The sequence below is a fragment of the Meles meles genome, chromosome 17 (genome assembly GCF_922984935.1).
Source record: "Meles meles chromosome 17, mMelMel3.1 paternal haplotype, whole genome shotgun sequence".
Classification (NCBI taxonomy): Eukaryota; Metazoa; Chordata; class Mammalia; order Carnivora; family Mustelidae; genus Meles; species Meles meles.
Window position 1 is genome coordinate 9,262,426 of NC_060082.1, and position 117,227 is coordinate 9,379,652.

General features: G+C 44.7%; 3 protein-coding genes across 5 annotated transcripts; 1 reads left to right on the top strand and 2 right to left on the bottom strand.

The window, feature by feature from the left end:
• The first annotated feature begins 1,495 nt into the window (after window positions 1-1,495).
• Window positions 1,496-23,235, top strand: MGST3 (microsomal glutathione S-transferase 3). Of its 2 annotated transcripts, none has more exons than XM_045982749.1 (6): window positions 1,496-1,636; window positions 17,323-17,446; window positions 19,634-19,707; window positions 20,245-20,302; window positions 22,214-22,286; window positions 22,978-23,235. In XM_045982749.1, exons 2-6 carry the CDS (start codon window positions 17,330-17,332, stop codon window positions 23,112-23,114), a joined length of 459 nt encoding a protein of 152 aa, XP_045838705.1. In that variant the 5' UTR covers window positions 1,496-1,636; window positions 17,323-17,329; the 3' UTR covers window positions 23,115-23,235. The 2 variants fall into 2 exon arrangements, with proteins under 2 accessions (XP_045838705.1, XP_045838704.1); XM_045982748.1 differs by having other exon boundaries at window positions 1,552-1,636; window positions 17,227-17,446.
• Window positions 23,236-26,336: 3,101 nt separating this feature from the next.
• On the bottom strand, window positions 26,337-49,945 carry ALDH9A1 (aldehyde dehydrogenase 9 family member A1). Of its 2 annotated transcripts, none has more exons than XM_045982853.1 (11): window positions 49,750-49,945; window positions 47,659-47,804; window positions 44,529-44,658; window positions 43,610-43,744; window positions 42,071-42,267; window positions 41,229-41,369; window positions 39,219-39,407; window positions 38,682-38,769; window positions 33,595-33,736; window positions 29,830-29,942; window positions 26,337-27,021 (listed from the first exon to the last, which is right to left on the bottom strand). In XM_045982853.1, exons 1-11 carry the CDS (start codon window positions 49,928-49,930, stop codon window positions 26,927-26,929), a joined length of 1,557 nt encoding a protein of 518 aa, XP_045838809.1. In that variant the 5' UTR covers window positions 49,931-49,945; the 3' UTR covers window positions 26,337-26,926. The 2 variants fall into 2 exon arrangements, with proteins under 2 accessions (XP_045838809.1, XP_045838810.1); XM_045982854.1 differs by lacking the exon at window positions 49,750-49,945 and adding an exon at window positions 49,468-49,486.
• A 13,508-nt stretch (window positions 49,946-63,453) lies between these two features.
• TMCO1 (transmembrane and coiled-coil domains 1) lies at window positions 63,454-104,509 on the bottom strand. Its single transcript, XM_045982814.1, has 7 exons — window positions 104,274-104,509; window positions 103,806-103,883; window positions 97,943-98,002; window positions 92,138-92,184; window positions 90,358-90,425; window positions 81,198-81,342; window positions 63,454-64,034 (listed from the first exon to the last, which is right to left on the bottom strand). The coding sequence occupies exons 1-7, from the start codon at window positions 104,341-104,343 to the stop codon at window positions 63,936-63,938; spliced, it is 567 nt and encodes a 188-aa protein (XP_045838770.1). The 5' UTR covers window positions 104,344-104,509; the 3' UTR covers window positions 63,454-63,935.
• Between the last annotated feature and the right edge of the window lie 12,718 nt (window positions 104,510-117,227).

The window sequence follows — 117,227 nt, forward strand, 5'->3', positions numbered from 1 at the left end:
GATCAAGGTGCCAGCAGATTCTGATGAGAACCTGCTTCCTGGTTCAGGACTGCAGTCTTTTTTGCTGTGTCCTCCTATAGAGGCTAACACGGGAGCTCTCCAAGGTCTTTTGTTATAAAGGCACTAATCCCATTCATGAGGACCCCACCCTCATGGCCTAATCACCTCCCAAAGGCCCCACTTAATATCCTCACATTAGGGACTAGATTTCAGCAGAGTTTACGGCGACACAGCCTACAGCAGCACGGGGGTATTTTCCCCTCACTAATGCAGAACTGCTTTCCTGCTTTCTTCCTTCAATGTGCAATCAAAACAAGCCCTCACGTTCAACATGCCAGAAACTTTTAAAACGTAAGCCCTTCTTGTACCTAAGGAGAAGCTGAAAGCATGGGACATGAGAACTGCTGAAACAGCAATAAAGATTTTATGAGCCGTCGAAGTACTGCTAAATGTGCAGATAAATCAACACAATGAAAAGGGGGGGGGGGGAGAGAGAGAGAAGAAAAGGAAAAAATATCCAGCCGAAACCCTTCGGACATCGAGATGCCAACCTTTCCACACCCTGACTCGGAACCATTCGGCTCCCAAGCCCCCTCTCTCACAGCGGGGGGAGGTACCCCCACCGAAGAGACCCTGGGGGAGACCCAGAGGTGGCGACCGTCGGTAGTACGTGAGGGCACCCAGAGGAAAGGGGAGAGGGACGCACTTAAAACACGAGAAAACTGGGGACCTTGGTGCCCTGTGGGGCTGGCTCTTGCGGCTGAGTTTACGGAAGGCAGAAACAAGTTCTACCCCTCAGGCCGACCCGCCTGCACGCCTGTCAGGACCTCACCGCCTCAAGCCCGCTCCGGCGCTGGACTCGAAGGCGTACCTGGGCTTGTGTACACTCTCAGAGGTCTGTGGGTCCCCAGGCGGTGCGGACTTGCTCCCACGGACAGAGCCGTGAGGCGGGCGCCAGTGAGCCGGCCGGCGGGAGCCGCGGGCGAGGGTGGGTGCGGGCGTCTCGCGGGCTGGGCTCCCTTCAGGCTCTCGACAAGGTTGACTACAACAGTACTTATTAGCTGGGGAAATGTACAAGCCCCAACATCCCTAAATCCTCTCACTTGGCGAGTGCAGCAAGCTGCGACCCTATGGGCCTTCCCGCCCCAGGAGAGCAGAGAAAACTAACCCAGCACACCGTGTCCCCAGGAGCGGGGGCCCTACCACTTCCGCGTACCAGGCTTGCAAGCCGCGCATGCGCCTACAAGCAAGCTACGGTGGCCCTGCTGAGGACAAATTATTGACGTGCAAACCCGATCCTAAAAGTATGAAGAGACTGGGGTAATTTAGGAGGCCACGGAGGCATTTACGGAAGAGAACCGATACATGGATTTGAGATGAGGAAGCGTGAAGTGTGGACAGCCGTAAGGAGGAAGAAAATTCAGTTTCCGCGGCCACCCAACAGTGACTGCAAATTAACACTCAGAAGGCGCGCCCGGGCTGCCCAGGCCCAGACGTGGGGGCGTGGTCTCGCGCTGCCTCGGGCGGGGGCGGGACCTGATTCGGGCCCCGCCCCGCCCCGCGGGTGGCCAAGGGCGCGGCACCCTCACTTCGCTGCAGAGCTGTGGTCTGCACCAGCCGAGCGGAGGTGATCCAGGTAAGTCCACGCACTTACTGGCAACGCGGAGCGTGGGCCTCGGGGCGCTTCTGGTCCAGCGCTAGGCACCACCCCTACCTCTGCCATCCCGGGCCGAATAGGGATGCGCTCCCTTTCCCCTTTCTGGTCTGTACACTTCCGTCTATCTTTCCATCCGCTTTGCCCCCCACCTGCCCTGCATCCTCCCCCTGATGGAGTGGGTTTGGGGCGTTGGAATGGGGTTCACCTCGCTATCTGTAACTCAGGGAGATTCTCAAGGTCAACCCTTCAGTGCCTTCCTTTTCTCTCTTCCTCTCCCCGGGTTGTGCAGACCCGGCATCTTGTCTCTGCCTCCCGGAGCCCACCCGACCTTGCTAAGTGCAGCTGATGGGCTGGCTGCACCTGCTGGGGCAGCGGGCAGCGGGCAGTGCAGGCCCGATCGGTAACAAGTGCCCTGGGAGCCCTGCGCCTGCTGCGGATGTGGATGTGTTGCTAGGAATCCTCCGGGATAACCTCCCAGGGAATTGTGTTTGTTTTCCTGCTGCCTCATAGAAACGTTTGTCCGTTTGTACTGAAACCCTTATGTGGGTCATTTCCTACCTCTGCCCGAGAGCAGGAGACTCCTCAAGGGAGGAGAACTCTGAACACACGGTTCTGCTTTGGATTTCAGAGAATTTTCCTCCTTATCTGTGTCACTGCAGGGAGCCCCAGGGCCACTGCGGTGGGGCAGCTGCAGGGCGGTGGAAGGGGCTGGAGACTCATTGGTGAGTCATTCTCCTAAGTTGTGGCTTCTGCTGTTTCCTTTCCAACCAGGAGTTTACGAGCTACTTTGTAGCTTAAGGGACAAGTGAGTGTGGAACAGGAGGTAAAGGAAAAGATGAGACAAGAGGGTGAGTTGGAAAGGAGTGACAGAGTTGTGGCTTTAATCTCCCAACTGGAGAAAGGGAGCGCTAGAGGAAGGACATTGCTTTGCAGACCAATGGCTTTTTGCCCGTGCTGCGGACCCAGGCGTGGTCCTGTGGAATAGCTGCAGATTTGAGATGTCCTCTGTGCGTGGGAGCTGCAGCAAGGGCTTCTCTTGGGAAATCTGTAGATCACCAAGAGCCTGCAGTTTGTGGGAAGCACCCAAGGTTATCGGTCAGAGTTACAAGGCTATGGTTTAATTCAGTGAACTCAGTATTAAGAGCATAGTATGCTGGTCAGGGGATCAAGAATGTTTATTCTCACAGGAGTTAAATTTAACCAAGTTGAGTAAAAACAAGCCTCTAAAATCCAAAGAAATACTTTTACCCCAGGGAAGGCTTTGTTAAGCTTCCGTCCTGACACAGTGTTACAGAAATAGAAAACTTTGTCAAGCATTTTTTTTTCCTTGAACTGATGTTACTATATATAAAACAGATACACTAGAAAGATCACTGTAGCCAGCTATAGAACGTGTACACCAGGGGTTTCCTTAAATTAAGGAACAGAACTGGAGAAGGGCAGTCTTCCCCCTAATTTAGACTTCTTCTGTTGGCCTAGAGCCCTGAAGAGACAAGTCATGAAAGGGAATTTCCTAACTGGAGGACAGCAAAGGGAGTGAAAGTACAAGAAAGAAGGGCTTTACCCTATTATCCAAAGACAGACTGAAAAGCCCCTGGAGCAGTTTGCAATGAAGTAGATGACAGATCAAGCTGGCAAGATGTAATTTAATGCCTGCTGCACAGTTAGCTGTATTTAAACCTATTATTCCCTATTTAATATTTAAGTATTCTGAATCTGGATTCAGAATACGGTTGCCAACCACAACTGACTGTGAGCCTTTTAGTATTTTTATGCAATGTTTTTTTAAAAGAATCTACATAATGCTACAGTTTCTGTGGTTGAATTCATTAATACCACTTAAGAGTTTGCAGTGCTCCTGAAAAAGGATTCAGCAGTTATGAGCTAGGATATTACTCTGTACCCAAGAATTCCTGTTTCCCTCACCCTCTCTTCCAGTGTCTACCTACCTACTTAACCCTTGTGAGCAGAAAAACATCAAGGAGGAGCTGGGAAAAATTGCACTACCTTCCAGATAACATTTGCAAATACTTTTAAGGATTTCATCGTTTGGGCTTGTAAGTCCCCCTATTGACCCTCTGAGTTCTTGCCACAGTTGACCTGTTCATTAACTGGAACTCAGTTCTCTAATACTTTGGCGCTTTAGTTCCCTCTCCCCACCCCCCCTTAATTTGTGGTATTTTAATTCCCCATCCAAAGCAATGTGAATGATTTTGGCTCAGCTTCATCCTAAATACAGACAGGCACAGAAAGACTAACCCTGTTTCAGGAAGCTCCGTGGCTCATTCATCCAGAATGTCTGATACCCTTGTGAGGACTCAGCAGCTGCTAATTAACTACAGTCTGCCCACATTTCTTGGGATGGAAAATCCAAGTGGTGTCACTGTGACTCATTTGAGATTTTTGTTTTCCTCTTGTGGAAGTCAGGGCTTAGTTTCCCCATGACCTTCAGTTCTGTGTAATGCCAGTTAAGGCACAGGTTGTGTGGAAGTCATGATAGGAAAAGAAATACCAATTTCTGTGTTGCTTTGCTCTTGCAAACCCGAACACTCGAAAGACTGAAGGAAGTTTTTCCTTCCTGGAATCTTTCCTCTTGTCATACTGCTGAAAGTTACTTTTTGGATCTCTTCCAAGTTTTTTTCTTTCTTCCAACTAGAAAGTTCTCGGGCTTTAATCAGTCACAGACTTGGAGTTAATTATTAGCTCTCTAGTCCTATTAATACAGTTCATGCTGGGGTGAGAGTTTGGGGAGATAGAAAAGTTCCAAAAGAAGTCAGGTGTGGTCAGACTTACTCTCCAATCTCATTAAGAGGCGGTAGGGGCGAGGGGCGAGAAAGTATAGACCCTGGAGCCCAGCTCTGGCTGTGTGTGAGTCCAGACTTCCTCTGTGATGGCTGTGTGACCTTGGGCAGATTACTTAACCTCTGGGATGCTCCGTTTCCTCATCTGCAAAATAGAAGTAATACGATATCATAGATATGCTATGAGCCACTAATACTGATGAGCTCTTAGAACAGTGTTCGGCATATGGCATACAATAAATAATACAGGCTAATAGTAGGTATTACTACTAATAATTGATTTCTCCTACAACGCTCGTCTGTATCACTGCACACACCCTTCTAGTCTCCATCCTTCGGACACACTCGTGTCCTTTCTCTTCCTTACACAAGCGAAGCCCTGTCCTGGCTCCTGTGTCCTCGCTGTTGACTCACCCTGTGTCTCTCTCGCCCATCACGTGATGTCCTTCAGAGCCCTTCTCTCAATCTGCTGCGGCCCGTTTCGTGGTCCTCCTGTGTTTAAGCTCCCCATCACTGTGTCTTCTGCGGGATCGGGACCTTGGCTCTCAGTCTGGATGACCATTGGAGCCCTGCGTATCTCACTGCCTCGTGTGGTGCCCGGCATGGAGTCAGGGATAAATCAGGGAAGGAACCATTCCCCAAAGCGATACTGAAGACAGTGGTAGGTGTGGACTTGAGGCAGGCACTCCATTTAGGTAAAATGGTTTGCCCAGCGTTGATTGTATCAGATCAGCTCCATTTAATGAATTGTTAATTGTTAAAGTGATTTTTATCTTCTTTTGCATCCCTTTCTTGCTCCCCATTCTTTCTCCTGCCCTCTGAGGTGGGTGCCTTCAGACCACAGGAAAGGTCCTGTGGGCTTTCGCCGGGATCACATCCCCTGGGACCTCTGCTCCAGAAGGCCCAGCATGGCCCTGGACTCCAGGGGAGGTGCTAACACACCTCTCACCCCACAGAGCCTTTCGTGTCAAGAACCTGTTCGGGAAAGTTTGTCATCGCACCAGCAGGAGAACGAAGGGGTTGTTCTGTCTTGTTACAGTCTACTCTTCCTAGAGTCTTAAGGAGCTGAATTACCAGTTGTTTCCAGGGGAGACTCAGTTCCATTCAGGCAGACTATTCCCATGAACTTGGGCATCATGCTGGTCCTGCCCTCCCTGCCCTCCCCCACGCCAGCCAATGCACACCGGTATTGTTTGTTTGCAGCACGGACAGTTCGCCAAAGTGTTGGAATTAAAACAACATGGGAAACTTGGTTTCTTTTTTTTTCTTTGAGAGCACAAGCGGGAGGGACAGGGAGAGGGAGAAAGAATCTTTAAAGCTGAATGCGTTTGGATTATAACACATTTATCTCTTAAAAGGGACAGATACCCTACCCTTCTGACCATTAGCTGCTGCTTTCCAAGTGTTCTGCCGGGAACACTGATGAGGAATCACAGAATGTGCTGGGGAAGTTTACCCTCTGGCCTGCCTCTGCTGTTCCGCCTCACTGAGTTCATGATCAAGTGCAGGATAAATAATGCTGTGCCTATTCAGCTAACTTGCACTTTTAGCTCTTGGAGAAATACCTACCAAATGTACAGTGTAATGGTGGGGAGTAGTCGTTTTTCCTCACCTGGGTGATTATTCCTTCTCTTCAGTGTCCACATACTTTTTTAAAAAAATCTAGCTGTCCTGTGAAACCTTACACTCTGACAGATCTCCTTATCTGTTTCATGTAGAAGTGGCCAGAATGGGAGCGCCTGGGCAGCTCACTCATTAAGTGTCTGCCTTTGGCTCAGGTCATGATCCCGGGGTCCTGGGACTGAGTCCCGCATGGGGCTCCCTGCTCAGTGGAGAGTCTGCTTCTCCCTCTCTCCTACTTGTGGGTGCTCGCACTCTCTCTGTCTCAAATAAATAAAATCTTGAAAACAAAACAAAAAGTGGCTGGAACTGGCATTTTGAAAATGTAGGATGGACACAAAGAAAGTCTGTGATTCTTTTTTCTCTCCCATCGTGGAAACAGGGAATTATTTTTGTGTGGCTTCCCTCCAGGCTCTAACATTTCTCCTTTGAGCTCTACATGGGTTCGTGAGGGTCACCATACCTGAGATGATTGTGAGGATGTTCATTTGTGGAAACAGCTAGAGGCAGAAGTGAGGCTGGGCAGTTGCCCTGGGGGGCCGTGAGCAGGTAGACACCCGACACAACCTCAGTTTTCTGAACCACCTTCCATGTTGGAGGCTCACGGAAGTCCATTTGGGACGATCAGACCAGCCCTTTAAGTGACGGTCCTTACGTTAGTCTCGTGAGAGTGGTGGGTTTTGCCACATAAAATAAGCAGCCATGTATAAGGAAGGTCAGATGACTAGCACAGAGAACCAGATAAGAATTTTAAGGAAACATGGGAGAATGGCTCCAAGTCAGTCTGTGAGTGTTTTTCATTGTCACGTGTGTGTGTGTGAAGGAGGACACTGCTGAGAAATGGCAGGACCGTTTGAGGAGAACAGTCCTGCGGGTGGAAGTGGGGGTGACCACTGTCCGGCTTGGCTTTTATCTGCTGCTTTGAGGGCAAAGAGAGAGCTGAAAGCTGAAATCCTTTCTCCTTTAAAAAATCCAGTTGAGGGGCACCCGGGTGGCTCTGTGGGTTAAAGCCTCTGCTTTTGGCTCAGGTCATGATCCCAGGGTCCTGGCATCAAGCCCCATGTCGGGCTCTCTGCTCCGTGGAGAGCCTGCTTCTCTCTCTCTCTCTGCCTGCCTCTCTGCCTACTTGTGATTTCTCTCTGTCGAATAAATAAAATATAATCTTTAAAAAAAATTCCAAACTATGGAAAGAACCTAGATGTCCATCAACAGATGAATGGATAAAGAAGATGTGGTATATATACACAATGGAATACTATGCAGCCATCAAAAGAAATGAAATCTTGCCATTTGCGATGACGTGGATGGAACTAGAGGGTATTAGGCTGAGCGAAATAAATCAATCGGAGAAAGACAGTTATCATATGATCTCCCTGATACGAGAAAGTGGAGATGCAATGGGGGGGGGGGGTAGGAGAAGAATAAATGAAACAAGATGGGATCAGGAGGGAGACAAACCATAAGAGACTCTTAATCTCACAAAACAAACAGAGTTGCTGGGGGAGAGGGGTAGGGAGAGGTGGGTGGGGTTATGGACATTGGGGAGGGTATGTGCTGTGAAGTGTGTAAGCCTGAGGATTCACAGACCTGTACCCCGGGGCTAATTATACATTGTATGTTAATAAAAATTTTAAAAAATTAAGGGAGTTGAGGGAAATTGGAAGGGGAGGTGAACCACGAGAGACTATGGACACTGAAAAACAATCTGAGGGTTTTGAAGGGGCGGGGTGGGGGGGGTGGGAGGTTAGGGAACCAGGTGGTGGGTAATGGGGAGGGCACGTATTGCATGGAGCACTGGGTGTGGTTCATAAACAATGAATTCTGTTACGCTGAAAAGAAATAAATAATAATAAATCTAAGGATTTCATTTAGTAAAAGATAAATTGATGTAATTTCATGGCTCAGAAGTGATCATTGGAGGCAAGTGCTCAGATATGAAGCTTGCCTTTTACTCCCATTTGTGCAATGTTGATTGTACCCTGGGGAGCTCCTTTTGGCAGCCGAGAGAGACTTGAGTAAATACTGAAGGAGAGCTTCACCCCTGGGGTGTTCTGATGAATGTGGCTCAGGAAGGGTTCTGGGTAGTCCTTGGAACTGAAGGAACCCCTGCCCCAGTGAGATAGGGGAAGTGGTGGCAGAGGCAGGAACTGGAGGGAATCAAAGCAGCGCCCTAAGCACTATGGTGGGATGTTTTCAGAGAGAACCTGTCAGTGAAATTCCTTGGCGGGGTGGGGGGGGGGGGCGGCGGACGGGACTACCTTAGGCAGTTGTCCTAATGGAAATCTGTGTTGCCAACTCAGACACTGGAATGGAGCGTGTCTTCTCATTGAAGCCCGAGCTCGATCTCTTCTCAAGGGGCACTTGGTACTGGTGCCTTGGGGCTTTCTTAAAATCCGCCGAGCTGAAGGTAGTCGCCCCAGTCTCCCCGGAAGCCCATGTCTGTTGCCCGCTGCCCTCTACCCCTCCTGCTTCAAAATACTGCTGCTTTTCTTTCCTTACCCTGGTGAGGTCTTCCAAAAATCATTTTCAGCTATTTAATCCTCTGATAAATAAAAAAAAGTTACAAATAGGGGGCGCCTGGGTGGCTCAGTGGGTTAAGCCTCTGCCTTTGATCTCTGGGTCCTGGGGTCCTGGGATCGAGCCCTGCATGGGGCTCTCTGCTCAGCGGGGAGCCTGCTTCCCCCTCCTCTCTCTGCCTGCCTCTCTGCCTACTTGTCATCTCTGTCTGTCAAATAAATAAATAAAAATCTTTTTAAAAAAAGTTACAAATAGAAGTGTTGCTGTTTTAAAAAATATGATACAGAAATAATTCATTTTAAAGTATTTTCCAAAAGGGCATCTATTAAAAAAAGAACTCACAGCTAACATTATATTAAATGATACAAGACTGCTTCCCCCCAAAGATGGGGATCAAGATAAAGATGTCCTCTCTTCCCACTTCTGTTCAATACCGTATTAGTTCTGGTCTGGGTGATCTAGCAAGCAAAAAGAAGTAAAGGCATTCCCAGTGGAAAGAAAAAAGTAAAACTGTCTTCCACAGATGACACGATCCTGTATGGAAAGCATTCCACGGATCCGGCTCTCCCTTCTCCTGGGTTCTGGTGCTCCTGCTCTGTTCCTCCACTTTGCCCCTGCCTAGAAACCTCAGGTCCTGCCCTGGAGCTGGAGTTTTGCAAAGGCGTTTCTCCTCATCGCTCCCTACTGTGGGGGAAGGAGTAACCTAACGCCTGGGTAAGGGGATAACCCTTCAGGGGGGTGTGGTGGCAAAGAGGTAGACGCGGGGGTCAGTTGGCTTGTGTTCAGACCTCAGCTCTGTACTCACTAGATGTGGGGCCATCAACTTAGACAAGTTGATGAACTCCTTTTGCCTCAGTTTTCTCCTCTGTGAAATGGGGGTGAGAATAGTAACTACCACATAGGATCGCTGTGGGGATTGTTAATTGATGTAAACTCTCCCATGGGCCTGACGGGGAGAAGTAGTAGGTCTTCTAGGACGTGTTCAGGATGTAGTGGTGATATTATTTCCCTACGTGGCTATTTCTGCCACGTAGGCTGGAAAACTCCATGAGGAGGTAGTTTGGGTGTAGAGCCTGCTTAAGAGTCATTCTTTCTCCTTAAAGAAAGGAAGGAAGGAAGGAAGAATGGGAGGAAAGAAGGAACAGAGAAAGAGGGAAAGAAATGCAGATTCCCAGACCCCATTAAGGATCAGAAACTCTGGGGGATGGGGTGCCTTTTAACACTTAGTTGACCTTGATGCTGCTGAAGATTGAGAACCACTGACGTAGAACATAGGACAGCCCCATACTGTGTTTCTGTCCTCCTGGAAGTTACCATAGAAAATGTAAGCAGGAGACATTCTCTGCCCCCAGCATGGTCGGAAATGTGTACTATTTCCATCGATCAGTGTTCATTCAAGTGTGTGTTGGAATAGTTAAGCGATCAGCGTGGAACACATGTGCACATTCGGAGGCACGCCTGCAGCCCACGCGGGTCAGTGCGGAGTACAGGCGTGGTGGAGGAAGGGGTACGACCTGGTACTGGACCAAGCAGTGGCAGGATGGGACGGCGGAACGGATGCAGGAGGCGCGCGGAGCTGCCCGCGATGTCCTGCGGCACTTGTTTCTTAACCCTCAGCGCAGGGCCTCCCGCCTTCTCCCCTTCCCCTAAAACCCAGCTGTCCAAGGGTCCCCCTCACCAAAGCCAAGAACACATTCTTGGTCTGTTCATGCATCTTGGCACAGGTGTCGGCTGGTTCCTCTTTGGAGCTCTTCCTTCCTTCCGTTTGGGGTCGGTACTGATCGGCTTCCTTCCTGCCTTGGAAGCTCTTTCCATGTGGCAGAGCTGAGTCCACCCCCAGGGCCATCTTGGCTAATGGGGGTGCTGCCTGCTTGGTCGTACACCTTCCCCTTTGGGAAGTGAACAGTTCTGCTACTGACACACAATGGTCTCGCACCTTTGCCTCCTCCCTTCCCCTCTTCTTAGTGTCTGGGGGGAGAAGCAGCAAGTATGGACTGTTACGTGGTGGGTAAAGCCCCTCTCATGATCTGGATCTGTCCTCCCTGGCCCTGTCTCCTAGTGCTCCCACCATCTGTGGGGGCGGGGGGAGGGCTGGCCACACCCGCCGCCTTTCAGTGCCACGAGTGTGCCAGGCTTCTCCTCCCCTGGCACTTGGTGTGGACTCCGACCTGAGTATTCTCTGCCCGGGATGTTGAGTGGCTGTTGTGTGTGGGTGTAAATGTCGCTGCAGCAAGGTCTTCCCGGTCTTAATTGAGATAAAATTGACATATGGTACCATGTGGGTTTAAATACATAATACATTTCTTTGACATTTATATGGCTGTACGATTGCTGTTGAGTGTGAGCTAACACCTTGGCGTGTTTGTTATCAGACCTCTGTCCTCATTCGAATGTCGATGCCTTAAGGACGGGGACCCCATCCTGTCCACTGCTGTGTCCCCCACCCCTCAGCAGAGGCCTGGCATACAGTGAGCATTTTCATGTTGTGGTTGAATGAGCAAATTAGTGTTCTTAGGTACGTTGTGCTGTCCACACTGGAAAACTAATTCTCCTAGACACTGTATGCTGCCCGCACTAGGAATCTAAGTCGACCAGCGTTTTGCTTCATTTGAATCTGTTGCAAACAGAGTCAGACCTACTTTCTGAGTCAGAGCACCTTACTGATTTGTAGCAAAACCAGTGTCTCCTTATTTAGGAAGTCTATGTGGGCAGAGACACACTTACCAGTGTTTACAATATGCCTTCATATTTGGGCCAGCATTTATTAAGTTGTTCATACCAGAAGCTTATCTAGTTTATTTCCTTTATTTTTTTAAAGATTTATTTATTTTGGAGAGAAAAAGAACATGTGGGAGGAAGAGCAGAGGGAGAGAGAGAGTGTGTGTGTCCTAAGCAGTTTCTGTGCTGAGCACAGAGCCCGACGTGGGGCTCGATCTCACGACCCTGAGATCATGACCTGAGCCCAAACCAGATATTTAACTGGCCACCCAGGCACCCCTAGTTTATTTCCTTAATTCCTCAAATCATCCTGTGAAATAAGTAGTTAGTATTCTCCTGTTCTATAGAGAAACTAGATGACATTCCCGAACTCACAGAGGCAGCGTCTAAACCCAAACCCATCTGACTCCAGATTTCCTGCTGTTCTCTACACCTGTGGATCTCTGCATAGGAGAAGACAAATCATAAAACAGTATTCAAGTCTGCCAGGAGTAAAAACACTCCCAAAAGGACCTGTACTCTTCAATAAGCGATAGGAAATTAGATACAAAATCTAGTCCTTTAAAACCTTCAACTTAATATCCTTTCAACTGAACTATTTTGACTCATCTCAAGACGGCCGGCTGGGAAACAGTTTGCTGAAAGCATGGGAGGGGAAGCAGAAACGCTTCTGTGCTGTTTCTGCCTTTCCCCAGTACATTCACTTTCATTTTGTAGGGTACATTGGTCCCCAGCTTCTGATCATGGCGCTGAAGGGGAAGATCCGGAATTGGGTTTGTGTTCAAGTTGCTTGTTTGCCTGTTTCCCCTGGTAGAACATGAGCCTCACGAGGGCAGGGACCAAAGTCTGGGCTCTTCCTCTCCAGCATGCCCCCCCCCCCCCCCGCCGTGAGTGGTGAGTGGTACACAGCAGGTGCTCAGTGACCTTGAATAGCAAAAAGCAAGTGAACGCACGCTCACCTCCTCCCAGGGCATCTCTGGCCGCAGTGCGGTTTCCGAGGTCCGCACTGGAAACCTGCTTCCTCCTGAAAACTCCTGCTTTTCGGATTCTTGAGCACGGCAGGCTAGGAGTTCAGAAAAAGAAGTGAGTATATATAGTTATAAGTTAGCTGTGTTAAAACAGCAATTCTAACTGTTAAGTTCTTAAATGTAGATTATCATTCATTCAAACATCCCCTTTTATAATTGAATCAGGGCAGAGACCGTTCACGTTAACACGTAACACAACCCGATGGGGACATCTGCTGAGTGCTCAGCACCTGCCAGGCGTCATGCTGGGCACGGGTAGCGTCCCCTTCCCTGAGTCTCCCTGAGTCTTCCTCGCAACAACCGCAGGGGCGGGTGGGTAGCACTGTTTAACAGATACGGAGGCGGAGGCCACTGGAATATGTGAAGAATTTCCCCAAGGACACGCAGCTAGGAGGTGTGGCAGCCGGGTGTTGAGCTCAGTGTCATTCCAGAACATCCTTAGTGAGTGACGAGATTCAAGATTCGGTCTGGAAGTCCCATACGGTCCCATCGCAGTGTATTGTCTAATCCTCCTGATTTCTCAGTTCCTGACTATTGCCAGGCCATTTCCATATGACTTTTTGGTATGGATCTGCCCATCGTGGAAATTATAGGAAAGTACAAAGGAAGTCTACAGTTCGCCTGTCTAGGAATAATTAAGCTTATGATTTTGATATTTTCTTCTAAAATTTCTCCTGTTAGGGAGAAAACTAAGATTATTCTGTAGATACGCTTTTTTAAATTTTTTAACCTAACGTGCTCTATGTTAAGCCCATTTAGTTCAGTGGTTAAACAGTATTCGGTTTTGTGGGTGCACTGTTTGTTTAATTAGTCCTCTTTGTCTGGCCATTGTGCCATTGCTTAGGTGAGTGTCTTTGAACCAAATCTGTCTGAGTTTCTGATTATGACTAACTTCCCGGTGGAGCTAATGAATCAGAAGGTACGCAGGACGTAAAGGATATTCCCATTGTCGGGCTCTTCTCCAGAGGGTTTGCTTTTGCACTTCCCCGCCACTGTGTAATTGTGCAGACTTGTCCCATTTATACAAATTATAGCTTCTCGTATACACAGCTGGAGTGCGACCAGCCTTGAAAACAGGTTGACGATGAACAAACACCATTGTACAGCGAGGCGGGTTGCAGAGGACTCTAGACCTGCTGCGGAAGCTGAGCTCTCAAGGGGCTGTTAGGCCACATGCTGTGCGTCTGGCACCATGTCCAAGACCAGGTCTAGGGCAGAGCTCCCACCCCAAGAGCACCTTATCTTCTTGGGTCGCTGGAAGGGTTGCTGGTGAGCAGAGCAGGTATGTAATCAACAAAGTGTGGTGTGCAGCGTGGGGAGTGCTCCTGCCAGAGGTGCGGAAGCCTGTGCCCCAGGGAAGCTATCTGCCAGCTCCAGGGCTGGGACAGCCTCGGGCGTGGCTGTGGCTGCCAGGGCTGGGCCTCCGCCAACGGCACTGCCTCCTCTTAACCAGTGCGCACACCTGCACCCGAACCCACAAAGGCCAATCTTTAAGGGGTAGGGGCGTCCATGCCGTTGCCCTGCATTCCTCAGAACAGAAGGACTCAGGAGATGATGGGAATTTGGGGTGGGGGGTGGGGGGAACTCTGACTGAATGAAGCTGATTCTCCCCTGAAAGGACAAACCTGAACCATTTTCCAGTCCTTGTTGGATTTATGTTTTCAACAGCGATAGTGACAGAGCTTTTTTCTGTGTCCTGACCTCGTCTTTCTCTGCTTCAGAGGTTTTAGTAGATACTTTTAAGGAGAACAAAAGGGAACTTAAATCCCTTGGGCACCTGCTCTATGCTGGGCTTAGTGCCAGGTGACAAACATCTGTCGGTTGGAGGGGTCATTCCCAAAAGCCACCTGGAGCGGTGGCGTGCTTCATTTATTCCACAGGTGTCTGTAGGCACACTCCGTGCTCGGCATCAGGATGTCAAACGCAGTCACCGCTTGTGGGAGCTGGGTAGCTCTGGTGTTTGAAGCAGGACTCCTCACTTGGTGGGAGTACAAGGGGGTCAAGGAGGGCGGTCCTGCCCATCCTACAGGCGGCTTCCTGGACTTTGTTCTAGTGCCTTTGCAGGTGTGTCCGGGCTCCTGCAGGGAGAGGCTGAGGGAGGTAGGCACTTCGCCCACATGTGAGCGCACTTGCTGACCGACGGCTAGCTATGCAGTCTTTTGCAAACCACCCACTCTAGCACTGGACTCTGGGTCCTCCTTACTATAATTCTCTGCCCTTCAAAGGTACTTACTGTTTTGGTTCTGCTTGCCCCTACCCAGATTCCTTTTCCCTAATACCCATCACTGTAGCAAGTAGGAGGAGGGTAACTTTTCACTAGAGCGTGAATGTCTAACAGGTTTAACCTCCCAGATTACATATACACTTTGGGAGAGGAGCTCAGTAGTAAGGACTAATTTCAGATTGTAAATTTTTGAGCAGTCACCTGAGTGTTCATTGTCTGCAACAGAAAGATCTACTCAAGAGGTACTTGTCTGTCTGGCCACTTAGCTTTTCCTACCCCAAGGCGGTGCAAACCAGGAAAACCAAGGGCAGTGACTAAGCCATGAAATTTTGCCATGCCTGGGTATTTGGGGAAGAATTCTAAAACCTGCTCTGGTCTTAGTTCTGCTTTCCTCTGCTTGAACCTCCATTTCTTTTTCTGTGAAGTGAAGCTAATGGGATTTTTGTGGGGGTTAAAAGTGGCTGAAAAGTGCTACACAAACATGGGTAACCCCATGCTGCCAGGGAGCCTGGCATCCTGTCTGGAGACTGGGGTCTGGAAATGGGCTCTCACTCCAGGACTCTTGGCTTGCAAATACTGACCTAAGCCTACTATGCTTAATTGAATGTCTGACAGAGGAGTGACAGTTTCATTTTAAATGACCTGTCTAGCCAAATGCTGTTGAGCCCCAAGGACATCAGATAGGTTGGGAGGCTCACCCATTGGTATTTTCAAAGAGGTGTTCAGGATTCACCTTATATTTTTGTCTCAGTAACTGCTACCTCCCGGAGCTGATTTTCTGCATTTCAGGAAGCAACTAATTCTAGAAGGGAACGAGGGCAGGGAGGTTTGGAGGGCAGCCAGAGACCGCTTGCTTTCTGCAACCATACCTGATGGTGGGGAGAGAGTGTCCAGGAGGCACTCTGTGCTGAGTCATGGTGACAGCCCTTTGCAGTGTGTCTCCTCCTCCCCAGGCAAGGTGGGCTGGGCACCCCTGGGATGCAGCGCAGGGTGAAGAATGTAGAAGGAGAAAGTGGGGAGAATTATTACGGATTGTGAAGGGGTGGTGGGGCAGACTTTAGGACTTCAGCCCTAAATGTCACTTTTGAGACCTAAGGGAAGAATACTTTTAAAGAACAGAGCGGCTTTCTGGCCCCCGATTCGACACTGAGAAAGGTGCTGTGACCCCAACATCAGGGCTGTGACCCCAGCATTAATGTTTCCAAGTGGGATTAAAAGGGGACATTGGAACCAGATTGGGATCTAAATGTGAACCCCAGCTCTGGTGCCTTCTGTTTTGGACCTGGCAACATGCCTTCACCCTCGGGGTACTCTTTGGAAATAGGGTTATTCCACCTTGCTTGGTTGTTGGTGAGGGTGACCAGAAACACCCTGGGGCAGGGGAGCCCTCCTGGGCTTCGAGGACAGATTGCAGTGAGCCAGTGGAGGGTGGATGTTTTAAACCAGATGCAGAACATAGGCAGGAGCTGCTGGCCTGTGGCAGCCTGGCCCACGGTGCCTGGGCACGTGAGGATCTCGGGAAGTACCCTGGCTGTGCTCCGTGTCCCGCCTGCCTCCGTGGTCTGCTGACCAAAGTCAGAGCAGTTGGACGGCCGGCATCGATCCTACCATGAGGCAATGAGGGCCTCCTCCCACCTGCCAAGTTCTCTTCTCCTTGCTGGCCAGTCTGTTTCTTCTCTTTCCTCTCCTTCTGGGGCAGAAGAGTAGCTAAAATAGCTCAAATGGGGGCGCCTGGGTGGCTCAGTGGGTTAAAGCCTCTGCCTTCGGCTCAGGTCGTGGTCCCAGGGTTCTGGGATCGAGCCCCACATCGGGCTATCTGCTCCGCAGTGAGCCTGCTTCCTCCTCTCTGCCTCTCTGCCTAGTTGTGATTTCTCTCTGTCAAATAAATAAAATATTAAAAAAAAAATAGCTCAAATGGTAGAACCCTGAAAAAATGCTGAGATTCGCTTATTCTCCATTTTATAATGACATTTTTTGAATATACAGAAAAGCTGGAAGGATCATACACTGACCATCCCTATAGCCACTGTCTGGTTTCCATAATTAACATTTGGCCCTGTTGGTTTGTATTGTCCTTTCCTGATCCATTTCAGGTAAGTTGCAGGCATCAGCTCATGTCCCGGGGCTGGTTTTGAAGTGAGAATTCAGTGAGCGGACCTAGCTCTCCCTAGCTGCCCAGAGCCAGCTAGGGAGAGCCAGGTCTCTTAGCAGTGTGATGGGCTCCGCCTGCCACTGGGTCTCCTGCCTTCTCCAGACCAGTGTGTACGCCAGGGTCAAAGGGAGTCCCAGTGTGCCTGCCCTCAGTGACCCCCCCCGCATGCCAACAGACACACAAAAACTTGGAATCACCGTATATTGTTTCATATCCTGCTTCACCTCCCCTACCTCTCTCCTCTCTCTCAAATTTAATACATCCTTTAGATTTTGCCCTGTTAACCTTTTTTGCAAAACTATGGTTTTTCAGCATTTGTGTCGTCCTCCAGCAAAGCCTACCGCGGTGGTACGGCTTCATCGGAAGAGAACACGTGATAGCATCAGGCGCTTTTCTGCGTGTACATTGCATACTTGCATAAGGGTCTGGGTCTGGGTCTGTTGTGTGACACACAGTGACGTCTGCACCTGCAGGAACATCACATTTACTCACAGCTTTCTGACCTGTAGGTAGACCTTCGCAGGGAGTGAAGTGCCGAGCTGCGGGCCTCCTGCCGTGGGTGCCTGCGGTGCTGGGTGGCATCCTAACTCGTCGTCTTTCCACAGAGCCGGCATGGCTGTCCTCTCTAAGGAATATGGTTTTGTGATTCTCACCGGTGCCGCCAGCTTCATCATGGTAGCTCATCTAGCCATCAACGTTTCCAAGGCCCGAAAGAAGTACAAAGTGGAGGTGAGTGGGAACCTAGATCTGTTGCGACAAGAACTTGTTTTCAGTCGTGGAAGGAGAGGTGAGAAGCCAGAGGCCAGGAGTGGAAGTCTGAGAACCACATCCACTCGAAATCCTGCCCTTTTCAGGCAGGAAGAAGGTAGGAAGTGGGGGGCCCTGCTGGGGAGCAGTCTCCATCTTGTTTTCACTTGGTCTCTTTGTAGAAAGACCAGCTGTGTTGGGGCAAGAACGGTATGGCCTTTGGCTGGAGCTGAGTGCCGGGAAGAGTGTTATTTTCTAACGAGGGGAAACAGGCAGGACCATGTCAAACCAGAAAGCCGCTGTGCAGCAAAGGAAGCTGCCTGCAAAATGAACAGTGCCACCGACTGCATGGGAGGAATTTGTGCAAATCATACATCTGAGAAGGGGTGAATTTCCAGAATGTGTAATTCGTACAACTCAATAGCAAATAAATAAATAAATAAATAAATCAAACGACCCAATTTAGAAACTGGGCAGAGGAGCCAAACAGCCATTTTCCCAAAGACCACATACAAATGGCCAACAGGCACATGAAAGGGCGCTCACTGTCACTGATCAACAGGGAAATGCAGATCAAAACCTCAGTGAGATGCCGCCTCACGCCCGGTGGGGAATGGCTCTGAGCAAAACGACAAGAAATAGCCAAAGCTGTCGGAGGTGGGGAGAAAAAGGAACATACTGTTGGTGGGAATGTAAATTGGTGCAGCCACTATGGAAAATAGTGGAGAGTCTTCCGAAAATTGAAAATAGAATGACGGTATAATGCAGCAGCTCCACTTCCGGGTATTTATCCTAAATAATTAAATAAAAACACTGACTCAAAAAGATATGTGCACCCCATGTTCATGACAGCACTATTTACAGTAGCCAAGACACGGAAGTAGCCGAAGTGTCCATCAGTGGATGAGTGGATAAAGATGGGCGGGTCTGTGTGTGTGTGAGCGCACGTACTTATATGCGTAGACATACATACGTGTGTGTATCTATCACTCAGCCATAGAAAAGAAGGAAATCTTAACCATTTGTGACAACATGGATGGACCTTGAGGGCATCATCCTAAGTGATACAAATCAGAGAAAGACATAAGACATATCTCATGACCTCACTTACATGTAGAGTCTGAAAAAACAAGAGCTACAAGGTCCAGCATGGCAGGCATGATTAATAATTCTCCATTATATATTTGAAAGTTGCTAAGAGCAAATCTTAAATGCTCTCATCAAAAGAAAACGCTGCAGTCATGGTACCTAGACTTACTGTGATCACTCCACCACACACGCGTACCTAGACTTACTGTGATCACTCCACCACACACGCGTACCTAGACTTACTGTGATCACTCCGCCACACACGCATACATCGAATCATTACCTTACACACCTGAAACGAATGTGTGTCGGTTATACTTGGATTTTTAAAAATAAGTGATACAAAGTAACTAAATAAAGAGCGTTAAATGGTAAGTCTTCCCTCATGTGCCTCTTTAAAAAAATGGTGTTGGAAGGTGGTTGTCTGTTTCCCAAGTAAAGAAACGTGTGGGGCTGAGGTTAGCCTGGGCTTACACGGTAGACCTAAGAAAGAGGTCTATGAAATGCTTCCTTTTGTTCCTGCTGATCTAAAAGGGCCAATTACTGGGGTTGTCCCTGGTAAGCAAATTCAGATGTCTGCTTCTGTTTAGCAACTTACTATTAGACTCTGACTGGAGCTCCTTTTTCAGTTCTCCTATTGATTTTCCTTTTTTTTTTTTTTAATGGATACATCCATTAAAGTTCTCATACTCAATTTCTGTTCTCCCATTAAAGAAAATCTTAGAAGGTTGCGGCATCTGATAGCTCGTGGGAAGGAGCTGTTCCCCTGGGGTGTCTTTGTGCTGTGTGGGGAATCCAGCAGTCACGGCACAATGTCAAGGGCAGGGATTCTGGCTCAGACTGCCTCCCTCCCTTGCGTGACTGTGGCACAGACGTTCGTTCTTAGGGCTGGATATTAACAGAAATACATTGAATCTGCTTCTGAGAGTTGAGAGCCCACTGAGAGTGTCAGGCAGAAAGTGATCACCCGTCAAGGGTAAAGTAGAAGTGGCTTGAGGATAGATTATCTTCGAGGTTGGCCGTAACTCAACACTGAATGCTGCTCTTAACCATTTGATCCACGGTATCCTGTTCTCACAGTATCCTACCATGTACAGCACGGACCCTGAGAACGGGCACCTTTTCAACTGCATCCAGCGCGCCCACCAGAACACGTGAGTGTCGGCCCTGCAGACTCCGGGAAGGTCTGCCGTGTTGTGTGTCCTCTGCCCAGCACCTCGGCCTTTGGTCCTCCGTTCACTGAGTAGCAGCTGGGATGACGATGGGGACTTAAAAGGGTCTTTGAAAATATGTCTATGGACGGACTGAATATTCAGAGTTGTTAGAAGAGTGGGGTTCTGGATAATCCTTCAAAAATGTCTTTCAAGTTGTGTTGGCCTTCAACAGCATTTGCAAGGCTTCCTGTCTAAGCGGAGATTGAATCTCCCAGCCCTGGGGAGGGAGCAGCCATGAGCTCTGGAAGGAAATGGCTGGCATTCGCCACCACCTTCTTCGATAGCTAGTGAATTAAGAGCTGTGGACTTTGGTTCCCCTGCAGGAGGAAAGAGAGGGTGGATCCTAGTGGTAGGGCTTTTCCCTGCCCTCAGTGTCCAGTTTCACTCTCCAGTGTCTGACTCAGCAAATAAGAGCGTAAGGGGTACGGGCACACGTCAGACGGGCACTTCTTACAAAAAGGTCTGTGTCTATTTCAGGTTGGAAGTGTATCCTCCCTTCTTATTTTTCCTAGCTGTTGGAGGTGTTTACCACCCGGTAAGTTTTCCCAGGGAGTTTTCATCTTTTTGGATTTTTTTTAAAGATTTTATTAGAGAGTATATGCATAAACTGGGGGGCAGGGAGTCGGGGGGAAGAAGCAGGCTCCCCGCCGACCAGGGAGCCCGACATGGGACTGGATCCCAGTGTCCTGGGATCACAGCCCAAGACGAAGGTAGACCCTTAACTGACTAAGCCACCCGGGTGCCTGTCTATTTGGACTTCGTTCACTGAGCTGTAGGGAGGAAAGCAGGAAAACAGTGTCCATTAAGAAGAATTTCATTCTTGTTAAAAAGTTCTTTAAGGCACATAGAACTTCCCCCATTTTTTTTAATAATCAGGAGAAGCCTCTTGGATACTATGTAACCATCCCAGGGGCAAATAGCCACGTAGAAAATACAAGAATTTGAAGCCAGGTCTGATCCTGGAGGGATCCTGGAGGATTGTCATAGTCATTGATGGATCACCTGAGGTCACAACGGTGAACGAAACAGACCCCAGACACCTGGTTAACCCTTACCCAGGGTCACTGACTCTAGCACATAAGCACATGATGCAGTTCGCCACAAGGCGATGCGTGCCGCGGAGGAAAACCCAGCAGGCGGGTGGGAAGGGAGTTCCGGACCGGGAGACCGCTGTGAGTGAGGAGGTCAAGTGAGGACTGTGCCAGCTGCCAAGGCGACAATGAGGCAAAAGTCACAGAAGGGTAGGGAGCAGGTGTCGCGGATGGTCAGACGTCTTTGGGCAAAGCGTGAGAGCCAGGCCCTGAGGCCACAGTCTGTCTGGGGAGCGGTGAGTGGGGCGGCACGGCTTCCACGGGAGCAGGGCCTTGTAGGCCATGACGGCTCGTGGCCGGAGTGTGGTCTGCGGTATACCTTACCTAAATAAAGCGCGGCAAGCCAGCCCCTCTAGTGAGGCATCCCGATGTCCACCCCCATCCCCTTTCCAGTCTGTCGGCCCTAGACGCCACTCCTGTGCTTAGGGCTCTAAAATACTCGAAGAACTACTCTGGGGACATCTGGCGGTAACTGTGCAACATTACGGCCAAGCAGGGCCTGGCAGAGACCAGGTTGTACATAGTGACTTAGGGGCCCGGGATTTATTTTTTCAGTGGTTTCACACACCTGATCATTAACCTTACCCCACATCAACTGAACAAATCCTAAAGCACTAACCTTACCCCTTGGGATGCCACTCATGAATGAAAGGCACGTGGAGACTGGGGTACAAGGTTGCACGTGCCTAATCCCCCCCTCCCAGTGTCTCCTGATTCCTTTTGACCAGACGGTCACCCCCGGATGGTGCTCACGTAGGACTAGTCATCTTACGTGAGTTTTTGCTCTCTCTTCTCAAGGTCATGGAAGGGGGAGACTTCTGCCTCCAAGACCACATGTTCTGGGATGACAACATGACAAGCTCTGCCCACTTTTCCTAGCAGAGCCCTCAGCCCAAGTGTGGGCCGCAACACAGCCTGCTCTGACCCCCTTCTGGGGGGCGGGGAGGGGGGAGCCTCTGAGATGCAGCAGCAGGCCCATGGAGACAACCAGGCTTCTCCGCCAGTCCTGCTTTGGGGTTCCTCTTGGGGCCTGCCCTTCACCCTCCACCCCCGGCCTGCCCCTCCCTCTCTTGTATGCCCACACCTGAGTCCCCAGGGCAAGCCAGAAGGTTCCTTCCACCCCACCCACTAGGAAGGTCAGCCTTCACCTTCCCCATCCACAAGCAGTTCATAGAACAATCACAGATCTTTGATTTTCCTGAGACAAATAACATGCCTCTACCCTAACTTTGTCGGGGGAGCGCTTGACCATATCCACGGAAGTTCTGGGAGAACGTTGTGTCTTCAGCCCTAGATGTTACTGAAGACGGGCCTGTTTCTTGAATGCCGGTACTGACCCAGCTCTTTTCTTGCAGCGTATAGCTTCTGGCCTGGGTTTGGCCTGGATTGTTGGACGAGTTCTTTATGCTTACGGTTATTACACAGGAGGTGAGTACATCGTGACGTCTGCCAAGGAACCAAATTAAAAATCCCACACCACTGCATTTTTCTTCTTAGCAGGGCTTTAAGAAAAGGGGAAGTACTTTGGTGTTTAGGGGGAAGGTCTGGTATCTTCCTTCTTATTAACCTTTGAAAAGTAACCAAACCTGTTTGTACTGAGCACTTTCTGTGTGTCAGTTGCTGCTCTGAGATCCGGGTGGATGCTGTTTAACCTGACAGCGTTTCTGTGATGCAGACAGCGCGTCCTGTGCTATAGAAGGGAAACTGAGGCTCAGAGCTACTAGTGTAAACTGGGAAGCCGGGATTTAAACCCAGGCAGCCTGACCCCAGAGCCCCTGCTCCTAACTCAATACGATAAGTGGTTGCCCGAGAGAGAACGGGGAGAGACTCTTGGCTCTACTTACCTCGTGAAAGCGGGGACACTCCCAAAGGTCCTGGAGCAAAGTTGTTCTAATTGTTATCCCCAGTTCTCTGAGGGTCCAGAGAAGACTCTGGGGACACATTTCTTGGCATGCCATATCTGACATACTGGCCACTCAGGCCAGGCGTGGGTTGACCTCTTCAGACCATATGGTCTGACACATGACCCCCGATGCCTTGCTAGAATGGCTTGTGGGTGTTGACAGCATTGTCCTCTGTTGGGCACCTCCAGTCACCTCTGTTCTCTCTCCTGTTTCAGAGCCCAGCAAGCGGAGTCGCGGGGCCCTGGGCTCCATAGCCCTCATTGGCCTCATGGGCACAACCGTGTGCTCTGCCTTCCAGCACCTCGGTTGGGTTAAGACCGGCTTGGACGGTAGGTCCAAATGCTGCCATTGAAGAACTACAGGGTCTTTAAAAACTCACTCGTTTTGAGTGACTTAACTTTTATTGTCAGTTACTTTTTTTTTTTTTTTCTAAATATAATAAAAACTTACCTGGCCTTAGCCTCATACCTAAACCTGACTCTTGTTGATTTCTTCTTGAGTCTTCATCCTGTTCCACTGGATGGGAGAGGTGGTGGGTCCTGAGCCCCCTCCTCACCCTGCCAGAGGATGTTTACTGCGGCAAAGCTGGGGAAACATCCGGTTGTGGTAGTGTGTTCATAGTCCTGCCACAGCCGTGAAAAATTGGGGCCCAAGGAAGGAAAGTCTTTCAGCCTGAGCTGGGATATAAACAGTTAACACCTACGGTAACAACAAGAATTATTTATTTATTTAAGATTTTACTTATTCATTTGAGAGAGAGCACAGACAGGGAGAAGCAGACTCCCCGCTGAGCTGGGAGCCAAACGTAGGGCTCGATCCCAGGACCTGGAGATCATGACCTGAACTGAAGGCAGGCGCTGAACCGTCTGAGCCACCCAGGTGCCCCTTTTAAAAATTTCTATTAAAGATTGCTTCTATCGGGGCACCTGGGTGGCTTAGTTAAGTGTCCAACTCGTGATTCTGGCTCAGGTCATGATCTCAGTCATGAGGTCAGGCTCCACATCGGGCTCCTTGCTAGGCGTGGAGCCTGCTTAAGCTTCTCTCCCTTTCCCTCTGTCCACTGCCCCACTCTCTAAATAAATAAAAATTTTTAAAGATTGCTTCTGTTGCTTAAAAGCTCAAGTTATAGACTAATTTTTTTTAAAGATTTTATTTATTTATTTGACAGAGAGAGATCACAAGTAGGCAGAGAGAGAGGAGGAAGCAGGCTCCCTGCGGAGCATAGAGCCCGATGCGGGGCTTGATCCCAGGACCCTGAGATCATGACCTGAGCGGAAGGCAGCGGCTTAATCCACTGAGCCACCCAGGCGCCCCAAGTTATAGACTAATTTTATGAAACTTCAGAGATACAAAGACCCAATAGCGTAGGTCAAAACGGGGAAGGACACCGTCAGCACAAAATTGGGAAAAGCGAACAGGGTTTGTTGACTTGGAGAAGGCTGCAGGCTGGCAGAATGAGGGCGGCCCCCGGCGGAACGCGGCCATGAACTCAGTTCACAGGGAGGTGGCGTCTGTACCGGTGCTGCTCCGTGCTGTAGCCACGGGCCACATACAGCTGTTTACATCCAGATGAATAAAATGTAAGTAAAACTCAGTTCCGTAGTTGCTCTCGTCACCTTTCAAGGCCTCTTTGACCTGTGAGGATTAGAGATGGGGTCTGCACCCCGGCCCAACTCTCAAATCCATGCTTTTTCCACTCGGCTCCTCCATCACCTAAGGCTGGAATGCTCTGCTCCGTGACTGGACTCGTCGGCTGTGGCCACATGACCACCCAGAGGCCAGCAGTGTACACTCTTGCTGTAGTTGGGACATCTTCCCCAGCATGGAGCAAAAGGAGGAAAATGAGGGCTGTTTTCATAAAGCTTTAACTTTCATTCTTTTTATATTAAAATGTCCTTTATAATAAATGATGGTGATGATGAATGGTATTTGTGGTCCGGACTTGAGAAAAACTGAGTTTATAACAGGCTAGGGTTATGGTTTTGTTTTTTGGGCTTTGTTTCTCATGTTTATTTTTCGTAAGCAGTGCACCTCAGTTGAGAACTTGTGGTTTCCTTCCACACCACACAGTCTGGGCATCAGGGAAGCGGCACGGGGCAGCCTGGGGATGAAGGGACATTTTCACCTTCGCTGCAAGTCTAGACGGGATGTAGAGTCATGTGATCCTTCTTTGTCATTTTGCTCTTGTGGCATGGGCTCCAGGGAGGTTTTATAGGGAAGCCCACCCCGTGAAATGATGCTGTGATTGAAGAGGGGAGCCCAGAGCTCGGCTTTCCCACTTCCCCAGGCGCCCCACCCAGGGTGCCTGAATCCACTGTGTACATCTCTGCTGCGGAGAGTAACAAAGCGATTTCTATTCAATTACTTTGTCTCATGGAGAAAAGAAAATTTTTTTTTGGTGTTAAGTACTGCCCCTCACTGCTCGTCTAGCAGTGTATGTCCCAGAGTCGGTTTATTTCTGTGCCGAAACACATTCCGGCCTTTGCCGTAGGAGACAGAGAACCATTTGGGTCTAATTACTCCACATTGCACCGTGGGGGACACCGCAGCGGGGAGCTGTGTGCCCTCGGGACAGGTTTATTAGCCTCCCGTAGCCTGAGTTCACCCGGCTGGGTGGGGATAATGATAACACTTCCCACAGAAAGTTCTTGAGATCAAACGGCAGCACACGCGCTTCGCACGCCAGACTGCACGGTGCACCCCAGGCCGGTGCTTAGGCTGGTCCAGCACGAGGTGTGGGAAGCGCGGGCGCCCCCTGCTGGTGAAGCTTCATGCATCAGGAGGCGCAACCAGGGGACCTGACCAACCTCTTAGGCTCTAAGGAGCCCCCACTCCAGGGTTTGCCCGTGAGGGGGTTTCCAGAAGTTACCAGCAATTGAAGTGAGGGAGGCAGATGTCTCTCCCCGGTGTGGGTGGGCATCACCCAATCTTTGGGACCCAGACAGAGCAAAAAAGATGGAGAAAAGGGGAGTTTGATCTCTACTTGAGCTGGGCCACCCATCTTCTGCCCTCGGATGCCAGTGAGCCTAGTTCTCGGTTCTCGGACCTTGGGACTTGGACTTAGACCCTCCGCCCCTTTGGTTTTTAGGCATTCAGACCCGGACTGGATCACAGCCCCCGCTTTCACGGGTCTGCAGATGGCAGACGGGGCCCTTCTCAGCCTCCATGATCATGTGAGCCGATTCTTCTAATAAATCTAATCAATCTTCCCTTACATCCACCTGCCTGCTCCCTTTTCCACTCCGCTATGTCTCTGGACAACCTGACTCACGCAGCTAATACACGTAAACTGTTTCCCTAAAAGGCAGAGAAAGGGGCAGGATGAGGACCCCCACGACAGGCTGAGAAGTTCCCATGGCCTCACGGCTCTGCAAAGACAGGCACTGTGTGTCAGGACGGGGAAGGACACGGAGCCTACACGTTCCCCGGGGGCCGCAGCGTTCATGACAGCCACGGAAGCCCAGCCTGGTGTCCCGAGTGTAGAGGACAAACCCCTGGCCTCCCATATGGAGCTTCAGCCCTACTCTGTGGACTAGCATTCCATGGAGACGGGGTTCATTTTAAAACACGAAGCTGAAGGGATTAACAGTGTGATTTATTTCTCTTTCGTGCGCTATGGTAGCATACAGCTAGTCTGTATATATAAAGAAGAGCAGGCTGTCTGTCGTGCAAGGGCCAGGGACTGATTTCCTCTACCAGCACCGAGTGGAAAAGTGCTTCCCTCTGGCAGGTAACCATCGTGCAGAATGTGACCCTGTCTGTCATCACGATCCCGACCGTGGGCTTTCTCAACGGAAGGACAAGGGCCCAGAGCGTAAACGTGTCAAGAGCAGGAAATCGTGTCCACTTACTCCACCAGGAGCCTAACTGGGAAATAGCTCTTTGAGGCAAACCAGAGCCCGAGCTTCGTCAGTGGCTCAGATCTGTGGGAGAAGGATAATCCTGGTCCCTCTCTCCGTTCTCAAGTGCTTTAAGCACAACCGCAGCTTCCTTGATTAGTATCTAAAAGGCACTTAGGCACATTTTCAGTTAGGAGGGGGACTGAGACATGAAGAAGAACACTGAGCCGATCTCTTCTCCCAAAAGACACAGTTCGGGGTTTGGACTGGAAGCCTGTTCCATGGAGATCTGGTCCCTGCTGTCCCCTGGCCACACCGCCCATTTTCAAAAGGCCGACTCCACATCACCCATCTCCACGCACACAGTCTTCAGCTGCGAATAATACTCGACTGTCACCCGGCCGTTCTCTCTGCCGAACCCTGAAAGGAAGAGGGGGGTGAGAATCACCCGCATGACAAAAGTCCTTGGCAAGCGTCAAGGACAGGCCCAGCTGACCCCAGCGGGGGAGGAACATAGAACCGACAAGGTTTGGGATGAAGTCCTCAACTCACCTATCAGCGATGGAACGAGGCAGGGGGAAAAGGGACCCACTGGCCTTTGGGGAGGGGGACAGGGAAATAGCCATGTCTTGTCTCTACGACAGGAATCTGAACTTACATACCTACCGCTCTGGGTTGAGATCTGAAAACATTCCGACTTTCCCATCTAGTGTGAAAACAGTCCCTACAACAATCGGCGGATGCCTCTGGAAGTTGCTGCTAACCTGGGGCGCCCGTCTGGCTCTGCCAGTCTGATTTCGGCTCAGGTTGTGATCGCAGGGTCGTGAGAGGGAGCCCAGCCCTCTGCTTCAGATTCTGTCTCTCTCCATCTCCCTCTGCCCCCGCCCTGCTCCCTCTCTCTCAAACCCCCCAAAAACAACAACAACCAAAAAAAAAAAAAAAAAAAAAAAGAAAAGAAAGAAAGATTGCTTCTATTGCTTAAAAGCTAACCCTATAGACTAACTCTGAGATTAAGAAACTAAACAGAGACGCACAGACCTGACCGCACAGGTCTGAATGGGGAAGGCCACCTTCGCAACAAAATGTGGAAAACGCAGGGAGTCGACTTGGGATTCTCTCTCCCTCTACCTTTCCCCCCTACTTGTGTGCACGAGCTCTCTCTAAAATAAATACATCGTAAGAAAAAAAAAGTTGGTGCTCACTGAAAACTTAACTCTACAGAAGAGATTTTTTAACCTTTTCTTACACCAAATCTGTTAAGAGCAGCTTGCTTTCCCACCCTGCCAACTCGTAACACCGGGGGACTCTTCAGGTAGCCCGGTCACTAGGTCACACACCACAAGGCCAGCATCCCACACCTGGCCTCTCCTGTCACCAGGCCTCAGGCTCACGCAGGTCTGCCTCCGAAGGGCAAGGCCATGTCCCCACACATTCACGCCTCCAGGGGCACCGTTCAAAGGTGATTTCTACAAGGGCCCTGCTAAGACCTGGATCTGGCCTTTGTCCCCTTCCACACCCTGAGCACGGAGCTAGCTGGGTGGGGTTGCTCAAGTTGCTTCCCCTCCCATCTGGCCATGTTTCAAGTCTCTCTCTCAGGCCAGGTAGACGAGCTGAGCACATGGATCTGAACAGGCAAAGGTGAGGAAGGGAGAGCTGGCCTGACAGGTCGCCCTGAGGCCTTTGCTGCAGATTCCAAACCTTTCCCTGCACCGAGGTTCACCTTAATAAAGCAGCATCCGGTGCCCCGTCTGCATTTTGTGCCCGTGTGTGCAGCTCCTCTAGGCGCGCGCAGGGACAAGGGGGTCAGAGGAGCGTGACGAGGGAATGCCAGCCTAAGAACAAAACATAAACCCGGGGCGACTGGGTGGCTCAGTGGGTTAAAGCCTCTGCCTTCAGCTCAGGTCATGATCTCAGGGTCCTGGGATCAAGCCCCGCATCAGGCTCTCTGCTCAGCAGGGGGCCTGCTTCCTCCTCTCTCTGCCTGCCTCTCTGCCTACTTGTGAGCTCTGTGAAATAAATAAATAAAATCTTAAAAAACAAAAACAAAAACAAAAAAAGTAAACCCAACGGCCACCATCTCGTCAGCTCTCCTCGGGCTCTGGATGTCGCTAACAGTGATGGCCACGGATACGGGCCAAGAAGCCAGGGCTCAGGCTCTTCGCCTGGCGCCCCCACGTCAAAACTGATCTTCAGGGGAAGGTAGGGGAGACTATGGAGGACATTTACAGGCAACAAGCTCCATGAGAACCTCGGAGTAAGGGCTCTGCCCCGGCCGCCTCGAGGCTCCTCCTCACACACGGGGCCTCCACACGCGCCTGACTGACGGCGTCCCCGTCAGCAACGGGCGGCAGCTGAGGGACCGCATTCCTAGATGGCGTCCAGGGCAACCCGAGTGACTCTGACTGCTGTTGAAAACAAGTTAATATCTACCTGCTGAGACGTCAGAGCCACTCGACCTCTAAAAACTCCACAGCTGGGGATCTGCCTTTGGCTCAGGCCATGATCTCGGGGTCCTGGGATCGAGTCCCGCATTGGGCTCCCTGCTCAGCGGAGAGCCTGCTTCTCGTCTGCCTCTCTTCCCCCGCTTGCACACACACTCTGTCTCTTTCAAGTAAGTAATAAAATCTTAAATAGAATACACACTCCATAGGGGCGCCTGGGTGGCTCAGTGGTTTAAGCTGTTGCCTTCAGCTCAGGTCATGATCTCAGGGTCCTGGGATCGAGTCCCGCATCGGGCTCTCTGCTTGGCAGGGAGCCTGCTTCCTCCTCTCTCTCTCTCTCTGCCTGCCTCTCTCCCTACTTGTGATCTCTATCTGTCAAATAAATAAATAAATAAAATCTTTAAAAAAAAAAAAAAAAAAGAATACACACTCCATAGCAGATGGCGACGACCACCCCGAGGAGGGAACATGCCGTGCGGATTTATGCCTCCAGCGATCACAGACCGTGAAGAAAAACTAATTCCACCCCCGAGAGAAACTTCTTCAAGACGTCTACCAGCCATTCACAAGCTATATACACGACAGAACCTTCTGGACAGCTTTTGAGAGGAGAAAAAGCTGCTTGGCTTCCATTCCCAGAGACTGCTCTGGTGGGTCTCGGGAGGACCAGGAATCAGGGTACTTTTCCAGGGGTTCGGATCCTGGTTTGGGAAGCTGGTCCATAGGGCCTGAATGACGACCAGTATCCGAGAGGCCCGGTTTGCTTTCGCACTCGCCAGCTCCTCACCTGACTTCTTGTATCCTCCGAAGGGCAGCTCCACGGGGCTGACATTGTAGTTGTTGATGAAGCACATTCCGGCCTGCAGCCCGGCCACCACTCTGTGCGCGCGCTGGATGTCCCTGTGAAGGGAAAACGCAACAGAACAAGCTGCTTATTCATAGCTTTGCTCCTGCTCCAACAGGAAAAGTTAGGCTACCAGTTCTAAAGGTCTCAAAGAATTGCCAAGTTCTCGTTTCTTCTCTGTGTTTTAAAATCTTGTGGCATCCCTGCAAAAGAGAGAAGGACCTGAGCTTTATATTGTCATCTGAAAGCATCTATAAGTTGCAGCAGCAACAAGGGGGCCAAACACTTTGGGAGAAAAAGAGTCTTTTTTTTTTTTTTTTTTTTTTTTTTTTTTTTTTTTTTTTTTTTTTTTTTAAGATTTTATTTATTTATTTGACAGAGAGAGATCATAAGTAGGCAGAGAGGCAGACAGAGAGAGTGAGAGGGAAGCAGGCTCACCGCTGAGCAGAGAGCCCGATGTGGGACTCGATCCCAGGACCCTGAGATCATGACCTGAGCCGAAGGCAGCAGCTTAAACCACTGAGCCACCCAGGCGCCCCGAAAAAGAGTCTTTTTAACAAACAGTGCTGGAACAGCTGGCGACCCACACGTCCACCAAGAGGAAGGTCAATCCCTTTCTATACTATACTGAGTTCATAAATATGAACTCAGATGGATCACGGACCTAAAATGTCAGAGAAAAAACCATAAAACTCTTCAAAAAGAAAGAAGTCTCCAGGACCCTGGGTTAGATAAAGCCTTCTTAGACATGATACCAAAAGAAACAGACAAAAAGAAAAGAAACAGAATGAGACTTGGTCAAAATTTACAATTTTTGTACTGCAAAGGAGACTATCAAGAAAGTGGAAAAGACAACTCCCGGAAACGCAAATCAAAACTACACTGAGGGGGAGCCTGGGGGGCTCAGGCAGGGGAAGTGTCTGCCTTTAGCTCAGGTAGTGATCCCGGGGTCCTGGGATCGAGTCCCACGTCAGGCTCCCTGCACAGCAGGGAGTCTGCTTCTCCCTCTCCTGCTCATGCTTGCTCTTAAATAAGTAAATCTTAAAAAAAAAAACAAAAAAACCTACACTGAAACACCACTTCACACCACCAGGATGGTGGAAACCAAAAAGGCGGAGAGAAGCACGGGATGCCCCGGATGTGGAGAAACTGGCCCCTCCCACGTCGTTACTGTTGCCCCAAGAGGCCACGGGGCGTCTTGGGGGAACGGTTGAGCACTGCCTCAGAGAGTCAAGTAGTCACCATATGATCCGCAATTCTGCCCCAAGGTATGCAGCCCAGGCAGAAATGAAACATAACCACACAGAGACTCAGATACAAGTGTCAACAGAGACATGATTCAGAAAAGCGAAACAGTAGAAACAATCCAAATGTCCAGCAGGTGAATGAACAAGATGTATCCATTCATATTATTCTGGAAATAATGACACCTCCTACAATATAAATGAACTCTGGAAACATTCTGAGTCAAAGAAGCCAGTCCAAAAAAAAAAAAAGAACAAAAGAAAACATTTTTAATTACATGTTTTTTGGCCTATATTATATAGATCGGTGGGGTATAGAATCTACATTATAATCTAATCTCTATCTTTTGCATTTTATTAAAGTAGTATTCAACCTATTTGTGACTCCAAGTTTGATAACCCATACAAATATGTATATCATAAACATGATTTGGATTAAAATAATCTTAATGTAGACAAAAAAAAAAAAAAACAAAAGATATCATGTCATCAGATACCGAGATGAAAAGTGGAACATTTCATCAGTGATTGTACTGACTGATGTCCATCGGTCCAAATACTCTGATACTTAAAATTACTTGGGTAGCTACAGTGATGTATAAGTGGTTGAGTTAAATTGGTTAATGTTGGCAATACAGGTCCTTCGTGAGCATTTTCATGTACTCTCTGCTACATATAACACGAAATTTGTGGACATGAGCATAAAATACTGTGTACACACTATAACATATATGAGGCATTATACAAATGTGTTATTATTACATTAATACAATTTTAAATGAGACCAGGAAAAAAAAAGCCAGTTCACAAAAAGTCACGTACTGTATGATTCTGTTTACCGGAAATATTCACAACAAGCAATCCGCAGCTGGAGCAGGTGGGTTAGTGGTGCCCAGCGCCCGGGGGAGGGCACGATGAGGAATGACTGCTCATATTCGTGGGATGCTGAAAATGCTCTAAAATTAGATTATGGTGATGGATGCACAACCCGGTAAATACACTAAAAAATAGTGAATTGTACGTTTTAAATGGGTAAATTATATGGTACAGATTATCCTACACAGCTGTTAAAAAAGGAGCAGCGTACTGGAGTCACCCTCTGTGAGAGCCTCTGCGGCAGCAGGGACCAGACACTTAACCCAGCCAGTCCTCGCCATGAAGAAAGCAGCTCCTGAGAGGACAGGGCAGGACTCTGAGAGTTCCCGTAAGGGTGGATCCCGCTGTCCAAGTCCATGGGCTGGACAACACCGAGAGGGAACCCTGACGTCACTGTGGTCTTGGGGCAATTACGGTATGTTCAAGTAGGTTCATCGGTTACAACCAACGCACCCTCGGGATGGGGACGCTGATGATGGCGAGGGTCGGGGAGCAGGGTTTATGGGAAATCTCTGTGCCTTGCTTTCCACTCGGATTTGCGCTGAACCTAAAATTGCTCTAAAATATAAAGTCTACTCAAATATAAGAAACAAGCAAACAAAGAAACAACAGAAACAACAGCTCCTCAATCTTTTCTTTCTTCAGGGTTCTTTTTTTTTTTTTAAGATTTTATTTATTTGAAAGACAATGAGCGAGATGGAGCACAAGTAGGGGGGAGGGAGAGAGGGAGAGGGAGAAGCAGGTGTGGGACTCGATCCCAGGACCCGGGGATCCTGAGCCTGAGGACAGTTAACTGACTGAGCCACCCAGGTGCCCCTACACTGTTTCATTCATCAGACCCTACAGGGGGACCTGGGTCTTCTCTCCCAGGTTCCTCACCACAAAGCTATAAAAAATCTGAGCCAGCATAGTTCCAAGTATAGAGCAATATAAGATAATTCCAAAGTATAAAGCAATCCCAGAGAACCACTCATAACTGCCAAAGACTAATCAAAGTTTGAATATGGTCAAGCCATCTGCAATCATTTTCAAGGAAATTTTACTCCCAAATCACTTTTTACTTGTATTATAGTGGTTGATGTTTATGGATAAGATACTAATCACAATTTTACTTACAAGAGTCACAACTGGAAACAAGGACCTAAACGAAAAAAGGCCCACACATTTTATGAAGCATTCCAAATAGGAACTACTCTAAAGTCGTGAAAAGTCACCTTTTTGGAGAATACTGCCCAGTGTTTATATGCTTATAGGTTTCTAAGTTCCTTGACATGCAGGTTTTCAGTAGGCACCCAACCTGATGTTTTACATAGATCAGAATCTTAACCTTAGTTCAATAAAATGAATGAAATAGGACAGAATATTCATCAACACTGTTTACAGGTCAATTTCAGTGCAACAGCAGGGGGCTCTGGCCGGTCAGGGCAAACTACGAGACACTTTCTGGCACCTTCGGACCTCACCTGGAGCAGAAAATGCTGATGAAATGTCAACTCCAGAGAGGAAATGAGAGCAGTGGCCTCTCTGGGAAGATCCGGTATACATTCCCCACTCCTGCAAAGCTGTCTGAGGTGTCCTTCCCACGTACCTGGTAAAGACCCCAGCCGCTAAGCCAAAAGTGGTATCATTGGCTCTTTCCAGGACCTCCGCTTCGGTGTCAAATGGTAAAATGGACATAACTGGTCCAAAGATCTCCTCTTTCACGCAGGTCATGTCGTCTCTGCAGTTAGCTGCAAGCATTGGAACAGAGCCAAACATCAGTGACGGGATTACCGTGCTTGGCGCTTGAAAACGCCTTCTCCGCAGTAACAACGAGACACACAACCCTAAGAACGCCTGAGAACCCTGCTCGAAACACCAGCTGCAGCCCAGCCGCGAGGTCTGCGAATGACTCCTCACAGATCTACAACGATGGCAAGTCTGCATCAAGAGGTGGTAGAGCTTGGTGTACAAAGCACAAAAAGCACTCTGGTCAGCTGTATGTCACGCTCTACTTTGGGGACACCTGCACTCTCTTAAAGATATAATAAATAACTCCTAGGCTGTGCTTCAGGATAGCTCATTACGTTCTAATTCTCTGAAAAGTGGTAATCCACATATGACATTTAGGGAAACGATGGCCAGAATGTTAAATTACTCAAGAGTCTGGGGAAATACTTCATCACCTCCTGCCGACTGGTAACACTCGGTGGCTCTGTACGCAGTGACTTCCCTGTCCCAGAGTCGGGGCAGACGCGGGCTCGCGGTAGCAGCTGCCGCGAGGGAGGACAGGTTCCTGTCTGAGACCGAACAATACTGTACTTTAGCCCCCAGATCTTAAGGGATCGAAAATTAACCCAGACTCTGTTATGATTCCCACACTTTAATAGGAATAAAAATGAACCGGGGGCTTATTAAAAAGCAGATCGCCAGGGCGCCTGGGTGGCTCAGTGGGTTAAGCCCCTGCCTTCGGCTCAGGTCATGATCTCGGGGTCCTGGGATCGAGTCCCGCATTGGGCTCTCTGCTCAGCAGGGAGCCTGCTTCCTTCTCTCTCTCTCTCTGCCTGCCTCTGTATCTACTTGTGATCTCTCTCTGTCAAATAAATAAATAAAATCTTAAAAAAAAAAAAAAAAAAAAAGGCAGATCGCCGGGCCCCACTCCCTGCGAGTTACACTGAGAGCGGGAGGCAGGAATCGGCCCCTTTAACATGTTTTCCAAGTGGCACAGACGTCAGGGACCACAAACCAGGCTTTCAGAATCAGGGGAATAAACCTCAGTTTGGTCAGCTCCCTGTTCTTTGCCCCAGTTCATGGCCTGTTTAAGCATAACTTTTTTTCCTAATTGTAAAATATGTAATCCCTGTGAAAAATTGGGACTACTTAGCAATGCACCAAGTACAACAAAAATCACCTCTAATCCCCAGCAACCAGAGAAATCCACTGTTAATATTAGGATGCAAACTCCATTCCTTCTCTCTCCCATGCATACATTTGTTTTTTAATACATCTGGGTTAATACCATACACACTACTGTTTAATCTCTATTTTTTATTTATATCTAAAAATACATTGTAAGCTTTTCCTATTCACTTAATAAATACACGCTAATCCATGGTATGGATGCTAGGCTCACAGCTTTCAAATCTCAGCGGATCTTTTTCTTTGTGAGGGCTTAAGGTTAAAATGCGTCAGATAATCAAGTGCTGGAAAGGGACACCGCTGTCAACCTTAGGGACAAAGATCCACTCCATCTATCCTCTAGACAAGGTGTAAGGAATGGAATTACACAACATAATTTGATCTGTATATAGTTTTTTAAAGCCTATGAAACTACTGATGCCTTTTTTTTTTACTATTTTTTAACTTCGAAATTAACTAACATATAGTGTATTATTAGCTTCAGAGGCAGAGGTCAGTGATTCATCAGTCTCAGAGAACACCCAGTGTCCATTGCATTCTGTACCCTCCTAATGCCCGTCACCCAGTTACCCCATTCCCCACCCTTCTCCCCTCCAGCAACCCTCAGTTTGCTTCCTATGATTAAGTCTCCTATGGTTTGTCTCCCTCTCTGATTTCGTCTTATTTTTCCCCTCCCCTCCCCTATGCTCCTGTTTTGTTTCTTTTTTAAGATTTTATGTATTTATTTGACAGAGAAAGAGATCACAAGTAGGCAGAGAGGAAGGAGGAGGCTCCCTGATGAGCAGAGAGCGCGATGCAGGGCTCAATCTCAGAACCCTGGGATCACGACCTGAGCCAAAGGCAGAGGCTTTAACCCACCGAGCCACCCAGGCGCCCTCCTGTTTTGTTTCTTAAATTCCACATATGAGTGAGAATATGTAATTGTCTTTCTCTGATCGACTTATTTCACTTAGCATAATACCCTCTAGTTCCATCCACATCATTGCAAATGGCAAGATTTCATTTTTTGATGGCTGCATAGTATTCCATTGTATGTATATACCACATCTTTACCCATTCCTCTGTCCATGGACATCTCAGCTCTTCCTATAGCTTGGCTGTTGTGGACATTGCTGCTATGAACACTGGGGTACAGGGGCCCCTTCAGATCACTACATTTGTATCTTTGGGGTAGATACCTAGTAGTGCAATTACTGGGTCGTAGGGTTAGCTCTATTTTCAACTTTTTGAGGAACCGCCATACTGTTTTCCAGAGTGGCTGCACCAGCTTGCATTCCCACCAACAGTGTAGGAGGGTTCCCCTTTCTCTGCATCCTCACCAACAGCTGTTGTTAATTTTAGCCATTCTGGGGGCACCTGAGTGGCTCAGTCATTAAGTTCTGCCTTCAGCTCAGGTCATGATCCCAGGGTCCTGCGATCGAGCCCCAGATCAGGCTCCCTGCTCTGCGGGAGGCCTGCTTCTCCCTCTCCCACTTCCCTGCTTGTGTACTCTCTCTCGCTGCATCTCTGTCAAATAAATAAATAAAATCTTTTTTAAAAGTTTTTTTTTTTAAATCCATTCTGACTGGTGTGAGGCGGTATCTCACTGTGGTTTTGATTTGTATTTCCCTGATTCCAAGTGATGTGGAGCACTTTTTTCACGTTGTCTGTTGCCCATTTGGATGCCTTCTTTGCAGAAATGTCTATTCTTGTCTTCTGCCTACTTCTTGATTGGATTATTTGTTCTTTGGGCGCTGGGTTTGATAAGTTCTTTATAGATTTTAGATACTAGTCCTTTATCTAATAGGTTGTTTGCAAATATCTTCTCCCATCCTGTCAGTTGTCTTTTGATTTTGTTGAGTGTTTCCTTTGCTATCCAAAAGCTTTTTATCTTGATGAAGTCCCAGTAGTTCCCTTTGGCCTTTGTTTTCCTTGCCTTTGAAGACTTGTCTAGCAAGAAGTTCCTGCGGCTGAGGTCAAAGAGGATGCTGCCTGTGTTCTCCTCTAGGATTTTGAAGGATTCCTGTGTTACATTTAGGTCTTTCAACCATTTGGGGTCTATTTTTGTGTGTGGTGTAAGGAAATGGTCCAATTTCATTCTTCTGCATGTGGCTGTCCAATTTCCCCAACACCATTTGTTGAAGAGACTGTCTTTTCTCCAGTGGATATTCTTTCCTGTTTGTCGAAGATTAGTTGACCATGGAGTTGAGGGTCGATTTCTGGGTTCGCGTTCTACTTCACTGACCTGTGTGTCTGTTTTTGCGCCGGTACCGTACCATCTCAACGCTGCAGCTTTGTAATAGAGCCTGAGCTCCAGGACGGTGATGCCACCAGCTTTGCTTTGCTTTTTCAACGTTCCTTTGGCTATTCGGGGTCTTTTCTCACTCCGTAAAATGTTAGGATCATTTGTTCCAGTTCTGCGAAAAAAGTTGATGGTATTTTGATAGGGATGGCATTAAATGTGTAGATTGCTTTAGGTAGCATAGACATTTTCACAATATTTATTCTTCCAATCCATGAGCACAGAATGTTTTTCTATTTCTTTATGTCTTTCGCAATGTCTTCCATGAGCATTTTATAGTTTTCTGAGTACAGATCCTTTGTCTCTTTGGGTAGGTTTATTCCTAGGTATCTTACAGTTTTGGTGCAAACATAAATGCGATCGACTCTGTAATTTCTCTTTCTTTTGTCTCATTGTTGGTATATAGAAATAAAATTAATTTCTGTCCATTGATTTTATATCCTGCCATTTTTCTGTATAAGTTCTAGCAATTCTGGGGTGGAATCTTTGGGGTTTCCACATAGAATATCACGTCATCTGCCAAGAGTGAGAGTTTGACTTCTTCAACAATATGGATGCTTTTCATTTGTGTTGTCTGATTGCTGAGGCTAGGACTTCTAGTACCACTAGAACAGCCATGAAACTGCGTGATATTTTTATTGGGATACTAAGATATATTGTATATAGGGATATAAGATATACTGTAACATTACAGAGGAAAGCAGCAGAACAACGTGACCTAGAGCAGTGGGCACCTCTGAGGTAGGCGGAGAGGTTGAAGGGTTGAAGACAGCGGGACGACCACACACTTGCCTGTCCGAACCAGGAGATGTTGAAGACTCAAAGGACGTGCTAAAGATTATTAACTTACAAAATTTTTAAAATATTGCCAGACTGTCTGACAGACTGGTTTTATTATACTGATGATATTTTGTTCAAAGAAAAACATATTCTTCAGCAACTTTCCTGAGAAATCAAATTCATTAATTTTTTTTTTTTTTATCAAACATGAACTTCCTTTTTTTTTTTTTTAGCTCCTTGCTTCCAGAACAACAGGTGTCGACCCAGTTAAGTCTCAGGTAAACTGCACGGTGCCGTCCGAGAGGAAGGAAACTAATCCACACTCCCATCCCCATGAAAGATAATGAACTTCTACTCCTTAAATCTGAGCAGTGGGGACATGGTTTACCGACACTTGCTGTATACTATATACATATTTTGTAAACATCCTTTTCTATCTGACATTTAATTGAAACCGTTTAAAAGCAAACAAGAAGCGGGGTGCCCGGGTGGCTCAGTGGGTTAAACCTCTGCCTTCGGCTCAGGTCATGATCTCAGGGTCCTGGGATCAAGCCCCACATTGGGCTCTTTGCTTATTAGCAGGAATCCTGCTTCTCCCATCTCTCTCTGCCTGCCTCTCTGGCTACTTGTGATCTCTATCTCTCTCTGTCGAATAAATAAATAAAATATTTTTTTAAAAAATAAACAAAATAAAAGCAAACAAGAAGGGGACGTACTCAGTACACAAGGTCTCATGTAATATCCGTCCTTCAGTTTGGGATCTTCAGGTACGTGTACGTCTCCACCACACAGCACTTTAGCACCCTGCCCGAAAAGAAAAAAAGAATGCTTCTTTTCTGCTTAATGTACAACCCTGGCGCACCTGCGTGGCTCAGTTGGTTGAAACATCTGCCTTCAACTCAGGACATGATCTCTGGGTCCTGGGATCGAGCCCTGCATGGGGTTCCCTGCTCGGTGGAGAGTCTGCTTCTCCCTCTCCCTCTGCCCCTCCCCACCTGCTGCTTACGCTCTCTAATAAATGAAATCTTAAAAAAAAAAAAAAAAAAGTACAACCCTGAAATGCATCTCTGAAACATTCGGTGTGTCCTGAGCAGGCGCCTAGTCACTCCACTGAAGGGACAAAACAGAACATAGCCAAGGACATTGCAACATTGCCAGCCAAGCGGGTATTAGCACAGGGAAAGTGCACCCAGCAAGGAACGTGGAATGATTCCCCTCCGCCCTGCCCCAGCCCATCTCCACCTGTTTCATACCTGCTCCTTTGCCAGCTTAACAAACCCGAGGACTCGCTGCAGGTGTGGGCGGTTGATGAGGGGACCCATCCTCGTATCTTCCAGAAGCGGATCTCCGATTTTTATCTTCTCGGTCCGTTTCACCACTTCCCTTGTAAATTCGTCAAGAATTTCCTTTTGCACAAACACTCTTGTGCCATTACAACAAACCTGAAGGACAGACACAAATTTGTACATGTGGAGGGAGGGAAAAAGGAAAAGGGGGAAGAATCCAACAGCTTTAATCTTAAAAGAGACAGTATACCTTTTTAAAAGGTTAGTTCCAGCTCTAAAAATTGTCCCCGTCCTGGACAGAATTACCCATGGAATTGTGGACATACCACCCTCTCAGCAAAGAAACCGCCTGCCGTTCGAGATGAAGGTTCTGGCTTTTTGTTTGTTCACATTTCCTCAAGTTCATAGACCCACACAAGCCCCACCAGTTCAAGTACTGCCTCCTGTCAGAGGCTCGGTGGGGTGTGTGTTTTAAGAGGCGGAGGAGACAGGAGAGGAAGAACAGACCAAGAACGAAGGGTTTAAACCTATGAAAACCTGAGGCATTTCACAGCGAACGTCTCTGGTTCTAAAATCACAAATCATTTATGACCATTTAGATCCTCCCATAGAACGTGAGCACAAATACTGTTCAAACGTTATCGGAACTGCAGATACAAAGTCCAAAAACAGAGCCAAGTCCCCCTGTTCACAGAATAATGAAGACGTATCAAAAGGTCACAGGAGATGCCATGAGTCGAATCTGCAATTATCTGAGTGTCAAGATAAATGATGGCAGTAAATGGACTGTAATCCATAGAATGAAGGTAGAATCCATAGTCCATAATAGTAAAAATAAATTAGTGGAAAAAATACGGGAGAAGGGAAAGTTCCTTCTCACAGAGGAGAGTGAACTAATAAATGTAGAAAAACAGAACTGGGAAATCACCATTTGGGAACCCCATAAAAGAAACTGTTTCCAGCAAAAATCATCCAAGGGTGTTACAACGAGTGGGGGAGAGCCCAGGGAGGCACAGAATCCTCTCGCACGGTCTGCTCTGTGACCCGTCTTCCCACAGAAGGAGACACAGTGACTCCCAGAGAAGACGCCCCTCAGCAGAGTCAACCAAACCACTAAGAGGGACACAACATGACTTCCGAGGTGCTTTCTGTCCCAAACCCATAACCCAAATCTTGTCAAAAGGAAACACCAGACAGACCCCAAATGAGGGACATTCTACAAAATAAATACCTTGTATTCTTCAAAAATGTCAAGGTCCTGAAAAATAAAAATAATTGAACAGCTGACTGTTCCAGGATAAAAGAGGCTGTGGGGACACAACTAAATGCAACATACCTTCCCAGATTCGATCCTGGACTAGAAAAAAGAAACCGTGATCTTGCTTTGCTTGTTTCTGCTAAAAGGACTAATGTTGAGCAAATGGCAATATGTGGGGACGCCTGGGTTAAGTGTCTGCCTTCAGTTCAGGTCATGATCCCGGAGTCCTGGGATCGAGCCCCGCATCGGGTTCCCTGCTCGGCAGGAAGCCTGCTTCTCCTTCTACCCCTCCCCCTGCTCATGCTCCCTAATACATACATAAAATCTTTTGTAAAAATGGCAGTGTGTGGGTGGGGCTGCAGAGTGTGATTACTCTACCTGAGGTCACTGATGCTACTAAGTGCACCGTGCCTACGTAAGAGAATGCACTTGTTTCTAGAAAATACACACAGGAATGTAAAAGTTACGGATCTTATGCCTGCAACTTTCAAACACTTCAGAAAGCATCCCTAGGTACAGAAAGAGAAACAGAATGACAAAGGAAAGGTGATAAAACGTTAACATTTGAGAAAGGCGGCTCAAAGGTACACAGTGTTGTTCGCCCTCTCTGTGCAACACTTCTGTGAGTCTGAAATTATTTCAGAACAAAAAGCTTTAAAACATGCTGTCGACAAAGGGGTGAGATTCCTCTGAAACCTGTGCCTGGGACGGGCGCCTACCTCGCCCTGCGTGAGGAAGTTGGCCATCAGCGCCCCCTTCACAGCGTTCTCCATGTCACAATCCGAGAAGATGATCAGAGGGGATTTGCCTCCCAGTTCCAAGGTAACAGGTTTGATTCCTTTAGCTGCCGTCTCCATGATCTGACAGAAGGAGAACACACACGCTCGGGAGGGTCACACGTCTGAACCGGCACGTGGCATCAGCCAGACGCTCAGTCTCCAGGTCCCTGGAACCGCCGCTACCTGCAGCCTCGCTCCTGTCAGGGACTCGGCCCTTCGCCTACTTATCCTCTTCCAGAACCCCGGAGAGAGTCCGCAGGACTGCACCTGACGTTCTGGAGAGGGACGCATTTTCAAGACGCCGTGCATTCACGTGTCACAGGCGGAAACGCTCACTACTTTACTGCGCTCCAGGTGACAACTAAGGTCGAAACGGTACATGAGAAATAAACTGCTTTGGCGAGGGCTGTGAGCCTGATGATTCACAGACCTGTACCCCTGGGGCAAATAATATAGGCGAAATTTTTAAAAAAAGAAGTAAGCCGAGCGAGGACCCTTCCTTCTGAGGTGGCTGCTACAGAGGCCCTAAGACACCAGGGCCCCCAGTGGCAGCCCAGATGCCGCGCTCTGAGCTGATGACCTCCATCCCCTCGGGGACCGGCCGCCAGCCTAATGTTCGCATCATCCCACTGCACTCCCTGCCGGCTCATTTCCACTCTCCGCCCCGGTCCCAACAGCCTCCCTCCCAGGACTGGGTGAGATTGGAAGCCAGGCCTCCCACGTGGACGCTGGGCAGGCCCGACGCCGCCGTTTGTGGGACCCGATGCCCGTTTGATCTTTACCTTCGAGCCGGTGGGCACACTCCCAGTGAAGGAGACCTTGGCCACGTCGGGGTGCTGACACAGAAACTGGCCCGTGGCCGCCCCTCCCTGCACCACGTTGAAGAGCCCCGGGGGCACGCCGGCCTCCGTGTAGATCTCGGCCAGCAGCAGCACGGACACCGGCGTGAAGGGAGACGGCTTGAAGACCATGGCGTTACCTGCGCGAACCCAAGACGCGAGAACACAAGACTCCTTGAGGCCGGTGATCCTCTGAGCACAGGACGGGACAGGAGGACAAGCCAAGGACAACTCCAAGTGTTTCCTGTCCACCCCCCCCCCCCCGCCCCGCCCATCAACTCCTAGACCCGCACCGGTACCAGTAAGTAAACCCAGCTTGTTCCTCCCACCGTGGCTCCTTGCCCTGGGCAGATCCCAAGCCAGCACTGGTCCAGGCTCAACCAGGAAGACCCAACACTCGCATTTCCAGGCCTTTCCACATCTATTATCTCATTTAACGCATGCCACAGCAGGAGGAAGTGCTGTGCTCACTCCCATTTTACAGAAATTGAAACGGAAGACCCGAAAGGTTCATTCTGATGAGTCTCCAAAGCTAGTGACGTAGCTCTACTCCTCCTGCCCCAGTTGCCTCGGCCTCACTCTGGAACTTGCGGGAAGCAGAAGGGCACAAAGCAGGACACGAGGAAAGCTGCATTTCCACATAGCGTCCCAGCCCTAGTGCTTCCTTTAACGGCAGGATTTTTTTTCCTGAGATACAATAAATCATCTTTTCCCACTGATTCCTCTTTAAATAGTATGAGGAGACTTTTTCGGTCAGCCAGGTGAAGTTTCTCTAGTGGAAGCCTTGCTTATCATTTGTCTTACGAAGGAGGAAGTTTATGTTCTGCTTCTTAAGGGAAGCCCAACTCCTAAGTGCAACTCCCTCTGCAGAAATTCATCCCACGATTCTTGTGCAGAAAGGAAGAGAACTTAAAAGGAGCACCAATCTACATCGATTTGGCAGTAAAAAATAAGACCTCCCAGACAAATTAATGGTCTTCTTTTCCATAACAAAAATAAATTAGATAAATAAAAGTGGGAATAGGGCGCCTGGGCAGCTTAGTCAGTGAAGCGTCTGCCTTTGGCTCAGGTCATGATCCCAGGGTCCTGGGATCGAGCCCCACATCGGGCTCCCTGCTTAGCGAGGAGCCTGCTTCTTCCTCTCCCTCTGCCACTCCCTCTGCCACTCCCCCTGCTTGCACTCTCTCTCTCTCAAATAAATAAATAAAATCTTAGAAAGAAATAAAATAAGATTTGGGAATAATATAGACACAATCCGTGTGCATAAGCCACACTGCCGGGTCCCAGAGCAACAGGGCAGGAAGGGACACACATCTCTGAGGCTTCAGGTGCCCCGAGGCAGGCAGCCCTTCTGATGTGCAGTGTGAGTGTGTGAAGGAGTGTGTGTGTGTATGTGCACACGGGCACGCATGCACAAGCAGGTGAGAGGTAGAGAAAAGGGCCAGAATGATGGCTCCCACGTGAAGAATCCTTCTTTCTTACCACAGGCTAAGGCAGGCGCAGACTTCCAGCAGGCGATCTGGAAGGGGTAGTTCCAGGCACCGATTCCCACACAGACGCCAAGTGGTTCTCTTCTGGTATAACCGAAGGAGCCGCCTGGGAGCTGGATATGTTCGCCTAAGAGGGAAGCGGGAGTCACAGAGAACACAGGACTGCTTTTCCGGACACGCCGCCAACACTGGGTGTCACACTCAGCAGCCTCCCCCCGTCCCAGGCCATCTCCCATCCCCAGCCTCCCGCCGTCCCTGGCCACCCCGCTGTCCCCGGCCACCCTGCCATCCCCGGCCACCCCACCGTCCCCGGCACACCGCGCTCCCCATCCCCACTCTAAGGCTCTGGACTTGCGTGCACACTTCCGCACAGTCTCTCCAAGAAAGACTCCGACCCGTCCCTCAAAGTCATGGTCACTCGACTTCATGTAAGTCTCTAAAACCTTAGCAGGTAAGAACCTGAAGGCGACGAGATGGGGACTGGCGGACCCACACCTCAGACTCTGGCTCCCACAGCCCTGCGGGGCACCGGTGACCATCCAACACCAGCTACAGCAAACCTCACAGAGTCAAAAACAAAACGAAACCAAGCCTTTCCTGCTAACTAGGCAGAACTAGTAAACACGGGAACGCTTACTGACTCCTGCAAGAACTGGTTTTTTAACCGCTTGGCTCAGCAGCCGTGCTGAGTGCGTTACGTGTATTTTCTCACTGAACCCTCATGACCACCCACGAAGACAGTTTCAACAAGGAAAGATAAAGTCATTCTCAGGGTCACCCATGTGGAGAGTGACAAGCCCAGGACTGTTAACCCAGGGCTGTCTTCATCCCCACATCTCTCTCCTCCTGGCCACCCGGGTCTGCTCTCCCACCCGCTCGCCCGCGGTGTCCAGGGCTAGGCGAGGACTCACCGGCCATGGAGCCCGCCAAGCCGGCGTAGTACTCCAGGCACTGCCACGAAGTGTCGATGTCCCAGCGGGCCTCGAAGATGGACTTGCCGTTGTTGATGGTCTCCACCGTAGCGATCTCATCCTTCCGTTCCTTTGGGTAAAACCAAAGACTAGATTTAAGACATGCATAGGGGCACTTGGGTGGCTCAGTGGGTTAAGCCTCTGCCTTTGGCTCAGGTCATGATCTCAGGGTCCTGGGATGGAGCCCCGAATCGGGCTCTCTGCTCGGCAGGGAATCTGCTTCCCTCTCTCTCTCTGCCAACCTGTGATCTCTGTCTGTCAAATAAATAAATAAAAATTTTTAAAAAAGAAAAAAAGAAAAAAAAGACATATATATTACCAGACACCTCCCCAGAGTCCACAGTCGGAATACACTGCACCATTTTTAAAAATAGGAACAGCTTGCATTGTAAATGAAAGGAGCAGCACTGTTACATTTGGAAGAGAGAAAAAGCTTACTGCGAACAGCAGCTCTATTCTCCCCTCAAGTTAATCGTCACAAATTTAAGACCCATAATGGAATGGTTTGATGGGGCGCCTGGGCAGCTCAGTCGGTGAAGCGTCTGCCTCCGGCTCTAGTCGTGATCCCGGGGTCCTGGGATGGAGCCTCGCGTCAGGCTCCCTGCTCGGCTAGGAGTCTGCTTCTCCCTTGCCCTCTGCCCCTGCTCATGTGCTCCTCACTCACTCCTTCTTTCAAATAAATAAAATCTTAAGGAAAAAAAAATGCTAAAGAAATTTCTTCAAGCAGAAAAAATATGACGCCGGATGGAAATCAGGGCCTACACAAAGGAATTGGGAGCACAAGAGGGCGAAGTGGGCCTTGATCCCAGGACCCTGGGATCATGACCTGAGCCAAAGGCAGATGCTTCATCGACTGAGCCGCCCAGGGGCCAAAGGGCTAATTTTTAATTGGCTTACGCACTATGAAAACTAAAAGACAAACTAAAATAATAAATTATCTGTCTGAGTTACCACTTTTGGTCTATTAAAAATAATTTTTAACGACAGAAGAAAATACTTCGTTGAGAGAAAATTCTCCATGAACCCTGTCACATCTCTGTGTGACCCGGGCTTTCTGAGCAGAAGACGCTGGAAAGCTGAGACACAAAGGCCTTGGAAGGCAGACACAGTGTCTTCCTAAAAACAGACGTGCCCAGAAAGAAGTGCAGGTGGAAAGCTCACTGCTTCCCATTTCTGGAGACACCTGCTCACTTCCCAGGGCAATAAAGCTGGTAACACCTTCTCCCTGAGCCCTGGAGATGTGTTTACTGAGTCAGCGCTCCTGCTGCAGGGGAGGCACAGGTGTGAGAGCAGCTCCTGTCTAAACTGAGTCTCAGCACTCCAGGGCTCCCCTCCTGGGGTGCAACTCTGCAAGCGACGGGGTAACCTGTGGCTCTCACTGCATCTCTCCGCGGGGACTGGAGCTCAGGAAACTAGTGCGAACGTACCACTCTCGCTGCTGCATTTTGCTGTGAGTGACAGAACTTATCTTTCTCGGGGCGCCTGGAGGGCTCAGTCGGTGAGGCGTCTGCCTCCAGCTCAGGTCATGGTCTCGGGGTTCTGGGATCCAGCCCCGTGTTGGACTCCCGGCTCAGTGAGGAGCCTCCTTCTCCCTTGGCCCCTCCCCTCTGCTTGTACACTCAAATAAATACAGAAAATCCTAAAAAAAAAAATATTTCTCTAATCCAGCAACTCATGTCTCCTGTCACTATATACATATATATTTATGTGTGTGTGTGTGTGTACACACATATGTATCTTTGCAAATGTGGTAATTATCAGATATGTCACAGTTTCTGACTTAACACACTTATGAGAACAAAAATCACCGGAGTTCTACCACTCAGAGATAGCCACGATTCATATTTTGGTGTACATGCTTCTAAGTCTTCTAATTGTCTGTAATGAACATCTCTAGTCTTTCTGCTTTTTAAGACTGTAAAAAGTTGGGGCACCTGGATGGCTTAGTGGGTTAAGCTTCTGTCTTCAGCTCAGGTCATGATCTCAGGGTTCTGGGATCGAGTCCCACAACTGGCTCTCTGCTGAGCAGGGAGCTGCTTCCCCCTCCCTCTGCTGCTCCGCCCTGCTTGTGCTCTGTCTCCTTATGTCACTCTCTGTCAAATAAATAAATTCTTTAAAAAAAAAAAAAAAAGACTGTAAAAAGTTTAGGGGTTCACTTGGTGGAGCATGCAATTCTTGATCTCAGGATCATGAGTTCGAACCCCATGTCGGGTGTAGAGATTACTCAAAATAAATAAAATTTTTTTTAAAAGACTGTAAGAAGTTTTAACTTTGTCTTTATTTTATTTATTTTTTAAAGATTTTATTTATTTATTAGACAGAGATCACAAGTGGGCACAGAGGCAGGCAGAGAGAGTAGGGGGGAAGCAGGCTCCCTGCTGAGCAGAGCCCGATGCGGGGCTCCATCCCAGGACCCTGGGATCACGACCTGAGCTGAAGGCAGAAGCTTTAACTCACTGAGCTACCTAGGCGCCCCAACTTTGTCACTATTTTAGAGAGAGAGAGAGCATGCGAGGAAGGAGGACAGAGGTGGGGCAGAGGGAGAGAGAGACTCTCAAGCAGATTCCCCCCTGAGCCTGACACAGAGCTCCATCCACAATCCCAAGAACACGACCTGAGCTGAAATCGAGAGTCAGCTGCTTAACTGACTGAGCCACCCAGGTTCACCCTAACTTTGTTTTTTAAGAAGGAAATATCTATAAATTTACGAATCTTCCCAGGCAATTACGGTAGAAAATGTACCTGGAAAAAGAGTGGTAGAGTCATCAGAGGAAAAAGGAAACTGGAAACAAATACAAAGAGTTAAAAGGGAGACAAGCTGCAAAGGACACGTTAGAACAAAGATAGAGAAAACAACCTGCCAAGGGAGTGGTCAGAGAGAGCCAAGATCCAGACGGCAACCACTCAAAGAAAGCATGTCCCATACGCCCAGGTGAGCACATGAAAATGTTCTGCAGTCTTGCAAAAAAGGCATCACCTAATGGAGCATCAAAATCTAATGGCAGATCAGCACAGAGGACCCTCAGAGCAACTCCAGGGGGACATTTCTGAAAAAGAAAGTGAAACATACCCTTATTATCCTGGCAGCCTCCAAAAGAATTCGACAGCGCTCCATGCCGGATTTCTGCCTCCATATTTTAAAGGCAGCTTTTGCATCTTCGACAGCCAAATTTACTTCCTTCTCTCCGGAGCAAGTGAAAGTGGCTATCACTCGGCCTGTAACAGGAAATACAGTGTTATCTCCAACGATCACCTCAAGTTTAAAGGAAGTACTATGTATCCAAATTCCCTTGTAGCGACCCCCTTCCTGTTTTTTAACTGTGGTCTGACTTCATGACCATGGTTCATGACCACGGCCGATGCCTGCGGTTCTTCACTCTGTTCTGAGGCAACAGAACCCTTAAAGAATCTAATAAAAGCTGCAGACTCCTCTCTAGAAAAACATATGTCAGCACATCAGAGAATTACAGAGAGCGTGTCCCTTGCCCCTAAGCATAGCATGAACTTCAGGTTAAGAACCCCTGACCTCCTCTATCTCACAGCTGAGCTGGGTTTTGCAACCCTCCTTAACAATGTTTGAGAATCTCAGGGGTCTTGCGAAATCGAAGTTGAAAGTCCTCAGTCTCCTGGGTTCTGAACTCTGATTTTATTTTTTTTAAAGATTTTATTTATTTATTTGACAGAGAAATCACAAGTAGGCAGAGAGGGGGGTGGGGAAGTAGGATCCCCGCTGAGCAGAGAGCCCCGACATGAGGCGGGGCTGGATGCCAGAACCCTGAGATCATGACCTGAGCCACCCAGGCACCCCTGAACTCTGATTTTATATTCTGCTCTGTGTTCTACATAAGTCGTATCATAGTGCTGACACTTCATGAATATGGTTAATAAACAGCAACATCAGGAAAACTTCTCCCTGAACACAACAAAAAATTTTTCTCAAATAGAAAAAAATCCGGTCTCTCCTTTTCTTACTCCAACCTTATTCCCTATATCCCGGTGCAAAATATGAACCTCACATATCAAGGCTTGTGACTGACTCTACCAACAAGAATTCTTTAAGTACCCCAAATCGGCAGTTCCTTTTCCCTCCACCAAGAACTCCAGGGACTCTGCTTTTTCCAGAAAGATTTCACAAGCCTGCGATTTCTGCTACAAATTTGAATTGCCGGTCGGTAAGGGCAGTGGCTAAGGATGGCACACGCCGTAGGTAATTAAAATAAAGAGCAATTTTTCTCTCTCCTGTAGGCCTATGGGGATGGGGGTGGAGAGACTGTTTCCTCCAGGAAAGTCCCCGGATCCCTGGGGCTCCTTCCTGCTCTAAGGTTACTGCTGCTGTGTGGTTCAGCGGGATTGATGAATCCTAAATTCTGCAGTTCTTTGCAATCCAGTTTTGTCCCTCTGGCTACCCGCCATTCTGGTTTGCACAAAACATTTACATTTTTCTCCCCACAAATATTCCATAAAGCTCAGTAAAACAAACAAAAACCAAAACTAAAACTTCTTCCTCATTGGCTGTGTGATCTTCAGAATTCTCAGAGCAAATCCAGGGCCCAGCAGTGTTTGGCAACTTCCAGCTCTAGATAAAAACTGGCCTTTTTACCTTCCCCAATTCTGATTCCTGCACAAAAATAGTTTAAGGCTAAGAGATGGCAACAAAGTCCTCATTCATGCTCATTAGAGTCATCTGCGCGGCCTCTCCATTCTCCACACGAATGTTTCCACCTGCGTCCTTCCGGAAATCCTAATTCTCTCCTGTGCACAAAGCTGGATACACTTTAATAGCGAACAGGGGCACAACCTCTTGCACCATGGCTTTGCAAACTCTTCTCAAGCCGCTGTAGCATTACCCACGACCCCTCCGCCCCCAGACGCAACTCACCAGCTGTCCCAGCTTCCTAGACTCCCCTCCCGTCCAGATGCATTCGTGTTTGCACGGAGCCCTCAACTGCCTGCACACGTAGCTCTGTTCTCCACACTCATGTTGCTGATGCTGATGTTGCTGTTTGCTCAACGCACTAAGTGTAGGCTCAGGGCAGGATACTTCCAAGAGTGGGGCGGGGAAGCCCCAACCCGCGCCCAGGCCCCGCCGCCGCCCCCCTGCACGGCCGCAGCCCCCGCCACCCGCCGCGCAGGCCCCGCCGCCCGCTCTCCGTCCCGTTACCGGTTGCGGGCTCGAACGCCTTCTCGGTGCCCGAGGCGTCCGCCGGATCCACGCGGGCGCCGCCGCGGTAATTGAGCGGCTGCGACACAACGAAAGTGCCGCTGCTCATGGCCGCAACAGGAACAGGCCGAAGGGTTCGGAGAAGCGGAACGAGAGCTGCCAAGCGGGCTCGGAGAAACATGTGGGACGCGAGCCGCAGGGTAGCGGAGGTTGGGCGGCGGGGAGGGGCGGGGTCTGCGGAGAAGAGAGGCCGGCCCGGAGTGGCTGGCTGGCAGCGAGGGGCGGGGCCGCGGAGAGATCCGGCGAGGGGCGGGGCCCTGCGGGTCGCGGGAAGGGGTGGAGCTCGGGGAGGTGCGGGGCCGTGGAGAGACAGGCTGGCGGGAGGCGTGATCCTCAGGGCTAGGGCCGCGGGGAGACAGGGAGAATGGATGCCCGTCACCCCGGGGCGTACCCCAGCTTAAGGGCCTCCAGGAGATCAGGTGAGGGGCAGGATCTGGGAGACTTGGTGGCAGTAGGCTCCTAAGTGGTCCAGGTCAGTCCCTCGCTTAGCCAGAAGGATGGGGCTACCCACCAGGGTCCTAGGCACACACACATACACACGCACACGCACAGAAAACGAGAACCACGTGAGGAGATGCACAGGTGAATAAACTTGATGGTGGTGATGATTTCACAGTGTATACCTCTATCAAAACACCAGGTCGTACACCCTAAATGCATACAGCTTTTGTCAATTATACCTCAATAAAGATAAGAAGGGGGGAAAGTTCTAAGAGAAGCCGGAGAATGTTAAATCCTTGACTGTAGCACTGCTCGTATCTGCTGTCCCCCACGTCCTCGTCTGAAGCGGGTGCTGATACTTCTGTTTGCAGTGACGATGCAATGACAGGGACCAGATTTACCTTCTTGGCGCAAACAAGGAGAAAACTGGGCTAAACACAGGAAACAACAATTTACAGATACAGGACAAGACAACAGGTAACATAGGATAGTGGTCCTAAATGAGCCCTTCAACTTTCCCAGCTGTCTGCCGAGAAGGAGCGTCCAGGTCACAGGACAGGGAGAAGGAACCCAAGCAGAGCCCAGCCATCTTCCTGAACAAGGAGACAGAATTTCCAGTTTGAGCATGTGAAGGGGGCTAACAAGGAAGGAGCTTTACAAAGAGCTTTGGAGATCAGCAGACTGCCCTTGGTTTGAGGGTTGAATACTGATCTGTAGTACTGGGGAGGCAACAACTGGAGTCCAAGGGGAACACCCGCCAGAAAGGAACAAACAGGAATATCCCTTGAGCTCATATGGGACTGGGAACTGTGTTCCCACCAGCCAGAATAGAAAGACCTTATAATGGAGGGCATTGTGTAGGGTCCTCAGAAGGATATTTTCTCAAAAGTGGGGTCACATTAGCCCTAGGCTAGTGGCTGCTTTGGGTCTGCTGTAACAATGCTTATCCGCCAGCCTCAGAAGGATCTAATCAATTCCAAGTAACTCATCTGTGCCCCAGAACAAACCCCCAAATATTTAAAGGAATACAACAATGTCTAGCACCTGAAAAAGTATAATCCAGAATGTCCAGCGCCAACCAAAAATTATCACCCATGCAAACAACCAGGAGAGAAATCAATCAAAGGAAAGACCCACACAGATGACAGAGTTAACACACAAGCATGTCAAAAGTTATTATAAAAGCACTCAAGATGGTTACGAAGGTAGAGGGGGAAAATAAACATGATGAAGAGGGTAAGATATATAGAAGACCCGCATCAAACTTCTGGAGATGAAAAACATAATATCTGAAATTTTAAAACATACCAAATGGGATTATGCAGAGGAAAAGACTAACGGGTTTGAAGACGTAGCAGTAGACATTCTCCAAGGTGAAACACAAGGAGAAAAAAAAAGGCTGGAAAACACAATGAACAGAGCATTTCTGGGCTGTGGGGTACTATCTAGTGACCTAACATCCACGTAACTGGAATTTCGGAAGTGGGGGCATTGGGAGGTGAAAAGAAAAAACATTCAAAGAAATAATGGTCAACATTTTTCCAATTTTCATGAAAACTATCAATTTAGCAATCCAAGAAGTCTGATGTACTTCAAGCAGAAGAAACATTAACTACAACCAAGCACGTCCTATTTGAAATACTAGAAACCTGTGAGGAATAGAAATCCTCAAACGGATGCAAAGGAGAGGGCCTTCTGGAGGGTTATGTGGCTTTCACAGCCTGGTGTCTGCAAGTTTGGGAGCACAAGATGTATTTTATTTTAACAAACACTTTTTTTTTTCCCAGCCAGGCTCCCTGTCGGTTCGTCAGGAACACTCTCCAAAAACATACAAGGCATTTACTCTGTTTGCTTCTATCTAGTCCGTGTGTCGGGAGCCTTACCCAGAGGTCTTTTCCAGACAGAGTCCTTAACCTGCTTCATGAGTGGCTTCCTTGCCCCTAGGCTCCTCTTCCTCAGTTTAGCAGCACCTGCCGTGAAAACGCCCCAAACAACTGGGCGAGACTGGAATGAGATCTTTGTTGGCCTGAGATGTCTTCAGGAGAGGCCTCGGAGACAAGGCGGACGAGTCTTGTCTCTTGCTATTTATGCTCTTGAGGCAGTTGGCGCTTCAGTATCTCCAGGGCTCCCAGTTCTGGACTCTTCCTTCCGTTCTTCTGCTTCAAAACCACCCCTGACCTGAGCTCCTTTCTTGCTGGTAATACCTAGCTAAAAACAGCAAGTGGCAGCCACCTCATACCTTCTGGCTCATTCCAAACACCTACTCTAGATGTACCGCCCACAGTAGGAACTGGATCTGCCTATCAAGTCCCCACAAAAACGGTTCTACCAACGTTTTACCTAAGCAACTGCGGATACTCCAGGTTTTCAGCTGGTGATGTCACTTCCTAACCTTTTGCTAGGCATCTACTAAACCAATGCCTGTGTTTTCCGTGTTTATCTTATTTTTTAAAAGATTTATTTATTTTAGGGGAACCTGGGCGGCTCAGTAGATTAAGCATCTGCCTTCAGCTCAGGTCGTGATCCCAGGGTCCTGGGAACAAGTCCCACACTGGGCTCCTTGCTCAGCAGGGAGTCTGCTTCTCCCTCTGCCTGCCCTTCCCTCTGCTTATACTCCTTCTCTCTCTGATAAATAAATAAGTAAATCTTTTAAAAATAAATTTATTATTTTAGAGAGAGAGAGAGAGCATGAGAGCCTGGGCAGGTAGAAAGGGAAAAGGGAGAGGGAAAATCCTCAAGCAGACTCCCCGCTGAGCACCCCGAAGTGGGGCTTGATCCCAGTGATGTGGGAAACAAAGGCTGATGAAAAATTGCTAAATTTCCTTACTACCTATAGCCCATTGACAAGTCCTTGAAACAAGCAATGTGACATTCCTTTAGGGACTCAACTGCCTCGATGTTGACACTTTCCTAAGGGCAAAAGGCCGTCTTAGCTTTGACCCCCCCACCCCCACCACAGGATCCCGGAAATCTACTTTAACACACAAAAATTCCTTTGGAAATCTCCTTTATCTCTATCCCCAAGATATGAGTTAACTATCATCCCCCAAGCATGTGGTCCACCGATATACATCTGAAGGGTCTCGTGATGAAGGTTTTATTAGACGGTAATAAATGACCTTTTCCCAACAATAGCTAGCCCCCTCAAGGTCTTGGAAACCTTGTTCCAAAATTCTTTAGAGACTTACATTATCCCTAACCCCTTCCCAACTTGAAAGTATATAATGAGCCACTTCTCATGGCCCCATTGCTGCTCTTTCTGCCCACGGGTCCTATCCCCATGCTTTAATAAAGTCACCTCTTTGTACCAAAGATGTCTCAAGAGTTCTTTCTTGCCATCCGCTTCAAACCTTAACATTCTTTCCTCCGTCACCAGGACCCTGAGATCATGACCTGAGCCGAAACAAGAGCTGACTGCTTAAGTAACTGAGCCATCCAGGCACCCTTTAGGTGTTTGTTTTTTAAGATTTTATTTATTTGAGAGAGAGAGAGACAGAGAGAGAGAGCTGAGAGAGAGATCACAAGCAGGAGGTAGGGGTAGAGGAAGAAGCAGACTTCCCACCAAGCAGAGAGCCCAGTGCGATGCGAGGCTCGATCCCAGGACCCTGGCATCACAATCTGATGTCCAGGGACATCTCGGTTAGAATGTTCAAGAGCTGTATGGCCAGGATGGGGAGGAGGGAGCTCTGCTGCACAGAATTACTGAAGGACCCAGGGTGCCATCACCAACACATGGCTTCCAAGGATGTTCCCCGTGTCACCCTGGCAGTCATCCAGAAAAGAGAGCAAGAAGGTGTAATGGGTCGAGCATCAAAGTGGCTCATATCACTTCTCTTCCCATCCCAGTGGGGAGAAGTTAGTTGCACGGCCACACCCAAGTGCAACTCATAGTTCGTTAACTAGTTAGTTAGCCGAGTATGAATTTGGGGAGACAGCTGGCCATCTCCACCACCGAGGTTCTGTTAGGCAGGGTTTCCCAGAGAAACAGAACCAATAGGATATATTATAGAGACAGAATGAGAGGGAGAGATGGAGAGAGAGGTTAAAGAATTGGCTTACACCATTCTGGGCCTGGCAAGTCTCAAGTCCGTAGGTAAGTTAGAATTGACGTGCAGTCCTGAGTCCAAATTCTGCAGGGCAGCAAGCTGGAAACTCGGACAGAGTTCTGATGTTGCGCTCTTGAGGAAAATCCCTCCTGATTTGGGAAACTTCAGTCCACTTTTAAGGCCTTCACCTGCTTGGATGAGGTTCCATTCCCATATTAGGGAAGATCATCGGCTTTACTCAAAGTCTATTGATTGTAAACGTTTATCACATCTAAAAAGTACCTGCATGGCAACTTCTAGAATGGTGTTTGGCCCAACACCTGGGCATCACAGCCTACACAAGCTGACACATGATTTACCCCATCGCAGGGTGCCTGGGTGGCTCATTCATTTAAGCATCTGCCTTCGGCTCAGGTCATGATCCCAGAGTCTTGGAATGGAGCCCTGTGTCAGGCTCCCTGCTTGGCCAGGAGACTGCTTCTCCCTCTACCCCTCCCCACTTCTTGCAATCCCTCCCTCTCTCAAATAAATAAATAAATAAATAAAATCTTAAAAAAAAATACACCATCACAGATACCCACGTGTGAGCAGTGGTTATTTTGGAACATGTATTATCAGACATATTTATGTAACTATATTATGTAATTGTGTAATTTATATTTCTGTCATGAAGAAGTCAGGCATTTAGTTCAAGTGGCATTCTGTGGTAAAACTGAGGATGTAGCAAAGTCTCAAGGAAGAACAGGGGTGGCCAAGGACCCGGCAGAGAGAATTGCGCAGGAGAGGGAAGGTGACAGGGAGGGGGAAGGGCCGGGCTGGACGGAGACATGCAACAAGAGGAAAGACGCTGAGGTGACCAGCAAGGTGAGAGGGACCCTCCTGGGTCCACTGCTCTCTTTTTCTCCAAAGATGTTATTATTATTTGAGAGAAAGAGGAAGAGCGAGCGCATGCATGCATGCACAAGTGGGGGAGGGGCAGAGAGAGGGAGAAGGAGAGGGAGCATCTCAAGCAGACTCCCCACTGAGTGCAGAGCCCGATTTTGGGGGGCTCTACCCTGGGCTTGACTCTGAGATCACCACCTGAGCCTAAATCAAAACTTGGATGTTTAACTGACTGAGTCACCCAGGTTCCCCTTTCTCTCCTATTTTTAAGGTTGGTTGCCATGTTGAGGGAGGAACAAAATTTTTTTTATTCTTTTCATTGTGGGTTTTATTTTTGTTTTGTTTTGTTTTGTTTTCATGGAAAGGTCTTAGAAGCCAGAGTGACAGGAGGAGGGTCTAGAAATGGAAAATGTTAACACACCTGCCGTGCATCTATGAGGTCTGTGTCTTAGGACCAACCATAGCGAGCCTCCCATTGGCCCCATCACACCCATTCTAGAATCCTCTCGGGGTGTGTGGTCCATTCTGCTGCCTGCCTTGCCAAGCACAGCGGACAGGTGGCTCCACGAACAAAGCCCGTCGTGCGCCACCGAGCAGGCAGAGCCACTTACGGTCACTAGGTGGCGCACGCACACAAGCGGTAAGTTGAGCGGGCCCTGCAGGAAAGTTGGAAAACTCTTAGCAAACCCACGCAACAAAGAAGGAATTCAAGAATGTGGGGTCACAGATTCAAGCAGCTATGGCATTTTTGAAATTGTGACCACCAATGTGCTGTATCCCGTACCCCCAAAACTTGAGGCCGGCTGGATATCGGGCGTGACAGAAATCTCCCTGCACCAGGTGGCAGCAGAGAGCAAGAATCAGCATAAGGGAGGCGGCGGGCCGGGCAGGGACCTACCTTGAACGGCGTCTCTAAATCCTCATACCGCTTAGTATTAGTAACCTGGGCCAAAGCAGTTTCTTCCTTTTCCCAGGCTTGCAGAGCCCTGACTTTATTGCAGTGTCTAACTCCCCTCATATAACTAGGACAAATCATGAGTAGACTGAGCCCACCAGGGTTCTTACTCCCCTTGGCCTTGATGGGTTTGCGGATGGACGTGTGACACGGACCCAGCCAGTGAGCACAGGAGAGGCCGGGCATCTCCTAGGGGAGAAACAGAGGGAGAGGGACAAGCACACTCCACGCTGAGCACAGAGCCCGATGCAGGGCTTGATCCCATCACCCTCAGACCATAAAAAATAATAATTTCGGTTGTTTAAGCCACTCAGTTTGTGATACTTTGTTACAGCAGCTGGAGCAAACTAATCCAGGGAGCCAATGGAGAGTTTTGAGCAGAAGAATTAACACACTCTGGCTTACTTTTTACAGGAATCACACATTGGGGCGCCTGGGTGGCTCTGTGGGTTAAGCCTCTGCCTTCAGCTCAGGTCATGATCTCGGGGTTCTGGGATCGAGGCCCACATCCGGCTCTCTGTTCAGCAGGGAGCCTGCTCCCCGCCCCCACCTGCCTGCTTCTCTAATGATTTCTCTGTCAAATAAATAAAATCTTTAAAAATAAATAAAAGAATCACACATTGCTGTTACCTCACAAAAAGAGTGGAAGCAAATGGGCCAGTCAGGTTGCTAATGCAATAAGCCAGCTGGGAGGGGACTGTAGACCGCCATGGGGGGGATGAGGAAAGCAAAGCTGAGCAGATACGCTGATGGGTTGGGTGTGGGGAGTGTGCGTGGGAAGAACCAAGGCTGCCCACAGCTTAACATTATTCGTTGTCAGCCCGAGGAGCCTCCCTTTCTCCTGGGTATCTTGTTATTTTGTGTTGACAAATCTGTTTTTCCTTTCAATGATAATGTCCCCAGGATTCGGTCTTCTCCACGATCTCTAGATTCTCTCATAGAATCACAGCCAAACCTGTGACTTCAACGTTCACTGGTGTTTGATGACTCCCAAATACGTAACTCCATCTTTGATTTCCCTTCTGAGTGCTGGAAACATGTATCCGGCCTCGTTATCCCACAAGCTTCTTTCATTCATTTTTGTCTACATGGACTCATTATGGGGCGCCGTCAGTTAAGCGTCTGCCTTCAGCTCTGGTCATGATCCCAGGGTCCGGGGATTGAGCCCCATGTCGGGCTCCCTGTTCAGCCAGGAGTCTGCTTCTCCCTCTCCCTCTGCCCCTTCCCCCTTCCCTGTTCATGCTCTTTCTCTCTCAAATAATTTTTTTTAAATCTTTAAAAAAAAATTGGACTCATTATGTACCCCAGAGCATGTCCCTTCTCCTCTATTCCCTTCAGTGTACCTGAGAAGTTCAAATGTGGCTTCAGCTTTCGGCAGTTAGATCTAGAGGCTCAAATAATGTTGTCAAAGTCCCCCCACCCCCCACCCACCCCGACCACACACACCCCTCTGCTCTACTACTTCGTGGTTATGGGATTCATTTTCTGGTTAATCTTTACCTTCATCAGAAAGAATGCTGAATGGTTCAAACCTATGTACTTACAGCTTGCGACCCAAAAGGATGAGAGGACTTCTCTTTCCTTTGATCCACACATTTATTTATTTAAGATTTTATTTATGTGTCACAGAGAGAGAGCACAAGTAGGGGACGCAGCAACCGAAGGGAGAAGCAGGCTCCCCACTGAACAGGAAGCCTGACACGGGACTCGATCCCAAGACCCTCGATCTGAGCTGAAGGCAGATGCTTAACAGACTAAGGCACCCCGGTGTCCTCTCTTTGATCCACACATCAAACATTAGAGTAGTTCCCAATTGCTTTCGTTTGGCCCATACGTCCAGTCTGGAGCCCGGTCACTGGGGCCAGGAGGGTAGAGTGCTCTAACTGGTTAGCCTTGGCTCTGTGCCCATCTTCAAGGGACAGTGTGACTGACACGACATGCCACATGGAGTAGGGAGGCACGGCTCCCTAGAGGAAACCATGATCAGAAGAAGGAACACTAGACAGTCCGTCATATACTCCAGTCACACTGTTATACTCAGTGATTCACGGGGATTTCTTTAAACACTTAATTTTTGTGACCGTAGGTCCACTTGACTGACAATTTGACATCCACTTCCCTCACCAGACTGGAACTCGTAACTGTATTTTTGGTGACCACAGTACCCCGGGCACATAGTAGTAGTGCTTAGTAAGTATGTGACGAATGGTTGGCTTCCTAACCGGTCCGGAGGCTTGACTTCTCTAATCTGTGTCCATCCCACCACCAGAGTGATCTTAAAATGTGCATCTGATTACGCCGGTTCTCTGTTCGTGAAGACTGGCTTCTTGGGCATTTCAAACTGTATCCCTTACCTGATCATGGAGAGGCCATTTCTCCCTAATGATCCAGTCATCCTCAACGACCTCCTGTTTCCTGCCTGCTTCCTTTTTTGTACACTATTCCACATTATTCTGTCTCCAATGCTTTTCTTGCAGCTTCTTCTCTGCCAACTTCAGAATTCGGCGCTTGGACCCCTGGGAAGCCATTCTTGGATCCGTTAGACATTCTCCTCTCTGCTCCTAGATCACAGGGTTCCTCTCTGCTTAGCAAACTCTGTTGATTTACTCAAATGCTGCCCCATCTATACTCTATGCTCATTGAAGGCAAGGGTTTTTACTAATTTTTGCTGACCAGTACCCAAAATCCTCGCCAGAGACAATCAGTGGTTCCTTTCTCTCTGTGCAGCTACTTCTATCGCGATATGCATTACAATCCTGAGTGCTGCTCATCCTTCTAGAGGATTCTCCATGTTATTAATCCCTGCACGTGACCCGGGTGCTGCTGAGCTGCTCTGACCTAAAAGGTCAATTACAGAGTAGACTCACATGCACAAAAATATTTTATATACTTTAGACACGTAACTTAAAACATATTAATATATGCCTTATCTCTTTTGATGTAGGGCCAAGGACTTTTCCTTGAGTACAGCCCTATTGTTTGGAGTCCCACTAGTTTGGGGGTTTTGGTGGGGTTTTGGTTTTGTTTTGATCATGCGTGAATAGCTCATTTATTCCAAAGAATTATCTTTATTTTGGAAAAAAAATTTGTTTTCCATGCATACTTTTTAGCAGTAATACAAAAGAACCAAACATTTGTAACTCAAGGTTTTTAAAAATTTTAAGAATTTAAACAGAACTCGAAATGACAAAAACCCCACGTTTTATGGTGGATGCTTTCCAAAGATAAAATGTTTTAAAACCAAACCTATCGCCTCTGATGTCCAGTTTTGGTTTCCTTAATGTGGGATATAAGCTGAAACCCTAAGAAAGGATAGAAGGGCTGAATCTTCCTGAATTGTTATTACTTTTTCAGTCTCTGTTGCTTCACCCACAAATAAGTCAGCAATTATGTTTAACAACTTGCTTTTATTGAGTCATTTCAAACAATGTAGTTTTCATAGATGCAATTCTTTCTGCATTCCCGTTTTATGAATTTGCTGATCTTGTCAATTTGTGTGACTAAAATTAACAAAACAAATAATGTTCCACAGTTCCCAGGTGGGGGCTGAAGTGCATAAGCATGGCTAAGAGCATCTGACATGCTGTGCACACCAGTCAGCATTCGCAGAACAGAGAGGATGCAGGAAAGACTTGCATAAGAGGAGGGCGGATAAGGGAGCTTTGACTACAGTATAGCAACCCCATTTTCCAGATGAGGCAGTTGAAGCTTAGAAAGTTAAGACACTTGCCATTTTTAAGAAGTAATTCATATATGGAAAACACAAACAGAGATACAGAGAGGGAAAAGAACTGGCCGTCTAACGGTCAAAGCAAACTTATGAGATGATGCTTGAGCAGAGTCTAGAAGGGAACAGGAGAACACTCTAGGCGGAGAAAACAAGGGTAATGATGTCCAAAAAGACTGTGAAAATACATTCTCAAGATAAATTCTGCTTGACTGGAGCCTAGATTTATCGGGGTGAGAGTGGGGACCAGAGATCTGGACTGGAATGGACTAGAGATCCAGACTGGGATGGACTAGAGATCCGGACTGGGATGGACTCGAGATCCGGACTGGGATGGACTAGAGATCCGGACTGGGATGGACTAGAGATCCGGACTGGTGCCAAAGAGCTTACTCAGACGCTCCTCGGAGCCACTGGACCACTTTCCTAGGCGAAGCAACACAGCTGGACTTAGAATTGAGAAAGAATTCTCATGACAGGATGGGCAACAGGCCAGAGTAAGGGAGGCAGCCTGGGAGGCTGCTGCAGGGGAACCTGGGACAGTGACAAGGACCTGAGCCCGGTGATGTCCACACATGGTGTTCTCTCCCCATCGACAAGTGCAGGCAAGAATAAACAGGATGCAATCAGCAAAACTCAAACTGAGGGAAACTCTACAGGGTAAACAGCTGTTTCTTCAATAAATAAATTGCGAGGGGGAAAACGAGACACAGTGGGGAGCTAAAATGGAGGGGGCTCCGAACCCTACAGCATTAGCATCACCTTGCATTCGTCAGAAGTGCAAATTATAAGCTCCATCCCAGACTTAGAATCAGAAACTCTGTTTTAATAAGCCTTGTAGGGGATTCCAACACGCTCTAGTTTGTAAACCTCTACAGCAGACTGAAGACATTACAATGCTTATCAGCCTATTGTAATATAGTTATCTTATTTGGGTCTTCATTCAAAAAAGACTGCAAAAAATTTTGACATCTTTAGACAATTATCCATTTTTTAGGTATGCAAGTAAGGTTATACACACACACATATTTAAAAGCACTGTAATATTTATGCATAAAAGATGGGATGCCTAGGATTTGCTTCAAAATACTACAGGAAGCAGGCAGGGGCAGACATGAGATTGGTCATGGGTATCTCATGAATAATGGGTATCTCAGTGTTCTTTGTACTTTTTAAGACTTTTATTTTTGAGATTTTTTTCCATTCTAAAAAGTTTAAAACCTCAAGGGTAAAAGTAAATTAGAAGACGGTAACTTAAGCAGAATTAATGCAAAAAAAGAGAGTATACTGGGAAAAAACCCTACTACATACTAGTATGTGGCAAAATGATTTTGATTTGGATGTAGGGATTCCGTGTGCTCGTCAGTCGACTGGTGTCGCTGTAAGTCCCTGACCCCGCGGAGGGTGACTTGACGTGGGAGATGGGGGACCACACTCTGCTCAGGCTGGGTACTTACAGCCATTTGCTTTCCAATTTCCAAACTGACTTGTATTTTGGAATGCTGTCCGTGAATAAATCCAGGCTTACCCGCATTTTTGCGGAAAGTTTTCTGCTTTAGTGTATTATGAGTGCAACCTGAGTAGGCTAATAATCCCTCAGTCTGGCATTGAAAATGCTTGATTTTTTTCCCCTTAAACTAGAAAAGGACAATTATCCTCTGCATTGGCAGTAGCCATTTCATACATTTTGAGAGACGTTCAGAGGCTCTTCTGGCCTGAAAGGTCATCTCCAATGATTCCGTGATGGTCTGGATCTAGTCATCCAAATGACTAGTCTTGAAAAATTTTCAGGGCAAGTAATTAAAAAAACTAATTGTGAGGTTGCACAGCCCTTAATATATCCTTTGATTTACATTTTTATGATCTGGTAGCTTTATTCTTTTGTAATACATCTATTTGTGTTCTTTTAGAAATAGGATGAAGAGATGTTACTCTCCTTCCTTTTTACTCTCCGTCTATGGAAATACACTTTATGAAAACCTGGTCCATAAGAAATTTAATTAGAAAGCCCTATAAGCAAAACCCAAGGAGGTAAGCGGTAGGATGGACCAGACAGTCTCACTTTACAAAGGCACTGGCAGAATTTTCAGTGTGGTTCCTTCTCTTTTTATGCTTTATAGAGATTCCATCGTTTTTGTCATCATTGTTATCATGACCATCATTTTTTGTCACCGTCATTCTTTTCACTATTATTTTGCCTGGAATAGTCAATGATGTGGGGAAAACACCATTAGAAATCATCGCCATCCATTATCACACATCCTTTCTGACCAAACCGACCTAGAAATAAAGATTTCTGTTCCATTTCATCTGCTTTTGTTGAGCTTTTGCTGTGTTCCCACTGATGTGACAGCTTTAAGGACACAAGAACAACTAACCCCCACCCCCCACCTTCAGGGCTCCTGTACTCTAGCCGAAGAGATAAGAGCCGAGGGAAGGGAAATCACCGCCTGCCTACCACGAGGCACTAGAGAGCCCGGGACACACAACTTTAGAGGGCTTCGCTCCAAATCCTGACTCTGCCACTCACTAGCTAAGTGATGGTGGGCAAGTTACTTAACCTCTCTTACCTCAGTTTCTTCATCTGTCAGGTGGGGGTAAGAACCTTATGGGGTTTTCTTGAAATAACTCTTAGCTAGATAATCCATAAAACACTTAAATTTACCCATATATTTTATTCATTTCTATGTTGGCCATGTTTCTTATGTCCCACACCTTCCTCTGGTAGTCTTTTCTGTCCTCCTGGAAGAAATACATACATACATATTTCTTTTTTCAGTATGAGCTCTATGCCCAACATGGGGCTTGAACTCATGACCTCAAGATCGAGAGCTGCATGCTCTACTGACTGAGCGAGCCAGGTGCCCCGGAAATACATCCTTTAATAATTCAATTATCTTTGATTTTGTAGCTCTGAAAATACTGCCTCCCAGTTTTGCCCCCCATGTTATGGCTTAGCCTCACATAAAATTCTAGGCTGATAATCATCTTCCTCAGCTTTGAAGGTATTATCCCACGGTCTTCTGGATTTTCTGCCATCGAGAAGTTTGCTAGCAGCTTAACCGTTGTTACTTCATAGACGTGTCTTCTCTCCCGGTGGAATACATGCACCTGAGCAGACTATGATAAATGAGTGTGTTTGTGCTAGAGTTATCTCCACGAGATTTCCAATTTCAGGGATTAGGCAGGGCAAGATCATGATAAAAGCATCCTCTCATCCTTTACAAAGGAGCATGGCAGGAACTAAGGGCCACTGTGAGCAGAAGGAAGCCCTGCAAGACGGTCTGCCTCAGCTACACCCTGGCCTCCCGGGGACGAAGAAAGCCTTGCCCAGAAACCCGTAGGTCACACGAGGGTAAAAAGGGACACCGCGGACCCTCATTTTTATACTCCCATGAGTTACTTTTCTTTCCTCTCATGCTTTCCACTTCCTACAATAGGACAACTCTATATTTCGAGCTTATAAGACAAGTATGATAAAAATAGTACATTTAAAACTTTTAGTTTAGCCCTTCCTGGCCAATGTTTATGTTCAGATTACTAAAAACGCGTATCTAGGAATGTGGTACAGAACAGATCTCACCTTGCGAATGAAATAGCTAAAATTATGGCCTCTTTATTGATCTTGAGTACTATATTTGGCTTGGAAACAATGTGCAACAAATAGTTCCAATTAAGATACCACAAACTAAGGTTTTCTTCCAGATCTCTAAATGCTCATGGAGGGCCAACTTCCATGGTACATAGCACACAGCACAGACTTGAGAGTCGGTCCCACAGAAAATACTCATGTAAGCCAAACAGAGAAAGATGCTATTTGTTTCTCATTACATAAGCATTGCCTGAACTTATCTAACCAACAAACTTATTTTTCTAAAAGTTAATCTGTGACTGAAAGTACGATCGTGCTTGCTGGGTGCCATTCTCATTTTAATCATATCCAAAAAGTCTAGAAATGACTCAGAACTAGAAAGTGGCCCAAGCGCTAAGGCTGTCTATGGCTCTTGCTACAAAATAGTTGCCAGTCTAATCTGAATGTTTAAAAAGAATGACAGGAATTACAGGGTTCTTGATTTCAAGAGAACTTCCCAGAAGGAGGTGGTGGACCAAGAAATCCACCTGCCTGCTTGGTGGCAGCTCGTGAAGGGGCAAGGCCAAGAATCTTCTGGATGTTCTGTGAAGAAAACAGAATTAAAACTGGGTTTTAATATGAGATAGAGAGAAGAGTGTTTCACGTAGATCCCATATGAACAGGAGGCATATAAATTAAAAGTACCACTATGACCTAAAAAAGGACAATTACTACTACCATGTTATTTTTTAATAGTTTTTTTAAAAAGATTTTTATTGGGGCACCTGGGTGGCTCAGTGGGTTAAAGCCTCTGCCTTCAGCTCGGGTCATGATCTCAGGGTCCTGGGATCGAGCCCCGCATCGGGCTCTCTGCTCAGCAGGGAGCCTGCTTCCTCCTCTCTCTCTGCCTGTCTCTCTGCCTACTCGTGATCTCTGTCTGTCAAATAAATAAATAAAATCTTTAAAAAAAAAAAAGATTTTTATTTGTCAGATGGAGAGAGAAAGCGCACAAGCACGGGGAACAGCAGGCAGAGGGCGATGCAGGCTCCCTGCTGAGCAGAGAGCCCAATGTGGGGCTCTATCCTAGGACCCTGGGATCATGACCCGAGCGGAAGGCAAACGCTTAACCAAATGAGCCAGCCAGGCCTCCCACTATGGTGTCACTTTTTAAAAGACCTACAACATGATGGAGATCACAGGGCAGTAAGAGCCCTCTCACCTAATGCGACCTTGGGCCACAACCAAAGACACTGATTTTTTCAAGTGGAGAATCATGAAAAGAGGTAACCTTTTATTTCAACATGAAGCATATAAAGTATATTCATTAGCTATTTCTTACAGCAAGTCCTTTTCTTTCAGTATGGATCATCAGCTGGATTTGGTCATTACTGCACCACCTAAAGCTGAAACTGAAATGCTCACTTTCAGTTTTTTCTGAGCGCTAAGGGCTTAGGTTCCTGCACAGCAATCTGAGTCCAGAATCCTCCCAGATTTCTAGCACCTCCCCTCATCTCTTCACTCGTCTCGTTATATCCAATTCAGCAGTTGTTTTTTTTAATTCACTTCATTAAAGTAGTTCTCATAAAAATCACTCTATATTTTTATTTTATTACTTTTATTTTATTATTTACTGTAACATTAAATTAAATGACATAAATACAACAACATGTAAAACCAGCATAAACAGTTTTAGGATAAACAGAGGCTCTTGAAAAGCAATGACTCACTCACCTGGTAGGAACAGACAGGTGTGGGCGTACCAGAGAGCAAACCACGAGTGGAGAGTGTGATGCGGGCACTAAATGCTATGCCTTTTTAAAGCAGGAAGTGAGAGGGTTTGTGAATGCGGAGAGCTTCAGTTAAAGGTCAGGTGTTAGAGGGTTTGTGAATGCGGAGAGCTTCAGTTAAAGGTCAGGTGTTAAGATTTTGTACAGCATTCATTAGAGGGAAAAACCTTAAAAGATCATCTACTTCCTCTTGCTCGATTCTCATTTTGTTTTGAGGAATTCCAATGAGAACTTGGAAGAGTGTGATGGTTTGTCCAAAATTACAAAGTTTAAATGAAGAGCAGAGTTAGAAATTAAAACCCATGTGTCTGGATTCAGGATCGGATGGATTCTCTTACACAGTAGGAGTTGAAGTTCTGGTCTTCAGAACACACTCCATCCCCACGGTGGGCAGGTGGCCACGCGCGCATTCACTCCGCAGTCACTGAGTACCAAGTACCGGCTGCACGTAATGTGCCATGACAATACCCACATCCAGCCCTTTCTGAAGTGCATACAATCCCACAATCCTTCGTCCTCGAAAATGAGGAGTGCTACAGACTTGAGTGTTTCCATATCTGACACAGCACACCGTCAGAATACGACAGAATATGGAAATACGCAGACATAACTTCAAGAACTCACTCAAATTATATTTATCACAAAATACTTCATTCATTCATTTACGCATCAGTCCACACACTCACAATACTGCAGTGTGTGCTTTGCTTTTTTTTATAATTAACATAGAATGTATTATTTGTTTCAGGGGCACAAGTCTGTGATTCATCAGTCTTATATAATACCCAGTGCTCATTATAACACATACTTCCCAATGTCCATCACCCAGCTACCCCATCCCCCAAACCCTTTGTGGTTTACTTTAAAAAGAAATCTGGGAAGAAGTTAAGGAAAAAAAATCATTAGATCAGGCTGCTTCTCCTTAGCAAAGCTGGAGAATGTACTACTTTTGTAATAAAAATAACTCCTTCATCCCTACTTCTAAAAAGGTGCACAAAACAATAAGAACAAGTGATATAATGTCACTAATTTCCAATTTCTTTTATTTAATCAGTAAGTGTTTACTGACCACCTACAATATATGCAGCATTAAGCAAGGCATTACGGGAAATTACTTTAAAGATAAAATTGGAAAAAATAAGACATTACAGAATCAGCTGCTGATAAACACATCCGTCTAGTTAACAAACAATAATACAGTCTAGACAAAACATACTAGACATCCTTGATCAGTTATTCTGTAGAGACAGGGGCCAATTAAGTGAGTCCTTACCATTTTAGAGATAAAAACTAGGATGAAGCCTCTGGTGCCCTTTAAATTACATGTTTACTATAATTTAAAGACCACAACTCAAAGGAAGATGGGAAATACATTGGAGGGTAGTCTGCTGACAGTCTCATTTATGAACTAAAAACATCTAAATGACTACTGGACGCAAGTCCACTGCTGCAGGTGGGAAGAGCTCGAACAACAACAAAAACGTTAAGCGGACGCACTTCCGTGGCAAGGCTGCGGCTCCTGGCAATCCAGGCAGCTCCATATTTTGTTCTCCTGCGGCTCTTAGCACAGGCTTCCCTTGGGAACACTAAGTTTGTCAATGTTCATTACTCAAGTATCTATATTTTAATGTAAATGCTTTCTATTCACCTCATGCAATCTTATCTTTGTGAAATTCTAAACAATGTTTAAATTCCTATAGTTTCACATAAGAACCCAGGTCTTTTGATGGTTTTTCTTAGATAAAATTTTCTCTGCTTCCCTGTCTGTGAAGTCTTTTTGGTGTAGGAGAGGACTGATGCTCTCAAGATGCAAAAAAGATGGGTAAAAGAAAAGAGAGCACCATTCTCCCCATAGTAATAATACCGTCCAACATTCCATGCACCTTCAAGTTTCCAAATGGTTCTAAGGACTGGATGCCAGGCCTCAGTTATCCTTGCTTTGGAGATGAGAAAGTTGAGGCAGAGAGGTTACAAGTCAGGATGTGAACGGACATACAACTCAAAGTATAGTTTTCCTCTATAAACCACTCTTTAAGAGATGGTTATGTTAGTAATAAAAAAAAAAAAATCTTGTAGCCTTCCTGGCCTAGAAAAACACTCTGTTGTAAAGACTATATATGAGCACAAGAATATGTTATATTGTTAAGCAATTAATGCAGGGACGCCTGAGTGGCTCAGTTGGTGAAGAATCTGCCTTCAGCTCAGGTCATGATCCCAGGGTCCTGGGATCGAGCCCCCACATCGGGCTCCCTGTTCAGTGGGGAGTCTGCTCCTCCCTCTGTCCCCCCCATGCTGTCTCCCAAATAAATAAATGAAGTCATTAAAAAAGTAAATAAATGCATATCAATCAAACCCACAGAACATCTAGCACCCAGAGTGAACCCTAATGTAAATCGGGGCTCTGGCTGACAAGGAAGCATCACGGTAAGCTCGCGGACTAGAACACACACAGCACCCGGCACTGGGGGACATCATGGGTGGGGGTGCGGACACTATACGCGTGCCGGGGCAGCGACAAGATGGGGCAGCTCCGTACCTTCCGCTCAGTTTTGCAGGGAACCTAAAACTGCTCTAAAAATTAGTCTATAAAAGATGCATATAAAAGCTGTAAAGATATATAAACAATAACAGTTCATATACCCTTTTCGCATTCCTTGCCTCCAACTTTTTGCGAAGTGCGATAATTTTTTTTTTTAATTTTCAAAAAATATTTTATTTCTTTGAGAGAGAGCAAGCAAGCAAGCATGAGCAGGGCGGGTAGCAGAGGGAGACGAAGGACACTCCCCACTCAGCATGGAGTCCAACTTGAAGCTCGATCCCACAACTGTGGGATCATGACCTGAGCAGATGCTTAACCATCTAAGTCACCCAGACGCCCCTAAACAGGCTAATTTAAAATGAAGGCGAGGGGTGCCTGGATGGCTCATTCTATTAAGCGTCTGCCTTCAGCTCAGGTCATAATCCCAGCGTCCTGGGATTGAGCCCCACATCAGGATCCCTGTGAGCAGGGATTCTGCTTCTCCCTCTCCTCCCGCTTGTATGTGTGCTCGCTCTCTCAAATAAATAAATAAAATCTTTAAAAAATAAAATAAAGGCGACTGTTTCTGTGAGTGCTATCTCAAAGTGCCAGACATTGTTCTAAGTACTTCACATGCATGTTCTCATTCAATCCTCACACCTGAGGCAGGCTTGTTATCCTTACAGCAGACGAGGAAAAGAGTAAACTGTCAGACGGCGACTCAAGAAATTCTTACTGAGCATGACACTGTAGCAGATACTCTTGTAGATACTATCTCTGCTATGTCTTTCAACAACTTTAACTATTTACCTTGACCTGACTGCGTTCCTATAATCTCTTAATTCTCCTCCAATTTTCAGGCCTTCTTAGTAAGACTTAGCTTAGAAATATGTATTTTACTAAGAGACAAAAAACTTTAATATATTATAAAGATGATATGGAAGAATACTTAGCATACATGCAAAATACGGTTAGATTTGGTAAGGCTATAGAAAAATATAGAACAATAATTTTGAATGTCTGTCCAGTCCTGTGCAATACGGTAACAACTGAGGAGTTTATGTCAGAAGGGAAAAACAAAGGAAAAATATTTTCCCATAATCATGACTTCTATTGGCAGGAAACCCAGAAAAATACCACTACAGGATTTGCGTTCCTTCCTCTCTGCAAAGGATGAGAACCGGTGATCAAGAAAAGGAAGTTGTTGGTTGCTAACTGGATATTTTGGGAAGACCCAGGTCACTAGCCATAAACACATTCTGCTAATGTTATTCCTTAGTCATTTAGCTAAAATAACTCAGCCATGGCAATCCTCAGTTTATTCTTTGTTAGTTTCTCTGGCACAAGCACCCAGCCTTCACTTCCAATCGATTACAGTTTCTCATCGGGTTCCCATAACATCATCTTTACTACATCCGTAAAGCTGTATAGAAATCCGATCACCTCAGATGGCCCCACCCAACAAACCTAGGGTTTTCACATTCTAACTAAATTAGCTGTTTTGGAAAAAAAAAATAGCTGTTTTGGAGAATGATGTAGAGATGAAATATTTACTGGAACCAATGGCAGTACCCAGGGGTACCTGAAATACTGCTGGGTCGGCAATCAGAAGACTTGAGTCCCAGTACTGGCAAACCAGGCAAAGCAGCAATAAGGCAGTCTTTTCCCCCTTACTGTATCTCCGTTGCCCAACCCCCTGGGAAGAAGGGGGATGACTAGATCAATCACTTTCAACCCTTTAGGCCACAGAATCCTTTCTTTAAACAAAAATCTCATGAAAAAAGCCACTACAGAAAACAGATAAAATACCATTAGGGACCTGCAGTCTCCTGCTGGGCCCTTCAAGCTTCCCACCAAGCACCTTCCAGGAGCCCAAGTCCCTGTTGTAGCTCTAGCAGTCTAGATTGTGACTATGTTGTAACAAATAATACTGCAGATTTCAACGTACATCTTGCAAAGTGGAAATCAAAATTCTGAAAGGAACAGGAGCACATCAAATTTGCACGAGAGTAATACCACTTCCTTTGTAATGCTGATGAACATTTTCCGTCCTAGGATGTCTAAAGGCCTTGCTTAAAATAAAGGCTTTTTTTTTGAGGGGGTAGGGGGATGTCATGTGATCCAAGAACAGTCCAAATCCCCGTCTCTCACCTAACTGTCTTTCCAATGAAAATCCCGAGAGCCCAGTTAGCCCTTTATCTGAGGATCAGTCAAGGGGAATGTTCTGAGTTTGAGTCAGTGCAGGAAGACAAGATGTATGTTTGTATGTTATACATGTATGTACGTATGTATGTATGTATGTATGTATGTATTTTTAATCCTATAATGAATGGTAGGATGTGGCTGGTACAGAGTGGGGTATCTAAAACTCAGAACAAAACTTAAGTCTCCTTGGTTTGAAGAACCAAAGAGCGGGATTTGGGTGACTACAGCAGCTTAAAACTGAGTGAGAAAATCCTAGAAAAACAGTTAACAGAGGAGAAGTTCAAAACTACATTTAAACTCTGCCCAAATCTCTTAAACTATGCAAGTGTGAGCCAGCCTTCAAGCACCCCAACTGAGACTAAAATAACTGAGGTTCGGGTACTGCCTACCACAAAGGAGACAGAGTCTAAAGTTTTGAGTGCCAAAGTAACTACCTGCTTAACTAAAAAACTGAACACTCTTCCAAATATAACAGAATCCAGAGTATCTACCTCCTGTCGAAACAAGTCCAAGATACAATCCACAATAATTAGATACACCAACAAACAAGAAACCTGACCCATACTTAAGAAAGCCGGCAACAGAGTCCAATCTTCGGATTATCCAAATGTTGGAATCCGTTGATAAGGTTTGTATTTTAAAGCAGCGAAACAGAGGCGTCTAGGTGGCTCAAACATCTGGTTAAGCGTCGGACTCTTGGTTTCGCTCAGGTCATGATCTCAGAGTCACGTGATCAAGCCCCGCATCAGGCTCTGCACTCAGCACAGAATCTGCTTAAGAGTCTCTCTCTCAAAAAAAAAAAAAAAAAAAAAAAAAGAGTCTCTCTCTCCCTCTCCCTGCCTCTCCCCACCCCTGCTTGAGTGCTGTCTCTCTCTAATAAATAAATAAAATCCTTTTTTTAAAAAGCAGCTAAATAAGTATGCTTAAGGGCATAAAGTATGTTCACAATAAATTAAGAAATAGGAAATTTCAGCAAGACAAAAAGATAGCAAAAAATCAAACGGAAATTCTGACACTAAAAAATAATATATCACAATTTAAAAATCATTGTGTACGCTTAAGGTTAACTCAGATGAGGGATGACAGAGAAGTCAGTAAACTAAACACAGATTAATCAGAAATTATCCTATCTAAAACGCAGAGAGGAAAAGATTTTTAAAAATTGAACAGAGCTCGGAGCCTGGGTGGCTCAGTGGGTTAAAGCCTCTGCTTTCGGCTCAGGTCATGATCCCAGTGTCCTGGGATCGAGCCCCACATCGGGCTCTCTGCTCCGCAGGGAGCCTGCTTCTTCCTCTCTCCCTGACTGCCTCTCTGCCTAGTTGTGATTTCTCTCTGTCAAATAAATAAAATATTGAAAAAAAGTTTGTTAAAAAAAAAGAAAAAAAATTGAACAGAGCTGCAGGGTCCTCTTAGACAATACTGAAAAGACAAACATGTAAGAAACTGGAATCAGAAAGGCAGAGAGAAGGAACGGGCAGGAAAAAAAGCCTCCAGCAGCATAAAAAAAAAAAAAAAAATTAATACCCTAGGCACATCCAGCCAAACTGCTGAAAACCAAACTTAAAGAAAAAAAAAAAAAAATCTAAAAGCAGCCAGAGAAAAGTGACACATGATCCACAGGGGTACAGAGATATAAAGGACTTCTCACCAGAAACAATGGAGGCCAGAAGGTAGGGGAAAGGCATTTTAAAATGCTGAAAGGATTAAAACAAACGAGAAAAACCCAGCTAACCCAGAATTCCATATCCAGTGAAAATATCCTTTAGGAATAAAGATAAAAATATTTTAGATAAATGAAGATCAAGAGTACTTGGCACCCACAGACTTGCACTATAAGAGAGAGAGAGAGGGAGAGAGAGAGACAAAAGCACAACGCGACGCTGCACCGAGGGGCTGACATTAAGCAGCGGCACGCTCAGCTCCTGTCACACTCCGCCAAGCATTCTGCACTCCAGAGTCTTCTATTCACTACACACTTTCAGGCCTCCATGCTTTTACTCATACCACTCCCAATGCCAAGAATGCTCCGATAAAGAGAGCCTGGGGGGCTCAGTCCGTCTGTCTTCAGCTCAGGTCAGGATCTCAGGGCCTGGGATTGAGCCCTATATCGGGCTCCCTGCTTGGCGGGGAGCCTGCTTCTCCTCTCCCTCTGCCTGTCCCTCTATCGGCCACTCTGCCTACTTGTGCTCTATCAAATAAATACATAAAATCTTAAAAAAAAAAAAAAAAAGATGCTCTGATAAGATTGGTAAAGCCCTAATTATCCTGCAACTAAAATGGCCCCTTTGTAGAGAATCTTAGTTTCATACCTTAGCCATTTTGCTTCCAAAGCATGCTTTTTTCCCCTCTGATGCCATTTTGTACACACACACACACACACACACACACACACACCCCAAAAGGCATCAATCATACTCTCCTACTACTTACGGGTCTGTCTTTCCACACAGATTACGAGTTTCACAAAGGTAGAAACCATTGCTTTTTACCCTCTATCCTCAGCATCAAAGAAGAACTTGTGGCACCGTGTAAAGACTTGACTCAATCTTCAGCAATGACAGGCAATATTCTAAATAAAGCCTTGAACTCACGCACTGAAACAGTTCACAAAGAAATCAGGTTGAGGTAATGCCCAATCATCTGTTCTTCTCACTTACTAGGTAAGCTCTCATTTTTCTGAACCGCCTGCATTCTGACTGACTTGAGGTGAAGTACTGAAAATGAAAACACTGCCTGTAGATGAGCTGTACTAACATTAGTGAACTGAGCTCTGAGTCTTGAATAAAGTGGCATATGGTAATGATGAGGAACAGGAGACAGCAGGCACTTGGTCTTCTCATTTTGATGGCTTTAAGATACACTGACGTGACATAATGAGACCTGCTTTTATACACACACAGGGCGTACCAAAATTCTTTGCCCTAAGAAACCCAAGAGTGAAAAAAATAAAATCGACTTATTTTTATCACTCTCCTGAGCGCATACACCTGTTGAAAGAGACAATGACGAATTCTCACTGATACTTTCGCAGATAGAGTCATACGTACATTAAAGTTGTATGTTAAGAGACAGGTGACAAAAGAAAAGAAATAAAACTCTTTCCTCCATTCTTCCTCAGAACCACAAATCCTGCTTTCAAAGACCGAGAATTCCATTCATAGGTTTTACAGCGGTATAAATTCATTAGACAAGGCCAATTTCCCCTTAGCTGTTTACCAGGTAAGTCTGCTTGGGTTTTTCCTGAGATTAGAGTACTTTTTATAGAGGAGATTGCCATTTACACAATCTACTGCTGGCTCATAAGAAGAAAATTTAAAAAGCAGGTACTTTAATTTGGGGAATTAAGGAAATTTCCTTCTATTCTTGAATTCCGTCACTAGCCTGGACTGACTGAACACCCGGCTGGAAGCTGGCAGACTTACCATTTCCGCTGCTGCAAATTCACACGAAAGAAATAATTGTGGTGTGAAGGTCAAGGCAGCTAATCATTTCATCACTAAGCATTAAGGAATTTTAAAAAAGGAAAAAGATAAAATGAGAAAAGGCAATTAGATTTATTTTCAGTTAGTGACCTATCACCCTGATTCAAGCTATAAAAAGCAACTTTGGGGCGCCTGGGTGGCTCAGTGGGTTAAAGCCTCTGCCTTCGGCTCAGGTCATGATCTCAGGGTCCTGGGATCGAGCCCTGCATCGGGCTCTCTGCTCAGCAGGGAGCCTTCTTCCATCTCTCTCTCTGCCTGCCCCTCTGCCTACTTGTTTGTGAGCTCTGTCTGTCAAATAAATAAATAAAATCTTAAAAAAAAAAAAAAAGCAACTTTATCCTATCTGGGGCTGAGGAATAAATATCAAAATTTTAAAATATCCCAAAGGGGGGGCACTAATTGATCCATTAAAAAATGTGGCCCTAGAACTGCTAACATTCTGTGTCACTGTCTTCTGATTATCTTACCATGGTAAGGTCATCCACCAACCTCCTTTTAGCTTTGTGAAAACTGAAACTCACAGAAACTCCAAGAGGTTGACAGTCCCAAGGACACTCGGCCAATACAGTGGCAACAAGATTCAAACACTGATGTTTTACCTCCCAACACTGTATCTCCTCAACCTTCCAGCGTGTTCCCCCCCATCACTTGGACGTTTCTGAAGTGTCTCAAGATCTGTTTTGTCATCAGCACAGCATCACTTTTGCTTCCCTTGAAGCCTCTAATGGAGAATATTTAATCAAATCCTAGCACGGGAAAAATTACGTGCTAGACGAAAACCAGATTCATATACACCAATGTGAACTGGTAACACGTCATAAAATCATTAGCTTAGATTCCAAGTTCAGTCCTTGTTTCCCCTGCTTCTACTCTGAATGACTAATAGAAGCAATTTAAATGTATTTTATGCCCTCCTATTTGATGACAATTTTGTAAGTGAACGTAGAGGTAGAAAAATTAACCTTTTAAGTTCAAAAGAAACAAAAGTTTTCGTGAGGGCAAGGCCCATAATTATGTGTCAATTTTGTTTAAAACTGTATACTAAGCTCCCAGCACAGAGCCTGATACGATATATCTGTGCTCAATTTTGTTGAGTGAATAAATGAACAAAAACCTATCAAGGAATTATTACTAATGTGATAATGATCTCTTAAGGATAGGGGAAGATGACTGAAGCAGAGAGATGCCCTTAAATCAACCTCGTATTATGCCCCCATCACAATAAGGCAAGCATTATAGTCACGAAGGGAATAGAGCTAGTCAGTTTAATTATGCCATCACTCATATTTAGTAAAGGAAGTGGATTCTGGCTAACCCTGTAGAGATGTTATTAACTGACATATGTAAATACAGTCATAATCTTACACAAAGAAAAAACTTTTAAAACCATAAATTCAGGAAACCCAGTGGTCAAAGTAATCACTTCAGCAATTAAACTGTTAACACTTTCAAGGCACTAATAACAAATGTTTCTCACTCTCCTAGACACTATACTCTCATTTACTACTATCAGAAGGCTTCCTTGTTAAAACAAGCAAGGCCATCCCCAAAGCTGGAGGTAACTTACATAAAATACTCATGGTTTTTACATGTTTAGCATAAAAATTAACCCTGAGCGAATGAAATTATGGTTTTACTCACTGAGCGAATGAAATTATGGTTTTACTCACCGAGCGAATGAAATTATGGTTTTACTGACTGAAAGGAAAACATGAAAAATTACCCTTTAATACATGGTCTCAAGCTGGTGGAGAATTGAAGGCTTAGGATGAACAGTGCTGGGTAAAACGATGCAGTAGCTATGAACATCAGCTGGCAAATCCTCAAAAAATTCAACGTAAAATCGCAGCGCCACCCAGCAATTCCACTTCTGGGTCCGTACCCAGCAGTGTAAGCAGGAACCCAGACAGACGTTGATACACCGCGCTCACAGCAGCCCCGCTCACGACGGGCGGAAGGTGGCAGCAACCCAGCATCCACCGACAGATACGCGGACAAACAAGATGGGATATACATGCAATGATGTATTATTTGGCCTCAGAAAAGGAAGGAAATTCTGACACGTGCTACGACGTGGATGACCCTTGAAAATGTGCTAGTCACAAAAGGACAAATATTATATGATTCTACTTCTGTGAAGTCAAATCCACAAGTACGAGTGGTCAAATGCGCAGAGACAGAAAGTGGAATGGTGGCTGCCAGGGACTGAGGGGTAGGGGTCATGGAGAGTCGCTGTAGGATTTTCAGTGTAGGAAGATGAAAACGTTTAATGCGGTGGGGACGGCTGTACAGCAACATACATCTACTTTGTGTCATAGAACTGGCCTATTGAAAATGGTTAAATAGTGAATTTTAAGTCTTTTTTTAACACAACAAATGAGAAAGATTAACAGCACGGCAATAACTGAATACAGGAAACGTGAAAGTAGCGTCTGGACGTCAGAGAGGACTAGGTGGGGAATTCTGCAGGAATCTGGCGGCACAGGCAGTCACACTGGCAGGTCTAACCCCCAGATGACATCTAGACGTCTGGCCTACTCCTCCACATTCTTTCGCTCTAAGGGTTCAGGTCACACTGCCTAGCCCACCCTACAACACCAGCACATTTTGAACGATCTCTTACATACAGAAGCTATGAAGAAAGGAGGAGTGCCTCCACTCAAACACTTGTCACCGGCACTGAACAGACCTTCCCGTTTCAAAGGTGAATTTAGACAGGCACTCCAGACACACACTACCGGGCTGCTGGTAGGGAAGTGCCGTATTCACGTGCACACCAGATTCAAGACCAGTCATTCACCTCACTGCATTCTTTTGACCCTCTGGCTTCTGCGTCTTCGAAAAAAAGAAGTAGGCAAACTGTGATCTCAAATAAATCCGTGTTTTTATGTTTTCCTTCCTAAAAATCACATAAAGTTGACAAAGTAGAAGAGACCACAGAAGGAATATGGTATACCAGTATGAACTCAAAGGGACTGGCTCATCATTTAAATGCAGAGAATGACGCTGCAAAAGTACTAATAGAAAACAGGGATGAATTTCCTTTTAACTTTGGAGTACAGAAGAACTTTCTAACCATAATTTAAATTCCAGGGGCACCTGGGTGGCTCAGTTGTTAAGTGTCTCCCTTGGGCTCAGGTCATGATCCCAGAGTCCTGGGATCGAGCCCCACACTGGGCTCCCTGCTCGCCGGGAAGCCTGCTTCTCCCTCTCCCACTTCCCTTTGTGTTCCCTCTCTTGCTGTGTTTCTCTCTGTCAAATAAATAAATAAAATCTTAAATAAATGAATAAATAAATTCCAAAAGCCATAAAAGACAAATATGACTGAAAAAGAAAAAAAAAAATCCAGCAAATAAAATTTTGTGTGGCAAAAACCACTGCTAAGTACAAATGAAACACAAATGACAAACTGGAAAATTATGTGCGACTTACAGCACCCAGAGAAAGCTAATCTCCCCCGTAAGAGCTTGAAATTAAAAAAAGACCAACAACCCAATAGAGAAATAGGCAAAAGGCATACACAGTCTCCTGCCACCAAAGAAAGAAAAGAGTATATGAACAGCTCTAAGACAAACAGGGATGCCCAATCCAAAATGCAAATTAAAGCCACAATGAGATAGCAATTCTTATCTACCAGATGGGTAAAAACTCAAAAGAAATTTCTGCAGTAAGGTTGGCAGAAACATGCATTTTCATATCTTGCTCTTGGGGATAAAAAACGGTATAACCTCAGTTTGCCAAGTTTTAAATTTTTATTGTGGTGTAGCATCTACTATTCATTTGACATATACTTTTCAGGTACATACTATGTACTATACATAGGTACATAGGTACTTTAAGGTATATATAGACAATTAAGAAATTATTACCTTGAAAGAGCTGGAGAGGAAAGGAGCAAATATAGACAAAAATAACAAGTAGACAAAACCAGATAAAAACTCCAATAATATAATGAGGAATATGACCTATCATTATGGAAAGCTGAGTCATTCTATATTGGTTTCCCTATCACTCACTCTACTTTACATCGCCAAACAAGCAAACAAAAAACGCCAATTCATTATGTTCCTTTAAAACTACTTTATGCCAAGTATATACGTGAAACCAAGTGGCCTACTTCTTTGCCTAAGAATGGCTTCACTGGGGAAATCATAGTACATCTATAATTTGAATTTCTGAAAGCCTCCTATTTTATGGCTGCTCATTTCATAGGCATCTTCACAATTACCGTGTAACCTAAGACCCTAAAATGTAAAGAAAACAAAACAAAAAACATGGAAATAGCCAATTAACCAGCATTTTAATTCAAAGAGAGAAGCATAATTTTCATAGTAACAATTCAAATGCTAAGGTATGTCAGACTGGGTAGAAGTTCACAATCCTCTAGTACGTAGTGAGGAATAGGTGCAGAAAGAATATGCAACCGGTAAAATAAAAATGGTAAAAGTAGGTCACTCTGGTGATTTTTCTAAGACTTTTAATATATTAAAATACTTTGTTTAAAACTGGGGTAACAGGGCACCTGGGTGGCTCAGTGGGTTAAAGCCTCTGCCTTTGGCTCAGGTCATGATTCCAGGGTCCTGGGATTGAGCCCCACATCGGGCTCTCTGCTCATCGGGGAGCCTGCTTCCCTCTCTCTCTCTGCCTGCCTCTCTGCCTACTTGTGATCTCTATCAAATAAATAAATAAAATCTTAAAAAAAATAAAATAAAATTGGGGTAACAAAATTAACCGCCCAAGATGAGTACTGACACTCAGGACAAGGCAACAAGTTAGGACTCACCACTGATCTTGGGGAAGAGAACTGCACGCCAAAAGAAATCTTTCAAATACAACACTTTTATATTAGCTACGCACTCCTATAGCTCTTCCATATTTTTCTCTTATTAGTATCACGGCATGGAATGGGACAGGGAAAGTAAAAATTAGGAGTATGCATCCTTCCTGACTCAAAAACACACTGACTGTGTGTGTGTCGGGGGTGGGGGGTTGCTGCTCCTTTCCTTCCTTTCTCTATACTCAATAAGCAATTATTTTATTAAGCTGTGCCAATCCAGAATCTACTGTTCCTATTTTAACTTTATAGCAGAAATTGTACACTGTGGTTCTCAGGGGTTAGCATATCATGCTGGTCCACTGCCTGTTTTTATAAATAAAGGTTTATTGGAATACAGTCATACTCATTTACACATTGTCTATGGCTGCTTTCATAGTATAATGACAGAGCTGAGTAGTTACAACAGTCTTTGCCCGAACCTTCAGGGATTAGCAAACTATGGCTGGCCCCTGGCCTAGTTTTGTAAATAAAGTTTTGCTGGAACACAGCCACACTCGTTCATTTACATGCTATCTAGGACTGTTCTCATACTAAAATGGCAGAGTTGAATAGTTACAACAGAGTATATGACCTGAAAAGGAAATACACAAATATTTACTATCCAGACCTTAACAAAAAATTTGCTGACCACCATGGTAAATGAGCATAGCATTCGTGATAAAATTAACTACTAAGCAAACATTTCACTGGACTCTCAGAAATAAGAGAAAGGAATTTAAAGACCAGCTTGAGTTGAACTTCCTCAACGATCATTCTTAACATTTATTTCATTTTAAAAACTCTACAGTTTCAGGCAGGGATTTCTAGGTAGCAATGCAAATGTAAATGGTGCATCTAAATGACTACCGTGAGCCATCACATGGAGCAGTCATATCTAAATATGACTTACAGTAGAACTGTTCTTAGCTGCTGAGAGTAGAACGTATACATCATTGTGTTTTAACAGTATTAGGACATAAGCTGCAATTGAAAGTTTCAGATTTAAATAATCAAATTTAAGAACAATATTCTGGAAATTAACAGACCTCTGCTAAACCAACAAAAGAGATTTATGTTGTCATTGTCTTGGTTTTCACGTTGAGTTAGACTAAGTGAAATGGTTCACTACAGACGCATTCTGGAACGGTGTAGTATACACCTCAGCTACGCAAGAATACGACTTCCGGTGGACAGACCCACTTAGCTGCTCCGTGAACATCGCCAACAGCTCTTCAAACCAACCTACTCTCTGTTCCTCTATTCCCCAACTCCTACTGAGACCAATCTCCATCTGGTCACCAAAGCCACACCCGGGACTCTTGTTAGTTCCTCCATTTTCCCTAAGTTCTGGAGCTTTACCTCCATGGACGTCTCAACTTTACCCCCCTCTTTCATCGCTGCAATAGCTCAGAACATAATGGTTTTTTGCTTGACAATTCAGAGTCTTCTGGTATTTCCCCACCTTATCAGGGTCCTCTCACATCTATCCTTCAGAAAGCAGTTAATTGTCAGAAAATGATACCAGAAAGTCTCGAGAACTGGCTGTATTTAATCTACAGAAGGAGGAGGTGGGAGGCAGGCAGACAGAAGGAAGAGCAGTCGCAGAAAGTCAGTCTGGGTGAGTGAGACATGGAAACCGTCAGGCAAGTAAGAATGGCTGGAGTGCTGGATGAGGGATGAGGTGGGGAAAACATTAAGCAGTAAGATCATGAAGATCTTTGCAAATTTCAAATACAATTCCATTTCCTACTTATTCTCACATGCCAGGCCAACCAAAAATCTGCTGCCATTGACAGTACTCAGAAGAAGAAGAAACAGAAGTCTCAAATGCCAACTTCCCGATGGCAATGCCTGCTGAATGGCAGTGTGTTCAAAATCTGAAATATGGAAAGCTCTTAAGCCAGAGACTTCAATTAACCCCTCTCATTTTTTAAAGTTCTATTTCAAAAACTACTTCATTCTCTGAACCTTTCTGCCTGAATCTTCCCCCACTAATCAAATGTAAGGTTTCTCTCTGGGCTCTTCCAACCATCTATACTTCTGTCTTGGCTCTCACTGTTTTTCGTTACGAATGTCTGATAATCATGGTGGCCAAATGCAAATTCTGTGACATAACCTTGAGTATCTCAACTGCGAATAACCTAAAATCATCAAATTATTACATTTATTTGTGTTCCTGAAGTGACAAAAGGCACTGGAGTCTAATATAGAAGAAATGATACTGGGGCGCCTGGGTGGCTCAGCTGGTCAAGTATCTGCCTTTGATTCAGGTCATGATCTCAGGGTCCCGGGATCGGGCCCCACGTCAGACTCTCTGCTCAGCACAGAGGGAGTCTGGTTCTCTCTCTAACTCTCCTCTGTGCTCTCCCTCCCTCCTTCTCTCTCAAATAAAATCTTAAAAAAAAAAAAAAAAAGGAGAGAGAAAGAAAGAAAAGAAAAAAAAAAGAAATGATACTGAGTAGCCCAAACCCACTCTTCACTTTGTATCTTTAGATGGTTGTAACGAAGAAGGAACCTAAGAGCTCTAAAGATGGGATATGAAAACCATGTTTGGATTTATCGCTACTCCCCATCCCAAAGGATCAGTAATCTAGACCTACACACATTTGGGACAGTTTTAGAGGGGCACCTGGGTGGCTCAGTTGGTTAAGCGTCTGCCTTTGGCTTAGATTTGTGATCCCAGGGTCCTGGGATTGGCCCCACGTAGGGGCTTTCTGCTCAGCAGCGAGAATGCTTCTCCCTCTCTCTCAGCCTGCTGTTCTGCCTACTTGGGCTCGCTCTCTGTCAAATAAATGAATATAATCTTTAAAAAATAAGTAAATAAAATAAGTAAAATAAAACAGCTTTAGAGGATCCACTTGGGATTTTAAAACATTTCTAGTATGAAGAAGTAAAGGCTAGTTTAGATGTGAGAGCAAGGAAGAATGTATGTATTTAGGACTGGATATGATCACTCACCTGTCGAATTGACATGGTACAGAGAATATACAGAAAGATGAAGGAACAGTCTGTGGTGTCATCCCCCAGGAGGTTTCGATGAGACAATCCTTGGATATAGGAAAGGGGGGTGAAAGGGAGCTTTGCCACCACTCTACCATCAAATCTAAAAAGGAAAAAACAAAGAACTGTTATTTTTGGAAGACTGACAAGCTTCTTAGTTCCAGGGAAGAATCTGAGACAGAAATAGAACTCTAAGTCCCTTGATCTCTAAAAAACAAAGAATGATATTTTAAAAAGAGACCTACAGAACAAGGATGTAAGGAAGGGCCTAGATTTTTCCATCAATCTTTTTCTAAACTAATGAGTCTTAATTTTTTCAGTATCAGAAGCCCTGAACACAACGAAAAATTGAGATCCCTACATTGTTTAAAGGTTATAGCTATCACTATTTAATGTTTTAGAAATTAACACTGAGGAATGTTAAAAAATAGTTACTAAATCATTTAAAAGGTAGCAATAAATTCATTATATATTAACACAAATATTTTTATGAAAAATAACTATCTTTTCTAAAACAAAGTAAAAAGAAAGGTGTTTTTTTTTTCTTTTGGCAAATATCTTTAACGTTTTGTTTAATAGAATACTGCTGGATTCTCATAGCTGCTTTAGTATTCAGGCTGTTGCAATGATACACATCATGAAGCCCTGAACCCTCTGGAAAATTCCACTGTACACTAAAAAGAGAGTAAGAATAAAGAAAGAAAATAACATCTTAGAATTATTCTGGCAGTAACGTTCATCTCAAGGACTTCCCAAGAGTCTCAAAGAGCTCTAGGAATCCCCAGACCATACTTTGAGAATCACTGTTCTGAACCACGACACCAATAAGATTTTAAAAACCCTCTTTTCCAAGACTCCCAATACACACCTTAAACAGGCTAAACATTTCTGAATAGAAATTCATGGAGTATATAGTGGAGAATGAAAAAAGTCGATTCTTAAAATTCATACACAATAATCTCATATAACTTTTAACATACTATTAGTGTTTGAAAGTATTCTTTTTTACTTTTTCTAAAATAGAAAAGAGAACTGTTTCTAAAAGAGAAAAGCTTGGGGTGCCTGAGTGGCTCAGTGGATTAAAGCCTCTGCCTTCAGCTCAGGTCATGGTCCCAGGGTCCTGGGATCGAGCCCCGAATCGGGCTCTCCACTCAGCAGGGAGCCTGCTTCCCTCTCTCTCTCTGCCTACCTCTGCCTACTTGTGATCTCTGTCAAATAAATAAATAAAATCTTAAGAAAAAAAAAAAAATCAAAGAGGAAAGCTTAGAAAAAAGCTGTAAGAAAATGCATATCAGCATTTATATTGAGGTGTTGGGGATATTAGCTGCTTTTATACTTTACTATTAGTAAGTAGTATAATCAGTCAATAATGAAAATTATAGAAATTAATGTGATTAAGGATAGTGATACTTAATAATATTATAGAAATGTATGACTGCATCAGCTAAATTGTCCAAAGACAGTCTTTAATTCCTGTTAAAACAGCTAGAAAATTCCCTCTTGGAAAAATACCTGGGCACCTGCCTGGCTCCGTGGAGCGTGGGACTTGATCTCAGGGTTGTGAGTTTGAGGCCCACTTTGGGTACAGAGCCTACTTAAATAAAAACTTAAGAATATATATTTTTAAAAAAGAAGAAAAAACCCACTTTATATTTAGAATGTCTCTACAGAGAGTGAGGGGAAAAACGAAGTAGAAATAGGTAATCTTTGTCTTTGGGGAAAAAAAATCCCTAAATATCCAGATCAGCTACTGTGGCTCTTTTTTTTTTTTCTTTTGAAGATTTTATTTATTTATTTGAGAGAGAGAGAGCACAAGAAGGGGAGGATCAGAGGGAGAAGCAGACTCCCCGCTGAGCAGAGAGCCTGCTGTGGGATTCAACCCAAGGACTCCAGGATCATGACCAGAGCAGAAGTCAGTCACTTAACTAACTGAGCCACCCAGGCATCCCAACTACTATGGTTCTAAAGAACTTCTTAGACAACTGTGCTGCAAAGAATATAGAAGAGAATGAATGGGAGTATCTTCTCCTGAAAAAATTATTACTTTTGTTTTTTTGTGAAGTTAGTAGAAGAGAATGACAGTGATTACTTCAAGCAGTTTAAATACTTTTGTCATATGTAAGTAAAATCAATTTGTGATTGAGCCTTTCCCTGTGTAAATATATACTAGAAAGGCAGTTGGAAGTAGTAAGTGGACAGTCATACATATAGAAGATGTCAAGAGAAGATTCATTCATAGACCCAGTGGAATGTTATTTAGCCATAAAAAGGATGGAAAGCCTGCCATTTGCAACAACAGGAATGAACCTTGAGAGTACTATGCTAAGTGAAAGAAGTCAGAAAGACAGACCAATAGTATGATACCACTTCCACGTAGGATCGAAAAAAACTGAACTCATGGAAACAAGGTTAGATTCACGGTTGGCAGGGGTTGGGGATGGGAGAAATAGGGAAATGCTGGTCAAAGGATACAGACCTCCAGTTACAAGATGGGTAAGTTCTGGGCATCTACTGCCTGGTGATTATAATCAACAATATTATAGTATAGACTTAAATTTGCTAAGACAGTACATCTTAATGTACTTAAATGTTCTCACCACCACAACACAACAAAATTGTATTTGTGAGATAAACCTTACTGCAGTAATCATTTCACAAGATATATGTCTATCAAATCATTACATGTACATCATTTTTGTATACAAACATACACAATGTTATACATTATATGTCAATTATATTGTAATAAAACTGGAAAAAAGGAAAACCATTAATGTCCTATAAGTTATTCATGAATGTGAAAGTACATACTATGCATGAGACCTTACGCCAGCCATAGATAAAAGGAAAAAAAAACTTCCAAGAACTCTTACTTTTAATGAATTAATTTTTCCAGGATACTTGAAGCTTGTCATAGGAACAGCTAAGTGAAATAGTGTTTAGCCTAATAAAGAAGAGTTGGGGAATGAAAGGGAAAGGAGCAAAAAGAGAGACAGCTTATAGATATTATTATACCTAGACAGATTATTTCTTTCAGTACACTTACTCTCTGGTTCCAGACGGCAGAACTACTGCTCGTGAGTAGAAGTACAAGAAGGCATATGTTGGTCCAGTAAGAGAAATTACTTTCAAACCCTAAAAACTACTCAATAAAAGTATATTATCTCAGAAACCCTCAGGCTCCTATTGCTGGCAATAATTAAACAGAGGATGGAAAATTATCTGCTAGAGGTATTAACTGAAGAGAGATTGTATTGGGACAGAAGTTATGTGTTAAATGACTTCAGATCTCTTCTAATTCTAAGATGGTAATGTTTCATTTCAGCTTTATGGAAATGATCCAGGATGAAAAGCCAAAAAGAAATTAACAGCTAAAAGCAGTGCTTCCTACTGCTTCTTTGGATATCTGGAAATTCAAGACCTTTGCATCTAACCTCAGGCCTTTTTCTTAAAAGCTTCCCGCTGTCAACAAATTAAACGGTATATTAGAGATAGTGTATTCCACTCTACAATAAACAGATGATCCAGATGAAACTCGGAGAAATTACATTAAAAATTGAATAATATCATCAAAATATGTACTAGACTTCTCATTGCATATGCCAGCTAGTAAAAAACAGAGATATAGTCTGTAACTTTTAGGTGCTCACAGTCTTTTGGTGTGCACACAACAATAATACTTTTACAATAATGAAAACTTCTACTGTGCACACAATAATCATATATATTTTTAAATGCACAGGGCACAAAGACCAGAACAAAAACATGAATTATAGCCGAGCAGTTGTGCTCCTTGGCATCTATCCAAAGGAGTGAAAAACTTAGGTGCACAAAGGAACCTGCACCCAGATGTTTACAGCAGCTTCACTGATAATCGCCACAACTTGGAAGTAAATCAGGTATCAGTGGATAAACTGGTGCATCTAGACAATGCTACAACGAAATGGGCTATTGGCCACGAAATGCTATGCAGTGCTACAACGAAAAGGGCTATCGGCCACGAAGACATGGAGGGACTTTACATGGATATTACTAAGTGAAAGAGGCCAATCTGAAAAGGCTATACGCTTGCATGAGTCAAACTATATGACCTTCTGAAAAAGGCAAAAGTCTGGAGCCAGTAAAAAGATCAGTGGCTGCGGAGTTGGGGTGGGAGAGAAAGGGATGAATGGGTCGAGCTGAGGAGTTTTAAGGCAGTTCACCTACTCTGTATGATACCATAATAGTGGCTACATGTATTATACATTTGTCAAAACTCACTGAATGTACACCAAGAGGGACCCCTAATGTAAGCGGTGGACTCCGGGTGGCTGGGTGCCAGCCCAGGCTCACCAGCTCGAACAAGTGCACCACTCCTTTGGGGGAAGTTGCTAGTGGGGAAGGTCATGCATGGGGCGGAGGGTAGATGGGAAATGTCTGTACTTTCCTCTCAATTTTTCTGTAAACCTAAAACTTCTCTAAAAAGATAAAGTCTTATAAAAAAAATTAATACTGCACTTGAATAAATAGTAAAACACTTACATGAAACTCCATACCAATATTGCAAAACAAAACAAGTAAAAAGCTACTGTTGCCAGTGTTCTGAATAAGAAAGTTGATGAAAAGAAAACAATATACTAAAGAACAAAGTTAGAACAGTCTTCCTTCTTGCCAATAGCAGCCTTCTACAAGAAGCTTGAATATAATGAAGGTTTTCGTAACATTTTCCTCCTGAAGATACTGTATTTGACTTCTTTGAGCTCTATGGCTTAGAGAAAAGGCATCCAATATTTTATCTTGTACTGATAAACTCCATAAATAGTCAGGCGTTTCGATATTAGTCTAAGGCCTAAAAGTGTAATCAACGAATAGTTGCTGAATAATCATTATAAGGTATATGCTTTTCAGATACGGGCCTTGACTCAAGGGCTTTAAGCGTGGAAAAATAAAATGGAAACACATAAGGCATTGTGGACCACATGAGAGACTGCTGTTCAGTGCTAGATGGTCCACACGTGACGATGCTATGAAAATTCTACAGAGAAAGCCCATGGGGCCTCTGCTGACAATGGAAGTACTTTGTCCCCCACATGTTCTTGTATATAGCTTTGAAAACCTCAGTCCTCTAGAAATTTCACAATTATCAAAGCAGCAATACAACTATTATATTCATTTGGTCCCCATTTTTATTAGATTATCTTTAGTATTTCATTATTAAGTATTTTACTCTCTTCTGGTGGGTTTTTTTTTTTTTAATTTTATTTATTTATTTGACAGAGAGAATGAGACCACAAGCTGGGAGACAGACAGACAGGGAGAAGCAGGCTCAGTGGGGAGCCAGGTGTGGGGCTGGATCCTAGGATCTTGGGATCATGACCTGAGCTGAATGCAGCTGCTCAACTGACCGAGCCACTCAGGTGCCCCTCTTCTGGTTGTTCTAATACAATTCAACTTAGAACTAGAGAGGAGGGGCGCCTGGGTGGCTCAGTCAGTTAAGCGGCTGCCTTCGGCTTGGGTCATGATTGCGGGGTTCAGGGATCGAGTCCCATATTGGGCTCCCTGCTCAGCGGAGAGTCTGCTTCTCCCTCTCCCTCTGCCTGCTGCTCTGCCTACTTGTGTTATCTCTCTGTCAAATAAATAAATAAAATTAAAAAAAAAAAAAAGAACTAGAGAGGAGAAGAAGGTGGCAAGGAAGAAAGGAAGGAAGGGAAATTTTGGAAAGAATGAGACCAACTTATTTGTCTGATCATGTGATTATCTATCTAGAAAATTAGAGAACCAAATGAAAACATACCAGACCCTATTAGAGTTCAGCAAGATGGTCAGTTAAAGAATGAAGTAACAAAAATTGGTAATCTACTTTTATACCAGTAGTAATGAGTTAGAAGATATAAAATGCATGCAAGACTTACTTGGAAAGAAACTACAAAAGCACATAAAACAGACTTAGCAGAAACACAATGTTTCTAGATAGGAATATTTAACATTATAAAGGTGTCTAATACTTCAAAACTAACATATAAATTAAATAAAATCTGAGTCAAACCACAAATGGGATTATCTTAAAGGGAAGCTGATAAATGAGTGATTCTAAAATTCACGTGAAAGAATGTGTGTCTCAGGAACAGTGAACAGTGCAGTCAGAACACAATAGTTTGTAAACAGTAAAAAGAAATAAAGTTGGTACACGCTGGGGTCAAAGCATGGTCATGCCAGGTTGAAGTCTGGACTCAAGTCAGGAGTCTGAGTGGCATGATGCTATGAAAGGACTTTAGAGTCAGAGACACGAGTTATACTCCGGCTCAACGTTTACTAGCTTTGCGACCTTGGGCAAGTTAAATGACTTGGAGTCTCATATTCTCATCAGTAAAACAAAGACTGTAATACTCATCTCAGAAGGCTGTTAAGATCACAAGGGCAACACACATAAAGGCCAACAGTGGCCAACACACAGCTACTATTCCGTCAGGAGCAGATGTGGTTATTAGACAATGAGTACATGTTTGGGGATGGTCAACTTAACGCTGCAGTGACAGGAGGCCCCTGAGGATGGAGAGCAGCTAGGAAGCTACTGGCATGCCCGAGGTCAAGGGGATAGCAGAGAGGAAAGGCAATGGGCTGAAACTACGCTAAGAGCATGGATGAAGAGGAGAGGGAGGAGGGAAGGAGGGAGGGATGGATGGGCAGACGGATGGATGACTCGACAGACACGGAGAGGCAGAATGAACAGGAACTGTTAACTGACGGAACCGAGGACTGACAATGTTAGAGATAACTCGGTGTCCAGCACGGAATCTGGGACAGGGTGGAAACACAAGAAATGTGGGCTGAAAGGAAGAGAGGGAGGGAAGCAATAAAGTTTTCAGTTCCGGCTGACCAGAAACGGCCGCCACTGAAAGACACACAAGTATCAGGAAGAGCGATGCTTTGGCAGAGAACATGACAGGTTCCAAGCGAGTCTCAAAAATACCGTAGAGAGAAACAAGCCTCTCTGAGGCCCAGGGACAGGCTGGTCTGAAGCCCAAGGGAGCAGCAAATACAGCTGAGGTGGGGAGTTCTCGTTATAAAACTTCTCTCTCTCTCTAAAATTTCTCTCTATAATGGATCTTCAACAAGTTACAATGACCCCCACATAAAAAAGAACAGTAACTTTTTAACTAGTAAATCAATGTATCTTATAGAGATGTCTATTTTACTTGAAGGGAAGCAGCAGCGTGAGGGCTCAAACTGCACAATTTTCTTTTATCATCCACAGTGTCAGGCACAAAAAAACAGCGTGCAGCTTTTTGACCCGAATAAATATTAAAAATAGTTAAAACCTATAAATATTCATGTAGTACACTCACAGAAACTTGAAAATTGGAGAGAGAAAAATCAAAGGCAGGCAAATGAAAATGATTACTGACTCAAAGAAGAAAGAAACATAAGAAATACATTATAATACTTTGTAGTTACGTGATTCTATGATTATAATCAAATATATTAGCTTCATTTAGTAACTGAACCACTATGGATTCAAATCAAAACCGTATACCAAGTTCTAGTTTTAACCACAGAAAAGAATGAAAGAACTAGAAAATTCTTCTAAAAAGGTAATCTAACAAATTCCTCCTACTGTAAATAACAAACATAAGGGGGCGCCTGGGTGGCTCAGTGGGTTAAGCCGCTGCCTTCGGCTCAGGTCATGATCTCGGGGTCCTGGGATCGAGTCCCGCATCGGGCTCTCTGCTCAGCAGGGAGCCTGCTTCCCTCTCTCTCTCTCTCTGCCTGCCTCTCTGACTACTTGTGATCTCTCTGTCAAATAAATAAATAAAATCTTAAAAAAAAAAATAACGAACATAAGCCAAAATGATTTATTTCCATGTTTCACAACTTAGTTTACAAGTCAAGACTTCTCCCGACTTAAGCCTTATGTCAACACTCTCATTAAAGAGATAGTCTTTGAAAATTAGATTTACAGTACTACCCTGTCAACAGGATGCACACAGTTGTGAATTATTTTTTCCAAACACTGTTAATAGGTTAATACTGAGATAAACACTCTGAGTATTTATTGCTGATATTAGCCTGTCTTATTACAAGACTCTGAGCTCTCCCAGGCTAAAATAAACTATGACCTAAAGTCAGCAGAAGACGTTTCCATCTGGGCCGAAGTCTTTATTTGTTGGTGCAAGACCCTTGATTTTGGTAACTGGATTGAAGTTATCTACGAAAATGTCCACGTTCTCAGGAAATATACACTTTAGTATTTATGGGGGCTCCTGACTGGCTGTCGGTTAAGCATTTGCCTTCAGTTCACATCATGATCCCAGAACCCTGGGACTGAGCCCTGCTTTGGGCTCCCTGCTCAGCACGGAGTCTGTTTCCCCTCTCCCTCTGCCACTCTCCCTCTGCCAATCTCTCTGCTTATGCTCTCTGTCAAATTAATAAATAAAATCTTTTAAAAAAAATTTAGTAAGGGCGCCTGGGTGGCTCAGTGGGTTAAAGCCTCTGCCTTCGGCTCAGGTCATGATCTCAGGGTCCTGGGATCGAGCCCCGCATCGGGCTCTCTGCTCAGCAGGGAGCCTGCTTCCCTTCCCCTCTCTCTGCCTGCCTCTCCGCCTACTTGCCTACTTGTAATCTCTGTCTGTCAAATAAATAAATAAAATCTTAAAATAAATAAATAAATAAATAATTTAGTAGTTAGGGATAAAGGGGCATGAACCCTATAACATAATCTTGAATAATACATATATAATGTATGTATGAATGAGTACATAGATGATCTGGAAGAGACAGAAAATGGAGCAAAATATTTACAATTGTGAATACGGATAATGAATATATTATTTTTGTAACCTTTCTATAAATTTGAAGTATCAAAATAAAACATTACCAAAAAGTTAATTGCTGGATGGCTGGGTGGTTCAGTCGCTTAAGCATCTGCCTTCGACTCAGGTCAAGATCCCAGGGTCCTGGGATCAAGTCTCCCTGCTGAGCGGGAAAGCCTGTTTCTCCCGCTCCTTCTGTTCCCTGCTTGCTCTCTCTCTATAGTGCCCCCACAAATAAATAAAATATTTTTTAAAAAAGTTAATTGCTTATAAATACACACACATATAGAACACAGTTAGATAAAACCATATTATGAAAGGATACTCACATGGAATTGAACATTCCCATTAGGGCAGTAAAACAGAAGCCAATCGCAAACATGGATTTCATCCGGACCTGTGAAGAGACCAACACATTCTCATTTCACACTAAAGAAAACCACTACTAAGGCACACCCCAAAATTCTGGTTTCACGTCACGTTTAAAAGGCACTCCATAGCAATAAGCTGCTTATTGGCTAACCCACCCTCCACCTCCAAGCCCTTCTCCTTGTCCCCTTCTGATGAATAGTATTGGAGTGGCCATGTGACCCAGTTCTGGTACCAGTACTGAACAGGACTTTAAAGGGACAAAGTTGGCCAGTATCCCTTTAGGCCTTTTGCCCATTCTTCTTGCCTGGAATGAAGAACATAATGCCTGAAGATAAAGGATAAAGTACCATCAAATAACCAAACAACCATAATCTAAGAATGGCCAACCTAAGTCCTTAATAACATTACTGACCAGCCCAGGACTACCAAACCCTGGCCTTCTTGAACAAGTAAAAAAAAAAAATCTTCATCTGTTTACATCATTGTTAATTAGGTATTCTGTTACTTGTAGCTAACTTCTTAAATACAGATGTTGTAAAAGTATAAATAAATAAATAAAAGATCATAGCGATGTAAGAGTAACAATCATTATCTCTGGGTGACAGGTGTTTTTTAGTAAAGCTTTTATTTTTTTATTATTAATTTTTTTTTAAGATTTTATTTATTTATTTGACAGACAGAGATCACAAGTAGGCAGAGAAGCAGGCAGAGAGAGAGGAGGAAGCAGGCTCCCTGCTGAGCAGAGAGCCCGATGTGGGGCTCGATCCCAGGACCCTGAGATCATGACCTGAGCCAAAGGCAGAGGCTTTAACCCAGAGCCACTCAGGTGCCCCTATTATTAATTTTTTATACGATTTTATTTTTAAGTAATTTCTACACCCTATGTGGGGCTTGAACTCATGACCCTAAGATCAAGAGAGAGTCTCATGCTCTTCTGACTGAGCTAACTTGGGCTCCTGGATGACAGGTTTATCAGCAATCTTTACTCTCTTCTTTCTATAGTTTCCAAATTTGGTCTTATAAACATTTAATAAGTATGTCAACAGAAAAGCTATTTTCAAAAAGATGCACTTCTAAATTACAGCCTTACTCAATAAGAATTGCAAGAAACAGAAGCTAATATAGCGAAGGTCTCTTAGAAAGCAAAGACAACTGTTGGACAGTTCAGATGTCCTGTGATAAACATACAGAAATTAAATAGAAAAATTAGTCAAGCCATATAATTAGCCTACCCATGCCTTAGCAAAACTCTTGAACAAACTCTACTCTTTATAAATGATGACTAACGGGTAATAAAATCATTTCTCTTTACACTTTACGGTATGCCTGACATGCAGAACAAAAGGCCTCTTGAAGAACAAAGGCAACAATAAAGGCCATCTATGATGCTCCAGCTTAGAGGCTGGCATGAACAGGTCACCTGAAAACCAAAGATTCGGCAATGACACGAGAGTAAAAGAAAACAGACTACTTCATTCAAAACATAAGGGCTAAGCTAAGCAAAAACTGTGTGAAAGGGACCAATTATGACCCCCGAGACAGCCCGAAAGGGCTTCTCTTATTACTGATATGAAGTTTAAGCCCAGGAGCATATTTTCACTTCCACCTGGCCCAGAACACCCACGACATTAGTGGGTGAATTTCTGAAAAGGTAAGTACAGTGTATATAATGCAAATCAGAGTCTTAGGCTATAAACTTGTTGTGGTTTACCACAATATTACACTTCAGACTCTTACCATGGACAGGTCTCTGTTGTTATTTTTCAGTTTCTCTTCCTGCCTCTCTGAAAAGAATTAACAAACTGATTAATATACACAATGCTGAGCGCAAGGCAGATGTTAAACTGTCACTGACTGGTGACTATAAAAGCACTTTTGTCTCAGGATCACTAAGGAATAACATCAGCTAAATACCTGTGGTATGGTATACTTTATATTAGCAGAAAATTCAAATGCAACAGAGCACCAAAATATTTCGATTTAAATAAATAAAAATCTTTAAAGATTAATTAAAAATTACCTCTGGTATTAAGTGTCTTAACTATACATTAAGATACACTTTTATACTATACTGATGGAAAGTGTAAACATAATGATTGTAATTTGGCTTCAAATACGAGTTATTTATCTCTCATGTTTTTCCCCCTCTTTCAGTTACTTCAAGAGAGCAGAGTCTAAAAGTGAAAGCCAATCAAGACAAATTTAAAATTCAGGTTCTTTCACATTACAGACTAATTACTCTAAAAATAAGCATAATTTTTTAGTTAAATCAATTAGAAAGCTAGAAAATTTCACATGTATTTTAAGAAAGTTGTTATATACACACAACCCAAACTGCTTAACAAAGTCTCAACTGTACATCAATGCCATTATTTGCTGAATTCCATCAACGCAGGGATTTCATTGTTTCCAGAAAGAAAGTGAGGTCCCGCGAAGGGGAAGTGACTTGGTAGAGAACCTATGAGCATACTGTGGTGAAGCCAGGACTAGACTCCAAGTTTCCCAACTCCCAAGCCAGTAATCTCTATGTACCCTCTGCTATTGCTCTCTTTGATCATGTATCACCATCACCAGGATTACTTAATTCAACAAACACTGACTATCTGCCACATTCCAGGCACTTTTCTGAGCACTGGGGATTCACAAATGAACAAAAAACACAAAAATCCCCACCCTCATAGGAAGATTACAAAATAAAAATATAATATCCTCTAAAACAAAAATATATACCATTAGAATAAACTGGTGTGAGGGCAAGTAAATTTGGGCAGGTACAGGAAAGGAGGAACAAAGAGGCCTACAGGAGGGTTGGCTTGCAGAGTGGACTGCAGCTTCCGAACAGCACAGAGCGGGATGAAGACATGATCCCTTGCCCTGAACGGCTCCTGTCCAGTCTGTTCTCCAGGGAAGAGAAGGATATGGGCAGGAGAGACTGGATGCTGGAGATATACGGAACAAAACGAAGAAAAATGAATGGAGCTAAGGTCTATCTTGGTCGGGAGGAGCTCCTTTGCTATCTGGACAGTCCACTTACAATGTAAGGAGATGTTTTTAAATTGGGGGTTGAAGGCTGGGGTATAAGATGATGAGAAGGTGAACAGGCATAAAACTAGAGAGGGAAGGGACTATCACTACAAAATAAAAAGGTATAGAAGATCACCTACGCTAGAGGCCTTGGCATATCCCTGACTCCCTCCTTTCTCATCCAAACACCACATCCTATTAATTATATCTCGTAAGTATTTTTTGAAGATGTATTTATTTGAGAAAGAGAGAGAGAGAGAGAGAGAGAGAGAGAAAGGAGTGTGCATGCTGGGGGCGGGGGGGGGGGGCGATTTCAAGCAGACTCCCTGTGGAGCAGGAGCCTGATATGGGACCTAATCCAAGATCCTAGATCAAAGAACATGACCTGAGCCAAAACCAAGAGTTGAACACTTAACTGAGCCCCCCAGGCACCCCACATACCTCATAAATACTTATGAAACCCTCCCCCTCCTCATTACCATGTCCTTAGGATTTCTAACCACTCTACCTATATTGCTTCAAGTCTCCAAACATCTCACTGCCTCCAAACTTGCTCCCTCAATTCATCTTCCACAAAGCTGCCCGTCAGATCTACCTAAGATGTAGAACGACTAAAGTTATGACACTCAAAACTCTGGCATGGCCGTCCCTGCCTACCAGCGCATGTTCCGGTATCACCGGCAAGGCTGGTGTCCAACCTTGCAGCCGCACTGCCAATCCCTCACAGGAACTGTACTGCAGAGACTCCTGCAACACCAAACAAACGTAAGCTGCTCTCGATGTGAAACTTTTCTCTAGGTCCAGTGCCTTTGTTTACGAAGTCCTTTCTACTTGGGTGACTAACGGTCCCAATTTTCCCAAGATTGTTCCAGTTTTAGCTCCAAAAACCACAAATCCCAAGAAACTCCTCAGTCTCGACCAACTGGGATTTCTACCTAGAATGTTTTATTCTGTCCCTAGCCAAGCCCTTCCTGGTTAGCTAGTACTCAACTTTTAAGTCTCAGCTCTCTGTCACCTCCTTTTAAAAATCTTGACTCCTTAGTCAATAATGTTCTATAGAATTTTCTTTTCTTTTTTTAGATTTTATTTATTTGAGAGAGAGAAAGAACACAAGCAGGGTGAGCGGCAGAGGGAGAGGGAGAAGCAGGCTCCCCACTGAGCAGGAAGCCTGATGTGGGGCTCAATTCCAGGACCCTGGGATCACAACCAGAGCCAAAGGCAGATGCTTAACTGACTGAGCCACCCAGGTGCCCCATAGAGTTTTCTATAATTATGAAGATATTCTCTATCTGTGCTGGCAATGAAGTAGTCACTAATTACATGTGGCTCCTGAGCAAATAAAATATGGTCATTGTGACTGAGGAACTAAAAAATTTTTACTTCATTTAACTTTAATTAATTTAAAAAGCCAAATATACCTAATGACTGCTTTACTGAACACTAGATTAGCAGTCCCTTCTTTATACTTCCAGAATATTCCATGCATCTCTTTATCATTATACTGAGTTTGTACATTCTCTTATAATGATCTGTTTATTTACCCATCAACCCAACTAGATGGCAGGTTCCTGGAGAGCAAGGAATCAATCCTATGCCTTCTTCATCTCTGTAACCTCAGTAACTGGCATGTACTTAGTTGCTCAATATTATGGTATGTGCTCAATATTATTTCATGAATGATTCAGCAACATAATAAAACCTGATATGAAGATACAGCATACCAAAAATCCTCTTCTAGGGAAAGGAGTCCTTTTTTGGGGGTCAGGGCGAAGGGTAGCCCTTTATGATGAAGCTGACAGCCCGAACAGATAGAAAAAGCACAAAGAGCCTAAAAGCTCAGAGCAAACTGAGGTGACATTGTTTTTCTGAAGCTAAGTCCACAGAGAAACAATAACCGTTAAGTGTTACCAAGGTAGACATTGTGTATACGGCTTAATAATACAGCCACACAGGATTACGCTTCACAACACCACTATTAAGGTTCTTGAAGAGTCTTCAAGTCAAATTGTTACTAAATACCTACCATATACAAAGTAGTTTTAGTCGGTTTCAAATAATTAAAAAATGGGTTTATATTCCCTTGGTTTTGGAGAAGGTGACAGATACAAGTATCTTCGATGTCTGCTTTCACACCTATCTCTGACAAATGTCAGGCAATGTCTTCACTTCCTCACCATGCATTCTCTCCTCCTCTAGACAACTGGCTTCTGTCCATCACACCACTGAAATCATCCTTGCTACATCACTAACAATAACTGTCATTTCTATTGCCTCTTAAGCATTTAACACCTTAGATCCTCTCTGTCCCCTGAAGCTCTCCCCTCAGCTACGACGGCAAACCCTTTCCAACTTCTCTGGCAATACTTCTGCAGGGTTCCACTTCTGCTCCCTCTGTTTCCTCAAGACTCTCTCTATCCTCAGCCCTTTCCTTTTCTTACTTTATATGGTCTCCTCTGTGTGTGAACTCAATTACTACTTAAAAGTGTATGATTCTAAAATCAGTTTATAGCCTTTACCCCTGGGCTAGCTCCGAAACCACATATCCAACTGTGTACCAACTATTTCCACCCTACTGTCACACAGGCGTTTCAAATTCAACATGTTCAAACCTGAAATCATCCTCTTTTCTTCCCCATCCCAATTTGCTACTCCTCCAGCATTTCCGAATCAGAAACATGGACTTCTTTGTAGATTCATCCCTCTCTCCACATGCCGCATTGAAACAGTCATCAAGTCCTGTTAACCCTACTCCTCTGGTCGGTGGAAGCCATACCTCTATTCCATTACCACTGCCTCTACCTAAGTCCAGGTTCCTGCCATTTTTGCACCTGAGTTACTTAAAAAGCCTCATGACCTCCTGCCTCCAGAACGATCCCCACTCCCATTTATCGCCAAACTACTGCCAGAGTTGTCTTCCTTAAAATCTGATGTCAACCTCTGCTTAAATCCTTTAATGGATATGGAAAGATGGAAAGTCTTCTGGATACAAGTTAAACTCATGACCTTAGTTTAATTTATAAAGCTCTTTAGGAACAACAGGCTATACTTACTTCTCTAGCCTCGTTTGTCTATACTTTATACATTCCTTCTTTCGTCTGTTACACTAAACTATTTATAGCTCCTGGAATATACCTTGCTATTTGATCCCTCTAGAGTTTAGAGATGCCTATCCTTCTCCCTAGGATGTAAAAGGCTTAAAACTGGATGTTAAAGTTACAAATGACCAGGGCCAAACCCCTTCTCTACCACTAACTTCATCTACCACTGAATGACTGACCGAGAGAAAATGACTTAACTCAAGCTTCATGCTTCTCATCTATAAAATGAAGTAACACTCTTTACTACTACATACAATTGACTGTTAAGAGAATTCAAAAACATATAAAGTGTCTACCTCAGTGTGTTGCATATGATAAGTGCTCAATAAATTTTGACCACTATTTTATTTATTTGTATTTTTATTTAAGTTATTCACATTACAGCTTCAAGACTCAACAAAAACATTATCTCTTCAAGAAAACCTAATCCCCTAGTTTTGTTTAGATATCTTTTCTCTTTACTTTTTTAAAACTCAGAATATATCTCTACAAACAACCTTACCTTACTGCACTGGTCTGTCTTCCCCTCTCTAGACAGACTTCCTAAGAGAATTGTTTCTACCTTGTTTCTCTACGACCCACCAGAGCAACTGACGGAGTACACATACAGTAGCATCCTGCCACAGAAGTAAATGAGTAGGCCATTTAGAAAACATGGGAAACACTAAATTCAAAAGTTTTATTCAGAATAGGACAGTGGCATAGTCCAGTCTGGTAGAATTCTTTCCTAGGATATAATGGCAGTGACCTATGCAGAGACATAGTTTCTGAACAAAACAGACAGTTTCACATTTTTTTCCTAATTTCAGAGTCAGGAAGCATCACAAAGTATAAATATAAATCATATCTAATCATTTATAAATTGTCTTTTTGGAACAGAATTACATTCTGTAATTAAGCTCTAAATTACACTGAAAAAACAAAAACACGTCATTACTTTTTCAGACCAGAAAAAAATTACTCAGCAGTAAATTTCCTACCCCCTGGAGGACTTCCATCACCAGTCAATTCTCAGTAAGGAAGCCATGGCAACAACGCAAGTAACTCAGACTTAACTGGAAATAATCAACGCAGATATGAAGAAAAAAAAACCAAAAAAACTTTTAGAAACTATGCCAAGAACCCTCAGCCAAATTCAAAAGCCACAACTGTCAGCATTATTTTACTAAAACTAAAATTTCAAAAGCTAAGAGAAAACAGTAGCAACTGCTTGAACCCTCAAAATGGACAAGAGAAAATCAAGTTCAATAATGTATACAAGTGCTCTCTGTAAACCACAAAACTATACAAACACATGAGTTACCACTGTTAATAACTTTATTATATTTTCATCACCTAAGAATTTATTTTTCCAATTTTTAATTTTCCAAATTTCCTAAAACTTATTTTTTCTAAATTTTGTGTATACCAAGAATCTTACCTATTTTCTTTTTTTGTTGTCGACCAGCTGACTCTGTTATTGTTTCCTTCTTCTTTTCCACTGTAAACAATAGAGTAACACAGTAAAAATTAATTATGTATTATACTAAGGAAATGAAGGCCGCTTTATCACAATTGAACCAACGAAAGAAGCTCACAAGAAAGCTACACACTGCCTTTGATTATGGTTATGAGCAAGTTAACTGATCTGCTCCCACACCTGCTGACAGGAGAAGGGAGACACAACAATCTAAGACCAAGACAACAATACTGGAAGCATTATCAATCAAACACTCATAAAGGACTGCATAAGGCCACAAAAATAATAACTAATGGAACATAATAAGAACTAAAATGGCTTTCAGACCACCAGCTGAGGATACCTGCCGTAGGTTGAGTCTAAGTACGGTTTTCAAATTCTGTTCTTTCAGATAACTATGGCTAATTATAGTACCAGTCTCAGATTCACTATAAAAGGTAGGAATTCGGGGCACCTGGGTGGCTCAGTGGTTTAAGTCTCTGCCTTCGGCTCAGGTCATGATCTCAGGGTCCTGGGATCGAGCCCCGCATCGGGCTCTCTGCTCAGTGGGGAGCCTGTTTCTCCCTCTCTCTCTGCCTGCCTCTCTGCCTACTTGTGACCTCTCTCTCTCTCTCAAATAAATAAATAAAATATTAAAAAAAAAAAAAAAAAAAAAAAGGTAGGAATTCATTTATTCAGTTATTGGTTCCTAACTAATCAGCACTGTTCTAAGCAGATGAAAAGATAAACATGATCCCTGACTTCTAAAGAGTATCTAGTGAGGGCAAATAATTGAGTAACAATCCCAATACTCAAAACTGGCAAGACAGGCATATGCATTAGGGAAGGGAGATCAAGAAAGTCAAAAAGCTAAAACCGGGGCACCTGACTGGCTCAGTCAGCAGAGCATGCGACTCTCAATCTCGGGATTTTGAGTTTGAGCCCCACGCTAGGCACAGAGTTTACTTAGACGGAAAAAGCTAAGACGAACTTCTTTGTATGCATTTCAATTAATATGATGATAGAGTAAAATTAACCTTTTAAAGAGTAATAATTAATATATATATTTACTATCTTTGACCTATATACCTGTCATAGTCTACCTATAAATGGACCAAGAATAGGAATGTCAAAAATTACCTTTACTTAGTTTATTTACTTTCTTTGTTCCGTATAGTATTTTAGCATACTTCCTTTACTAGCCAACAGTACAGTACATGTATTATTTCTAAAAGTTGCATTAAAGAGAATTGGCAGGTAAGACTTTTTCCCTTGGTACATTAATTATGCTACTTGAATTCTAAAATTGGTATTACTACTTTAACAAAGAGATGTAAAATTCGATTTGACTCCAATATTACAAGTGAAACAGTAAAGTGCTGACTAAAATAAGTGTGTGTGTGTGTGTGTTTGTGGTTTCAATATATGCACTCGTGTCTAAGTACATGTCTCTTTTATGTAAATGAGAAGATAAAGTATGACATATACCTATGGGGGAAAAAGAGATTTAGAGTGAACCTGCTAGAATGAGATCATAAAAGGAAATTAAGTCAAATTCTACAAGATGTTACCAATGTTACCAAAATAACATTTTATTTTTTTAAAAGATTTTATTTATTTATTCAGCAGAGAGAGAGATCATAAGTAGACAGAAAGACAGGCAGAGAGAGAGAGAGAGAAGCAGGCTCCCCGTTGAGCTTGATCCCAGGACCCCAAGACCACGACCTGAGCCAAAGGCAGAGGCTTAACCCACTGAGCCATCCAGGCACCCCCAAATAACATTTTAAAAAACAAAATGGACAGAGATGCTTGGGTGGCTCAGTCAGTTAAGCGTCTGGCTTTGGCTCAAGTGACGATCCCAGAGTTCTGGGATTAAGTCCCCGTGTCAGGGCTCATTGCACGGCAGGCAGCCTGCTTCTCCCTCTGTTTGCCACTCTCCCTGCTTGTGCTCTCTCCCTCTCTGACAAATAAATAAGTAAAATAAAATAAATAAAAATAAAAAACAAAATGGACAGAAAACACTGAACATTTTACTCTTTATCATCACTATTAGCCAAAGAAACAAAAAATATTTCTTTCTCTCCCCAGAAGGACCACAACATAACTACTTAGCACTTACCCATAAATGCATAAAAAACAAGAAGGCTAGAGAACAGAAACATAAGATGGTACTGCGAACATTAACCTGGTCTTCTAGAGGACGGGGCTGGGGCTAGATCACTCTGCTCTAAGGAGCCATCTATGGATAAAGCAGGGCCCAGAGTAGAAGATGTGACCCTTCTGAAAGACTAAATAAGCTTCTGAGAGCTAAAGAATGAGCAGGAGTTTGCTAGACCAAAAGAGAAAGGAAAGTTATTCCAGTTAGAGGGAAGAGCAGGTAAGGCCTGGACCCATGGCAGGAATAAGGAAGACTAGCCCAGAGGATGGGAAAAGGGCCCGAGCAGCTACAGAATAGAGAGCAGGGGATGATGGGATACAGGATGTAGTTGCAGGGCAAGAGAAGACGCGCCCAACCACACTGGACCTTGCAAGCCCCACCTTTCTCCTAAAAGCAATGGGGAAAGACACAGTATTTTGAGAAGGGCAAGTAACATGGTAAGATCCGTGTCCTGAAAAATTACTTGGGATGCACTATAAAGAAGAAATCTGAGTGGCTGCAGGGAGACCAATGAGGAGGCGATCGCAGTAGATCACAGGAAACATGACAGTTTAGACTAGGCGGTGCGGCAGAGCTGGAGGGATGTGGAGAGATCACAAACCTCCCCAGAGAACAGTAACAGGGCTTGATGGTGGACTGCACACACAGGGTGAGGGAAGAAAGTATTCAAATCACCAAGTATTTATTAAACTTTTACTGTGTGCCAGTCACTGTTCTAGGTGCAAATGCTATATCAGAACAACAACAAAAACGCTCTCCTAGCGGGGGGAGATAAACAATAAACAGTGACACAATACACAAATAGATCCTGTAATATATAAGAAAGTGACAAAAGCCATGGGGTGTGAGGGAGGGGAATAGAGCAGGGTCCAGGAGACCAGGAGCAGCAGCGGTGGAGATGAGCAGGCTGCAGTTTTCAAAAGGGTGGCCAAGTTAAGACTCACAGAAGTAAACTTTGAACAAAGATCTGAAGAAGGCATGAGGGTTAACTAAGCAGATATCATAGAGAACATTCCAGGCAGAGGGGAACAGCCAGTAGAAGACTCTGAGCATTGGAGTGTGGCTGAGGCACAGTGAGGAACTGCAAGGTCTGTGGCTGAAGCCGAGTGTGCAAGAGGGGAAGAGCATCAGAGCAGTAATGGGGGGGCTCCACAGGCCGCTGTAAGGACTTTGGCTGTTCTTGAGTACAACTGCGACACCATCACAGGGTTATGAGCGGGGATGGGACATGATCTAACAGGCTCTAAAAAGGATTATTCTGGGCGCCTGGGTGGCTCAGTTATTGGAGTATCTGACTCTGGATATCAGCTCAGGTCTTGATCTCAGGGTCCTGAGTTCAAGTCCTGCACTGGATTCCACACTGGATGTGGAACCTACTTTAAAAAAAAAAAAAAGAATTATTCTGGCTGTTATCTTGGGAGCAGACTACAGGGAAACAGGAACACTTATTGGAGGTTGCTGCAATAATTCATGCAAAGGATGGACGTAATTATCAAAGGAAATGATGGAAAACGGTCAGACTCTGGATATGTCTGAAGGCAGCCCAAAAGTATTAGATGCGGGGTGTGACAGAAGACTTAAAGATAACGGCACAAGGGTTATGACCTGAGCAAGTAGAGAGATAGACTTACCATTGACCAAGATCCTGAGAAGTACAAATGAAGCCGTCTTTTTTTTTTTTTTAAAGATTTTATTTATTTATTTGACAGAATGAGAGATCACAAGTAGGAAGAGAGAGAGGAGGAAGCAGGCTCCCTGCTGAGCAAAGAGCCCGACGCGGGGCTCAATCCCAGGAACCTGAGACCAGGACCTGAGCCGAAGGCAGAGACTTAATCCACTGAGCCACCCAGGCACCCCCAAATGAAGCAGTCTTAAGTGAGGATAAAGTATCCAATTTGGGCATGCTGGGTTTGAAATATATATTCAACATTACAGTATAACTGACAAATTGATACATGAATCTTTATTTGAGCATAGTTGACATACAATGTTAATTTCAGGTGTACAACATAGTGATTCAACTTCTCTACACATTATGCTACGCTTACAAGTGTAGCTACCATCGCTCACTATACAATGTTATTACAAGGATATACGGATCTTGCATTAAGGAGAGAGTGCTAGGGATATAAATTTGGGAGCCACCGCCAAATAGAGCACATGACTGAATTCACTAAGAGAGTGAGCATAGGGGGATAAAAACAAATTTGGGGTGCCCAACAAGAGGTTGAGAAGAGGAACCAACAAGGAAACAGCAAAAGAATGATGGGCAAGAAGCGTCTGGGTGGCTCAGTCAGTTAAGGGTCTGACTCTTGATTTCGGCTCAGGTCAGAGTGGAGGGATCAAGACCCACCACGGGCCTTATGCTGGGCATAGAGCCTGCTTAAGATTCTTTCTCGTTCTCCCTCTGCCTTTCCAAACCCCCCACTTTCTCTTTAAAAAAAAAAAAGACCTGCAAGGTAAGAGTAAAACCAAGAGAGTGCGGTGTCCTGAAAGCCAAGTGAGAAAGCGTATTAAGGTTTCCGGCTCACACTATCAGAAGCATGGAGGTACGATTCGTCAGGTAGAGAAATACTGGAGGAGGATCATGTTTGTGAAGGTGAAGATAATGAGCTTGGATTTTAATATGTTGAGGTGAATTATCCACACATGGGGCTTCCATGGCCCCTCACAACTGAATGGGATCTCTTCTTTAGAACGACCACAGCATAACTAGTACTTCTCGTGTCCCTTGACCCACTGCCCTGTGTATTATGCATTTTGCATAAAAATATCCAACGCTGCATATCACTCTACATAACCGTCAATTCCAATCGGATTCATCTCTGTATTCCTACAAAGTTTTTGCATCAGTGGGTGCTCCTATTTATACAACTAATCGCAAACGGTCGCTATGTGGATCAAGTGAGATACGGTAAGCAAGAAAACTCTGAACCCTTACAAAGACATAAAGACATGTCACAAAATAGAGAAAGTCAGAGGAATTTAAGATACAAAAGTAATATTTAATCTTTATAACGCAGAAAAGAACACTGAAAGCCACATCGAGCCTAGAAAGAACGATTCACGTTAAACCTCCAGCAGCCCCCTCTGTGATCTCTTCTTTAGAACCACAGCTGTGTCCTGTGGAGTTCCTGCTTCACTCGAAGCCACAAACTGTACCTGTTCTTAACCTTTTATTCCAACTCTCCTTCAGCCGCCTCACACAGAAATTTGCCTCATCCCTGAAGACACCGCTCACCTGGATACTAACCAAAATGACCTGTGGCTCTCCAAACACATCTTCTCACTACGATTTCCGTATTTTTGCACATATCCTATTTTCTTCACCTGGAATTCCTACCCCCAGCTCATTCTCTACCCACATTCTAACTATCCAAGGACCACCAGCCCATCTGCATCACAAACACTTCCATGGCCCCTCACAACCGAATGGGATCTCTTCTTTAGAACCACCACAGCATAACTAGTACTTCTCGTGTCCCTTGATCCACTGTCGTGTGTATTATGCATTTTGCATAAAAATATCCAACGCTGCATATCACTCTACATGTCCAATTCAAATCGGATTCAACTCTGTAGTCCCATAAAGGTTTTGCATCAGTGGGTCTGAAACATTTACTGTAAACATGCATTCAATGAACCTGATGTGTTGAAACTGTATCTGAAGAATGTTGCCATACTCACGTTTTTTACTCTGTTTTTCCACCTCCGCTTTCAGTCTCTTGTACTTGTCCGTCCTGTAAACCAGGACCCAGGTTATACCTGAAACATCAAAAGCAGCATGCTAATAGAAAAACGTCTGTAAGGGTCACAGCAAACTTACTGGTGGTGATGGCTGGGTAAGGAGGAATTTCAACTTTTTGCTTTATATTCACCAGCAGTTAACTTTTTTTCAAATGTTAAAGACAACTGACTCTTCAACCAAAATAACGGAGACCTGATAGGAAGGTGTCTCCACAAATACGCAAGCGAAATCGACCCCAAACCGAATTCCACGGTGCCCCACCCGCTCCTGCTCCCGGGCGCCCCCCCCCCCGTCTCAACCCCAAGCAAGCAAGGCTCGCGACCACTCCCTCAGTGGCGCGAGGGTCCCCAGGCCCAGGATCCTTCCCGCGGGGGCTGATCAAACGTCAGAGGAGCAGCCGCTCTCACCCTCGGCGAGAAGAGCCGTGCACACGGAAATGAAAACGATGAGCAGCGTGTCCGCGAACATGGTGCTCATCTCGCACTTTCCTCTCTGCACTCCCACCCGCCAGGGGGGAAGCGCTCGAGAGCCTGCAAAAATTAAACGACAACGACTTCCCTGGATTTCTGGACCACCGAGTTAACACTCTCTGACAGACTAGAGTCACACTTCCGCTTCCGGGGCACAGCGTCGGAGGGGCTACTTCCGGAGAGAAGCGTGGCCCCGCGAATCTGGCGAGCACCAAGAGGACTTGGGGGCTGGGGCTCAGATCGAATCTCGCGAGAGTTGGGACTGGCGCTTCCGCGACGGAACCGTGTTGACGGGACTTCGCCTGGTGGCACTTGCTCGAGGGGGTGCGGGGCGCTCTCATCTCGGCCGGAATCCACTTGGGTGCACTCGGCTGCGCTTCTGCTTCAGCCCTACCTCTGAAACCGTTTAGGTAGTTTACTGAACGCCTCCGTTAGAGGCAAGGCCACGGATTTGGACTTGGGGACGCGGTAATCAGTTAGTCGTGGCTGCGGGCTCCAAGGAACTCCCGCCCTAGCGAAGGAGAGAAACTTGTACATACGGTGTGATTAGGGTTTTAATAGCGGTGTGGCCAGAGTGCTGCGGCGACCCAGTTGACAAGGTGGTCGCAGAAAGCTGTTGAAGTCGAATCAATGCTTAGAGTAGTAGGAGTGCTTGGCGGGGGCGGTGCGCAGAGGCCTTTGCAGGCGTAGACGTGGGTGCTGGAGAATACGCGGTGTGTAGCGGGGCCGTGAGTGATGTGTCTGGAGGAGGGGTCATGAACTCAACTGCCTCCAGTGGTTGCGTGTGCAGGCGGGACATAAGGAAACGGGAGGTACTAGCATAGTAAGGGAGCGATGATTTTATCCGGAAGTAGCAGGTGGAACTCGTATCCAGGCAGTTCCCTGGGAGAAGGAGCATCCAGTTTTCGTCATCTTCCATTTTCCAGGAAAATCAAGAAATCCTGTTTTTATGTGAAAGAATTGGTAAATGCTGGTAACCCATTCAAGTTTTTAAATGCCGCATAGGTTAAAGGTCTTAGAAGCTTGGTTTCAGCCTGTGTAGAGGTTTTCAGCCTTTTAGGCTGATTGTGTTTGTGTGAGTGTATTTGTGTTTCTGAAAATCTGGAAGCTGGCCAGGTGTCTTCTCTTGTACTTTGTATCATTGGTTCTTTTCTCTTAAACTCCAGTGTACTTTAGTGTTCTTTTATAACGCTTCTCTCTGTGTGTGTGTGTGTGTGTGTGTTTTACAAGGCCTTTTCTATGTGCATTTTTTGTCTCTAAGACTTAGAAGCATAGAGCCTGTCTCTCTCTTCTTTTCTTTCTCTCTTTTTTTAAGATTTTATTTATTTATTTGTCAAAGAGAGAGCACAGGCACGCAGAGTGGCAGGCAGAGGCAGAGAGAGAAGCAGGTTCCCCGCTGAGCAAGGAACCTGATGCGGGACTTGATCCCAGGATCCTGGGATCATGACCTGAGTCGAATGCAGTGGCTTAACTGACTGAGCCACCCAGGCGCCCCCCTGTCTCTTTTTAATAGTGAATTTCTTCTATGTGGCAGCCACAGTGATAGGTACTGTAATGTCAAAGAGGGTGACTAAAATACTATTTCTGACTTTCAAGGTTCTCTTTGGATGTTATATATTACATAATAAGGTATAATCAGGGTATTCCTAAAATGTTCCGGAGCATTAGATGAGGGCAAAATTGGTTCTTCTTGGAGGAGGTGGGGAAGGCTTCACGTTTGAGCTAGATCGTAATATGACTAAAAGTTATGATAGGGTAGGTTTTTAATCACTCATGGTAAATACTGAAGCACAAAAAGAGCATGTCTTTTTTTTTTCTTTTTTAAATTGAAGTACAGTTGACAACACAATGTTACATTAGTTTCAGGTGCACAAGGTATAATTCCACAACTCCATTAAACTATTCTCACAAATGTAGCTACCATTTGTCAAGAAGAGCATGACCTTTGAAATCAGACCTGGTTTTCAATTCTAGCTTTGCCACTTAATTGATTTCTGCCCTTAAGCATCTTATTTAGTCCCTAAGCCTGAGTTTCCTTATTTGCAAAAATTGTAATAGTAAAGCAGCTGCATAAAACTTACAGAGAGTGGGGCGCCTGGGTGGCTCAGTGGGTTAAAGCCTCTGCTTTCGGCTCAGGTCATGATCCCAGGGTCCTGGGATCCAGCCCCGTGTCAGGCTCTCTGCTCCGCAGGGAGCCTGCTTCCTCCTCTCTCTCTCTCTCTGCCTGCCTCTCTGCCTACTTGTGATCTCTGTGTGTCAAATAAATAAATAAAATCTTAAAAAAAAAAAACTTAGAGATTAAATGAGAAAGGGTATAGTATACAGTATTTAAAGCCGTGCCTGACACAGCTGGTCAAATCCAACATGCTATTGATCAAAAGATGAATCAGTATTTTATATACTACTAGGAAAGAAAAACAACTAGTTAAACCATGACACACATTGATTGTAAGATGCATCCTATTGAGAAGTGTTTAAATTTGAGGGGAAAAGTATCACAATCAACAAAATACAGTAATAAGAGGTATTTTAATTGTTCCTATTTGAAAGTTTACTACAGAACTGTGGGCTGCCAGGATAACATTTCCTTCTCTCGGGCAACAATATTGTGACCCTATTCCCCTCATTGAAGAACAGTACTAGAGGCAAGTTAAAATAACATGTTTTCTACATTTACCATATTCCTTTATCACATTTCCAAGTTCTCTAAGCTTTCAGTTGTATTAATTTTTGGATTTCAAAAGTTTTCCCCACGAGGACCACCATTTCAGACTTTACTGTCCATTACAAGTCTTTTGTCCTGGGACTTCCCTTTTACCCTTCTCTGGAGTAGGATTCACTATTTGATGTACCCGTGTCTGCCCCCTCCCGCCTTAGTTTATACGTTATGTTGTGGTACACCCTCAAGTCACTTGTGGAAGGTGAATGGGAGCTAACCCTTCAGTGTGCTTATTAGAAGTATTAGTAATAATACTGTTTGTAAACAGATACTTAGTATTAGGCTAGGCATTGTAAAAGATAATGAGAGAAATTAAATCCCTGCTTATAACAGGTATGGACGGGTATGGGCAACTTCTCAGCCTCACTTTAAATTTGTAGAGATAAAAGTGCCTGCCTTCCAGAGCTGCTTTGAGGTATATATAGAATGAGAGCAAAGTTCTGAGGTCAGACTACCTATCTTCAAATCTTTGTTTCACCACTCTACTATGTGTAATTTAAGCAAATCCTTTCACTGCACTCTGCCTTGGTTTATTTTTATTTTTATTACATAATGGCCTAATAGTGCCTAAGTCCAAAGGGTCTTTTTTTTTTTAATTTTTATTTATTTTAGAGAGTGGGAGTGGGAGGAGGGGCTGTGGAGAGGAAGGAGAACATCCCAAGCAGCCTCCACACTGAGCATAGACCTGGATGCAGAGCTTGATCCCACAACACCTAGATCACAACCCAAGCCAGAATCATGAGTCAGACACCCAACCTACTAAGCCACCCAAAGGGTTTTATTTTTTTGTAAGATTATGTGAGGAAAGTGTTTAGAATAGTACCAAGTCTCACATTAAGTGTTAACTGTTACTATAATTAACTGTTACTATTATTAGTTGTATTAAACCACCCAGCTCATAATCTTCGAACAGTTTTTTTCATTCTGTCCATTTTCCCTGGATTCTTTTTCTCTTCAAAAGCTTCAGTTACCATTTGTCTACTGGTGATCCATAAAATAGTAACTGTAGGGGGGTGCCTGGGTGGCTCAGTGGGTTAAAGCCTCTGTCTTCGGCTCAGATCATGATCTCAGGGTCCTGGGATCGAGCCCCGCATCGGGCTCTCTGCTTGCAGGGAGCCTGTTTCCTCCTTTCTCTCTCTGCCTGCCTCTCTGCCTGCTTGTGATCTCTGTCTGTCAAATAAATTAAATCTTAAGAAAAAATATAGTAACTGTAGCCTAAGTTTCTTCCCTGATTTTCATACCTGGTATCTAACTGCCAAGTGGGCATTTACATTTGGAGATTCCAAACTAAACCTCTGCATTTCTTTTTTTTTTCTTTTTTTTTTTAATTTGACAGAGATCACAAGTAGGCAGAGAGGCAGGCAGAGAGAGAGAGGGGGAAGCAGGCTCCCTACCGAGCAGAGAGCCCGACGTGGGGCTTGATTCCAGGACCCTGAGATCATGACCTGAGCCAAAGGCAGAGGCTTAACCCACTGAGCCACCCAGGTGCCCCCAAACCTCTGCAGTTCTTTTACTCAAACCTCAATCTTCCCTTCTTATTCTCCTAATGAGTAGCACCATCATGTACGTAGTCTTTCAACCCGGAAAACAGGAACTGTCCTCATTAACTCCCTCTTTATCCTACACATCTAATCACTGATTCTGATAAATTCTCTCTGCTTCATTTCTCTTTTTTCCCCACATCTTTCAACTCCTACTATACTTCAGCTCAGGTTACCATTGTCTTCCTTTGCATTATAGCCTTCTAACTGGTTGGTCTCCAGTTACACACCCAGCTGTCCCCTCCAAACCATTCTTTTATGTGGCCAATAGTGCTCTTTCTTGAATACAAAGATTTTTTTTCCCCCACTAGACTGGCAGGACTAGATAAAGACCTTCAGAAACTAGCACTGAAAAGATTATGAGGATACTTACCAAAATACACTTTAAAATAAAACAAATGCTAAAGTGAAATTATTACCTTTGGGAGTAATTAATTTTTCAAGTAATTTTCACTCCATAAGTGTGTGTCCCAGCTATGTGTCTAATCTGCCTTTTGGGTAATCCAGCACTGTGTTTGAGGACAGAGACAGGGTCTCGTTTACTTCTACATCCCCAGCTTTTGGAACGTGGCCTGGCACAGAGAAGCTTCCCAATATAGAGTGAATAAATGATACTGTTGGGAGAGAGAACAATAGTTTGGACAAATATCTTGGTAGAATGGGGACTTTTAGCTGGACCTTGAAGAAAAAGCGAGATTAGGATGTGGAAGAAGTAGTGATCAAAAGCATGAAATTGGGAATGAGAAAGAGGGAGGACATCATAGCTTGTGTTTAGTTGAAGCAACCAATATGTGTGAAGAGGCTGTATGTTTAGTAGAAATAGAATTGGTTAGGTAAAGTGACTGGATTGTACCTGTGAGAGGTACATGGTTGAACTTCAGGAGATCCATAAATCTGAAACTGTAGACAGAACTTTGTATGTGCATTTTCCCCCGGAATTAAAGATTCATAGTTTTTACCAAATTCTCAAAGAGTTTACAAACCAATAAATGTTAAGTTGTATGTTGCGTATTTGAGAGACTGAAAAATCTTAAGGTTAATGCTGTAACCAGTTAGTGTTCAAAAATTTTTGCTACAGTCCTCCTTCGGAGCAGAAGGGAGGGAATGAGAACCTGAGATGTGGAGATAGAGCCTGAAGGTGAGGACTTTTAGCAGTATATGTGAATTTTGTGTTAAGGGATTGGTATCAATGTTTCTAATGACCAGGGAACTCTTAATTCAGGGCTACTCCTTTCAGTTGGCAAAAAGTTGGAGCATCAAATTGAAAAGGAAAAATTAAAATTAATCTCTGTTTGCAGATGACATGATCTTTTTTTTTTTTTTTTTTTTAAAGATTTATTTATTTGACAGAGAGAACTCACAAGAGAGGCAGGCAGAGAGAGAGGAAGGGAAGCAGGCTCTCCGCTGAGCAGAGAGCCCGATGTGGGACTCGATCCCAGGACCCCGAGATCATGACCTGAGCTGAAGGCAGCGGCTTAACCCACTGAGCCACCCAGGCGCCCCCAGATGACATGATCTTATATGTAGAAAACCCTAAAGATTCCACATAAAAAAGCAACTGTTGGAACTAGTAAGCAGGGGCGCCTGGGTGGCTCAGTCGGTTGAGCATTCGACTCTTGGTTTAGGCTCAGATTTTGATCCCAGGGTCATGAGATCAAGCCCTGCATTGGGCTCTGCGCTGAGTGCAGAGTCTACTTGGGATTTTCTCTCCCTCTGTTCCTGCCGCTGCTCATGCATGCGTGCTCTCTTTAAAGGAAATCTTAAAAAAATAAAAATAAATAAAAAGAATTAGTAAACAAACTGAGCAGAGTGGCAGAATACAAAATCCACACACAAAAATCAGCTGTTTTTCCTTAACAGTGAATAATCCGAAAAGGAAATTAAGAAAACAGTTCCATTTGCAGTAGCATCAAAAACAAAATACCTGTAAATAATTTGAACCAGGAAGGCAAAAGATTTGTAGACTGAAAATTATGAAATACTGATGAAAGAAATTAGAGAAGATGCAAATAAATGAATGGCATTTTGTGTCCATGGATTAAAACACTATTTCTAAGATGTCAGTACTACTCTAAACAGCCTACGGCTTCAGTGCAATCCCTGTCAAAATTTCCAGTATTTTTTGCAGAAATGGAAAATCCATCCTAAAATTCCTATGGAACCTCCAAGTATTCGGAGTAGCCAAAGCAATCTCGAAGAGAAAGAATGAAGTTGGAAGCCGCATACGTCCTCATTTCATAACTTACTTTAAAGCCTCAGCAATCAAAAAAGTATGGTACTGGCATAAAGACAGATATATAAATCAGTGAAATAGAATAGAGAACCCCCTGAATAAAGCCTTGCTTATATGGTCAAATGTTTTTCAGCAAGGGTACCAAGACCATTCAGTGATTGGAGGGCTTTTTAAAAAATAAATGATATTCAGAAAACTGGACATCCACATGCAAAAGAATGAAGTGAGAGCTTTGTGCCGTATACAGAATGGATCAGAGAACTTAATTAAGCATAAGGAGTAAAACTCAGAAGAAATCACAGGGTAAAAAGTTGAGGAATGATACTGGATTTGGCAATAATTTATTGGATATGACACCAAAAGCATGGGCAACAGCAAAAATAATAAATTGGACTTAATTAAAATCTAAAACTTATGCATGAAAGGATGCAATGAGCAGAGTGAAAAGGCAATTTGAGATTGAAGAAAATGTTCATAAATCATACACTGATAATAGATTAAAATCCAAAATATATGAAAAACTGCAACTCAACAACAGCAAAACAACTCAGAAATGAGCAAAGGACTTATATAGACACTTCTTCAAGGGAGATCTGCAAATGGCAAATAAGCACACGAAGGGATGTGCAACGTCACTTATTAGGAAAATTCAAATCAAAGCTACAAGGATGCCATATCATACCCAGTAGAAAGGCAGTTATTCAAAACAAAACAAATAATCTGTTGGCAAAGATGTGGAGGAATTAGAACACTTTCTCATTGCTAGGGGGCATGTAAAATGGTGCAACCACTGTGGGGAAAAAGAATGGTATTTACCCAAAATGTTAAACAGAATTACCAAATGATAGGGGCACCTGGGTGGCTCAGTTGATTGAGTGTCTAACTCTTGATTTTGGCTAAGGTCACAATCACATGGGTCCTGGAGCTAGGAACTGGGAAGAGGGAAGAATGGACTTTTGTTTAGTAGGTATGGAGTTTCAGTGTGGGAAGATGAAAAAGTTCTGGAGATGGATGGAGGAAGGTGGTTGTTGCACAAGAACGTGAATGTACCTAATACCACTGAACTGTGCCTCTAGACCTAGTTAAAATGGTGAACTTGATGTTATATGTATGTTACCATAATTTTATTTTTTATTTTTTATTTTTTTAAAGATTTTATTTATTTATTTGACAGAGAGAGATCACAAGTAGGCAGAGAGGCAGAAGGAAGCAGGCTCCCTGCGGAGCAGAGAACCCGATGCGGGGCTCGATCCCAGGACCCTGAGATCATGACCTGAGCCGAAGGCAGCGGCTTAATCCACTGAGCCACCCAGGCGTCCCCATAATTTTATTTTTTAAAAGATTTGTTTATTTTATTTGAGAGAGAGGATGGAGGGAAGGGGCAGAGAGAGAGAGAGACCAAAGCAGACTCTGCACGGAGCGTGGAGCCCAGCACAGGGCTTGATCTCACCACCCTGAGATCATGACCTGAACTGAAACCAAGAATCTGCCACTTAGGCAACTTTGCTACCCAGGCGCCCCATATGAGCACTCTTTCTAATATCAAGATCTGAAAACAACTCAAATGCCTATCTACACATAGAGGAATAGATTATATAACAAATAAATTAGGAATAAAAGTGTATTCCAACAGCACTACAAATGAGTGTATTATAGTTATATGCCACAACGTGCATTAATCCTAGAATATAATATTGAGTGGAAGGTTTTAAGTCCTTAAGAATTACAAGATGTGGGGGTGCCTGGGTGGCTCAGCGGGTTAAAGCCTCTGCCTTCGGCTCAGGTCATGATCCCGGGATTCTGGGATCGAGCCCCGCGTCGGGCTCTCCGCTCAGTGGGGAGCCTGCTTCCTCCTTTCTCTCTGCTTGCCTCTTTGCTTACTTGTGAGCTCTGTCAAATAAATAAATAAAATCTTTTAAAAAAAATTACAGGATGTGGTAGACTTTCTGTAAAGCTCATCCTGAGTGATACAATGGAGGATCAAAGAGGTAGATGTACATGTAGATTCATATCTTAGTTCTCAAGTTGGTGGTGATTTCATGGATTTTTTTTTAAAGATTTTATTTATTTATTTGAGAAAGAGTGCATGAGGGGAGAGGGTCCGAGGGAGATGCAGACTCCCCACCAAGCAAGGGGCCCGATGCGGGGCTCGATCCCCGGGCTCCAGGATCATGACCTGACCCGAAGGCTTAACCAACTGAGCCAACCAACCAACTGAGCTTTCATTTTTAAATGAAAGACTGAATCAATGCTTGAGAGCCTTGAACACAATGATGAGAATGTGTCATGAACCAAGAATAATGAAGAATCAAATTCTCTGCATCTGAACTATGAAGAAAAAAATTCCTCCTATATTCAACTCTCTATCTGTTGTAAGTAAGAAGAAGAAAGTAGGGAAGGTGGGGAGTAATCTTTTAAACCACTTACGATGGGGGCACCAGAGTGGCCCAGTCACTTGAGCATCCAACTCTTGATTTCGGCTCAGGTCAAGATCTCAGAGTCATAGACTGAGCCACCACCTCGAGCCTTAAGATTCTTTCTCTCTCTCTGTCCCCCCTCCCCCATTCTCTCACTTGCGCACTCTCTCAAAAAATTTACTTTCAAGTAAAAATCGTACGCTAGGAAAATGTCATATTTCTTTTGGAGCCTCAAGTACCCTATGATTGCCACTTTTGTCTGGGGCATTTAAGCATCTCAATTTTAGAAGATCAGTGACAGTGGAAAGTCACCCAAATATCTTGAGCTTGGATGGGAATTTTGTGAAATAAGGAGTTTCTGTGAGAAAAAATTAATCTGGCAACTTTACATAGGATATATACATTCCTGAGAGAGATTGCTGTCAGAGAAACCAACTGTCAGGCCATCATGATGATGTAGTTTTCAAGAAAAGGGAAACTTCAACTAAATAAATAGTACCAGCAGAAACTGCAAAGGAGCTAAACTAAGAACTTTTTGTACAGTGAAATAGGAATTCTTAAAACTGAATAAGATGAAGCAGGGGCACCTGAGTGGCTCAGCCGGTTAACCTTTGGCTTAGGTCATGGTCTGGGGGTCCTGGGATCAAGCCCTTTGTCGGGCTCCCTGCTTGGCAGAAAGTGTACTTCTCCCCTCACCCTCTCCCTCTGTGCGAGCTCGCTCTCTGTCTCTCTCAAATAAATAAAATCTTTTAAAAAAAAAAAGGTGAAGTAAATAAGAATACTTCAGTAATTCTGAGGTTTCTGCCAGAAGTATTTCTAAGTTTAATGTGACCCAAAGCTTACAAAATTCTAGGTACTCCCTTTAAGAAAAACAAAAGGGTGGGGGGTGCCTGTGTGGCTCAGTGGTTAAGTGGCTGCCTCTGGCTCAGGTCATGATCCCCGAGTCCTGGGATCAAGCCCCACTTCGGACTCCCTGCTCCTCCAGAAGCCTGCTTCTTCCTCTCCCACTTCTCCTGCTTGTGTTCCCTCTTGCTGTGTCTCTCTCTGTCAAATAAATAAAATCTTTTTTAAAAATATGGCAAAGTCAAAATAGGATCAAAATTAGGTACAAAAGTGAATACTTACTTGAAAGAGGCTATTTCAAGTGAGGATCCCAGAAACTTAATTTCATTAACTTCTTGGCAAATATGTCTCTGGGCTTTAACCTGTATGGGGACAAATCTGACACAGTGGCCAGAAGGGCAGTCTTTTAAGAGAGGAAAATATAAAAACTTCAGTCTTGGTAATAAACTTCTGTAATGTTAGCTAGAAGGGGTCTTTGAAAAAAATGCCAGAACAAAGCCACCTTCCTTTTCCCGTGTGCAAATCTGGGTCATCTTAATAGAAGCCTAAAATCTGACGTGGTTTTCCCTATTACAAATGCACACTGTCATGCTTACTCAGTATGCCTCTACCATTGGCCAGTAATTCACTTTTACTCACTATTTAGACTCTTACCCTTCACCTTAGTGGTTCACTTTGCTGCCCAAAAGACGTTGATTTCATTAGCGGAGAAACAAATAGCCTAAGTGATACTATTGACTGCCCACAGCTTCATTTCCCCGACTTCGGTCCTTTTTAGGAGTCCAGTCTTCAATTGACTTATGTACCTGGCAAAGGGCCTGTTTAGTGGGTACTTTTTTTTCCCCTCTCTCTCTCTCTTTTATTTTTTTAGAGAGAATGTTTTTATTTGTCAGGGGAAGGGAGAGAGTATGGGAGGCAGGGTGGTTAGACAGGAAGAAGCAGGCTCCCTGCTGAGCAAGGAGCTCAATGTGGGATTCAATCCCAGTGTTTGAGCAAAAGGCAGCTGTTTAACTGACTGAGCCACCCAGGTACCCCTGTCTTAAGATATTTTTAAGTTTTTCTTTCATTTTTTACTTTGACCATTGGTTGCTCAGTATGTTGTTTAATCTCCACATATTTGTGAATTTTCCAGTTTTCTTCTTGTAATTGATTTCTAGTTTCATACACTGTTTCAGAAAAGATGCTAAACATGATACTAATTTTCTTAAATTTATTAGGGCTTATTTCATGGCCTAACAGACGATCTCTCCTAGAGAATCTTCCATGTGCACTTAAGAAGAGTGTGCATTCCGTTGCTGTTGGATATAATGTTTTCTAAGTGTCTAAGCCTACCTGGTATAACATGTTGTTTAAGTGCAATGCTTTCTTAATGGATTTTCTGTCTCAATTATCTACCCATTGTTGAAAGGGTTATTGAGGTCCCCTACTATTACTATATTGCTGTTTCTTCCTACAGGTCTGTTAATATCTTTTTTTTTTAATATTTCATTTATTTGACAGAGAGAAATCACAACAAGGCAGAGAGGCAGGCAGAGAGAGAGGAGGAAGCAGGCTCCCTGCGGAGCAGAGAGCCTGATGCGGGGCTCGATCCCAGGACCCTGAGATCATGACCTGAGCCGAAGGCAGAGGCTTTAACCCACTGAGCCACCCAGGCGCCCCTGTTAATATCTTTTGTATATATTTAGATGCTTCTATACTGGGTACATAAATATTTACAAATGTTATATGCTCTTTTGGGTACATTATATAATGACCTTTTCTGTTTGTTTCTTATTACAGCCTTTGCCTTAAAGTCTATTTTACCTGATTTTAAGTATAGTTACTCCATTTTCTTTTGATTTCCATTCTCGTGGAATACCTTTTTCCATCCTTTCAGTCCACATGTATTTATTTATTTGAGAGAGAACATGAGTGGGGTGAGGAGCAGAGGGACAAGGAGAAACAAACTGCCTGCTGAGTAGGGAGCTTGCTACAGGGCTTGATCAGAGGATTCCAGGATCATGACCTGAGCCAAAAGTGATCCTTAACTGATTGAGCCTCTCAGGTGCCCCAGTCCACATGTATTCTTAAAGCTCAACTGAGTCTCTTATAGATAGCATATAGTTGGGTTTTTAAAAAAATCAATTTAGATACTTTATGTCTTTTCCTTAGAGAATTTAGTCCATTTACATTTAAAGTAATTATAGATAGGTATGAACTTACTATTGTCATATTGTTCATTATTTTCTGGCTATTTCATGAGTCCTTTATTCCTTTCTTCTCTTGTTCTCTTTGTGATTCGATGATTTTCTGTAGCGGTATGCTTAGAGTACTTTGTCACTAACTTTTGTGTATCTGCTTACAGATTTTTGTTTACCATGAGGCTTACATAAAACAGATATTTTGCTTTTATATCCTTCTCTATTCAAATAATTTTCCTGTGAAATGTCTGTTTATACCACTCCCCCTGTTAGTTTTTTCTTTCCCAGTTATTAACTCCTGTACTTCCACAATATCCTTATTTTTGTCAGTAGCTTTGCTTAAAATTAGAGAGGTTCTCCACTATTATTTTCCTTGACTTTATGAAAGTCCTACATCTTTTACAAGAGATATGCAGTTTTACCTTCCAGACACTTTGGACTGAATTTGCAAATAAACTGATGGAGTCTGCTCAGATATGTCAAATGAGGAGGGATATTTGATGATTCATTTTATAAATGACTGGTTCATTGGTAAATATATGATAGGGAAACTTTTGCATCCTAGTGCAATCTCTTAACTGTGAGGACCTAGGTAATGAAAACCTGACTATTAAGGATCCCTTGCAGGCGTTTAGTGGGGTTCCAGTGAGTCTCATCAGAGATAATGGATGTAAAATGCTTAGCATCTGTTCCTGGAACAAGCAGAATTGATTACTTAATTCTTTGTGTTGCCAGGGTATACTATAGTATCACATCACACAGTATTATGATTACCTAATTGTTTATGTAAGTGTATTTCTTGATAGTCTTTGACTCCTAGAAGGTAGAAATGATTTCTAATTCATCTTTATGCTCTTGATACCCAGTAAGTGCCTTGTACATGGTGAACATTCAAAACATGTTGAATGAGTAGGGAAAGGAATGAATGAATGGGTATCTTCCTTGTCTTTTTTTTTTT

Bases quoted from the DNA above. Each gene is read 5' to 3' on its own strand.
- MGST3 (XM_045982749.1), top strand. From the start codon at position 17,330: ATGGCTGTCCTCTCTAAGGAATATGGTTTTGTGATTCTCACCGGTGCC. The intron at 20,303-22,213 runs GTAAGTTTTCCC...CTTTTCTTGCAG, and splicing joins TTGGAGGTGTTTACCACCCG to CGTATAGCTTCTGGCCTGGG. The intron at 22,287-22,977 runs GTGAGTACATCG...CTCCTGTTTCAG, and splicing joins TTACGGTTATTACACAGGAG to AGCCCAGCAAGCGGAGTCGC.
- ALDH9A1 (XM_045982853.1), bottom strand. From the start codon at position 49,930: ATGTTTCTCCGAGCCCGCTTGGCAGCTCTCGTTCCGCTTCTCCGAACC. The intron at 43,745-44,528 runs GTGAGTCCTCGC...CTTCCCTCTTAG, and splicing joins CTTGGCGGGCTCCATGGCCG to GCGAACATATCCAGCTCCCA. The intron at 38,770-39,218 runs GTATGAAACAGG...CTTTTCGGGCAG, and splicing joins TTAAGCTGGCAAAGGAGCAG to GGTGCTAAAGTGCTGTGTGG.
- TMCO1 (XM_045982814.1), bottom strand. From the start codon at position 104,343: ATGAGCACCATGTTCGCGGACACGCTGCTCATCGTTTTCATTTCCGTG. The intron at 92,185-97,942 runs GTAAGATTCTTG...AATTCTTTTCAG, and splicing joins ACAACAAAAAAAGAAAATAG to AGAGGCAGGAAGAGAAACTG. The intron at 64,035-81,197 runs GTGAGTGATCAT...TTTTCTTCACAG, and splicing joins GTACCATGTCAATTCGACAG to AACATCCAGAAGATTCTTGG.